The 144,179-nt window shown below is 39.4% G+C and overlaps 1 protein-coding gene across 1 annotated transcript; it reads left to right on the forward strand.

Annotated features, from left to right (window-relative positions):
* Window positions 1–29,826: 29,826 nt before the first annotated feature.
* LOC128664485 (myosin-2 heavy chain-like) lies at window positions 29,827–99,255 on the forward strand. The gene is made up of 12 exons (XM_053719309.1): window positions 29,827–29,860; window positions 30,137–30,318; window positions 46,294–46,425; window positions 47,076–47,149; window positions 47,380–47,464; window positions 54,250–54,403; window positions 62,736–62,818; window positions 72,143–72,241; window positions 76,378–76,485; window positions 88,083–88,181; window positions 98,370–98,430; window positions 98,744–99,255. Exons 1-12 carry the CDS (start codon window positions 29,827–29,829, stop codon window positions 99,244–99,246), a joined length of 1,614 nt encoding a protein of 537 aa, XP_053575284.1. The 3' UTR covers window positions 99,247–99,255.
* The last annotated feature ends 44,924 nt before the right edge of the window (window positions 99,256–144,179 follow it).

Genomic DNA, 144,179 nt, shown 5'->3' on the forward strand with positions numbered 1-144,179 from the left:
TGGAAAACTGCTGCCATATGGTGATATAGACATGTGCACTCTCCTGAGCTTACTTTCCTGCCTTTCAACAAAGGATAACAAGAAAATAAAAACAATTTGACAATAGAAGTAAATTAGAAAGTTGTTTGAAATGTATGTTTTTTTCTAATGATGAAAGATTTTTTGGGGGTTTTATGTCTCTTTAAAGGGACATAGAAACATTTTGGATTTTATGTCCCTTTAAAGGGACATTGTACTCAAAAGATATTTTGTATGTACTAAAATTATTTTCTGTACAGTATGAAGATAAAAGACCTGGAGATGGAGAAATCAGATAAGGATTCAGAGATAAAAAGGTTAAAGGTAAGATGTGAGCTCGCCTCTCTGTTATTCTTTGTGAGATGTAATTTTTACATATATCTTTCAGCATCTGTTTGTTTTTGTTTTTCAAATGCATGGACTTTTGAATTGAAATACTAAGTGTGGATTGCAATTAAATTACCAATTCATAATTACTTGCAAGCAAGTGTAAAGTAAGCACCCAGCTCCAAAACTCATCTAGCTGTAGTCACCACTAACAGGAGACTGTATGCAGCTGGCCCTATTTCCCACCTTAGCTGTGCTTGGGAACTAGAATTCACAGCAGTCTGTGCAGCTGGTAATGCACCTTTTAGCCACTTGTAATATCTGCTCAATTGCTTTAGACAATAACAATTCCCTATGCATGAGTTTCAGGGTGCCAGACCATTGGTGACCTGCAGCATACTGTAAAGAGCTGCACCCAGCAAAGTAATGGGGTGTTTTCTGGTCTGGATCTGGACATGGGTCCAGAAATGTGCTGGCAGTCAAGATGATGTTAAATCCCTGTTGTGTATGTGTGTGTGTGTGTGTGTGTGTGTGTGTTAAACACAACACAAGAAATTACATACATATTCTGTGTGTTTTAAATTAGAGTTTAAAATCATACTTGGGCTTCAATGATCCCAACTAACTTCAAAAGATGTGAGTTAGTGCACATCCATACACAAATATAAAGAAAATATGTTTGAAATTCTGCAATATAAATATCTGCCTACAATCACTTATGCTTTTCAATTAAAACCGGCATATTAGTAACACAATATGGCCATACTCTGCATAGCCAGTCAACAACTTACAAGGTGTCTTAATATTAAATAGTCCTAACTCTATAGAATCTACCCTTTTACAGCTGAATCATTCCTAATTCTCGTTTTAAAATAAAACAAGACTCCCTTTATTTATGTACAACTCCTTGGACACTATCATGAGGACCTGAGCTTATTTTGAACACCCATTCCAAGCTCAGGTGCTCACAATAGTGTCCTAGGAGTTGTATATAATATAAATGGTATATATACTCAACAGTGACTACATGTTGAGTATATAGGTACATATAGGTACATTTGCAGTGGATTGGGTTTAGAGATTTGGCACAGTTGAATAGAATTTATAACATTAATTTTCTTAATTTACATGCAAACATAGGGGTTCATTCACAATGTTTTAGCTGAGACCTTTTCATCACTTTTTTTCTGGCTGATAAAGCCACTATTCTATTCAAAGCAATCACAAAATCAAGTTTTCGGCTCTTTCCCATTAATGTGTTTACGGATCCTCGCTAAAAGCCATATTTTTACTATGGGACTTAAAAGTACTCAGAGGTGACAATTCATTTTTGAGAGACTTTTCAACACCTTTTTGACCTTTCAAATTTGTCACCTGAAGGCACTCGATAAAACCTCAAAATTGTATTTAGGACATCTTTGCAACTATTTCAAGATTAGTTGGAAACAGTCTGTTATCTTGCTCATGTGCAAAACACCCTGAAATGGCCACAGGATACATTTTAGAGGTGTATTAACATAGTACATGCTATTTCTTCATTAAAGCTCTGTTCATCACTATTGTATAGACTTGTATACAGTGGACAGGGCACACATTTACATATGTATATGTTAATATACATATGTATATGTGTTGAGCACGTGATATCCTGTACAGCAGAGGGAATCTGCAGGACCCCAACATCTCCAAATGGCGTGGAGTAATTACTTAATGTAAATTTTGCAATGTCGTTATTGCCACTAACCGTACAGGCATCTTCATAACCAGGAACCTATTGCAATCCGTTTCCATCCGCACTACTGTTAAACCATCTGAATGCCAATTACATGCCAGCATGATGGCATACCGAGCGCCATTTTTTCAATCACTATATTTCATGGTAACATAATTATATAGTAGATGAGGTTGAAAAAAGTCCGAAGTCCATCGAGTTCAACCTATACAAATCTTAATATGCTTACAAAAAAGCTCCAGTCGAGCTCAAGGTAATCCCATTAAAAAAGGTGACCCATTTAACACAAGCAATAGTCCAAAATAATACACAGCACCATAGGTAATCTTTAAGAACTTATACCTTTATTGTTCTCTCAAAAAAAAATTGACGTTTCGGCCCCCCTGGCCTTAATCATGCATATGATACAAGCTTACCTATATTCACAATATATAGGCTAGTTATTTAACATTTAAAGTGAATGTAAATTTTCATGAATCAGTGCACGATTTTTAAAAATACTATTAAAAACAGGGGCGCTTTCATACATGAAAGTTTACATTGCAGCATATTTTACAAATACTTACCTTTTTCTTCAGTAAAGTCGGATTGCTGATCCCCGCACGCAGTTGTTCTGTCCTTATGTCACCAATGACGAAACCGGCTTCCTCCAGTCATGGCTTGGCCCCCCTCCCAGAGCGTCCATCTCATGAAGCTATGCTGTGATTGTAGGACGTCGGTTTCATAATTGCTGTGTAAGTACAGCAGGAAGAAGCGGGCTGGGGATCGCCGATCCGACTTTGGTGAAGAAAATTTGTTTGTAAAATATGCTGCAATGTAAAGTTTCATGGATGAAAGTGCCCCTGTTTTTAATAGTATTTTTAAAAACTGGGCTCTAGCATGTAAGTTGCAGTTTACACGCTAGAACCAAAACATTGTCAATAGCAAGATTCCCACAAAGCTTCACACAGTGTTGGTAAATGTATCAGTTCAATTTCGAATTCGTAACTTAATTTCAACTGTAGTGCGTATTGGTATGAAGCACTCGTTTCCAGAAAAGGAATCTTGTAGTAAAAAGTTACGAACGCGTTAGTCCGTTAATACGTTACTGTAAACTTTTATCATTGAAGGAGTCCTCCACTTCAGGAATCATCAGCAACAATTGTCAGGCAAAGCATGTCACTCCATTTGGCTGCACAAAACAGACATCCATGTAAACTGGAGAGCCGGTTCTCAGCTTGAAATACTGACGTCACATGCCTATTTTTAAGATGTATGAATTTACTACACTTCATAAGATTTATATGCAAAATAAACATACTTTGTAATCACTGTGGATGTGGTTTCGTTTAGGGGACCCAGCTGTTGAGTTTTTGCACCTGATTGGAAGCAACCAAAATAAATTATTTGATTGCTTGAAATAAATTTGTGCGACTAAATTATTTACTATATAAAATTAGAATTTTTGAGTGCTGAAATCCCTGGCTTTATTTAGAGGTTACGTAAGTGTACCCCTTTTTCTCTTCTTTTTTCTTTAGGGTTTATACATGTGTTTTTCAGGGTCTGCACCATACTGAAAATCAATCAAAAATAACTTGTTGGTTCCTCTCCCCATTTTTTCTGTTTTATATATATATATATATATATATATATATATATATATATATATGTGTGTGTGTGTGTGTGTGTGATTCGATGAAAACGTAAAAATAAATGTCTGCAGTATTCATAATAAAGGTTTTAAATATGTATTTACTGTAAATATTTGACATTCAATTGTTCTGCACATAGCAGAATATGTTCTTAGTATGTATAAATAGATATTCCTATATATATATATATATATATATATATATAGATATATAGATATAGATATATATATAGATATATATATACAGTATATATACATATATTTATATATATAGTGTGTGTGTATATATATATATATATATATATATATATATATACTGTATATATAATCATCTATATAGGTATAGATGTATATTGTACCAAAATACCATCAGATATATGTAAAATATGTATTTATGAATAAATAGAACATAATCTTCAATGTGAAGAACACTGGAATGTAAAATTTTTACATTTTCATGTTAGGTTAGCACACATGAGAATATGCAACTGTGTTTGCGTGCGAGTAGGTTGTTTTCTTTTATGTACGTGGCAAGAGTCCATGAGCTAGTGACGTATGGGATATACATTCCTACCTGGAGGGGGCAAAGTTTCCCAAACCTCAAAATGCCTATAAATACACCTCCCACCTCACTCATACTTCAGTTTTACAAACTTTGCCTTCATTGGAGGATGGTGAAGCAAGTCGTGCTTGATTTCTTCTGTGAAAGGCGCTTCTAAGCATTTTGAAGCCCAGTTCCTCTCAAAGTACAGTGTTTGTCTGAGGGATGTGAAGGGAGTATTTGCCTAATAATGTCATGTTTTCACCTATGGGAAATCTATTCTAAGGCTCTCTGTAAATTCGGTCGTGGGGATTCATCTGCCACCTCCCTTTACAGATCGACATTATACTCCTCTACCATTACCTATGCTGATATGTTTCAGTACTGGTTTGGCTGTCTGCTATATGTGGATGGGTGTCTTCAGGTAAGTATATATCTTTTGTTAAGACATTCTCAGCTATGTTTGGAACTTTATATTTTTAAAGTTTTAAATATATATTGCATATATTTTCCATTAGTCAGGTCTATGTTTATTTCCCTTTGCAGTCTAACAGTTTTTAGCATGGAAAATTATGTTTGGGAGAAGTTTTATTATCGGCTTTTGCATCCTCTTTGTTGGCGTAATTTTTGGCGCCAAAAATTTAGTTATATTAAGTCTCTCCCTCTTTTGCTCTCTGCTTTAATTTGTTACATAGGGCTATGATATTTGCTTTTGTTTTTCATATAAGCATTTTTCCCATTCCTGAAACTGTTATTTTGAGGAAATTGTATATTTTGTTTAAATGTTATTTTTTTCTTTTTTGTTACATTTTTCAAGATGTTTCAAACTGATCCTGCCTCTGATGTTACTGTAGGAACCAAGTTGCCTGAAAACAAAGCTAAGTGTGTATGTTGTAAATTGACTAATCTTCCTTCTTCAGCTCAAGTATGTGGCACTTGTTATGAGAAATTGTTTCATGCTGATAAAGTTTCTATAAGTACAAATACATCTACTGTTAAACCTTCACAGTCTAATGTACATGCTATTCCTGTAGATATAAAGGATTATATTGCTGCAGCCATAGAGAAGGCTATGACTGCTATTCCGCCTTCAAATAAACTTAAAAGGTCTCTTCCAACCTCTCTTAATTCTGATTAAGTTTGTATTGACCAACAACATACTGAAGTATTGCCTGCTGATAAGGACTTCTCTGGCTCAGAGGATCCTACTTCAGACTCTGAAATTGATAAATCTTCCTTTCTTTTTAAGATGGAATATATCCATTCTTTGTTAAAGGAAGTATTGTTTACTTTGGGTATTGAGGAATCTAGTCCTCTTGATAACAAGAACAGCAAACGTTTGAATTCTGTTTTTAAAACTTCTGAGGTTACTCCTGAAGTTTTTCCTATTCCAGATGCTATCTCTAATATGATTACTAAGGAATGGTCTAAGTCTGGTACTTCTTTTAATCCTTCTTCTAGGTTTAAAAAAATGTATCCTTCACCTGTGTCTAATTTAGAGCTTTGGGAGAAAGTCCCTAAAGTTGATGGCGCTATTTCTACTCTTGCCAAACGTACTACTATTCCTATGGAAGATAGTACTTCTTTTAAAGATCCTTTAGATAGGAAGATTGAATCTTATCTTAGGAGGGCATATTTACATACTGGCTATATTCTTAGACCTCCTATTTCTATAGCTGATGGTGCTGCTGCTTCAACTTTTTGGTTGGACAATTTAGCAGAGCAGCTATTGGATCCTGATTTATCTAATATTGTTGTTTTACTTCAACATGCTAATCATTTCATTTGTGATGCTATATTTGATATTATTAAGATTGATATTAAATCTATGACTTTAGCTATTCTATCTAGAAGAGCTTTATGGCTTAAATTATGGAATGCAGATATGATGTCTAAATCTAGATTATTATCATTATCTTTTCAAGGTAATAATTTATTTGGTTCTCAATTGGATTCTATTATCTCCACTATCACTGGGGATAAGGAGTTTTTCTACCCCAAGATAAGAAATCTAAGGGTAAATTTAAAGCTCCCAATCGTTTTCGTTACTTTCGTCAGTCTAAGGAACAAAAAAACTCTCCTTCCCCTAAGGCCTCTGGTTCCAATTGGAGACCATCCACAAATTGGAATAAGTCCAGGCCTTATAAGTGTCATGATAGCACCTATAATTGCATCATAACCTATGTTCTACACATTATCAACTCTAATTATGCTTCCATACTGTTCCTTTAAATACAGAGCCTCCTCTTCGATTCCCTATAAAACAATATTTTCCCCTTCACTAAAAGCTTGGTATTCTGGTAACATTACGTACTACGTTTCCTAAGCCTGACAAGTGGATCAGCGGAATCCTGGGATAATTCTATGTTCCTACCAGTTCTATTAGGAACTTATCCAGCTGTTCAACTTCCCTTCAGACCTCCGTGTCAGCCTCAAGCCGACTACAGCCTTTGCCTAGCATACGGAACCCGACACATGGTGACGTCACACACCAGCTTCGTGTACTCCGCTTCCAGCTCAGCTGACAGTCTCATACACGCTCCGTCTCCAAACAAGGGCTCTAGGCAGCCTTCCTTACAGGAGCATCGAGTAGGACTCAAAGCAGGTACACAGTTAATTCCGGAGTTGTATTTCAAGACGCTTACTCAGCTCCACTATTTTTGAACTATCAATTAGTTGTTGTTATCTCATATGCTAGCTTAATGATACTCCTAATCTTATAGCCTACAACTGATATTATCCTATTTTACTACGGTGTCACCTGTTCAATCTGTGTTAACACTTGGTTCCTTAAGTCAGTAGCTCTGCTGCATTTATTGGGTGAATCTTCACAGGTGGCAGCTGTAGAGTTTACCTACTTATAAGTACCAACTACTAACTTGCTTCATGATTAATGGGGGTTCTATATTACTTAATGAGTAATTGATTTTGCTCCCCATATATAATTTTGCTACACACAATCAATTAACTTACATTTCAGTAGCTGTGGTTCTTATATACCTTATGTTTCAGATCAGCAACTAAGGCCTGACAGAATCCACCACCAAACAAACTCCCTTCTTCGTCAATTACGGATTCCATCCTAGTTTTCAGCTTGTACCAAGCAACCAGAGCTCCTCCCCTAACATCACCGAACGATCTAATTCCATATCTTCCAATTTCTCTTCCATAAGGACTGTAATTGAAGATGCAAAAAGAATACAAAATTCTACTATGATAGAAGAAGTCTATCGCCTCAGTACTCTTTTGGAGACTTGGTGTGGCTATCTACCAAGAACTTACGGCTTTCTACTCCTTCCAAGAAGTTCTCACCTCTTTACATTGGACCTTATCCTATCATACAGTTCATCAACGTCAACGCAATGCGACTACGTTTACCTGATAACCTGAAAATTCATCCTACTTTCCATGTATCACTCTTGAAACCTTATCGAGCAGTCCGGAATTCTACCTTAACCGATTTTATTCCTCAAATTTCAATTGATCCCAACACGGAATACGAATTTCAGTCCATACTGGACTCAAGACGATGTCGAGGTACCCTACAATATCTCATACGTTGGAATGGTTACTCTCGAGAAGATGACTCCTGAGAACCAGCTGCCAACATATCAGCGCCAAGGTTGGTTTCGCAATTGCATCAAAGAAACCCAGATCGCCCTCATCCCTGAGCAGCGGAGGTGCTCCTTGAAGGGGGTATCCTGTCATGATAGCACCTATAATTGCATCATAACCTATGTTCTACACATTATCAACTCTTAATTATGCTTCCATACTGTTCCTTTAAATACAGAGCCTCCTCCTCGATTCCCTATAAAACACCATTTTCCCTTTCACTAAATGCTTGGTATTCTGGTAACATTATGTACTATGTTTCCTAAGCCTGACAAGTGGATCAGCAGAATCCTGGGATAACTCTATTTTCCTACCAGTTCTATTAGGAACTTATCCAGCTGTTCAACTTCCCTTCAGACTTCCGTCTCAGCCTCAAGCTGACTACAGCCTTTGCCTAGCATACGGAACCGGACACGCGGTGACATCACACGCCAGCTTTGTGTACTCCGCTTCCAGCTCAGCTGACAGTCTCATACATGCTCCATCTCCGAACTAGGTCTCTAAGCAGCCTTCCTTACAGGAGCATCGAATAGGACTCAAAGCAGGTACACAGTTAATTCCGGAGTTGTATTTCAAGACGCTTACTCAACTCCACTATTTTTGAACTATCAATTAGTTGTTGTTATCTCATATGCTAGCTTAATGATACTCCTAATCTTATAGCCTACAACTGATATTATCATATTTTACTACGGTGTCACCTGTTCAATCTGTGTTAACACTTGGTTCCTTAAGTCAGTAGTTCTGCTGCATTTATTGGGTGAATCTTCACAGGTGGCAGCTGTAGAGTTTACCTACTTATAAGTACCAACTACTAACTTGCTTCATGATTAATGGGGGTTCTACATTACTTAATGAGTAATTGATGTTGCTCCCCATATATCATTTCGCTACACACAATCAATTAACTTCCATTTCAGTAGCTGTGGTTCTTATATACCTTATGTTTCAGATCAGCAACTAAGGCCTGACAATAAGAAACCAAATACAGCCCCTAAGACTGCATGAAGGTGCGGCCCTCAATCCAGTTCAACTGTTGGGGGGCAGACTAAAATTATTTCAATACAGTTGGGCAGATTCTGTCCAGAATCAGTGGATTCAGGATATTGTTTCTCAGGGGTATCGAATAGGTTTCCGAATAAGACCTCCCATGGGAAGATTCTTTCCCATGTTCCAACAAACCCTGTGAAGGCTCAGGCTTTTCTGAAGTGTGTTTCAAACCTAGAGCTTTCAGGGTGGATTGTTCCAGTTCCTCTACAGGAACAGGGTTTGGGTTTTTATTCAAATCTGTTCATTGTCCCAAAGAAGGAGGATTTATTCAGACCAATTCTGGATCTGAAAACTTTAAATCGTTTTGTAAGAGTCCCAACTTTCAAGATGGTGACTATAACGACTATTCTGCCTTTTGTTCAGCAAGGTAATTTCATGTCCACAGTAGACTTACAGGACGCTTATCTTCATATTCCGATTCACCCATACAACTATCGGTTTCTGAGATTCTCTTATCTAGACAAGCATTACCAATTTGTCGCTCTTCTATTTGGTCTAGCGACAGCTCTGAGAATCTTTTCAAAGGTTCTCAGTGCCCTTCTATCTATTATCAGAAAGCAGGGTATTGTGGTGTTTCCTTATTTGGACGATATCTTGGTACTAGCTCAATCTTTTCATTTAGCAGAATCTCACACAAAACAACTTGTGTCGTTTCTTCAAAGACATTGTTGGAGGATCTATTTACAAAAGAGTTTCCTCAGACAAAGGTCACCTTTTTAGATTTCCAGATAGATTCAATGTCCATGACACTTTCTTTGACAGAAAAGAGACGAATGAAGTTAGTGTTAGCTTGTCTAAACCTTCATTCCCTTCAGTGGCTATGTGCATTGAAGTTTTAGCTCTCATGATTGCAGCATCAGATGCGATCCCCTTTGCTCGTTTTTATATGAGACCTCTTCAGCTTTGCATGTTGCACCAATGGTGCAGGGATTATACTCAGATATCAGAGTTGATAAACTTAAGTCCCAACATTTGACAATCTCTGTCTTGGTGGTTAAACCATCACCTTATTGTTCAAGGGGCCTCCTTTGTTCATCCTTCCTGGACTGTGATCACAACAGATGCAAGTCTTAGAAGTTGGGGAGCTGTCTTGGGGTCTCTAACAGCACAAGGGGTTTGGGAACCTTAGGAGGCAAGGTTACCAATCAATATTGTAGAACTCTGTGCTATTTTCAGAATTCTTCAAGCTTGGCCTCTATTGAAGAGAGAACTTTATATTCAATTCCAGACAGACAATATCACTACAGTGGCATATGTCTATCATCAAGGGGGGACTCGCAGTCCTTCAGCAATGAATGAAGTATCTCTGATACTGTCTTGGGTGGAATCCAACTCTTGTCAAATTTCTGTGATTCATATTTCAGGAGTAGACAATTGGGAAGCGGATTATCTCATTCGTCAGACTTTACATTCAGGAGAGTGGTCTCTCCATCCAGATGTGTTTTTTCAATTGGTACAGATGTGGGGTCCCCCAGAAATAGATCTGATGGCCTCGCATCTGAACAAGAACCTTCCAAGATATCTTTCTGGTCCAAGGATCATCAAGCAGAGATGGTAGATGCTCTAGCAGTTCCTTGGTTTTACCAACCTGCTTACATTGCGGACCTTGTCAAGATGTCCAATTGCCAACCTTGGGACCACTTCCTTTAAGGCCAGACCTTCTGTCTCAAGGGCCATTTTTCCATCAGGATCTCAAGGGCCCGATCCGATAAAAATCGTCGCCCGCAAAAGCTGGCGACGCCAATATTTGCGCTGGTTTGGTATCCTATATACGGCGTAACTTAGAAGTTACGCGCGTATATTTCTGGCGTCGCCCGTAGTTTTTTGGGCCATAGACAGGTATACCAAACCAGCGCAGTTTGGTATCCAATATACAGCGTAAGGACTTACGTGGCGAAAATGGAGAAATCTTACTCCATTTTCACCTCGTCACAAAAAGCAGCCGTGAGAAGCCTTACGCTGACTATTGGAGCCCCGTAACTCCCTGAACTACCTGCAAAATAAAACCTAACGCATGCGCAATGTCTATCTACCTGTCAACCGCGATCTGCTAAATAAAACCTAACACCTAACGCATGCGCAATGTCTATCTACCTGTCAACCGCGATCCCCCGCCGCAATCCCTAATAAAGTTATTAACCCCTAAACCGCCGCTCCCGGACCCCGCCGCCATCTACATAAACTAACCCCCTACTGTGAGCCCCTAAAACCGCCACCATCTAACTGATCTATCCCCTAATGTGAACCCCTAAAACCGCCACCTACCTTATCTATCCCCTAATCTGACCCCTTACACCGCCGCCACCTATATAAAAATTATTAACCCCTAATCTAATCCCCCTATACCCCCGCCAGCTATATTAATATTATTAACCCCTAATCTAATCCCCCTAAAGTAATAAGCTCTATTACCAGACCTTAAAAGGGCCTTTTGCGGGGCTTTGCCCCAAAGTAAACAGCTCTTTTGCCCTATAACCTGCCCTCCCTACACCGCCGCCACCTATATTAATAGTATTAACCCCTAATGTAAGCCCCTTACACCGCCGCCATCTATATTAAAATTATTAACCCCTAATTTAATCTACCTACCCCGCCGCCAGCTATATTATCTATATTAACCCTAAGTATATTATAGTTAATATAGTTATTACATTATATATATTAACTATATTAACCCTAATTATATTAGGGTTAATATAGTTAATATAGTTACTATAGTATTTATATTAACTATATTAAATCTATCTAACCCTAACACCCCTAACTAAATTCTTATTTAATAAATCTAATTCATATTATAAACTAAAATATTCCTATTTAAATCTAAATACTTACCTATAAAATAAACCCTAAGATAGCTACAATATAATTAATAATTACATTGTAGCTATGTTAGGGTTTATATTTATTTTACAGGTAAATTGTTAATTATTTTAACTAGGTATAATAGCTATTAAATAGTTATTAACTATTTAATAGCTACCTAGTTAAAATAATTACCCAATTACCTGTAAAATAAATCCTAACCTAAGTTACAAATACACCTACACTATCAATAAATTAAATAAACTACAAATATCTATCTAAAAATACAAACACTAAATTACAAAAAATAAAAAAAGATTACAGCAATTTTAAGCTAATTACACCTATTCTAAGCCCCCTAATAAAATAATAAAGCCCCCCAAAATAAAAAATTCCCTACCCTATTCTAAATTATAAAATACCCAGCTCTGTACCAGCCCTTAAAAGGGCTTTTTGCGGGGTATTTACCCCAAGTTAACAGCTCTTTTGCCTGTAAAAAAAAAGAACACAACCCCCCCAACATTACAACCCACCACCCACATACCCCTATTCTAAACCCACCCAAACCCCCCTTAAAAAAACCTAACACTACCCCCCTGAAGATCTCCCTACCTTGTCTTCACCCAACCGGGCCGAACTCCTCATCCGATCCGGGCAATGTCTTTATCCAAGCGGCAAAGAAGAAGTCTTCATCCCGGTGATGTCTTCATCCAAGCGGATTGAACTTGAATCTGATTGGCTGATTCAATCAGCCAATCAGATTTTTCTACCTTAATTCCGATTGGCTGATAGAATCCTACCAGCCAATCGGAATTTGACGGACGCCATCTTGGGTGACGTAATTTAAAGGTACCTCATTCGTCGTTAGTCCGTCGGCCTGGATGGATGCTCCGCGTCGGCGGAGCGAAGAAAGAAGATTGAAAATTCCGGTTGCTTGAAGACATCGCCGGAATGGATGAAGACCTCGCCGCCGCTTGGATGAAGACATCGGCCGGATGGAAGAAGACTTTGCCGCCGCTTGGATGAAGACATCACCGGGATGAAGACTTCTTCTTTGCCGCTTGGATAAAGACATCGCCCGGATCGGATGAGGAGTTCGGCCCGGTTGGGTGAAGACAAGGTAGGGAGATCTTCAGGGGGGTAGTGTTAGGTTTATTTAAGGGGGGTTTGGGTTAGATTAGGGGTATGTGGGTGGTGGGTTGTAATGTTGGGGGGTGGTATTGTGTTTTTTTTTCAGGCAAAAGAGCAGTTTTCTTTGGGGCATGCCCCGCAAAAGGCCCTTTTAAGGGCTGGTAAGGTAAAAGAGCTTTGAACTTGTTTAATTTAGAATATGGTAGGGCATTTTTTTTATTTTGGGGGTTTATTATTTTATTAGGGGGCTTAGAATAGGTGTAATTAGCTTAAAAATCTTGTAATCTTTTTTTTATTTTTTGTAATTTAGTGTTTGTTTTTTGTAATTTAGTTTAGTGTATTTAATTGTATTTTAGTTTAGATATTTGTAGTTTATTTAATTTATTGATAGTGTAGGTGTATTTGTAACTTAGGTTAGGATTTATTTTACAGGTAAATTGGTAATTATTTTAACTAGGTAGCTATTAAATAGTTATTAACTATTTAATAGCTATTGTACCTAGTTAAAATAAATACCAAGTTACCTATAAAATAAATATAAACCCTAAAATAGCTACAATGTAATTATTAATTACATTGTAGCTATCTTAGGGTTTATTTTATAGGTAAGTATTTAGATTTAAATAGGAATATTTTCATTAATAATATTAATATTAGATTTATTTTAATAAGAGTTTAGTTAGGGATGTTAGAGTTAGATAGGGTTATTGTACTTAATATATATATAATATAATAACGATATTAACTATATTAACCCTAATATAATTAGGGTTAATATAGTTAATATATATAATATAATAATTATATTAACTATATTAACCCTAATATAATTATGGTTAATATAGTTAATATAGCTGGCGGCGGTGTAGGGGGATTAGATTAGGGGTTAATGTGTTTAATATAGGCGGCGGCGGTATAGGGGGATTAGATTTGGGGTTAATACATTTATTATAGGTGGCAGCGGTGTAGGGGGATTTAGATTGTAGGCAAAAGAGCTGATTACTTTGTGACAAAGCCCCGCCAAAAGCCCTTTTAAGGGCTGGCAAAAGAGCAGTTTACTTTGGGTAATGCCACGCAAAAAGCCCTTTTCAGGGCTATTTGTAGGGTTAGACTTAGGTTTAGTGGTAGGGATAGAAAAGAAAGGGTATACAAGGCGCTACTATAGATCTATGTACTAGTTAACCTCTAGTAAGAGTAAAATAAAGCTATATCTACAGGTATTATCCACAGTAAGAAGGATACATTCAAATAAGGGTACAAATAAGAATATAAAGATCTTACAAATCTGATATAAAAATGTCCAAATTAAAAGTCCATGTTCCTTTCAGATACTGATAATGCAGGCAGCTCCTTAAAAAAGTCCCATAACGAACTTGTTGTAATAACCTAAAAGAAAAATAGAGAAAAAAAGAGCGCCCAAAAACGCATCTAAGTGCAGACTGTCTGTACCAATTTATTAAGTAATTAACATAAAACACACATAAGAATCACACTCACAATTTAAAAGATTAAAACATGCGGTGTATAATATCACCCGATGAGTTCTCTTTTTCCTCCTGCTTTACTAGCGTGGCGTGCGGCGTCAGTGACCCAGCTGTCTGTAGGTGTGTTGGGATTTAACCAATCCGGTAGTCACTTCCGTAACTCAACCCTCCGCTATTGGTTGGTTCACGAAGGTTGTTAGAATCCTTCTCCCAATAGAGTATTAAGTCTCTTTGACACAGGGAAGAAAAATATTTAAACTGGACCATACAAAGGCATATTAGCCATGCATAACAAGGTATCCTCAGCCCGCTGAGTGTAAATCGATCACAAGAAATACACAACAAAAGGCGGCTTCACTGGATTTGAACAAATTATGTAAAGAGCAATATTACTGCCCCCTCACTCAGTGAGGGGGCAGTAATATTGCTCTTTACATAATTTGTTCAAATCCAGTGAAGCCGCCTTTTGTTGTGTATTTCTTGTGATCGATTTACACTCAGCGGGCTGAGGATACCTGTTATGCATTGTTTAATATGCCTTTGTATGGTCCAGTTTAAATATTTTTCTTCCCTGTGTCAAAGAGACTTAATACTCTATTGGGAGAAGGATTCTAACAACCTTCGTGAACCAACCAATAGCGGAGGGTTGAGTTACGGAAGTGACTACCGGATTGGTTAAATCCCAACACACCTACAGACAGCTGGGTCACTGACGCCGCACGCCACGCTAGTAAAGCAGGAGGAAAAGAGAACTCATCGGGTGATATTATACACCGCATGTTTTAATCTTTTAAATTGTGAGTGTGATTCTTATGTGTGTTTTATGTTAATTACTTAATAAATTGGTACAGACAGTCTGCACTTAGATGCGTTTTTGGGCGCTCTTTTTTTCTCTATTTTTCTTTTAGTGGTAGGGATAGTTTAGTATTTTAGGGGTTAAATAATTTAATATAGATGGCGGCGGGGTAGGGGGGTTAAATTAGGGGTTAATAATTTTAAAATAGGTGGCGGCGGGGTAAGGGCTCACTTTAGGGGGTAGGTAAGGTAGATGGCGGCGGGATAGGGGCTCACTTTAGGGGGTAGGTAAGGTAGATGGCGGTGGTGTTAGGGGCTCACTTTAGGGGGTTATAGATTTAATATAGCTGGCGGCGGGGTCCGGGAGCGGCGGTTTAGGGGTTAATAACTTTATTAAGTGGCGGCGGTTTAGGGGTTAATAACTTTTTTTATTGTTAGGATAGTGAGGGGGGATAGCGGATAGAGGGTTAGACGTGTCGGGCTATGTTTAGGAGGCGTGTTAGACAGTGCGGGGGATTTCATACTTTAGTCAGGTTGTGTAGGCGCCGGCAGTTTCTAACGTGGCGCAAGTCACTGGCGAGGCCAGAAATTTGTACTTACACAGATTTCTGGACATCGCTGGTTTATCAGACTTACGGCACGTTAGCATCTGACGGCGCCGTATATTGGATAGCTCGAGTTGCGAGCTGAAACTGCGGGCGACGCGGGTTCTTTCGCTTGCGCCGCAAACTACGCCGTATATCGGATCGCGCCCCAAATCTCTAAATTTGATGGCATGGAAATTGAACGCTTAGTGCTTTGTCATAGAGGTTTTTCTGACTCAGTGATTAGCACTATGATACAGGCTCGTAAGTCTGTTTCCAGGAAAATGTATCATCAGGTTTGCAAAACCTATATTTCTTGGTGTTCCTCTCATAATTATTCTTGGCATTCTTTCAGAATTCCTAGGATTTTACAGTTTCTTCAGGATGGTTTGGATAAGGGTTGTCTGCAAATACTTTGAAAGGACACATTTCTGCTCTTTCTCTCTTATTTCATAGAGAGATTGCTAAACTTCCTGATATTCACTGTTTTGTTCAGGCTTTGATTCGTATTAAACCTGTTATTAAATCTATTTCATCTCCTTGGAGTCTCAACTTGGTTTTGAAAATTTTGCAGGCTTCTCCTTTTGAGGCTATGCATTCTTTGGATATTAAATAACTTTCTTGGAAAGTGTTATTTCTTTTGGCTATCTCTTCTGCTAGAAGAGTTTCTGAGTTGTCTGCTCTCTCTTGTGTGTCTCCTTATGTGATTTTCAGTCAAAATAAAGCTGTTTTGCAGACTTCATTAAAATTTTTGCTTAAAGTTGTGAATTCTAACAACATCAATAGGGAAATTGTTGTTCCTTCTTTATGTCCTAATCCTAAGAATACTCTTGAAAGGTCTTTACATTCTTTGGATGTGGTAAGAGCTTTGAAATATTATGTTGAGGCTAGTGATGTCGCGAATTGTTCGCCGGCGAATAGTTCCCGGCGAACATAGCATGTTCGCGTTCACTGCGGCGGGCGAACATATGCGATGTTCGATCCGCCCCCTATTCATCATAATTGAGTAATACTTTGACCCTGTACCTCACAGTCAGCAGGCACATTCCAGCCAATCAGCAGCAGACCCTCCCTCCCAGACCCTCCTACCTCCTGAACAGCATCCATTTTAGATTCATTCGGAAGCTGCATTGTTAGTGAGAGGAGGGACAGTGTAGCTGCTGCTGATTTAGTAGGGAAATCTATAGCTAGGCTAGTGTATTCAGTGTCCACTACAGTCCTGAAGGACTCATCTGATCTCTGCTGTAAGGACAGCACCCCAAAAAGCCCTTTTTAGGGCTGCTTTTTTTTCCCCTGTGTAATCTAATTGCAGTTGCCTGCCTGCCAGCGTGTGTGTCAGGCTCACAGCGTATACTGTGCCCACTTGCCCAGTGCCACCACTCATATCTGGTGTAACAGTAGTGTAGATTTAAAAAAAACAACACTTTTTTGACTGTGTTAAATAATAGCAGTCAGTTTCCTTCATACATGTGCGTTTAAGTGCCTGCCTGCCAGGGCACAGTGTCACCCCAGTGCAACTCATATCTGGTGTAACAGTAGTGTAGATTTAAAAAAACAACAACACTTTTTTGACTGTGTTAAATAATAGCAGTCAGTTTCCTTCATACATGTGCGTTTAAGTGCCTGCCTGCCAGGGCACAGTGTCACCCCAGTGCAACTCATATGTGGTGTAACAGTAGTGTAGATTTAAAAAAAAACCAACACTTTTTTGACTGTGTTAAATAATAGCAGTCAGTTTCCTTCACACGTGTGCGTTTAAGTGCCTGCCTGCCAGGGCACAGTGTCACCCCAGTGCAACTCCTATGTGGTGTAACAATAGTGTAGATTTTAAAAAAAAAAAAACACTTTTTTGACTGTGTTAAATAATAGCAGTCAGTTTCCTTCACACGTGTGCGTTTAAGTGCCTGCCTGCCAGGGCACAGTGTCACCCCAGTGCAACTCATATCTGGTGTAACAGTAGTGTAGATTTAAAAAACAACAACACTTTTTTGACTGTGTTAAATAATAGCAGTCAGTTTCCTTCACACGTGTGCGTTTAAGTGCCTGCCTGCCAGGGCACAGTGTCACCCCAGTGCAACTCATATCTGGTGTAACAGTAGTGTAGATTTAAAAAAAAAAAACACTTTTTTGACTGTGTTAAATAATAGCAGTCAGTTTCCTTCACACGTGTGCGTTTCAGTGCCTGCCTGCCAGGGCACAGTGTCACCCCAGTGCAACTCATATCTGGTGTAACAGTAGTGTACATACCTGATGGGACAGTGTAGCTGCTGCTGATTTAGTAGGGAAATCTATAGCTAGGCTAGTGTATTCAGTGTCCACTACAGTCCTGAAGGACTCATCTGATCTCTGCTGTAAGGACAGCACCCCAAAAAGCCCTTTTTAGGGCTGCTTTTTTTCCCCTGTGTAATCTAATTGCAGTTGCCTGCCTGCCAGCATGTGTGTCAAGCTCACAGCATATACTGTGCCCACTTGCCCAGTGCCACCACTCATATCTGGTGTAACAGTAGTGTAGATTTAAAAAAAACAACACTTTTTTGACTGTGTTAAATAATAGCAGTCAGTTTCCTTCATACGTGTGCGTTTAAGTGCCTGCTTACCAGGGCACAGTGTCACCCCAGTGCAACTCATATCTGGTGTAACAGTAGTGTAGATTTAAAAAAAACAAAACACTTTTTTGACTGTGTTAAATAATAGCAGTCAGTTTCCTTCACACGTGTGCGTTTAAGTGCCTGCCTACCAGGGCACAGTGTCACCCCAGTGCAACTCATATCTGGTGTAACAGTAGTGTAGATTTAAAAAAACAAACACTTTTTTGACTGTGTTAAATAATAGCAGTCAGTTTCCTTCACACGTGTGCGTTTAAGTGCCTGCCTGCCAGGGCACAGTGTCACCCCAGTGCAACTCATATCTGGTGTAACAGTAGTGTAGATTTAAAAAAACAAACACTTTTTTGACTGTGTTAAATAATAGCAGTCAGTTTCCTTCACATGTGTGCGTTTAAGTGCCTGCCTGCCAGGGCACAGTGTCACCCCAGTGCAACTCATATCTGGTGTACTGGGGTGACACTGTGTCCTGGCAGGCAGGCACTTAAACGCACACGTGTGAAGGAAACTGACTGCTATTATTTAACACAGTCAAAAAAGTGTTGTTTTTTTTTAAATCTACACTACTTTCAACTCATAATACAAGCGTAACCCGACGAGCTCAATAAGCTTACTTCTAGCACAGTTAACACTTGAGAAAGAGCGTTAAATAGCGCTCCACTCGTAATCTGGTCCACAATCTTAAAAATAATATTGAAATATAATCATGCTATGTGCGACTTAGGACAATAAATGTTAAATTTTAACTATAATAACCAAACTGGACATTTTGTGAAATGGTATGCACAGTATTTAATTGACTGCAAAGCTATTTAGGGCTTAATTTCTCAATCCCTTCTTCCCACTTTGACTGCAGGTTCACAAAAGCAAATCTGCAGTCAGGCTTTATCTGATGACTTCCCTGTCCTGTTCTCCAGCTCTTAGGGGGAGAATTTCAATATCCCCGGTCTCGTCCGACCTGGGAGATTGACTGTTCCTGCCCACGTGTGATAGGCTTTGCATGGGCAGGGGTTGCATGTGAACGCACAGGAGCACTTGTGTGCAATGGTAAATGCGGGCAGCGTATTGCTGCCCACCAGAGGAGAAGTCCGGCATATAGGGGTGAATATGTACACCCATGGTTGATAAATGGAGCCCTTAGTTGGAGATTTTTAATTATAAAAATGTATGCTCCGAGATTCCCTTAGACCCTACACTTTACAGATTAAAATAAAAAAAATCATTGAAATACTATAAAAAATGCAGTGAGACCAGATTTTTAGTAGCATTTACATTTTAGTGACCGTATCTCACTTGACTTTATGTTCTAGTTTTTCATCAAGCATGCTAAGTAGTAGTACTAGATGGAAAAACTGCCTGGTCCTACACTCTTTAGTGGATAATGAGACTGGAGAAGACATTTAAGCCTGAGGGCCTGATATTCAAAAGCTCGCCAGGCATGGAGAGAAATCATTTTAGACAATATATTGTAATGTAGGAGTCTCTGTTTCACATAATGAACATTACATATTGAGATAACAATCTTTCAAATTAAAATTTGGTTTCTATTTTTTAGGGACCTTTCCATACTGACAAGATGTTTTAGATCATCTCACCGGAGTGGAGAGCTTTTGAATATCAGGCCCTTAGTGAGCCCAATGGAGAATGAAAAGCCATGATTGTATGTTTTTCAAACATATCCTATAATGTATCAGAATATTTTAAAACACCCAGTAGAGGCACTAGAAAATCCAGCAAACAAACAGCTTAACTGACCTGTAACCATTGTTTGCAAGGGCCTCTCAAGACCTGAGTGATATTATGTCCAATATCTGCTGTACACTAAGATTGGTTGATCACATTATGTTGTCTGTTTTATGACCTTCAATGTATTTTTCAATGTAGAGGGAGAACAGTTCTGTTCTTCGCATTGAACTGGATGCCTGCAGACAGCAGTTGGAACTGGAGAAAAGCCGTGGAGTAGCCTTGCAGAACAGGATTGGAGAGCTGGAGTTCAAGTGCAGAGCCAAGGAAACAACTAAAGAGGTGTGTGAGCAGATAATTTACTCAGATTTTATCTACATAATACAGATTTAATTATCACTGACTTATAATAGTCCCAATAGGAACTAAAGAAAGATAACTAAAAGGGTGTATTATATAATAATGTATCAATATATACTAAACACTTTGCAAAAATGTAGGATATTAGATTAGTATATCTTTAAAAATGATGTGCATTAAATTATAATAACATGACTGTATTTTCCAATACAATGTATATTGTTTCCGGTTAGTTATATAAATCACTCACGGCTAGATTACGAGTTTTGCGTTATGAGTGAAAAAGCCTCATAATGCTGCTTTTTCACTACCGCTACTATTACGAGTCTTGCAGGTATAGGTGTACTGCACACTTTTTTGGCCGTAACGCAACGTAACTACCGCACCTTTCAAAAAGTCCTTTTTCAATGGGACTTCCATAGCGCCGGTATTACGAGTTTTGCCTGGGAGGCCAAAAAGTGAGCAGTACAGCCTATACCGCCAAGATTCGTACCGCCATCTAAAGTCAGTAGTTATGAGTTTACGTTACAAATCTGTAGCATAAAACTCATAACTAAAGTGTTACAAAGTACACTAACATCCATAAGCTACCTATTAACCCCTAAACCGAGGCCCTCCCGCATCACAAACAGTAAAATAAAATTATTAACCCCTAAACCGCCACTAGTTAAATATTATTAACCCCTAATCTGCCGCCACTACAATAAACATATTAACCCCTAAACCGCCACTAGTTAAATATTATTAACCCCTAATCTGCCACCCCCAACGTCACAGCCGCCACTATACTAAAGTTATTAACCCCTAAACCTAACCCTAAGTCTAACCCTAACACCCCTAACTTTAATATAATTAAAATAAATCTAAATAAAATTTACTATCATTAACTTAATAATTCCTTTTTTAAAACTAAATACTTACCTGTAAAATAAACCCTAAGATAGCTACAATATAACTAATAGTTACATTGTATCTAGCTTAGGGTTTATTTTTATTTCACAGGCAAGTTTGTATTTATTTTAACTATGTAGACTAGTTAGTAAATAGTTATTAACTATTTACTGGCTACCTAGTTAAAATAAATACAAATTTACCTGTAAAATAAAACCTAACCTGTCTTACACTAACACCTAACATTACACTACAATTAAATCAATTACATTAATTAAATACAATTAATTAAATTACAAAAAAAATAAACACTAAATTACACAAAATAAAAAAGAAATTATCAAATATTTAAACTAATTACACCTAATCTAATAGCCCTATCAAAATAAAAAAGCCCCCCAAAATAAAAAAAAACCTAGCCTACACTAAACTGCCAATGGCCCCTAAAAGGGCCTTTTGCGGGGCATTGCCCCAAAGAAATCAACTCTTTTATCTGTAAAAAAAAAATACAAACAACCCCCCAACAGTAAAACCCACCACCCACACAACCAAACCCCCCAAATAAAATCCTACCTAAAAAAACTAAGCTCCCCATTGCCCTGAAAAGGGCATTTGGATGGGCATTGCCCTTAAAATGGCATTTAGCTCTTTTTCTTTGCCCAAACCCTAAGCTAAAAATAAAACCCACCCAATAAACCCTTAAAAAAAAAACTAACACTAACCCCCAAAGATCTACTTACAGTTTTTGAAGACCGGACATCCATCCTCATCAAGCCGGGATAAGTCTTCATCCAAGTGGGCAGAAGTCCTCAACGAAGCCGGGAGAAGTCTTCATCCAAGCGGCAAGAAGTGGTCCTCCAGGCGGGCAGAAGTATTCATCCAGGCGGCATCTTCTATCTTCATCCTTTCTGACGCGGAGCGGCTCCATCTTCAAGACATCCGTCGCGGAGCATCCTCTTCTGTTGACGGCTACTGAAGTATGAAGGTTCCTTTAAGGGACGTCATCATCTGTAAAATAAAACCTAACCTGTCTTACACTAACACCTGACATTACACTACAATTTAATCAATTACATTAATTAAATACAATTAACTAAATTACAAACAAAAATAAACACTAAATTACACAAAATAAAAAAGAAATTATCAGAAGGACCACTTCTTGCCGCTTGGATGAAGACTTCTCCTGGCTTCGTTGAGGACTTCTGCCCGCTTGGATGAAGACTTCTCCTGGTTGATGAGGATGGATGTCCGGTCTTCAAAAACTGTGGATCATCAGGGGTTAGTGTTAGGTTTTTTTTAAGGGTTTATTGGGTGGGTTTTATTTTTAGCTTAGGGTTTGGGCAAAGAAAAAGAGCTAAATTCCCTTTTAAGGGCAATGCCCATCCAAATGCCCTTTTCAGGGCAATGGGGAGCTTAGGTTTTTTAGGTAGGATTTTATTTGGGGGGGTTGGTTGTGTGGGTGGTGGGTTTTACTGTTGGGCCCTTTTAGGGCTATTGGCAGTTTAGTTTAGGCTAGGGTTTTTTTTATTTTGGGGGGGCTTTTTATTTTGATAGGGCTATTAGATTAGGTGTAATTAGTTTAAATATTTGATCATTTCTTTTTTATTTTGTGTAATTTAGTGTTTATTTTTTTTGTAATTTAGTTAATTGTATTTAATTAATGTAATTGATTTAATTGTAGTGTAATGTTAGGTGTCAGTGTAACTCAGGTTAGGTTTTATTTTACAGGTAAATTTGTATTTATTTTAACTAGGTAGCTAGTAAATAGTTAATAACTATTTACTAACTAGTCTACCTAGTTAAAATAAATACAAACTTAGCTTTGAAATAAAAATAAAACCTAAGATAGCTACAATATAACTATTAGTTATATTATAGCTAGGTTAGGTTTTATTTTATAGGTAAGTATTTAGTTTTAAATAGGAATTATTTAGTTAATGATAGTAATTTTTATTTAGATTTATTTTAATTATGTTAAAGTATGAGGTGTTAGGGTTCGGGTTATGTTAGGGTTAGACTTAGGGTTAGGTTTAGGGGTTAATAACTTTAGTATAGTGGCGGCGACATTGGGGCCGGCAAATTAGGAGTTAATAAGTGTAGGTAGGTGGCGGCGGCGACATTAGGGGCGGCAGATTAGGGGTAATAAGTGTATGGTGGTGTTGGCGATGTTGGGGGCGGCAGATTAGGGGTGTTTAGACTCGGGGTTTATGTTAAAGTGTTAGGTGTAAACATAACTTTTCTTTCCCCATAGGAATCAATGGAGCTGCGTTACGGAGCTTTACGCTCCTTTATTGCAGGTGTTAGGCTTTTTTTTAGCCAGCTCTCCCCATTGATGTCTATGGGGAAATCGTGCACAAGCACGTAAAACCGGCTGGTATTTGTGTGCGGTATGGAGCTCAACGCTGCCATATTGCCTGCTAACGCCGGGTTTTTGCAAACCTGTAATAGCAGCACTATAGGAAGGTGAGCGGTGGAAATAACTTGCAAATTATTACCAAGCCGCTCATAACGCAAAACTCTTAATTTGGCTGTAAGTTTTGAATCAGGTGTGTTCCATGGCATCATTTTTGTGTGACGTTTAGAAATTAATCGTTAGGGTGGCACTAACTGCTGAGCAGAGCAGACACTTTCTCTGACAGCTCTGCTTTAATAACCACATAGAAGCCTGGCCTCTACCTCACTCCAAGTCCTAGTCAGCTGTGGTGATTATCTCCAGACTTGAAGCACACTGTGGTGGGGGATTTTGGAGCCAGATACTCTTAGGATCTCCGACTTTGTCTTGTTGGTCCCCACTTGTTTTGGAGAGGAAGTCTGCTCACCATCTTGTCTGCACGTGAACATGAAGAATCCTAAACTGCATCATTAACCATTGAGCACAGTCATAGACAGAAAGAGGACTAATACTTGGCTGTTCATGAGTAAGCTGATGTAGAGGGACTGCCCCCTGGACCAAAATAGAGGCAGTAGCAGTTAGGACTATGTGTGGACAGCAGAGGAATTCCACAAAGTGCTTTCCTTCACTTGAGGGAGTGAGTTGGAGTTAAGGGCTGGGAGGCCTGTTAGTCATCTGTGTGCATTTCACAGCCTGTCCCCACTACAGTGCATGCGTTTGCAAACCAAGAGACCTTATAACACTGCTGTCTTCCTTATTGATATAGCCCTAAGATAAAAGGAGCCCCATATTAAGGCCCAGAGCTTGGGCTCACCATTAATCGTTCTCCTGAAGCCAAGATTAACCCTCAAGACTGAAGTTGCTTCCTTATTCAAGACCCATTAATTTTGCTGTGTGGAACTTACAAAACTTCTAGTTCCTGACACCCTTTTTCTGTGCTATTATATTTTGGGACTTAAAGGCTTTGTTTAATTCTAAGAAAATACAAAAATACAGGCTTAAACACTAGTTCAAAATATCAATATTATAAAAATAATAAATGCTGTAATAAACAAAACTTCCCTTTTGATGGAAAACGCAGCCAGCCCTGGTGTCTCTCAAACCAGCAGAAAAGGAATATGGCAGCGCTGTATTATCTCAGGGATATATATCGATCCAGCTTCTCTCCTCTGCTACTTCTTGAAACATGTAACCTCAAGAAAGAGAGCCAACATAGTACAGTACAGCCAGAAAATACAATTGCACTAAATGGAAAATACTCACAGGGTTATGCAAATAAGATTAACTTTATTCAGGATGCTGGAGTCTTTATAAAAAAACAACAGTATCCATTTAATGGTTAAAAAGCTCATATAATAAGTCTCAACTGGTTTCAGTAACACAGCACCTTTCTCAAGAGTTAAAATCAAAGAATGAAAACCGAGCTAATCGCATAAACACCTGTGAACAATTTAAAGGTAAAAAACCTCAGGAATATCAAAGTTGGGAGTAGTTTACATCAGGCAGATATATACCTACCACACATAAGAGGGGAACCTTATTCTGTTTGAATCATGATCGACTGTCCATCCTGCAAATTTAAAAAATTCATACCAAAAAATCTCTATCATAGTGTGATTTACTTATAATACTATGGCCTCTAGTTATCAAGCCGTCAACCTCAAATACGCTGGAATTCCGTAGCGTATTTATGGCGAGGCTGATTCGCCTAAGTTATCAAGCCCTACACACCGGCAAAAGTAGGATATAGTGACGTAAGCTTCGATTCGCCTGACTCAGTCCGACACAGATCGATGCTTACGTCACTCCAGATGTTCCGAACGCAGGTTCGGCACAATCTGACTACTTTTGGTAGTTATCAAACTACTACCAGGTACGCTCGCCACTATTCTGGGCCAGCGTACCTGTATTTTAATCCGCCGCCCTGGAGGTGGCGGATCCCATAGGAATCAATGGGAGTCTGACCATAGTGAAAGCTCATGTTCGCTGCTGCCCGATATCCCATTGATTTCTATGGGAGATGTCTGCACCTAACACCCTAACATGTACCCCGAGTCTAAACACCCCTAATCTGCCCCTCCCTACACCGCCGCAACTAAATAAAGTTATTACCCCCTAAACCGCCGCTCCCGGACCCCGCCGCAACTATAATAAATATGTTAACCCCTGAACCACTGCTCCCAGACCCTGCCGCCACCTACATAATACCTATTAACCTCTATCCTGCCCCCCCTATACCGCCGCCACCTATAATAAATGTATTAACCCCTATCCTGCCCCCCCTATACCGCCTCCACTGTAATAAAATTATTAACCCCTAAACCTAAGTCTAACACTAACCCTAACACCCCCCTAACTTAAATATTAATTAAATAAATCTAAATAATAGCACTCTTCTTAACTAAATTAATCCTATTTAAAACTAAATACTTACCTATAAAATAAACCCTAATATAGCTACAATATAATTAATAATTACATTGTAGCTATTTTAGGATTTATATTTATTTTACAGGCAACTTTGTATTTATTTTAACTAGGTACAATAGCTATTAAATAGTTATTAACTATTTAATAGCTAACTAGTTAAAATAATTACAAAATTACCTGTAAAATAAATCCTAACCTAAGGTACAATTAAACCTAACACTACACTATCATTAAATTAATTAAATAAATTACTAGCCAATACCTACAATTAAATACAATTAAATAAACTAAACTAAATTACAAAAAAAACAAAACACAAAATTACAGAAAATAAAAAAATATTACAAGAATTGTAAACTAATTACACCTACTCTAAGCCCCCTAATAAAAAAATAATAATAATAAAATTCCCTACCCTATTCTACATTAAAAAGTAATCAGCTCTTTTACCAGCCCTTAAAAGGGCTTTTTGCGGGGCATGCCCCAAAGTAATCAGCTCTTTTGCCTGTAAAAAAAAAATACAATTTCAAGTATTCAGAGACCAATCAAATTTTACCAGCTTGTCAGGTATAATAGTGTAGTGTACCATACTCAGTTACCTTTTAGTCATCCCCACCATAGTCCTGCTTCGCACAAAAGTTCCACCTTTTGATACCCACCCTATTTTTTTTCCAGGGAGATTAGTTATGTGTCACCTGCTTTCCCATATGTAGGCCTTGTTAGAAGCTTCATAGGTATACAAGCTGATACTGTGGTGGGTAGGGTTGCCACCATTGTTGTTCCTGTCTGTTAAATACCTGCATTAACCTTATCATAGCTATCATTAACCTTACATATGTGACAACTATATGCACTAATCAGAAGCCACATGAACATACATGCACCACACACACACACATTTGCACATATATACAGCTGCCACATGCACATTGCACACACATACAGCCACCCACGTTTGCACATATTTACAGCCACCACATGCACACAGACAGCCATATATACCTGCAACCCCATACACCCAGAAACACAGACATCAATACTTAATGTGATTTCTTGCTCAATATTTGTACACATATATACAGGTATCCACATTCACCAAGAGGCACAACTATACAGGAATAAAGACATGTATAAGGACTCATAAAAACCACACACATGCACAAACATAGAATAGACACAACCACACTCAAACACAGAGGAAGTGGGTGAAGGGGAGGGGAATGAGCAAGTTACTGCAACTTCATCCTTGCTCTGAATTGCTGCCCTTTCTCTGCTCATGAAGCTAGATGGAGAACCTGGAGAACTTAGGTAGGAACTTGAGCTCAGGAATGTTGCTACTAGCACAAGCAGGAGGGTAGAAGCTACTTGTATCTGCTCTGTAATCTGCATGCAACAGCCTTGGCACTTACAGTAATATACTGATAAAAATGACTGCTCTGGTTTCCCCCTTGCTCATGTTCTGCCCACCTGCTCTGTTTAATGATAATGTAAAAGTATTCTGTGTGTTGTGCTGCTAGGGGGAAGGATAACTTGATAACCCTTTTCCTGCTAACTGCATAAATACTGGATTAGGATTGCCAGTATTTACACAGCACCAACATCGGCTGGTGGCAACTAAATACCAGCTGGTGCTAGGGAAATGCAGGCTTGGTAGCTAGTCGAATGGAGGGGGACTTTGATTGTTTCTATTGTTATGAATGTTTTTGGCAGTTGTCTATGCTTGCTTCTCTACAACCTGGGTTCTGCTGTTACAAATTTGGACTCATTATCATGTGATTCCTTTAATTGAACCCAGTGCTTAGGTTATCTCACTAGATCACGTGTTCCTGATGTGGCCCATACCCCCCCCCCTCTTTTCTTGTTGTTGTTGAAGTTGGTTTTATTTGTATTATTACTGTTTTATTCTTTTTTTTCTCATGCTCCTGTAGTCCAGGTGATTAATACTCAATGTGATTTCTTGCTAGTGAGGAGGGGCTTTATCACTACAAACTTGCTGCCCCCATCCCCAATTTAAGAGACTGGGTCTATTAGTGTTTGACCAGTGATACATTCAGTAGAGCTTCAGTAATTTTCTGCTTCCTGGGGCGCCCTCTCAGTTTAACCTGTAGGTGGGAGGAAGGGGGTGGGGGGGAGTGTAGGGACTCTTCTTGTTTCTCCTTTATTTTTTTTCTTCCATTTCTTTATTTTTTTCTTTTCCCTCTTCATCCCTCATGCTTCCCACCCTATTTTTTTCTCCTTCTCTCTCTGAGTTGCTGGTCATTTTTCAGAACCTGTCATACAAGTATAAGTACTCTTACGCTTAATGTTCAGGAACTAAATTCCCCAAACAAATAGAGTCTTTTTTTAGAGACTTAACTAAACAGCAGGTTGACAATGCATTCCTTCAAAAGACACATTAGTTGGAAAATCTTCCACACCCCTTTAGGCCTTGTCAGCTACCTATAGCCTGAAACTAGAGGAATAGCTTAGGTTAAAAAGGGAAACCTGCTTATTGGTAGGGTCTTTAATGCAGAATGGGACCCTATGTTAGATAAGAAGACTCGGAGGGCGAAGGGTTTGGACAAAGTTACAATAGCAATTTCCAAACCATTTTGCAACTTAGCCATGCAACTTAACCCGTTTTGATACCTGGTGTGCCTTCCACCCCTTCACCCGAGATTACACGTATTATTCTAGACTGCATCTCTCATTTTCTAGACTAGACTATTTTTTTATGTGATTCCTGGACTCATAGAATACAGAAAGTAACTATCCTGTATTTTCTGTGGTCCAATCAGGCCTCTCTAGTTGGTATCTACCTGATTTTCTCCTTAGTGATGTGAGAGTTCTGGATCTCCAGATAGATTTAATTCAGTTCTTGATTGTTCAAGGGATATGAAACCCAAAATTTTGTAAGGGTTTCACTTAGTTTTCAGAAATGTAATTTGTATGTTCAACTGGTTGTACTTTTTATGTTTTGCAGTTTTGCCTTCTATGTTTGCTTTGTTCCTTAATGTTTATTTATACTTATGGACTAAGTGGCTATGGACATTACCCTTGTGTTATGACTTCTCCAATTGAAACGTCTAGAATTAATGTATGGGCACTGTTATCTCTGTGGCATACTTAATGACTTTTGTATGCCTGTATTATATGTATATATATATCTCCCACTGCACTAATAGAACCATAAATTGCATACTAATAAAAGTGATGCAAATATGATACTTTTAATAGATAACTGATAGGAAAAACAGCTGCAAGCTTTCAGAACTGTAAGTTTCCTTCATCAATTAGTGATTCACAATTCAAACTCAGCTATATTTATATACTGAACGAGCTGTATATATGGAAGAATAATCTTCTGTTAGGTGACAGTGGCAAATCAAAACATGTGACTTCTAGACATGTTAGTTAGTTGTGCATAAGGTAATGTGCGCTTTATGTGTGACTAGGTTAGTTAAATCCTAAAGGCAGGAATGATGCAGTGAATAATTACATAATTTGTGTAATTTTTCATGTACTTCTGTGCATACTATTAATAATAATAATGCTTTACATCAGATATTAATACAGCAGTATTGTGATATTGCACTCAAGCGCAACACTTAACTCACCACTTGTGATACGAGTGCAATAAGAGCACTAATAGCGCCTGCTGCACTATTTAATAAATGTATAGTCTCTAATAAAGTGTTGCAGAATTGTTCATTCTCTTGCAGATGAACTATTATTTTATATAAAAATATGTTACATTTTCTTCCAGGGTCATGATGACATCATTGGAACCACCTCTCAGTCAGAAAGGTGAGTAAGCAAAGGGTTGCACAGTTTACATGTGGTGTAGGGTACAAATGGAGATGTGGACTAGCTTAATGTAACTCTGCTACCTAGTTTTTTATATTATTGTATTGAATGAGGTTGATATCAATTTTTAGAAGACCTGATCTAGTGTATCTTCATAACTTATTTGATTTTTATTTTATTTTTTACTTTTTTGTCATAAATCATACATTAGCACAAAAAAACTAAACATATGAATGATTGTCTTACTATATGCAAACGTCTTCAGTTCTGTATTAGATGATCTCACATCCAAGGTGGACAACCTTGAAAAACTGCTGGAAAAGGAAAAAGAAGAAAAGAAGCAAATGGAAAATGTGATATTTACTTTGAAAGAGGTAAAAGGCTATAGGTCATTGTTCAAACAAATTGTGGTGCTGCAAGTAAATTCAAGGAATCGCCTTCCACAAATGGACAAATGGGTAAAGGAGTGGAAAAATACCTAGGGTGGGTTTAATTAGATACGGAGACATAGCTCGCCATCTCTTTCTTACTGCCTTTAGTTAAAGTGACATAATACTCATGCTAAATCACTTAAAAGTGATGCAGTATAAATGTAAAAAGCTGACAGGAAAATATCACGTGAGCATCTTTATGTAAAAAAAGTAAGATAATTTACCTCACAATTTCCTCAGCTTACCAGAGTACATGCTCTGTAAAAAGGTATGCTTCAGCTGCAGGTAAAAGGTCCGGGACAGGCATACTGATTTGGGTGTTAATACTTAGGACATTTTGAGGTAAAATATCTTTCTTTTTACATAGAGATGTTCAGGTGATATTTTCTAGGCAGCTTTTCACAGCTATACTGCATCACTTCCAAGTGTTTCAACATTTGAGTATCTTGTCCCATTAACCGGACATTCGAATGGACAAAAGCACATGCTCTTATTTGTTTTGAGTATGTGACTGTTTGAATTACTTTCCCAAGTATGCCCTGGCATTGCAGCTCTTATGCAAAACACCTCCTGTGAGTTAATGAGGAGTGGCAGTTGCACAACCCTCCAATCACCAACTGAGAGGGAATTTACACCTTGGGTGGGTTAAATACATAGAGGCCGAATTATCAAATGTCTGTCGGACCTGATCCGACAGTGCGGATTAGGTCCGACAGACATCGCTGAATGCGGAGAGCAATACGCTCTCCATATTCAGCATTGCACCAGCAGCTCACAAGAGCTGCTGGTGCAACGCCGCCCCCTGCAGACTCACGTCCAATGGGCCGCCCGCAGGGAATTGTGGCGCTGCTTCATAACTGCTGTTCCTGGTGAGTCTGAAGACTCGCCAGAAATACGGGCCCACAAGCTCCATTCGGAGCTTGATAAATGGGCCTCTTAGGCTGAGTATTGGTTGATTTCAGACTAGATTACAAGTGGTGCACTTGGCTTTTTGCACACGTCGGAAATAGAGCATGTATTACAAGTTGAAAGTAAATTTGTTTGCTTGAGAGCAGTCGTTATTTACGCTCATCGGGATAGCGCTACTGAAGAACTTGCGTAAATGGTAGTGAGTTAAAAAAAAGTTACATAAAACATTTAAAAGTACAGTTACACTCATAAATTACTATCTGATATAAACACTATCTGATATAAATTATTTAAAAATATATATTGTAAAACAATATTAATAATAATTATTAATTATTATTATAGAGGTTCTGAAAAAAAACATATATATTCTAAAGATTTTTTAGAACCTTTTTAATAATTTTTAATTATTAATATCTTTACATTATTTTTATATTTAATATCTTCATAATGCACCTTAAGATAACTGTCTTCAAGTGCACTAACTTGACGCTGCGTTAGACCTACAGCACTTAACCTGAATTGCGATTCGCATATTGTACATTCAAATGTTCTTCAAATAAAGAATGAAATATTTATATTTCTATATATATTTCTTAATTTGTCTTTATATTTTTTATTTAATATATATATATATATATATATATATATCTATATAAATATATACAGGTATAGGTATACATACAGATGAATATTGAAATATATATATAAACATATATATATATATTACACAGCCCTTAGTCGTTAATCCTCCTATTACAACAAATTCACATAATCTGTAATTTCACAAAACAGTGGAATTTTCTTTTTATGCTCAGCAGATTACGCCTGTGGTAGGCTTTTTCTGTTGCCCCTTTAACGTCTATGTTATCCGAATAATTTTAGTTTGTGCACAGTTCACAATGAGCTTGATAACAGCTTTTAGCTTTTTGTATTTAAAACATGTAAAACGCACACATAGTCAATAAAATATGTTTTAATGCATGCTTTACATAAAAAATATCTCAAGCTATCTATGATTGAACATCTGTGCTTAGAATCACCCTGACACAAGGCCTGCCAATGTCTGTGTCTGTCTTCTTACTTTTGAATGTACACTATGCCGTGTATATGTGGGGGATGTCTGAAGGAAGAACACATATTGAAGATAAGGTTGTATCTTGTAAGGATAAAGGCAACTTGGATGTGTCACATTGTTCTATAGAAAGGACTTCAAATGTATGTTGTTACATGCTCTTTTCTGTAATGATTCCAGGCACAATGCATTGCATAACATCTAGCATACCCCCCAACTGTCCCGATTTTCGCGGGACAGTCCCGATTTTAGGGGTCTGTCCCTCTGTCCCGAGATGCTAGCCATCTGTCCCGATTTGCCCAAGGCATTTAAAAAAAAAAAAAAATTTTTTTTTTTTTTTAAAAAAAAAATTCTATTGGACCCATACTCAGAAGCAGCTGGCTTTGCTCTCACAGGGTTAGATACCTGTTATATTCCCTGTGGAAAAGGAATGGTGTGTGGGTTAAGCAGGAGTAAGAAGGCTGTATACACTCTGACCGCGGGTAATGGTGACCTCTCTAACCTACCTCTGGTAATGATGATATCTAACCCCTGGTGATAATACTAGCATGCCTTCAGTTTTATACAATGAGCAGTGCTAATACCAGGGTAACGAACAGTGTAACGAACAGTGGCAGCCGCAGACTGCCAGCTAATGTGCTTACCAACCCCAGGACCCCATACAATGAATTACAGATACCCATATATGATGTAGTGTGTGTGTCTATCTGTATCCATAACTGTGTGTGTGTATCTGTATGTATACGTTTATGCTATGTAGTGTGTGTGTCTGCATGTATAAATGTAAGCTATATAGTGTGTGTATGTGTATCTGCATGTATAAGTGTGTATCTGCATGTATAAGTGTATGCTATGTAGTATGTGTGTGTCTGCATGTATAAGTGTATACTATGTAGTGTCTGTGTATCTGCATGTATAAGTGTATGCTGCATGTATAAGTGTATGCTATGTAGTGTGTGTGTATCTGCATGTGTAAGTGTATGCTATGTAGTGTGTATGTATCTGCATGTATAAGTGTATGCTATGTAGTGTGTGTGTATCTGCATGTATAAGTGTATGCTATGTAGTGTGTGTGTGTGTATCTGCATGTGTAAGTGTATGCTATGTAGCGTGCTACTGTGCATTTTTGCTGACTTTAAAGGCCAGAATCTAGAATATTAATGGGGAATGCAGAGAGTAGTTTTAAAGAATTTATTAATAAATGTGCAATTAAGATAAAAATATTTAGCAATGTCTTTGCAAAGGCTAATTAAATACAGCGCTCACATAGCCATACCAGTGGTTTGAGCTTCTGTTTGATTTGCTGCCTAAGTGTATTAAAATATATGACTTTATTTAGAATTTTATTTTTATTACTTTGGTCTTATGATTTTTAAGCCCCGCCCACCACATTTCAATTTTTTTGCCGGGGGGGGGGGGTGGGGGGGGGGGTGTCCCTCTTTTGAATTTTGAAATGTTGGGAGGTATGATCTAGGGTTGAAAAAAAAGCAGTGTGGGATAAACATAATTTGAGGGTAAAATTATAATAGTGCCCTAACAAATTGTATGCACTAGGTCCGGCCAGTCTTCTATAAAAGTGCCATTTACACACTTGCTTTAAACCCAAATCTTTTATTTTGTATGTTTGTTTAGGAACTGGAAGATCTAAAGCATAAAAAACCAAGGGAGATCAAGGTAAATATTTGTGAGTTTTCTCTTTCTTTACAAGCAAACATAACAATTGTAGTTTTTTTATACCATTGGTTATGTAGCTTATTTTAATTATGTCTAAATATTGAAAAAAGCAGCATATTTATTATCTTTTCAGACTAAATGTTTTGATTACAAAAGAACCAAAATAGAAATGTGCACTAAGACATTCCTTAAAGGCAATGCACTGTATGAGTGAGTTATGAAAGAGAGAAAGAGGGCCTGATATTATGAGCCTCGCGCTCAGGCAAGATATTCTTAAAAATCTCGTTGGTATGGCAAGGCCCCTAGAAAATTTAGAAACACCAATTTCTTCTGTTAAGTGTGATCAGTCCACGGGTCATCATTACTTCTGGGATATTACTCCTCCCCAACAGGAAGTGCAAGAGGATTCACCCAGCAGAGCTGCATATAGCTCCTCCCCTCTACGTCACTCCCAGTCATTCTCTTGCACCCAACGACTAGATAGGATGTGTGAGAGGACTATGGTGATTATACTTAGTTTTATATCTTCAATCAAAAGTTTGTTATTTTAAAATAGCACCGGAGTGTGTTATTATCTCTCTGGCAGAGTTTGAAGAAGAATCTACCAGAGTTTTTGTTATGATTTTAGCCGGAGTAGTTAAGATCATATTGCTGTTTCTCGGCCATCTGAGGAGAGGTAAACTTCAGATCAGGGGACAGCGGGCAGATGAATCTGCATAGAGGTATGTAGCAGTTTTTATTTTCTGACAATGGAATTGATGAGAAAATCCTGCCATACCGATATAATGTCATGTATGTATACTTTACACTTCAGTATTCTGGGGAATGGTACTTCACTAGAATTACACTGTAAGAAATACATAAAGCTGTTTAATAACTAGAGATTATGTTTAACGTTTTTGCTGGAATGTAAAATCGTTTTCATTTACTGAGGTACTGAGTGAATAAATGTTTGGGCACTATTTTTCCACTTGGCAGTTGCTTAATCTGTTTTTCTGACAGTTTCTGTTCTCCCTCACTGCTGTGTGTGAGGGGGAGGGGCCGTTTTTTTGGCGCTTTTACTGCATCAAATATTTCAGTCAGCAACTCATTGTATTCCCTGCATGATCCGGTTCATCTCTACAGAGCTCAGGGGTCTTCAAAACTTATTTTGAGGGAGGTAATTTCTCTCAGCAGAGCTGTGAGAATTATAGTTTGACTGAGATAAAAAACGTTTATTCTGTAATTTGTTTCCTGCTTTCAGAATTTGTTATCTTTGCTAATGGGATTAAACCTTTGCTAAAGTTGTGTTGTTTACAAGGATTGAGGCTATAACTGTTTCAATTTATTAATTTTCAACTGTCATAGATCTTCTGTGCTTCTTAAAGGCACAGTACGTTTTAATATTATTCTAATTGAATTGTATTTCCAAGTTGCAAGTTTATTTGCTAGTGTGTTAAACATGTCTGATTCAGAGGATGATACCTGTGTCATTTGTTGCAATGCCAAAGTGGAGCCCAATAGAAATTTATGTACTAACTGTATTGATGCTACTTTAAATAAAAGTCAATCTGTACAAATTGAACAAATTTCACCAAACAACGAGGGGAGAGTTATGCCGACTAACTCGCCTCACGTGTCAGTACCTACATCTCCCGCTCAGAGGGAGGTGCGTGATATTGTAGCGCCGAGTACATCTGGGCGGCCATTACAAATCACATTACAGGATATGGCTACTGTTATGACTGAGGTTTTGGCTAAATTACCAGAACTAAGAGGTAAGCGTGATCACTCTGGGGTGAGAACAGAGTGCGCTGATAATATTAGGGCCATGTCAGACACTGCGTCACAGGTGGCAGAACATGAGGACGGAGAACTTCATTCTGTGGGTGACGGTTCTGATCCAAACAGACTGGATTCAGATATTTCAAATTTTAAATTTAAACTGGAAAACCTCCGTGTATTACTAGGGGAGGTGTTAGCGGCTCTGAATGATTGTAACACAGTTGCAATACCAGAGAAAATGTGTAGGTTGGATAAATATTTTGCGGTACCGACGAGTACTGAGGTTTTTCCTATACCTAAGAGACTTACTGAAATTGTTACTAAGGAGTGGGATAGACCCGGTGTGCCGTTCTCACCCCCTCCGATATTTAGAAAAATGTTTCCAATAGACGCCACCACAAGGGACTTATGGCAAACGGTCCCTAAGGTGGAGGGAGCAGTTTCTACCTTAGCTAAGCGTACCACTATCCCGGTGGAGGATAGCTGTGCTTTTTCAGATCCAATGGATAAAAAGTTAGAGGGTTACCTTAAGAAAATGTTTGTTCAACAAGGTTTTATATTGCAACCCCTTGCATGCATTGCGCCGATCACGGCTGCAGCGGCATTCTGGATTGAGTCTCTGGAAGAGAACATTGGTTCAGCTACTCTGGACGACATTACGGACAGGCTTAGAGTCCTTAAACTAGCTAATTCATTCATTTCGGAGGCCGTAGTACATCTTACTAAACTTACGGAGTAGTATTCAGGATTCGCCATTCAGGCACGCAGGGCGCTGTGGCTAAAATCCTGGTCAGCTGATGTTACTTCTAAGTCTAAATTGCTTAATATACCTTTCAAAGGGCAGACCTTATTCGGGCCCGGGTTGAAAGAGATTATCGCTGACATTACAGGAGGTAAAGGCCATGCCCTGCCTCAGGACAAAGCCAAAGCCAAGACTAGACAGTCTAATTTTCGTTCCTTTCGTAATTTCAAAGCTGGAGCAGCATCAACTTCCTCTGCACCAAAACAGGAAGGAGCTGTTGCTCGCTACAGACAAGGCTGGAAACCTAACCAGTCCTGGAACAAGGGCAAGCAGACTAGGAAACCTGCTGCTGCCCCTAAGACAGCATGAATTGAGGGCCCCCGATCCGGGATCGGATCTAGTGGGGGGCAGACTTTCTCTCTTCGCCCAGGCTTGGGCAAGAGATGTTCAGGATCCCTGGGCGCTAGAGATAATATCTCAGGGATACCTTCTGGACTTCAAATACTCTCCTCCAAGAGAGAGATTTCATCTGTCAAGATTGTCAACAATCCAGACAAAGAAAGAGGCGTTTCTACGCTGTGTACAAGAGCTCTTGTTAATGGGAGTAATCCATCCAGTTCCACGATCGGAACAGGGACAGGGGTTTTACTCAAATCTGTTTGTGGTTCCCAAAAAAGAGGGAACTTTCAGACCAATCCTGGACTTAAAGATCCTAAACAAATTCCTAAGAGTTCCATCGTTCAAGATGGAGACTATTCGGACAATTTTACCTATGATCCAAGAGGGTCAGTACATGACCACTGTAGATTTAAAAGATACTTACCTTCACATACCGATTCACAAAGATCATTATCGGTACCTAAGGTTTGCCTTCCTAGACAGGCATTACCAGTTTGTGGCTCTTCCATTCGGATTGGCTACAGCTCCAAGAATCTTCACAAAGGTTCTGGGTGCTCTTCTGGCGGTACTAAGACCGCGGGGAATCTCGGTAGCTCCATACCTAGACGACATTCTGATACAAGCTTCAAGCTTTCAAACTGCCAAGTCTCATACAGAGTTAGTGCTGGCATTTCTAAGTTCACATGGATGGAAGGTGAACGAAAAGAAAAGTTCACTCGTTCCACTCACAAGAGTTCCCTTCCTGGGGACTCTTATAGATTCTGTAGAAATGAAGATTTACCTGACAGAGGACAGGCTAACAAGACTTCAAAGTGCTTGCCGCACCCTTCATTCCATTCAACACCCGTCAGTGGCTCAATGCATGGAGGGAATCGGCTTAATGGTAGCGGCAATGGACATAGTACCCTTTGCACGCTTACACCTCAGACCACTGCAACTGTGCATGCTAAGTCAGTGGAATGGGGATTACTCAGACTTATCCCCTTCTCTGAATCTGGATCAAGAGACCAGAAATTCTCTTCTATGGTGGCTTTCTCGGCCACATCTGTCCAGGGGGATGCCATTCAGCAGACCAGACTGGACAATTGTAACAACAGACGCCAGCCTTCTAGGTTGGGGTGCCGTCTGGAATTCTCTGAAGGCTCAGGGACAATGGAGTCAGGAGGAGAGTCTCCTGCCAATAAACATTCTGGAATTGAGAGCAGTTCTCAATGCCCTCCTGGCTTGGCCCCAGTTGACAACTCGGGGGTTCATCAGGTTTCAGTCGGACAACATCACGACTGTAGCTTACATCAACCATCAGGGAGGGACAAGAAGCTCCCTAGCTATGATGGAAGTATCAAAGATAATTCTCTGGGCAGAGTCTCACTCTTGCCACCTGTCAGCAATCCACATCCCGGGAGTGGAGAACTGGGAGGCGGATTTCTTAAGTCGTCAGACTTTTCATCCGGGGGAGTGGGAACTTCATCCGGAGGTCTTTGCCCAAATACTTCGACGTTGGGGCAAACCAGAGATAGATCTCATGGCGTCTCGACAGAACGCCAAGCTTCCTCGTTACGGGTCCAGATCCAGGGATCCAGGAGCAGTCCTGATAGATGCTCTGACAGCACCTTGGGACTTCAGGATGGCTTACGTGTTTCCACCCTTCCCGTTGCTTCCGCGATTGATTGCCAGAATCAAACAAGAGAGAGCATCAGTGATTCTAATAGCACCTGCGTGGCCACGCAGGACTTGGTATGCAGACCTGGTGGACATGTCATCCTGTCCACCTTGGTCTCTACCTCTGAAACAGGACCTTCTGATACAGGGTCCCTTCAAACATCAAAATCTAACTTCTCTGAAGCTGACTGCTTGGAAATTGAACGCTTGATTTTATCAAGACGTGGGTTTTCTGAGTCAGTTATTGATACCTTAATACAGGCTAGGAAACCTGTTACCAGAAAGATTTACCATAAGATATGGCGTAAATACCTATATTGGTGTGAATCCAAAGGTTACTCTTGGAGTAAGGTTAGGATTCCTAGGATATTGTCTTTTCTACAAGAAGGTTTAGAAAAGGGTTTATCTGCTAGTTCATTAAAGGGACAGATCTCAGCTCTGTCCATTCTGTTACACAAACGTCTGTCAGAAGTTCCTGACGTCCAGGCTTTTTGTCAGGCTTTGACCAGGATTAAGCCTGTGTTTAAAACTGTTGCTCCACCATGGAGTCTAAACCTTGTTCTTAATGTTTTTCAGGGCGTTCCGTTTGAACCCCTTCATTCCATTGATATAAAGTTGTTATCTTGGAAAGTTCTATTTTTAATGGCTATTTCCTCAGCTCGAAGAGTCTCTGAATTATCAGCCTTACATTGTGATTCTCCTTATTTGATTTTTCATTCGGATAAGGTAGTCCTGCGTACTAAACCTGGGTTCTTACCTAAGGTAGTTACTAACAGGAATATCAATCAAGAGATTGTTGTTCCTTCTTTATACCCAAATCCTTCTTCAAAGAAGGAACGTCTACTGCACAACCTGGATGTAGTCCGTGCTCTAAAATTTTACTTACAGGCAACTAAGGAATTTCGACAAACGTCTTCTCTGTTTGTCATTTACTCTGGGCAGAGGAGAGGTCAAAAAGCTTCCGCTACCTCTCTTTCTTTTTGGCTTTGTAGCATAATTCGTTTAGCTTATGAGACTGCTGGACAGCAGCCTCCTGAAAGAATTACAGCTCATTCTACTAGAGCTGTGGCTTCCACTTGGGCCTTCAAGAATGAGGCCTCTGTTGAACAGATTTGCAAGGCTGCAACTTGGTCTTCGCTTCATACTTTTTCCAAATTTTCCAAATTTGACACTTTTGCTTCATCGGAGGCTATTTTTGGGAGAAAGGTTCTTCAGGCAGTGGTTCCTTCTGTATAAAGAGCCTGCCTATCCCTCCCGTCATCCGTGTACTTTTGCTTTGGTATTGGTATCCCAGAAGTAATGATGACCCGTGGACTGATCACACTTAACAGAAGAAAACATAATTTATGCTTACCTGATAAATTCCTTTCTTCTGTAGTGTGATCAGTCCACGGCCCGCCCTGTTTTTAAGGCAGGTAAATATTTTTTAATTTATACTCCAGTCACCACTTCACCCTTGGCTTTTCCTTTCTCGTTGGTCCTTGGTCGAATGACTGGGAGTGACGTAGAGGGGAGGAGCTATATGCAGCTCTGCTGGGTGAATCCTCTTGCACTTCCTGTTGGGGAGGAGTAATATCCCAGAAGTAATGATGACCCGTGGACTGATCACACTACAGAAGAAAGGAATTTATCAGGTAAGCATAAATTATGTTTTTATTTTGGGAAATATATATGTTGCTATGTACTGTTCTTTATGTACTGTTCTTTATGGGAAACTGTTCTTTATGGGAAACTTTATGGGAGTCCCCTACGTTACAATATCAGGTCTAAAAAAAATCCCAAAGACTTTGTGTGATTTCTCTTCATGCCTGTGAGGTATTGAATATCAGACCCTCGAGAGAGAGAGAAAAGAGGAAGAGGGAGAAGAAATAATATATAAGAGAAAATGAATGGAAAAATATAAATATAAATGGTAAAGAAAGTGGAGAGCCAGAGAAAGAAAAAGAGAGATGGAAAAAATGTGTAAGTGTGAGAAACCACAAACCAGGCCAATAACAAAACCATATTTCAGACCCATGTGCCTAATGAAGACCGCCCAACGACCAGACGTGAGCTTACAGCACACCATCTGATCAGACTCATAAGTTTACAGCACACCTTCTGATCAGACCCATGAGCTCACATCACACCTTTTGATCACACCAATGAGCTTACAGCATACCTTCTGATCAGACCCATGAGTTTACAGCACAACCTGATCAGACACAAGAGATTACAGCACAACTTCTGATCAGACCCATGAACTTACAGCACACCTTCTGATCACACCCATGAGATTACAGCACACCTGATCAGACCCATGAGTTTACAGCACACCTTCTGATCACACCCATGAGATTACAGCACACCTTCTGATCACACCCATGAGATTACAGCACACCTGATCAGACCCATGAGTTTACAGCACACCTTCTGATCACACCCATGAGATTACAGCACACCTTCTGATCACACCCATGAGATTACAGCACACCTGATCAGACCCATGAGTTTACAGCACACCTTCTGATCACACCCATGAGCTTACAGCACACCTTCTGATCACACCCATGATCTTACAGCACACCTGATCACACCCATGAGCTTACAGCACACCTTCTGATCAGACCCATGAGCTCACAGCACACCTTCAGATCAGACCCATGAGCTCATATCACACCTTCAGATCAGACCCATGAGCTTACAGCACACCTTCTGATCAGACCCGTGAGTTTACAGCACACCTTGTGATCAGACCCATGAGCTTAGAGCACACCTTCTGATCACACCCATGAGCTTACAGCACACCTGATCACACCCATGAGCTCACAGCACACCTTCTGATCAGACCCATGAGCTCACATTACACATTTTGATCAGACCCATGAGCTCACAGCACACCTTCTGATCAGACGCATGAGCTCACAGCACACCTTCTGATCAGACCCATGAGCTTACAGCACACCTTCTGATCAGACCCATGAGCTTACAGCACACCTTCAGTTCAGACCCATGAGCTTACAGCACAGCTTCTGATCAGACCCATGAGCTCACAGTACACCTGATCAGACCCATGAGCTCACAGCACACACCTGACCAGACCCATGAGCTTACAGCACACCTTCTGATCAAACTCATGAGCTCACAGCACACACCTGACCAGACCCATGAGCTTACAGCACACCTTCTGATCAGACCCATGAACTCACAGCACACCTTCTGATCACACCCATGAGCTCACAGCACACACCTGATCAGACCCATGAGCTCACAGCACACACCTGACCAGACTCATGAGCTCACAGCACACCTTCTGGTCACACCCATGAGCTCACAGCACACCTTCTGTTCACACCCATGAGTTCACAGCACACATCTGACCAGACCCATGAGCTTACAGCACACCTTCTGATCAGACCCATGAACTCACAGCACACACCTGATCACACCCATGAGCTCACAGCACACACCTGATCAGACCCATGAGGTCACAGCACACACCTGACCAGACTCATGAGCTCACAGCACACCTTCTGGTCACACCCATGAGCTCACAGCACACCTTCTGATCACACCCATGAGTTCACAGCACACACCTGACCAGACCCATGAGCTCACAGCACACACCTTACCAGACCCATGAGCTCACAGCACACCTTCTGATCAGACCCATGAGCTAACAGTACACTTTCTGATCAGACCCATGAGCTTACAGCACACCTGATCAGACCCATGAGCTTACAGCACACCTGATCAGACCCATGAGCTTACAGCACACCTTCTGATCAGACCTATGAGCTTACAGCACACCTTCTGATCAAACCCATGAACTTACAGCACACCTTCTGATCAAACCCATGAGCTTACAGCACACCTTCTGATCAGACCCATGAGGTTACAGCACACCTTCTGATCAAACCCATGAACTTACAGCACACCTTCTGATCAAACCCATGAACTTACAGCACACCTTCTGATCAAACCCATGAACTTACAGCACACCTTCTGATCAGACCCATGAGCTTACAGCACACCTTCTGATCAAACCCATGAACTTACAGCACACCTTCTGATCAAACCCATGAACTTACAGCACACCTTCTGATCAGACCCATGAACTTACAGCACACCTTCTGATCAGACCTATGAGCTTACAGCACACCTTCTGATCAGACCCATGAGCTTAAAGCACACCTTCTGATCAGACCCATGAGCTTACAGCACACCTTCTGATCAGACCCCTGAGGTTACAGCACACCTGATCAGACCCATAAGCTTACAGCACACCTTCTGATCAGATCCATGAGCTTACAGCATACCTTCTTATCAGACCAATGAGTTCCGAGGAGATTCCCTGACCCAAACCATGAGAAAGTGGAGGGAAAAAAAAGTGAAAATAGAGTGAGAGAAAAAGGGGGCAATGAAGAGGGATAGAGACAGAGAGGTAGAATAACTTAGACTCAAGGTTTTTCTCTCTCCCTCTAATTCAAAGCCCACAAACCAAACCCATGATCCCACATCAGACCCCTGGATCAAAACATAAGTCATCCGAAGACTTATTTACAACTCCTAATCCATAAGAACACTGCAGACTCACATCAAAGGGACATGAAATCCAATGTTGTGTCTTTTATGATTCAGATAGAGCATTTGATTTTAAACAACTTTCCAATTTACTCCTATTATCAAATTTGCTTCATTCTCTTGGTTTACTTTGTAAAAGAGGATTATTGTACTACTGGGAGCTTGCTAAACACATCTGGTGAACTAATGACAAGAGGCATAAATGTGCAGCTATCAATTAGCAGCTAGCACCCAATACTGCGTTACTGCTCTTGTGCCTACCTAGGTATGCTTTTCAACTAAGGCTAACTAGATAACAGAAGTAAATTGGAAAGTTGTTTAAAATCAGATGCTCTGTCCCTTCAAGACCTATAAATATCATGCAGATATCTAGACCCATGAACCCATTGAAAACCTTCAGGTCTAACTTATGAGCCACAACAGATTTTTAGACCAGGCTCATGAGCCCACAGCAAACACCTGAGATCAGAGAACACTGCAGACTACAAGACTAAACCAACAGGAACAAGGGAGACCTGCAGAACAGCATGAAAGCAGATGCACAGGCCTGACCTAGAAGCCCACATTGAATCCAGATAAGGACTATGAGAGTACAGCAGATGCAGCTATACATGCCATACCCACGGGTGGAGGGAGGGCCCTTAGACTACTGGTGGTAAAACAGGAAGCATCTGCTTTTGCATACATCTGCAGCTTCGGTTAGCTCATATGCATACTCCTACTGTAAGTGAGATAAGGCAGCTCCATAAAGTGCACAGCCATCCATCCGCCTTACTACTTAGTACGTTATGTTTAAACCAAGAGGGTAGAATGTTTTCTAATTGACATATCCAAAAAAAAAAAGGTTTTCTTATTAAGGAATGTATTCTTATTACCTCCTGTAGATGGCACCAAAACTCTCTCAATGATTTTAATTGTATATTGTGCAACATTTGTAAAGTGTATCCTAGTGAAATGTTCATCCACTGCCAATTGTTTGCATAGTTTTTCACATCAACATGTTAATTGACTCTAGTATGGGCCTCCTTAGTATTTGTCCCAACACATTGTTAGGAAAGACCCTTAGACTAGGCCAGTGCAGATACAAACTCCCAGACAGGAGCCAAAGTGGCACAGTAAAGACATACAAACATGAACTAGGAGACTTATGCAGATGCAGCCCCCCATTGGTCTCCCCAGGACCTTTTTAGCGCCACCCGAATGGTTTTACTGACCACCCTGCTAAAATTTTAGCAAATATTAAAGGGACTTGAAACCTCAAAATGTTTTTCATGATTTGGATAGAACATACAATTTTAATCAACTTTTCAATTTACTTCTATTGTCAAATACAGCTTTGCACTACTGGCAGCTAGATTAACACATCTAGTTAGCTAATCACAAGAGACACGTGTGCAGGCACCAATCAGCAGCTAGTTCCCACTAGTGTAGGATATGTGCATATTCTTTTTCAACAAGGGATACCAAGAGAACAAAGTACATTTGAAAATAGAAGTAAATTTAAAAGTGTCTTAAAATGACATGCTCTATCTGAATCATGTAAGTTTAATTTTGACTTTCTGATCCCTTTACGCTAAAATTAGCTCATATTAAAAATGTTCATTAAATACATGTACAGTATGTTAAATTATGCGACTAAGTTGTGCTTTGGGTAGCAGCAAATTATATAATATTAGAAAATATTACACTGCCCCCACCTGGTTACTTCATAATGCAACCCGGCTAGCAATTTTTTCTGTTAAAGGGACAGTCTACTCCAGAATTTTTATTGTTTAAAAAGATAGATAACCCCTTTATTACCTATTCCCCAGTTTTGCATAACTAACACTGTTATATTAATATACTTTTTATCTCTGTGATTACCTTGTATTTAAGCCTTTGCAGACTGCCCCCTTATTTTAGTTTGTTTAAAAGACTTGCATTTTAGCCTATCAGTGCTGACTCATAAATAACTCCACGGGAGTGAGCACAATGTTATCTATATGACACACCTGAACTAACGCTATCTAGCTGTGAAAAACTGTGAAATGCATTCAGATAAGAGGCGGCCTTCAAGGGCTTAGAAATTAGAATATGAGCCTACCTAGGTTTAGCTTTCAACTAAGAATATCAAGAGAACAAAGCATTTGATTACAAAAGTAAATTGGAAAGTTGTTTAAAATTACATGCCCTATCTGAATCATGAAAGTTTAATTTTGACTAGATTGTCCCTTTAACACTGACACCTATAAATGCACAAGAGACTCAAGAACCATAACTATAATCCATACAGTGAGCCCCTTTAGTATACTCATTCTGCCTGATCCCTTACATTACATTTTCTAGTGTTTAGCTGACTTTCATCACAGGGTTGGCATAGATTGTGGTGCAACTCCACTTTTTGTTTGTGATTTTTATGGAACAGCCAGCCAAGTAATCTCCTCTTCACTGCAAAAGAGGACTTCCTGTGTGGTGAACAACTACATTTAGCAAAGTGACTGTATGGTGACTGTATGTGGATGAAAGACTTGCTGCAGGACTATGAGTTTCATCTGCTCAAGGTTTGTGGTGGCAATAGGTGCTGTAGGGCCAAGGGTATGGTCTAAAGTGGGTATGTGGCAAAACTAGAAGCTGCAGGGCCAGGGGTATGATTTGATGTGTGTATGTGGCGGAAATAAGTACTTCTTGGTCTGGGGTCTTATCTATTGTAGGCATTTGGCTAAAAAGCCGGGGACTATGTTACTGGCTGGGGCTCCAGAGTCTAATCTGGGTATGGTGTTGAGAGAAATAAAGGGTAGTGAGAATGTGGCTTAGAGGGGCTACATCCTTTTACCCATAATATTATTGTCTGTTGTTATTTTAGTGCTATGGGGCGATTGGCATGACGGGTTCTATGCATGAAACAGGCAACAAAATGTGATACTGAGTGAACAACAATAATTATTGGTATTAGTGCAGTTTACTGAGGACAAGCTGATTCTGAAGGTTCCCAGGTTTGCACATAAGAGACAGGTTGCAGGGCCCAGAGATAGTATGCTAGATGTTTTTTTAAAAAAAAACAAATCTCAACAATGATACTTTTATTGAAAATAATAATAAAACATCAAGTCTATATAGACTTCCCATTAAAAAGTCTCCTTGAGATTCTTTTCCTCTCTACCCTTCTTTTCTATGCCATTGCATTGTAGGACTCCTTAGCAAATGTATTATTAGTGACACTTGCGTTTCTGGGGTACAGGCATCCTTAGAGGAGGTGGATTCTGAGTTGATTCTGGTGCGAGAGGAACTACAGAAGGTCTGGGACATGTTGAAAACAAAGGACAGTGAGCTGGAAGAGCAAAATCTGGAACTGGAGTCTGCCCGAGGCCAGGTATAGAGCAATAAAGATGGAACAATGCATGAATACTGAAATAAAAAGACAGCATGTATCTAGCACTCAGAGAATGGTTTGCCTGGTACACTAATACTGATTATACATATAATAGATGCAATATCGACACAGGCTGGTAGATGCTTCACTAGACTCAAACCTTTTCAGACTGGAAAACTGAAACACAACACATTATACATGGCTAAATATTATGTAGATGGAATGCAACATTCTCAAACTCAGAGACTTAAAGGGACACTAAACCCAGATATTTTCTTTCATGATTCAGGTAGAGAATACAATTTTAAACAACATTGCAATTTACTTCTATTATCTAAGTTGCTTCATTTTTTGGATATTCTTTGTTAAAGAAATAGCAATGCACATGGGTGAGCCAATCACATGAGGTATCTATGTGCAGCCACCTATCAGCAGCGACTGAGCCTATCTAGATATGCTTTTCAACAAGGAATAGCAAGAGAATAAAGCAAATTAGTTAATAGAAGTAAATTAGAAAGTAGTTTAAAATTGCATACTCTTTCTAAATCACGAAAGAAAAAACGTGGGTTTTATGTCCCTTTAATACATTTTGGCCTATGGAGTTTTGACACAGAGTGGTAAAAATCTCATTCATTTTTTTCTTATTACAGTATACTGAGTGCAGCACTGAGAAGGCGAGGTTGGAACAGATGGTGTCTTCCTTGCAGCAACAGCTGACAGAGACGTAAGTGTTCCTTGTGTGCTGATCTACAAGAGCCTCATATTGCTAGCATTAGAATAATTATACACTCTTATAATCCATTGATTATGCTCCCCTAACTACAGTACAGTGGAGAATTGCTAATCTTCAGAGATGAGTACAGTCTTACATGTTTAACCATGCAGGAAGGGCAGAAAAGCACCAGTAAGATTCTAAAAGTATTTACTTTCTCCTTCTCAATTCTGGCTTCTCAGGGAACAGTCACTGAAGCATCTCAAGCAATTGAGGGAAATGGAGAAAACTGAGATGGATATTGAGAGATCTTCACTGGAGCTAAAGGTGAACAAGTTCTCTAAACAGAGAAAGCTGGGTCACAATTTGTACTGGTAATTTGTAACTGCCATGTCTTCTGGTGCAAGGCAATGTGTGTAAGCAATTGCCAAAGGCTAGATCCTCCCTATGTTTCAGAAACTAACGTTAATGTTCATGATATTTACTGACAATTTAAAAGAAAGTTTCTAAAACTATTTAAACTGGACAAAATGTTCATACTAATTTGTTTAGATTATAATCATGTGAGAGATCAGATTTCAAACTAGAAACTACCAGAAGATGGTCCCTAATTTCACTACCATGCTTAAACTTGACAAAGAGCATTGAGACAAGATGGGATAATATAATTTCTGCAAACAATTTTTGATTTGTAAGAAAAACAAGGAGAAAAGGCACAAACACAGGCAAAACAGCAAACACTCACCGAGATTACGAGTTTTGCGGTAACAGGGGTGCGGTGCTAACTCACAGTTTTTTTTCACCGCTCCCTTAAGACAACGCTGGTATTACAGGTTTTTTTAAACCTGCCGTTAGCCGCAAAAAGGTGAGCGTAGAGCAGAATTTAGCTCCACATCTCACCTCAATACCAGCGTTGCTTAAGTCAGCAGTAAGCTGGCAAAACGTGCTCGTGCACGATTTCCCCATAGGAAACAATGGGGCTGAGCTGGCTGAAAAAAAACCTAACACCTGCAAAAAAGCAGCGTCCAGCTTCTAACACAGGCCCATTGTTTCCTATGCGGAAAATAAATCTATGTCTACACCTAACACCCTAACATGAACCCGGAGTCTAAACACCCCTAATCTTACACTTATTAACCCCTATTCTGCCACACCCGCTATCGCTGCACCTACATTATATTATTAACCCCTAGTCTGCTGCTCCGGACACCGCCGCCACCTACATTATCCCTATGAACCCCTAATCTACTGCCCCCAACATCGCCGCCACCTACATTATAGTTATTAACCCCTAATCTCCCCCCCCCAACGTCACTGCAACTATATTAAATTTATTAACCCCTAATCTTCCGACCCCAACGTCGCCGCTACTATATTAAATTTATTAACCCCTAAACCTAAGTCTAACCCTAAGTCTAACCCCCCCAACTTAAATATAATTTAAATTAAACAAAATAAATTTAACATAATTAAATAAATTAATCCTATTTAAAACAAAATACTTACCTGTAAAATAAACCCTAAGCTAGCTACAATATAACTAATAGTTACATTGTAGCTAGTTTAGGATTTATATTTATTTTACAGGCAACTTTGTATTTATTTTAACTAGGTACAATAGTTATTAAATAGTTATTAACTATTTAATAACTACCTAGCTAAAATAAGTACAAAATGACCTGTAAAATAAATCCTAACCTAAGTTACAATTACACCTAACACTACACTATCATTAAATAAATTACCTAAACTACCCACAATTAAATACAATTAAATTAAATAAACTAAATTACGGAAAACCCCCCCACTAAATTACAGAAAATAAAAAAAGAATTACAAGAAATTTAAACGAATTACACCTAATCTACAGGGAGTGCAGCATTATTAGGCAAATGAGTATTTTGACTACATCATCCTCTTTATGCATGTTGTCTTACTCCAAGCTGTATAGGCTCAAAAGCCTACTACCAATTAAGCATATTAGGTGATGTGCATCTCTGTAATGAGAAGGGGTGTGGTCTAATGACATCAACACCCTATATCAGGTGTGCATAATTATTAGGCAACTTCCTTTCCTTTGGCAAAATGGCTCAAAAGAAGGACTTGACAGGCTCAGAAAAGTCAAAAATAGTGAGATATCTTGCAGAGGGATGCAGCACTCTTAAAATTGCAAAGCTTCTGAAGCGTGATCATCGAACAATCAAGCGTTTCATTCAAAATAGTCAACAGGGTCGCAAGAAGCGTGTGGAAAAACCAAGGCGCAAAATAATTGCCCATGAACTGAGAAAAGTCAAGCGTGCAGCTGCCAAGATGCCACTTGCCACCAGTTTGGCCATATTTCAGAGCTGCAACATCACTGGAGTGCCCAAAAGCACAAGGTGTGCAATACTCAGAGACATGGCCAAGGTAAGAAAGGCTGAAAGACGACCACCACTGAACAAGACACACAAGCTGAAACGTCAAAATTGGGCCAAGAAATATCTCAAGACTGATTTTTCTAAGGTTTTATGGACTGATGAAATGAGAGTGAGTCTTGATGGGCCAGATGGATGGGCCCGTGGCTGGATTGGTAAAGGGCAGAGAGCTCCAGTCCGACTCAGACGCCAGCAAGGTGGAGGTGGAGTACTGGTTTGGGCTGGTATCATCGAAGATGAGCTTGTGGGGCCTTTTCGGGTTGAGGATGGAGTCAAGCTCAACTCCCAGTCCTACTGCCAGTTTCTGGAAGACACCTTCTTCAAGCAGCGGTACAGGAAGAAGTCTGCATCCTTCAAGAAAAACATGATTTTCATGCAGGACAATGCTCCATCACACGCGTCCAAGTACTCCACAGCGTGGCTGGCAAGAAAAGGTATAAAAGAAGAAAATCTAATGACATGGCCTCCTTGTTCACCTGATCTGAACCCCATTGAGAACCTGTGGTCCATCATCAAATGTGAGATTTACAAGGAGGGAAAACAGTACACCTCTCTGAACAGTGTCTGGGAGGCTGTGGTTGCTGCTGCACGCAATGTTGATGGTGAACAGATCAAAACACTGACAGAATCCATGGATGGCAGGCTTTTGAGTGTCCTTGCAAAGAAAGGGGGCTATATTGGTCACTGATTTGTTTTTGTTTTGTTTTTGAATGTCAGAAATGTATATTTGTGAATGTTGAGATGTTATATTGGTTTCACTGGTAAAAATAAATAATTGAAATGGGTATATATTTGTTTTTTGTTAAGTTGCCTAATAATTATGCACAGTAATAGTCACCTGCACACACAGATATCCCCCTAAAATAGCTATAACTAAAAACAAACTAAAAACTACTTCCAAAACTATTCAGCTTTGATATTAATGAGTTTTTTGGGTTCATTGAGAACATGGTTGTTGTTCAATAATAAAATTAATCCTCAAAAATACAACTTGCCTAATAATTCTGCACTCCCTGTAATCTCCCTAATAAAATAAAAAATCCCCCCAAATAATAAAATTCCCTACCCTATACTAAATTACAAATAGCCCTTAAAAGGGCTTTTTGCGGGGCATTGCCCCAAAGTAATCAGCTCTTTCACCTGTAAAAAAAATACAATACCCCCCCAACATTAAAACCCACACACCCAACCCTACTCTAAAACCCACCCAATCCCCCCTTAAAAAAACCTAACACTACCCCCCTGAAGATCTCCCTACCTTGAGCCGTCTTCACGCAGCCGGGCACAAGTGGTCCTCCAGAGGGGCAGAAGTCTTCATCTGATCCGGGCAGAAGAGGTCCTCCAAGCAGCAGAAGTCTTCATCCAAGCGGCATCTTCTATCTTCATCCATCCGGAGCGGAGCGGGTCCATCTTCAATCCAGCCGACGCAGAGCCATCCTCTTCAAACGACGTCCTAACGAAGAATGAAGGTTCCTTTAAATGAAGTCATCCAAGATGGCGTCCCTTGAATTCCGATTGGCTGATAGGATTCTATCAGCCAATCTGAATTAAGGTAGGAAAAATCCTATTGGCGGATCCAATCAGCCAATAGGATTGAGCTCACATTCTATTGGCTGATTGGAACAGATGAAGACTTCTGCCCCTCTGGAGGACCACTTGTGCCCGGCTGCGTGAAGACGGCTCAAGGTAGGGAGATCTTCAGGGGGGAAGTGTTAGGTTTTTTTAAGGGGGTATTGGGTGGGTTTTAGAGTAGGGTTGGATGTGTGGGTGGTGGGTTTTAATGTTGGGGGGGTATTGTATTTTTTTTTACAGGTGAAAGAGCTGATTACTTTGGGGCAATGCCCCTCAAAAAGCCCTTTTAAGGGCTATTTGTAATTTAGCATAGGGTAGGGAATTTTATTATTTTGGGGGGACTTTTTATTTTATTAGGGGGATTAGATTAGGTGTAATTAGTTTAAAATTCTTGTAATTCTTTTTTATTTTCTGTAATTAAGTGTTTGTTTTTTTATTTAATTGTATTTAATTGTAGGTAGTTTAGGTAATGTATTTAATGATAGTGTAGTGTTAGGTGTAATTGTAACTTAGGTTAGGGTTTATTTTACAGGTAATTTTGTACTTATTTTAGCTAGGTAGTTATTAAATAGTTAGCAACTATTTAATAACTATTGTACCTAGTTAAAATAAATACAAAGTTGCCTGTAAAATAAATATAAACCCTAAGCTAGCTACAATGTAACTATTAGTTACATTGTAGCTAGCTTAGGGTTTATTTTATAGGTAAGTATTTAGTTTTTAGTAATAATTTATTTAATTATGTTAAATTTATTTTGTTTAATTTAAATTATATTTAAGTTGGGGGGGTTAGGGTTAGGTTTAGACTTAGGTTTAGGGGTTAATACCTTTAATATAGTAGCGGCGACGTTGGGGGCGGCAGATTAGGGGTTAATAAATGTAAGTAGGTGTCAGCGATGTTAGGGACGGCAGATTAGGGGTTAATAAAATTTAACTAGTGTTTGCGAGGCGGGAGTGTGGTGGTTTAGGGGTTAATATATTTATTAAAGGCAGATTAGGGGTTAATATATTTATTTAAGTGTTTCCGATGTGGCGGGGGGCCTAGGTTTAGGGGTTAATAGTTAGTTTATGGGTGTTAGTGTACTTTTAGCACTTTAGTTAAGAGTTTTATGTTACAGTGTTAGCCCATAAAACTCTTAACTATTGACTTTTAATTGCGGTAAAAATCTTGACAGGAGAGGGTCTACCGCTCACTTCTTCCAAGACTCGTAATACCGGCATTAGGCAAATCCCATTAAAAAGATAGGATACGCAATTGACGTAAGGGGATTTGCAGTAGCCTCGAGTCGCAGAAGAAAAGTGAGCGGTACACCTGTACCTGCCAGACTCGTAATACCAGCGTTAGAAAAACCCAGGACCCCCTTCTGACAAAGTAGCAGAATATGTGTCCTTTAAAGGGCCATACTAGTCTAAAAATTACATGCTCTAATTTGTTAGATTATGGCCCAGGGGACCTAAAAACACAGTTCTTCAGTTCCTTTGTTCCCATGGTTGGAACATCAACCAGAAACCAGAGTTGCCTTTCTGAGCTTCATCATAGACTCTGTAACATTGAGGCTATCTCAACAAACTCTTCGTCCTACAATGCTTCAATCAACGGAAGTAGTTGGTCTCATGGTAGCTCTTTCATTTGCCATAACTTTTGCCAAATTCCACTTACCTCAATTGCAGCTTCATATGTTGCACCAGTGGAAAGAAGATTACAACAACCTGTTTTAAGAGATGTCTTTAGACTTCAAGACAAAAACGTCTCTAACATTGTGGCACACCCACCAATCATTGATTCAGTGAGCCTCATTTATCCATTCCATTAGGTAATTATTCTTTCCTAATGGAATGGAATATATGTATATTTTACAATCTTTAACATTCAAAAACATAAACATTAACTTTTTGAGCCATGAAATGGAAAGTGATTTATGGGATAATGCACCCATAGTCTTTGTTTAATCGTCCAAGAGCATGATGCTTGCAGAGTTTACTGTAGGTAGTGCTGGTAATCAGTATAGATAACTTTCCTGCGTTGTCTAGTTAGCAGTAGAGAATAATAATTATACATATGAGTGCAAATTCAACACATCAATAGGGTATGTGTCTATGTGTGAGTTAGTGATTTGATATTACACCTTGGAGGGAGAGAGTGATATAAGGGGTCTCTTAAGGTAGGTTGGGGGGTTTCTTCTTTTTCTAATTTCTATTATGCCAGAGTTGTAGCATTAGTTTGTCAATGTCCACTTTGCCTATTTTGCAATAATAGAATCTTTCTAATTGCAGTGTCATTGTGACTCTCTTTTCCCATTCCGCCATGGTGGGAGTTTTCCTATTTTTGGGGATCAAGCTTTTAGCACTGACCAGCATCAGCACCATCAGTGGGGCCTTAGCTCCGTGTTTTATTTTTGGGAGGTTGTGCATCATCAATGTGAGTCATTAGTAATTGTCATTAGTAATTTGTTAGGGCCCACCCAATCTTTTTGTATAGAGTTGTGGCTCCATTCTACCAGGTGGTTCAGTATGGCAGCTTGTTTGTAGTGTAGGAGGATAAAAAAAAATTATTGGTGAGAGTCCTCGAGAACTGCTCTTATTTTACCATAACAATTGGCAGCAGTACCAGTTTGCACTTGTACCCTGCTTTCCTTTCCTACTTACTTACTTTCCTACTTACTTATTTTTTCCTTTCTCTTAGCCATATGTATGACTAAGAAATCATGGGAAATTGGAAGGGGTTAAAGCTCTGTTGCGTGGGGTGTTTTGCCTCCTCCTGTAGGATTGGACTTTAATCCCACATGTGAATGCTTGTAGACTTTCACCATCATGAAAGGTATTAATTTATCAGGTATGCATACATTTTTGTTTTCCATGCGGTGGTTTAATATTAAACCAATGGTACTAAATCAGCTTCTGTTTAATGTTCTCTCCCTCAGATTAGGAAGAAAGGAATTTAAAGGTAAATACAAAAAATCCTGTTTTCTCCCTTCTTTCCAGCTGTTCACCATCACCTAATTTTATCTTTCAATTAGCTCCTACCTTAGACAACTACTGCCCAGATCAACCAGATAACCGTATTATTACCTCTATCTTGCATTATGTCATTGTCCTCTTTATTGTCTCTTTCACCTTCTCCATCAGCTTGCAGAGATGCAGATGCAGAATGAGAATGTCTCCTACAGGTCTGAGTCTAAATCATTTAAATTGAATCCAAATGAAAAGCAGTCTGAAGTGAGTTCTCAAATATGCAGTCGCTGTGAAATATTCATGCAACAACTGGATAAGGCCATTCAAGGTGTGTGGAGAGTAGACTGGATTTATACTTAATGTTGTAGGATATGAGCAACATTACTTTGATTAGTTACTTTTCCTTACTAACCCACGTATTATTGGTTTGTTTTTGTAGAAATGTAGCTTCTATATTACAAAGTGCTAAAAGTGACTTGCAATGAATATAGTGGTCAGGATCTGTAATATCTTCATTAATTGGGAATGTGGGAGTGGTGCAATACAAGGACAAACCTGTATGTTAGCACAGATAGGAGTCAGTAAAAAAATATGCATCATGAAGGCGACGCAAACAAAATACAAATATGCCAAGGCAATAATAATGTTAAAGGGAAATGTTATAAAGAGAGAAAAATAATGGGAGGGGGGTAATGGTAGAATCCCTATAGTGCTCAGGAGAAAGACAAAAATCAAGGGGTCAATTGTCTTTGCTGTATATAAAGAAGCTGGAGATAGTTTAGTTTAAGATTGTTCTGTAGTAGAAATTGACTATCATCCTGTTGCCCTGATGGGGTAAAAAATATACCAGTTGACCAATATTATGGAGGGACATAAGCCTCCATGATGCATCTTTAATCATAATTATTTTTTTTTTTTAAAAAGAAATTATAGTGGGGTAGGAAGGGGCGCTGAACCGCAATCTGGAAATGTTTATAACTTAAGACCTTTGCATTCGTTTCTATTTAGTTGGGGTAAAGAATACCAATATTAAATCTTATATGAGGTGTGATGGTAAATTAAAATAAAATAATATACTATAATAATCTTCTATCTTTTAGTTGGGGTAAAGAATACCAATAATAAGTTCAAGGTGTGATGATAAAATAAATTAGTATAATAATCTTCTATCTTTTCAGTGGTAATATAATGTGTGCTGCGTAGAAAGCTACTTAGTGAAAGTGTTAATGAAAGTGTTAATCTTTTAGTTAGGGTAGATAATACCAATAATATGAGGTTCAGGTATGATGATAAAATTAAATAGTATAATAATCTTCTATCTTTTCAGTGATAATATAATGTGTGCTGCGTGGAAAGCTGCTTAGTGAAAGTGTTAATGAAAGTTAAAACATGCTCATTTCTCCTTGTTTATGTAAGGTTTAAAAATAAAATAAAATAAAATAAAAAAATCGTGAGAGTAAATAGGTGTGAAATTAGTGTTAGAGCAGTAAGTTTAAAGTGACTCTATGTCACCAGGTAGATCTTCTGTGTATATAGTATATGTGCAGTATGGATGATAATTGTTGTAGTGAAAAGTAGGGGTGCAAAAAAATATAGTTAAATATATTTGTGATAAAATTAGTACTGGGAACTAGGGATCCTCACAAGTTTTAGATTTTAGGTAGAAAATATGGATCCTAATTAAAAATGAGAAAAAAGGGATAGTATGCAGCTTAGTGTTATAATGTTAATTTATTAAGTAAGTTCATACTAAGAAATAAAAATTCCTTACAGACATTAATAGCAATAAAATATTAAACAGTAATGTTCTAAAAATTAGATTCTAAAAACTTAATAACACCGGTGTTATAAATGCATTAAAAACTACAATTCTAATTTAAAACTACAATTCTGATAGAAAAGACTCCAATAGCTGCTAATATGTTAGATGATGGGCATATAATACAGTGAAAACTAGTAGAGGCATAAGTTGATACAGTAACAATAAACCACTATAAATTGATAAGAGGAGTTAGTTTTCAAACACTAGTATGAATTAATATTGAAAACAATGATAAGCCTTTTCTGTGTTGGTAGTATGTAACAGGTGTTTCAAAGTGGTGTGTGTCTTATTAGACACAGTGTTGCAAGCTTTAATTAGAGGGCTTTTCCTAGCATAGGTTGATACAGTAGCAATAAACCAATGCAGATTGATAAGTATAGTTAGCTTTCATACACCAGTATGATCCAATGGTAAAAACAATGATAAGCCTTTTCTGTATTGATAGTCTGTAATGACTGCGTGCACTTAATTTAAACAAGGAGAACCTCTGATTAGTCACAAAGAACCCACGTGACTCTATTGCCGAACCGGACAGCTGATATATCAAACACTGACAGGAAAAGTAAGAATACACGGCGGAGCGTTTTTTATACATAAAGGTACTGTGTGACATCTCTAATTGGAAACTTTTAAAGGAACTACAAAAAAGGAAAGACTGTGGGTAAACACCTGCTAGGAAAAGCCCTCTAATTAAAGCTTGCAACACTGTGTTTAATAAGACACACAGCATTTTGAAAACACTCATTACAGACTATCAATACAGAAAAGGCTTATCATTGTTTTTACCATTGGTTCATACTGGTGTATGAAAGCTAACTATACTTATCAATCTGCAATGGTTTATTGTTACTGTATCAACCTATGCTTGGAAAATCCCTCTAATTAAAGCTTGCAACACTGTGTCTAATAAGACACACACCACTTTGAAACCCCTGTTACATACTACCAACACAGAAAAGGCTTATCATTGTTTTCAATATTAATTCATACTAGTGTTTGAAAACTAACTCCTCTTATCAATTTATAGTGGTTTATTGTTACTGTATCAACTTATGCCTCTACTAGTTTTCACTTTATTATAAACCCATCATCTAACATATTAGCAGCTATTGGAGTCTTTTCTATCAGAATTGTAGTTTTAAATTAGAATTGTAGTTTTTAATGCATTTATAACACCGGTGTTATTAAGTTTTTAGAATCTAATTTTTAGAACATTACTGTTTATTATTTTATTGCTATTAATGTCTGTAAGGAATTTTTATTTCTTAGTATGAACTTACTTAATAAATTAACATTATAACACTAATCTGCATACTATCCCTTTATTCTCATTTTTAATTAGGATCCATATTTTCTACCTAAAATCTAAAACTTGTGAGGATCCCTAGTTCCCAGTACTAATTTTATCACAAATATATTTAACTATTTTTTTGCACCCCTACTTTTCACTACAACAATTATCATCCATACTGCACATATACTATATACACAGAAGATCTACCTGGTGACATAGAGTCACTTTAAACTTACTGCTCTAACACTAATTTCACACCTATTTACTCTCACGATTTTTTTATTTTTTTTTATTTTATTTTTAAACCTTACATAAACAAGGAGAAATGAGCATGTTTTAACTTTCATTAACACTTTCACTAAGCAGCTTTCCACGCAGCACACATTATATTATCACTGAAAAGATAGAAGATTATTATACTATTTAATTTTATCATCATACCTGAACCTCATATTATTGGTATTATCTACCCTAACTAAAAGATTAACACTTTCATTAACACTTTCACTAAGTAGCTTTCTACGCAGCACACATTATATTACCACTGAAAAGATAGAAGATTATTATACTAATTTATTTTATCATCACACCTTGAACTTATTATTGGTATTCTTTACCCCAACTAAAAGATAGAAGATTATTATAGTATATTATTTTATTTTAATTTAATTTACCATCACACCTCATATAAGATTTAATATTGGTATTCTTTACCCCAACTAAATAGAAATTAATGCAAAGGTCTTAAGTTATAAACATTTCCAGATTGCGGTTCAGCGCCCCTTCCTACCCCACTGCTCAGAGGAGGCAGACAGGGTTATGGAGCAGCGGTCTTTGTGACCGCTGCTTCATAACTGCTGTTCGGGGCATCAAGCTCCATTCGGAGCTTGATACAAATGCCCCTTAGCCATGCTCAGCTATCTGAGAAAAGCAATTGCACATCAGTGTGTACTATACCAGTGTGGAAATTTAGCCTGGGCAAATAACGGATATAAAACCCAATTTTTTCTTTCATGATTCATATAGAAGATACAATTTTAAACAACTTTCCAATTTACTTCTATTATCAAACTGTCTTTGTTTTCATGTTAACCTTTGTTGAAAAGCAGGGAGGTAAGTTCAGGGGGTCGATCCGATAAAAATCGTCGCCCGCAAAAGCCGGCGACGCCAATAATTGCGCGGATTTGGTATCCTATATACGGCGTAAGCTAGAAGTTACGCGCGTATATTTCTGCCGTCGCCCGCAGTTTTTTGGGCCATAGGCAGGTATACCAAACCCGCGCAGTTTGGTATCCAATATGCAGCGTAAGGACTTACGTGGCGAAAACGGAGAAAACTTACTCCATTTTCACCTCGCCACAAAAAGCAGCCGTAAGAAGCCTTACGCTGACTATTGGAGCCCCGTAAATCCCTAAACTAACTAGAAAATAAACCTAACACCTAACGCATGCGCAATGTCTATCTCCCTGTCAACCGCGATCTGCTAAAATAAACCTAACACCTAACGCATGCGCAATGTCTATCTCCCTGTCAACCGCGATCCCCCCCCCCCCCCCCCCGAAATCCCTAATAAAGTTATTACCCCCTAAACCGCCGCTCCCGGACCCCGCCGCCATCTACATAAACTAACCCCCTACTGTGAGCCTCTAAAACCGCCGCCATCTACCTTATCTATCCCCTAATCTGACCCCTTACACCGCCGCCACCTATATAAAAATTATTAACCCCTAATCTAATCCCCCTATACCGCCGCCAGCTATATTAATATTATTAACCCTTAATGTAAGCCCCTTACACCGCCGCCATCTCTATTAAAATGATTAACCCCTAATTTAATCTACCTACCCCGCCGCCAGCTATATTATCTATATTAACCCTAAGTATATTATAGTTAATATAGTTATTACATTATATATATTAACTATATTAACCCTAATTATATTAGGGTTAATATAGTTACTATAGTATTTATATTAACTATATTAACTCTATCTAACACTAACACCCCTAACTATATTTATATTAAATTAATCTAATTAATTTATAAACTAAAATATTCCTATTTAAATCTAAATACTTACCTATAAAATAAACCCTAAGATAGCTACAATATAATTAATAATTACATTGTAGCTATGTTAGGGTTAATATTTATTTTACAGGTAAATTGTTAATTATTTTAACTAGGTATAATAGATATTAAATAGTTATTAACTATTTAATATCTACCTAGTTAAAATAATTACCCAATTACCTGTAAAATAAATACTAACCTAAGTTACAAATACACCTACACTATCAATAAATTAAATAAAGTACAAACATCTATCTAAAAATACAATTAAATTAACTAAACTAAATTACAAAAAAAAACAAACACTAAATTACAAAAAATAAAAAAAAGATTACAAGATTTTTAAGCTAATTACACCTATTTTAAGCCCCCTAATAAAATAATAAACCCCCAAAATAAAAAAAAATCCCTGCCCTATTCTAAATTAAACATATTTCAAAGCTCTTTACCTTACCAGCCCTTAAAAGGGCCTTTTGTGGGGCATGCCCCAAAGAATTCAGCTCTTTTGCATTCAACAAATACAATCCCCCCCCCCCCATTACAACCCACCACCCACATACCCCTATTCTAAACCCACCCAAACCCCCCTTAAAAAAGCCTAACACTACCCCCCTGAAGATCTCCCTACCTTGTCTTCACCACACCGGGCCGAACTCCTGATCCGATCCGGGCGATGTCGTCCTCCAAGCGGCAAAGAAGAATTCTTCCTCCGGCGATGTCATCCTCCAAGCGGCAAAGAAGAATTCTTCCTCCGGCGACGTCTTCCTCCAAGCGGCAGCAAAGTCTTCATTCTTCTGGCGGCATCTTCAATCTTCTTTCTTCGCTCCGCCGCCGCGGAGCATCCATCCCGGCCGACTGCTAAACTTGGAATGAGGTACCTTTAAATGACGTCATCCAAGATGGCGTCCGCCGAATTCCGATTGGCTGATAGGATTCTATCAGCCAATCGGAATTAAGTTAAAAAAATCTGATTGGCTGATTGAATCAGCCAATCAGATTCAAGTTCAATCCGATTGGCTGATCCAATCAGCCAATCAGATTGAGCTCGCATTCTATTGGCTGTTCCGATCAGCCAATAGAATGCGAGCTCAATCTGATTGGCTGATTGGATCAGCTAATCGGATTGAACTTGAATCTGATTGGCTGATTCAATCAGCCAATCAGATTTTTTTAACTTAATTCCGATTGGCTGATAGAATCCTATCAGCCAATCGGAATTCGGCGGACGCCATCTTGGATGACGTCATTTAAAGGTACCTCATTCCAAGTTTAGCAGTCGGCCGGGATGGATGCTCCGCGGCGGCGGAGCGAAGAAAGAAGATTGAAGATGCCGCCGGAAGAATGAAGACTTTGCTGCCGCTTGGAGGAAGACGTCGCCGGAGGAAGAATTCTTCTTTGCCGCTTGGAGGATGACATCGCCGGAGGAAGAATTCTTCTTTGCCGCTTGGAGGACGACATCGCCCGGATCGGATCAGGAGTTCGGCCCGGTGTGGTGAAGACAAGGTAGGGAGATCTTCAGGGGGGTAGTGTTAGGCATTTTTAAGGGGGGTTTGGGTGGGTTTAGAATAGGGGTATGTGGGTGGTGGGTTGTAATGGGGGGGGGGGGATTGTATTTGTTGAATGCAAAAGAGCTGAATTCTTTGGGGCATGCCCCACAAAAGGCCCTTTTAAGGGCTGGTAAGGTAAAGAGCTTTGAAATATGTTTAATTTAGAATAGGGCAGGGATTTTTTTTTATTTTGGGGGTTTATTATTTTATTAGGGGGCTTAGAATAGGTGTAATTAGCTTAAAAATCTTGTAATCTTTTTTTTATTTTTTGTAATTTAGTGTTTGTTTTTTTTTGTAATTTAGTTTAGTTAATTTAATTGTATTTTTAGATAGATGTTTGTACTTTATTTAATTTATTGATAGTGTAGGTGTATTTGTAACTTAGGTTAGTATTTATTTTACAGGTAATTGGGTAATTATTTTAACTAGGTAGATATTAAATAGTTAATAACTATTTAATATCTATTATACCTAGTTAAAATAATTAACAATTTACCTGTAAAATAAATATTAACCCTAACATAGCTACAATGTAATTATTAATTATATTGTAGCTATCTTAGGGTTTATTTTATAGGTAAGTATTTAGATTTAAATAGGAATATTTTAGTTTATAAATTAATTAGATTAATTTAATATAAATATAGTTAGGGGTGTTAGTGTTAGATAGAGTTAATATAGTTAATATAAATACTATAGTAACTATATTAACCCTAATATAATTAGGGTTAATATAGTTAATATATATAATGTAATAACTATATTAACTATAATATACTTAGGGTTAATATAGATAATATAGCTGGCGGCGGGGTAGGTAGATTAAATTAGGGGTTAATCATTTTAATAGAGATGGCGGCGGTGTAAGGGGCTTACATTAGGGGTTAATCATTTTAATATAGATGGCGGCGGTGTTAGGGGCTCACTTTAGGGGGTTATAGATATAATATAGCTGGCGGCGGGGTACGGGAGCGGCGGTTTAGGGGTTAATAACTTTATTAGGTTGCGGCGGGGTAAAGGAGCGGCGGTTTAGGGGTTAATAGCTTTTTTATTGTTAGGCTAGTGAGGGGGGATAGCGGATAGAGGGTTAGACAGTGCGGGCTATGTTAGGGAGGCGTGTTAGACAGTGCGGGCTATGTTAGGGAGGCGTGTTAGACAGTGCGGGTGTTTTAGACTTTAGTCAGGTTTTATAGGCGCCGGCAGATTCTAACGTGGCGCAAGTCACTGGCGACGCCAGAAATTTGTACTTACGCAGATTTCTGGACATCGCTGGTTTGTGAGACTTACGGCACGTTAGCATCTGACGGCGACCTATATGGGATGGCTCGAGTTGCGAGCTGAAACTGCGGGCGACGCCGGTTCCCTCGCTTGCGCCGCAAACTGCGATCGATATCGGATCGCGCCCCAGGAGTGTGCACGTGTCTTCAGCACAATATGGCAGCAGTTTTGAACAATGTTATACATTTGCAACTATTTCCTGTCATGTAGTACCCCAGACATGTGCATGTTACCTATTTAGATACCTCTTCAACAAAGAATAACATGAGAGCAAAGCAATTTGATAAAATAGAAGTAAATTGGAAACTTTTTTTAAATTGTATTCTTTTTTTGGAAAAATTGTGTTTCATGTCCCTTTTAGCATTTAGTGCTACCAAAGGTGAAACGTTTTTTTAAAAAAAGGAGATTAATGATTTCCACCCTGGTACAGTACACATATGGCTAACTTCAGCTTGAAACCTGCCAACATTTACCAGCTCCAAGTAGCTTAGATTTCAGTCAAGAGGATCCATAAATTGTATATAAACAAGCAATAAGTCATAAGAGACAGGTGCCTTAGTAGGACACTTACTGAAAAATAGATTTAAATTTGTTAATCCTGGAAGAAATAAGATTTTCTGCTCACTTACCTTCTGTTTTACCTAGAATGCCAGGGGCACAATATGGAGTTGCAGAAAGAAAAGAGCCAGACTCTGGTATGTCTGCACCAGCTTCAAGAGGTTGTTAAGGTGAGCAGTACTCCTGACTTGTCTCTGCAGGATTGCCCATCCTCCATTTCTTGTATTCTTTGTCATCCTCAATTTCTTTCATACAGGTGGTAAGAGTCCATGATCCATTACTCCTGGGAATTACTCTTCCCAAACACTAGGAGGAGGCAAAGATTCCCAAACCCCAAGAGCTCTATAAAACCCCTCCCAGTACCTTAGTCTTTACTTTGCCTCCACTAGAGGTGGTCGAAGAATGAAGAGAGAGCAGTTCTAAGAGGATTTGAGGCCCATTTCCCCTCAGAGTACAGCTGCTTGTTAGAGGGATGTATCTGGAGTATTGGAAGTGACATATATTTAGTCACAAGCCTTGCCATGAGGGTCAGAGGGACTTGTCCTTTGCCTCTGCTTGGTGGTTTGTTAAAGGGATATGAAACCCAAATTTTTTGTTTCATGATTCAGATTTTCTTCTTTTTAGTTGTATCTTTATTTGAAAAGCAGGAATGTAAGCTTAGGAGACGGACCACTTTTGGTTCAGAACCTGGGTAGCGCTTACTGATTGGTGGCTGAATGTTCCTAAGCTTACATTACTGTTTTTTCAAATAAAGATATCAAGAAAATGAAGAAAAAATACTAATAGGAGTAAATTAGAAAGTTGCTTAAAATTGCATGCTCATCTCACTGGTTTAAAAAAACCTGTCCTCAAGCCTCCCCAGCAGGTCAGGTTTTCATTATTACCTTGTATGAGAGCAGATAAAATAACCATGGTTACTAATCAGCTGATTATTTCACCTGTGCTCTAGTTCAAATATCCACAAAATGTGGCATCTTAGGGAGGTCTGAGGACAGGTTTGAAAACCAGTGCTCAATCTGAATCATGAAAGAAAAAAATTGGGTTCAATATCCCTTTAATATACTCCTATTCCAGTTCCTCTGCTGTTATGTTTTCAACACTGATCTTGGCTTCTTACTGTTTTCCTCCATTAGCAGAGTGTTTTTTTGGTAAGTACTATATTTTTTTGGTGCTCTATAAGCCGTTTAGGTTATCACTACTTATGTTCTTTATAACAGTTAAAAATTAGTTGTTATTTGATATTTTCCCTTTTTTATGTAAAAGATAGAAATATATTCATGTTTGTTTTTTTACTGCGTCATTTTTTTCATGATTGTCCTTTTCTTGACGCGCGATAGCTTCACGCGTACGTTTTTGATGCACATTGACATCGTTACTCTTCGGGCTGGTGTGCGTCGGCATGATTACGTGAGTATGTTGTGGAGCCTTTTTTCTTTTATATATGATTGCAGTTTAGCGTGCACCTCATTTTCCAAGTGTGCTGTCTGGATACTAGGTGTATTTCTCCAGTATTCATTTCCTTATGAAATTGTAAGTTTTTGAGAGTTTCTTTCAGAGGGGCAAAGTGTTTCCCTTTCTTTAAGAGCTCTTTTACTGGGGATACTATCATTTAACTTTATGTATTTCTGCATTTAACTTTGTTTTAAGTTCATGTGCAGTAATGGAGACATGTGATTATGTCCCTAAATCTGCACATTTTTCTACCAGTGTCAAATGTTTATACTGTAATCATGCAGAGGTATTTCCTCCAGCAAATTTATGCAATGTATTATTAACGTTTTAATGCATTCTGACCAGTCTAGTACTGCTCTTACTTCAAAAGGTATTACTGCTCATTCTGTTTGTTCCTTACAGGAGGAATATACTGCTTTTGCCCCTGTAATTAAAGATCTCATTCAAACAACAATGTCTGAAACGTTGGCGTTTATGCCCCCTTCAAATAAGCGTAAAATCCCAGTTCAGAATTTACCTTCTACTAGTTCTAGGACTAGTTCTAGACCTGTTGTGGTTAATGTTTCTAGTCATGAGACTGCTAAATCCTCAGAGGGGAAAGTTTTTTCTGAAGATCAAGAGTCTTCCTCTGATCCTGAAATTGAGACATCATCTTATTCATTTAAAATTGAGCATATTCGTTCTCTTTTAAAGGAAATTTTGCTTAATTTTGAGGTTAATGATCCTAAAGTAGATGGGGATAAGCCAGTTAGGCATTAGGGGGTTTAACCAAAGATTTAAAAACAGAATCCAGATGAATTTCCTGTTCCTGACGCAGTTACAGGAATAATTTCCAGAAATTGGGCTAAGCCAGGTATTTTTTTAAAATTATTCTACAAAGTTTAAGAAAATGTATCCCTTACTGGCTTCTAATATTGAGCTGTGGGATGGGGCCATTTCTACTCTGTATAAACGTATTACCATTCCTTTGGAAGATAGTCCTTCCTTTAAAGACCCTTTAGATAGGATGTTAGAATCCTATCATAAGTTATCTTTTTAGATCAGCAGTGTCTATTGCTGATGTAGCTGCTTCTTCTTTTTGGTTAAATAGTCTTGCTGAGCAGTTTTCTAATGATTCTGCCAGTGAAGGTTTTTAAACTTATATGTGCAAATGCTTTCATTTGCAATGTCATTCTGGACATTATTCAGATTAATACTATGAGTTTAGTAAAGGAGAAAGTTGAGGGATGATTAAACTGAGTACAAAAATATTCAGACAGCTGTATCACATAGCATTAATTAGAAAGCTGCTGAACACAAGAGTATCAGGCTGATATGTAACAATGTTTACCAAAATACAACATATGTTGCACAACAGAGAAAGAACCTTACTCTTGTTTTAAATTATTAAAAAAAGTATCAAGGTGGAAGCATACCACATAAAAATTGCTTGAACTAAGGGTGTCAAATGAAGAGATTCTCCAAAGTGATACTAAGTATAAGATCAGATTATTATGGTAAATATTGCTTTATGGGAGAATAGCTTTATACTGACTAATACCCAAAATGAGAGCGTTAAATAGTTCATGGCATACCCATAAGTTATAGCACAGCTGATCCTAAAAAAGCTCCTTTTATAGCAGGAGCAGATTTACATTTAATCTGACTGATATAATGAAAGATATTCAATAAGGAGACCTACAGTTTAGAGTTATACCACCCAAGTAAGCATTATAAAAAGAGGGACTGTGCACTCAGTGAGAGTGTCCCTAACTTCATTTGACACCCTTAGTTGAAGCAATTTTTAATTTTTGTGTATGTGCAAGTGTGTGTATTGGTTGACTGATTTTTTATATTTTCTAATAAAGTTGTTTGGCATGCATGTGTGGTATGCTTCCACCTTGACTTTTTTATTAATGTAAAACAAGTGTAAGGCTCTTTCTCTGTTGTAATACTTTTAGCATGTCTTTGACTGTGTTTACTAGAAGAACAGTATGGCTTAAATCTTGGTCTGCTCACATGAATTCTAAATCCAGACTTTTATCTCTTTCGTTTCAGGCAAAGATTTTATTTGGTTCTGGTTTGGATTCCATCATTTCTACGGTGACTGATGGTAAGAAGTCCAAAAATAAAACTAAAGCTCAGAATCAGTGTGCCTCTAGTTCCGTTTGGAAGCCAAATTCTAACTGGAACAAGTTTAAGCAGTCCAAGGAAAATCCTCCCGAATCCAAGTCTGCATCAAGTTGTGGCCACCGATCCAGAGTCTCTGGTAGTGGGCAGGTTATGTCTTTTTCAGGAAGCTTGGTTTCACTCTGTTCAGGATCTTTAGGTTCTAAATATAGTATCTCAAGGATATCGAATAGGTTTCAGATCATGGCCTCCCAAGGGAAGGTTTTTTTTCTGTCCAATGTTTGAAGAAATCCTGTGAAGGCCCAGGCTTTTCTTTGGTCAGTTTTGGATCTTGAAACTATGGGGGTGATTGTTCTGGTTCCCTTGCAGAAACAGGGAATGTTTTGCTTTATTAGAGTTCCTATTTTTAAAATGGAAACCTTTCAGACTATTCTGCCATTTGTTCATCAAGGTCAGTTTCTGTCCACAATAGATTTAAAGGATCTTTTCAGTTTGTTGCTCTATCGTTTGATCTGGCTACAGTTCCCAGAATATTCTCCAAGGTTCTGGGTACAATTTTATCTGTGATCAGATCTCAGGGTATGGCAGTTTTTCCTTACCTCTTGGTTCAACTCTATCTCTACATTTAGCAGAATCTCACACCACTAGACTGTTGTTGTTTCTTCAACAACATGGTTGGAAAAACAATTTTCCAAAGAGTTTGTTGGTTCCTCAGACAAGGGTTTATTTTCTGCAGAATCAAATAGATTCAGTTGCTATGAAGCTTTCTTTGATGGAGCAAAGATGGTAAAGCTGGTGCCTGCTTGTCAGACTCTTCAGTCTCTATCCTTTCCTTGAGTCACTCTTTGCATGGAGGTATTAGGGCTCATGTATGTGTCCACTTTCATATAAGGCCTCTGCAGCTTTGTATGATTCAGCAATGGGGCAGGGATCATACTCAGCTATCTCAGAGGATTAATTTAGATTTCAGAATAAGTCAGTCTCTGTCTTGGTGGCTAAATCAGCTCATTATTCAGGGGACTTCTTTTGTTTGTCCTACTTGGTCTGTGGTCACTACAGATACAAGTCTTTCATGTTGGGGGGGCTGCTTGGAGGTCTCAGGAGACGAGGTTGCCAATCAATGTTTTAGAGCTCTGTGCAATATTTAAGGCCCTTCAGAGCTGGCCTCTGTTCAAAAGGGAAACTTATCTTTGTTTTCAATCAATGTTACTTTGTTAGCATATGTAAATCATCAAGGGTAAAATCACAGTTCCCTAGCTATGAAGGAAGTATCTTGAATTCTTTCCTGGGCAGAAGCCAATTGTTGATTTCCGCAATACATATTCCAGGAGTGGACAACTGGGAAGCAGATTTTATCAGTCGTCAGTCTCTATATTCGTCAGAATGGTCTCTTCATCTGGATGTGTTCAATCAGTTAATAGATCTTTGTGGTCTCCCAGAGATAGATCTGATGGTTTCTCGGTTAAATCACAAACTTCCCAAGTACTATATGAGGTCCAGGGACCCTCAAGCAGTGTTTGTGGATGTTCTGGTAGTTCAGTGGTCATTTCAGCCTACATATATTTTTCCACCTCTGGTCCTTCTTTCCAAGGTGATTACCAAAATCAAGCAGGAAAGAGCATTGGTAGTTCTGATTGCTTCAGCTTGGTCTTGCAGAATTTGGTATGCGGATCTAGTTCAGATGTCCAGTTGCCCTCCTTGGTTACTTCCTCTGCATCCAGACGTTCTGTCTCAGGGTTTGTTTTTCCATCGGATCTCAGATCTTTCAGATTGATGGCATGTATATTAAACAGTTAGTTTTTAGACAAAGAGGGTTTTCTGGTTATGTTATTGAGACAATTATACAGGCTTGTAAGCATGTGATCAGGAAGATTTATTACAAAGTCTGGAAGGCCTTTATTTCTTGGTGTATGGGTCATGGATTTTCTGGGCATTCTTTTAGAATTCATACAATTTTGCTGATTTGCATACTGGTTTGGATAAGGGTTTATCTGCCAGTTCAGATGTCTGCCCTTTCAGTTCTGTTTAATTGGAAGATTGATTCCTGACATCCATGCTTTTGTGCAGGCCTTGGCTAGAATTAAACCTGTTATTTAACCAATTTCTCCTCCATGGAGTCTTAATTTGGATTTGAGGATTTTGCAGGCTCCTCCTTTTAAACCTACGAATAATGGGAAATATTAAACTTGTTTCCTGGAAGGTTTTATTTATTTTAGCTATTTCATCTGCTAGAAGGGTTTCTGGGTTATCTGCTTTTTCACATAACCCTTCTTATTTTTCATCAAGTTTTTGAGGACTAAATTTGACCTTTTGCCTAAGGTTGATTCTCCTGAATAAGGAAATTGCTGTCCCTACTTTGTGTCCTAATCCTAAGAATTCTTCAGAGAGATCTATTCATACTCTGGATTTTGTTAGAGATTTAAAGTATTATGTTGATGCTACAAAGTATTTCAGACAAACTTCTAGTTTATTTGTTAATTTTGTTGATTCCAAGAAAGGGCAGAAAGTTTCTGCTGTTCCTTTGGCTTCATTAATCCATAAAATTTACTTGGAGGCAGGTTATCCTCCTCTGAATTGGATTACTGCTCATTCTACCAGATCTATTTGTGTATTAGTTCCCTGGAGTAATGGATCGTGGACTCTCACAGCCAGTGTGAAAGAAAACATAATTTATGCTTACTTTAAACGTGTAATCGGCTACAGGGCTGCAAACCTACTGCTCCTTAGTTGAAATCAAGGGGTCAGAGTAGTTGAATAAAACAAAGTCTTTATTGTGTGCACTTTAAAAACAAATGAGCCTAAGCTCTAGACACGGACAAAGAGGGGTAACAGTGCAGCAACAGCAGACATGTTTCGTGTGGCTCAACCACACTTGTTCACTGCTAAGTGTTTGCCGCCACTGTTACCTCTATTTAAAGCAATATACAATTAATTAAAAGCATAAAAAATTAACCCATGATTGTCTCTGAAACATTATAAACTGCCATGTCAGATAACAGATACAAATGGTGTGCTGGGTAATAAAGAACTACACATAGGTTTATATTGATAAGTATATACAAAAAGAAGAACTTTAAAAAGTATACAAAAGATGTTAAATATTTAGTTTTATTTACTGTTTTACTTTGTTATTTTTACCCAAAATTCTAAGTAGGAAAAGGATAGGGGAGCAAGGAAGCTCATAGAGCTTTTTTATCATGTATGAATAAGCTGTACCCCATATATTGCTATTCTCCTATTTTGAGGTTTTTTAATGTACTGAATAATGAATACCTATACAAAAGGTAATTTATGATCAGATAAAGAGATTAACGTCACTTTCCTTATTGATACCTTGGGGGCATCTAGTGTTGAGTAAAAATATCCATTGAGCCTCTTTGTAATCTAATCTTTGTATTCTATCTCCACCTCTTTTATGTGGAGGCACATGGTCTATTGCTTGAATGGACATTAGGGCCACATTGCCTGAATGCTCTGTTTTAAAATGTCTGGCAACTGGTGTAAATATGTCAGGGTCCTCAATGTCCCTGACATGTTCCTGAGCCCTGTCTCTGACTAATCGTTTTGTTTTTCCCACATATTGAATCTGGCACCCCCTACAGGTCAACAAGTAAATTACATGATTTGATTTACAGTTTAATTTGTGTCTGATGTCATATGAGCATTTTGTTGTTGTTGAAGTGAAATTCACTCCTTCCACTACATGGCTACAAGTTTTGCACCTTTGCGCCCTACATTTATAAAAACCCAATCTTTGTGGTAACCATGTACGGGTGTCAATATGTGGTAAATTTGAGGGTGCTATAATGTTGCCAATAGTCTTACTTTTCCTAGCAACGTATCTGCAACCTTCTGTTGTCATTTTTTCCAAGTTTGTGTCTATAGCAAGAATAGGTAAACATTGTTTTATTATATCACACATTTTTTGGTATTCCAAGCTGTATGGTGTACTGAATACCAATTTGCTTTCCTTATTGGGGGCTTGTATTATGGGATTACGCTTACTTTTATTTTTATTTTTGTATTTAAGCACGTTTTCCCTAGGGATTTTATCCACTTCCTCTTTGGTTTTTTGGAGCAGTGATATAGGGTATTCTCTTTGTGAGAGCCTATCCTCTAATATCTGACACTGTGTTTCGTACATTTGAGTATTTGAATAAATTCTTTTAGTTCTTATGTACTGTCCTTTGGGGATGGCCTTTTTTACATGTATGGGATGACTGGATCTATAATTGAGGATTGTGTTCCCCCCTGTGGGCTTTCTGAATAGTGAAGTGTTTATAGTATTTTGTTTCGTGTCCACTGTTATTTCCAAATCTAGGAACTCTATATGGTTTGTACTGTGTTGAGACGTAAATTTTAGGTTCATGCTGTTTGTATTGATCAAGTTTACAAATTCTTTAGCTGATTCCACATCTCCATCCCACACCACCAGCAGGTCATCAATCTGCCATAATAAATTATATGTTCCCTGAAGGGGTTGTCATCTCCATAGACGTGGGAGGCCTCCCACCAACCCATGTACAGGTTGGTATAGGAGGGGGCAAATTTTGCCCTTATGGCCGTCCCACGCCTCTGGAGATAGCAGCACCCCTCAAACAAAAAATAATTATGGGACAAAAGAAATTCTACTGCTGTCAACAAAAAATGAATAATTTCCTTAGTATAATTTGAATAAGTGTTTAAAAATATGACAATGCCTCTAACCCCTGGTTTTGTGGGATGGATGTGTATAAAGCTGTAACATCTATTGTCATTAGACAATATGTCTCTTTCCATTTTAGATCATTCATTTTGTTAAGTACGCCTGTCGAGTCTCTGATATAACTCATTAAGTCTCCCACTAAGGGTTGTAGGTAAGTGTCCACCAACTCGGAGAGGGGCTCTAGTAGTGACCCCACCCCTGAAATAATGGGGCGATCTGGTGGATTCTGACTATCCTTGTGCAGTTTGGGCACGAAATAAAAGATAGGAGTGTAGGGGGTTGCCGGTAACAATGTATCGACCAATGTTTCTGTGAATGCTCCTACTTGTTTGCCTAAGTTGAGAATATCCTCTAATTTGGCCTTAAAGTTTTTTGTTGGATTGTAAGTAAGTCTAGTGTAGGCTGCTTCCTCATTCAATTGCCTGTATGCCTCCTTAATGTAATAGTCATGATTCATAACCACTACATTCCCCCCTTTATCCGATTCCTTTATGACTATCTGGTTGTTGTTTTTTAAAGATAGTAAAGCATTGTGTTGTTCTTTGCTAAGATTTTGTAAATACTTATCTTTATGTTTTATGACCTTATCTGTCTGAATTTTCTCTGATAGTTGTTTTAATTTGTGTTCACTGTACGTTGGAACACATCAATACCTTTGCTTCTACTATTCACTGGATAGAATTTGCTTTTCTTCATACTTGGCTTAAAGTGAGGAATGGTTACCCTATGTTGTTCTTCTGTATCAGTATTTAGCATAGTGGTAAGATCAAGTACTGAGCATTGCTTATTAAAGGGGAGATTGTGTATATCTAACAAATGCTCATTTTGTATAGTTTGTATTTCTTCCACTGCTTACCTGATGAATTAATTTGTTTCATAGTGGTGAGAATCCTTGAGACCCCTCTCTGAGTTTTTTTCTGGTTACAACAGTTAGTACATCTGTTGTGCACATCTTTTTTCCATGCTCCTGTCTTGTTTGCTCTTGTTTTTATTTTCCTACCTCTTGGTGCTTGGCTATAAGTTAGACTAAGGTATTGGTAAGGTGGGAGGAGTTTTATAGATCTCTTGGGGTTTGGAAATCTTTGCCTCCTCCTAGTGGTAGGAAAGAGTAATTCCGAGGAGTAATAGATCATTGACTCTCACCACCATTAAATAAATGAATTTATCAGGTATGTATAAATTATGTATTTGTACTTTACTTACGGTTTGCCTTTTTCCATTCTTTTAGGACCTTTCCAAACAAACCAAAGTAAATGAACAGGTAGCTCAAGTTTTGCGAGTGGATAATGAATCTCTTAAAAACCAACACAAATTAGTCACAGAGCAGGTAAGAGGATTTCTCGGCTATTTTTTTGAATATTATAATTATTTGAATCAGAAACATCTCTTTCTCCCTGCTCCGTTTAGCAAATGCTGCATTAAGTAAATTACATCATTACCATATTTTAAAGAACCCTGCAGCACAGGATAAGGAAAATTAGTGTAATATTAATCGTTATATTTTATTTCATTTTGCTTCATATTTTTATTTGTATTTATACTATTCAATTGGCACAAACCTCTTTCCATTAATTTCAGAATTTGTTTTGTGCATTAGTTGGTCTCATTACATTATTCAGAATAATGTCTTTATTTGAAGGGACATGTTAACCATACTCTAAATGACTTGAAAGTGACGCAGCACACCTGTAAAAAGCTGACCAGAAAATATCACTTGAATATCTTTATGTAAAAAAGCATTTATTTAACCTTAAACTTTCTTCAGCTCACCAGAGTAAGTGTAAACAGTTATCCTTCAGCTACTCTTTTTACTGTCATTTGCATTTGCAGCCAATCAGTATCATCAGTGCTGATTTCACACTTTGCTTTACTGTGAGCTCATGGGATTTCACCATAAACTCATGGGATTTCATAGTAAATTTTCTAGAAAGGAGGAGAGAAATGAGGTTAATGTGCATGCTCCCTTTTAGTCTCAGGGCAAACATCCTGATTGGATGCCGAAAATCCCTTTACAATGGGATGTGGCTACAGAGAAAATTGTTATGTATATTAACTTCGTTCTTTACATGTGACATGCTCATGTGACATTTTACTCAAGTATTTTATCATGTTGATTTCATAGTTGCTCTTGTTATCTAATGCAAATGATGTGGAATACTTTACTCAAAAGAATATTTTGGACAGACTCTCTGGGTATTTACCAATGCATCTACATAAAAATAAAAAAACTGAAAAAGAACAACAAAAAGGTCTCCAAAAGCCTTCTTAGGAAAACAGGAAAATATTAAGTAAATCAATAAAAACGCTGTCATGCAAAAGAACGGCCTCGCACAGACTAATACAGCATAGCTGCAGGTTTAGTGTCATCAGCATTTTTTTATTTTTCAGAACTCATTAAAGGGACAGGAAAGTCAAAATTAAACTGTTGTGTTTCAAATAGAGCGTTCTCTGCAATGCACTACTGGTGGTTTCACAAATATCCCTCTTGTCATTGGCTCACTAGGTGTGTTCAGCTAGTTCTTTGTAGTGTACTTTTGCTGTGGACTTAACCCTTTGCATGGGTAAAACACAAAGTTTTATGTAAGCAACAATGCTGTAGTACATTAGAGCATTCTCTTTTTAGCTTCAGCCCTTCCTACATACATTCATTGCTAAACCAAATGGCTAAGGGAAGTTGAAGAAAGGCTTTGGGACTCACAGAAATGCAGCCGCACTTATGACTTACTTCCACAGCTACTGATTACTGAAGCATGTAGGCAGGAACTACCCCACTGGCCTGGGGAAGCTGTAAACAACTCCCTCTCCACACATCCACTATACCCCTACCAATTATGTCCCACTTTAACACATCTGGGGAGGATTTGTCCCCCTTTAAAAAAAATCTTGGGTAGATTTGGCCCACCCGGTCCCCCTGTTTCCAATACTGATGCTGGTATAGTAATGTATGTTAGAAAACTTATCATTTGTACATTTAACTCAGTACATTAAGTGGTAAGGATTATTTAGAATGTTAATATTTAGGGCTAGATTTATTAAGCCCATACGGCAGCAAGTTCTCTCAAGAACTTGCTCGCCGTCAATTATCAAGCAGCGGTCACCAGACCGCTGATCCTTAGCTTCTTCGCCACCTCTATTGTGGCGAAATTCAATCTCCTCGGTCTAGTCAGACCGAGGAGATTGACAGCTCCTGCCCGCGCGTGATTGGCTGTGCGCGGGCAGGGGGCGGGATTGCACGCGAGCGCAAAATTGCGCTCGTGTGCAATGCCGAATACCTGCGGGTATTTTCGCCCCGCCACAGGCGAGCTGAGGCGTACAGGGGCGCGTATACGTGCCCCTGTACGCCTCAGCTTTAAGAAATCTAGCCCTTAGTAATTTCAAGAAGAAATAACTACTCTAAACATGTGACATATTATAGGTATCTGATGAGACTGCTACTCTAAACATGTGACATCTTATAGGTATCTGATGAGACTGCTACACTAAACATGTGACATCTTATAGGTATCTGATGAGACTGCTACTCTAAACATGTGACATCTTATAGGTATCTGATGAGACTGCTACACTAAACATGTGACATCTTATAGGTATCTGATGAGACTGCTACTCTAAACATGTGACATCTTATAGGTATCTGATGAGACTGCTACTCTAAACATGTGACATCTTATAGGTATCTGATGAGACTGCTACTCTAAACATGTGACATCTTATAGGTATCTGATGAGACTGCTACTCTAAACATGTGACATCTATAGGTATCTGATGAGACTGCTACTCTAAACATGTGACATCTTATAGGTATCTGATGAGACTGCTACTCTAAACATGTGACATCTTATAGTTATCTGATGAGACTGCTACTCTAAACATGTGACATCTATAGGTATCTGATGAGACTGCTACTCTAAACATGTGACATCTATAGGTATCTGATAAGACTGCTACCATATAAAATAGGAAAACAATCAGGTATAAATATCTTTAAAGAAGCAACATGTCAGCTCTTCAGAGATATTACAATCTTGTTTCTGAATGGAACAATGTAATTAAACTGTAATATAATATAAAACGAAAAATCACTATTGCAATGACCGTGACAAAATACCATTTCAAACGGTATAAAAGCTGAAAGTGACAGTGTATTGTAAAATGAGTTTCCCTTTAATGTGTTTTCAATTACTTGTTATACCAACTGCAGTGTATAAACCGTATCATGGAAATGGCTTCTATATTCTATCGCATTTTACACAGTGAGACTAAATACTTGGGGCCCAATGATCAAAAACTAACCGCCATGGAGAAAAATCGCACAAAATCTTTTGGTATTTTTTAGACTGTGTATTGTAATGTAGCAGTCTTTCCTTCACATAGAGAACCTGCATAGTGCGATAACAATCTCTTAAGCTAAAATTTACATTTTTAAAATTCTTTGAGGGACCTCACAGTGTGGGCGAGAATTCTTAGATCATCTCATCTGCACGGAGAGCTCTAGATCATTGGGCTTTTAGAGAACAATGGAAAATTTACAATTTTAGTAGCACTCTGTCCAACACCCCCCCCCCCCACACACACACACACACTGGGAGTGTTATATTTTTCTAAATATTCTTGCTTGCATTACTTTTCTACAACTTGTATTGACATTTTCAGTATAGGTGGGATACAGCAGCCAAAACTAGCTATTTCAAATGGCAAGATAAAGTTAAAGGAGCTATATGTAAACCACTTAATAAACTCCAGCAGGTAAAATGGATTATTAAAAGTAAAGAAAATAGAAAGTTAAATTGCTATAAATGGGGATACATTTTACTTATCTTCCACTAAAGAGTCAGTAATGTCAAAAGTAAAACTTTCATGATTTATACAGCGCATGCAATTTAAACAACTTTCCAGTTTATTCTATTTTCAAATTTGCTTTGTTCTTTTGGTAACCTTTGATGAAAATTGCAGTTTTTGAGCAGCAATGCACTACTGGAAGCTAGCAGAGCACATTTGAATGAACCAATGACAAGAGACATATAAGTTCAGCCACCTATCACCAGCTAGCTCCCAGTAGTGTATTGCTGCTCCTGAGCCTACCTAGATATACTCTTCAACAAAGGATACCAAGAGTACAAAGCATATTTAATAATAGAAGTAAATTTGAAAATTGTTTCAAATTCCACACTGTATTTGAATCATTAAAATTAAAATGTTGACTTTACTGTCCCTTTAATACATGGAGTGATTTATCCTGGGTTTAATGGCCACTAAACTGAATATATTCAATTTCAAATCATAGCTTTGTCTCTTCAAAATATGAAATGCGGTCTGCATATACCCCTGCATTGGACTTCTGGGGGAATTGCTGACTCCATCATTTTTCCACTGCTATCTAAATGCACTCTGCCATGTACTTTGTTTTATTTCCATAATGTGTAATAATTTAGTAACTAAGCATATGCGTATGTATTTCTTCAGCTCAAGGGTTTGTTTAAAGAAAGGAATAAGCTGACTAAAGCCTATGCAAAGCTTCCGAAGGAAGAGATATCTGCTGAAGAGTGGGCAAAGAATTCCAAGCTGGTGAAGGTACTTGATCTTGCTCAGGGTATAACACACTTTAACAAGATTTAACAAGTGCCGGGCGGACATGATTCGCTGTAGCATACACTATCAGCATTTAACATTGCACAAGCATTGATCGTATCGGGAGTGGCGGACAAGTTACGGAGCAGCCGTCTTAGTGGCAGTTAAATCTACCTTTGTGTGAAAAGTGTGACATTTTACTTGGAATAGTTGTCTGTTTTAATTGTAAATTTTAATTAAATGGGGCATGAAAGGGACATGAAACCCAAAAATGTTCTTTAATGATTCGGATAGATGATGCAATTTTAAACAACTTTCCAATTTACTTCTATTATTTAATTTGCTTCCTTCTCTTGTTATCGTTTGCTGAAAGATTTATCTAGGCAAGCTCAGGAGCAGCAAAGAACCTAGGTTCTTTCTGCTGATTGATGGCTGCATATATATACCGATTGTCATTGGCTCACCCATGTGTTCAGTTAGAAACCAGTAGTGCATTGCTGCTCCTTCAACAAATGATACAAAGAGAATGAAACAAATTAGATTATAGAAGTAAATTTGAAAGTTGTTGAAAATTGTATTCTCTATCTGAATCATGAAATACATTTTTTGAGTTTCATGTTCTATTAAGGTCATATTTTTATATGCATGGGTTATACTAAAATTTAAGAAACATAGAGGAGCAAAATTACAACCCTCTAATGCGCTAAAGAATTGAATTATTGTTCTATTGAACAGAACTCTTTTGTTAACCCCTGAAAAGAATTTCAGCACTAGACTAGCAATGCACTACTGATGCGGATCTGAACCAGCAACTGAACTGCCAATCTGTCACTGTGTTCAGATTTCAAGTGAGCTTTTAACCCCTCTTAAGCAATAGTTCAATAATGCAATTCTCTAGCACATAAAATATGTGGTTATTGCTCCTTTATGACCCTCTGCATGCATTATACACCTTTAGACTGTAATTCTTTATGGCAAAATGTGCATTGTTTTTAATGTCTATGATGAGTGGTGACTCTTGAGTTAGTGAGGCCTTAGGCAGGGCTTATGTATAAGAACCCTTTACACACAGAACTAAAAATGCAAATATCAACCAAATAAATTTGAATATAAATTGCAATTAATTTCACTTAAATCTGTCCCTATCCCCATTGCAGTTGATACACCCATCCTTTCTAATAGTTTAGCAAATATTGAACCTGAATTTATTCTTAATTTTAAGAAAAGATGCCCCTGAATTAGTGAATTAAATTACAGGTCTCGGGTTTCAGTGTCTCCACTAGGTCATAAAATGTAGGTGTGGAACAATTTAACAAAAATGCTAAATATAAAGGTTGCAGGGGGTTCAGGTAAGGGACTTAATTTTCTAATTCCAATTCTTACCTTTATTTTTTTAAATTCCCCTTTACCCCTTTCCTTGCCCTGTGTACAACCACTGGTCTTCATCTTACCTTAGTGTGTTCTGATGCTTTGCCATGAATCATTCATGCAACTATCATCCTGCCCTTGACCAGCCTGTACAAAAGCACCAGTTATATTAAACATTAAATATAAGTACTATTTTAAAAAATATAAAATAAAAAGTTTAAATATAAAGTAACATTTTCCAAGTATTCACAGAAAGTTATCTGATGTTTTGTTTCTACATTTAAGACTTTATAATGACTTGGGGTGGGGGCAGTTAGTCTGTTATTGCTGTTTGCCCACATATACAACAATCTAATTCCAAATAAATAAACTAGATTAGCAAAATTAAAGCAGTATTTTTGGACTTGGATACTGGAGTGAAAGAATTGTAAGACTCATTTCAAGCATATATAGCTTTAGATTTATATTAAGAATAATTGACCTCAAACCAAGGGTAAGACACATTTTATGACAATTGTGCCAATGTAATACTATGAGGTAACCCAGAGTGCTAGTCTATTTATTTTCTTCAGACTGGACCTCAGATAAGAGCCTTTACACAGTGGTCTCTCTGCAAGCACCATGCCCACAAGTTCAAATCTACAGTCCCTTATCCAAAATAGACCTCAATTGAAACCATGAACCTGCAACCCTTTCGTCAGCCAAGCACCCACATCAGACATTTAGTCACACACCTGGTTCTGCTCTCTCTCTGTCAGCTCCATGTTCAGATTAGACTAGATCAGACACATGAGCTCTTTCAAAACAGACCTCAGATGGAACACTAACCCTACAACCTCACTGTCAGCCTCATGCTCATATCTAACATCAGATTAGCCCCCTGACAGCCCTATACCCACATCACTCCTCAGATCAAACCCCTGGCCCTGCAATCTCTTGGTTATGAGGTCCAGTATCTTGATATGGGGCATATGTATCAAGCTCCGTATGGAGCTTGATCCCCGTGTTTCTGGCGAGTCATCAGATTTGCCAGAAACAGCAGTTATGAAGCAGCGGTCACAAAGACCGCTGCTCCATAACCTGTCCGCCTGCTCTGAGCAGACGGACAGACATCGCCACAATACAACCCGATCGAGTACGATCGGGTTGATTGACACCCCCCTGCTGGCGGCCTATTGGCCGCGAGTCTGCAGGGGGCGGCGTTGCACCAGCAGCTCTTGTGAGCTGCTGGTGCAATGCTGAATACGGCAGCTGCTCCAGCTTCCTCCGTCCATCGCAAAGCCTCTTCCTGGGTCTAAAATGAGGAATCCGGCTTCCTTCAATCACGGAGTTGAATTAGACACTGATTCCCCCGGGGGGGGGGGTGGAGCTGTGATTGGAGGATGACCGATCCATCTGACGTCAGAATTGGCTTGCGATGACTCGGGGGAAGCTGGAGCGGCTGTCAAGATTAAATGGTAAGTATTTTTTCACAACACGAGTAAATGTAAATTTTGATGAATTAATTAGGCACTTTAGCATCAAAATTTACATTCACTTTAAAGTAAAAAAATAAATTAATTAAATAGCTTTTAGGGGGAAAAAAGAAATAGCTTTTGTTTCTATGTGTTTGTTTAATTGAAAGTTAATTACATTTTACAGAATTAAAATGCAAATACTACCCAGGTGTAGAATAGTTTAAAATGTAGAAAACAAACCTTATTTTTTGTCTATTAAAATGGGTTTCTACATTTATAGGAGTTAAACACATATTTATATTCCATTACTGCATTTTCATGCTGTTTTAAAGGGACAGTCTACTTGATTTTTTTATTTTTATTTAAAAGATAGATAACCCATTCCTCAGCTTTGCATAACCAATATTGTTATAATAATATTTTTAATAACCTCTAGACCTCTGCCTATTTCTAAACCGCTGCAAGCCGCCTCTTATCTCAGTGCTTTGTATTAGTTTTTTACAGCCAAACAGTACTAGTCCATGTGTGCCATGTAGTTAACATTGTGCTCACTCCCTTGGAGAATGATAATGGTTATGCAGGAACCAGCACTAATTGGCTGCAAGATTGTAAAAAGCACTGAGATAAGAGGCAGTCTCAGGAGAGAGAGATTGAGAGAGAGAGAGAGAAACTCAATGGAAGAAGAGACACTCGCAGGTAGTTAATAGATTCCAATATTTAAAGCTTTATTTTTAGCAAGATATCCGTCTTTGTATCAGTAAAATCCTGTGCTTTATGTTTATTATTTTGAACATAAAGCACAGTAATTTACTGATACAGTCTTGACAAAGGTCCCTGCGAGGACCGAAACATTGACTGATGTAATCCTATGACCGATATCTTACTAAAATAAAGCTTTGACTATTGGAATCTATTAAGACCTGTGAGTGCCTCATCTTCCATTGAGTTTCTACATACACACCATAGAGAGCAGATCAACACTACAAAGAGTGCTTGGAACACCAAACCATAACAAAATATGTATCAGTCTATAGATGATAAATATTAGAAGTCCAACATCTTAACATAAGTGCATTTTAAGGTTGATGTGTATAACATGCACACAAAAAGAAAGAAAATCAACAGAAAAAAACTTTCATTAAAGCCAAAAAAGACAATTTTGAATTTGAATATGAAATCAAAGGACAAGTTCAAGAGATATAAAAGACAACCTCAGCCTTGAACCACAAGATACGAAACTCAACCATGAATGAAAAACTTTGACCACACCCCCAGAATACATTGTATTACCCACAATCAGCACTTTGTTCCTGCCTGCAGGAGCCAGTTCTAGTTTTCTACAGTGAAACCACATTACCTTTATAAGACAGATATGCAAATAGTTTACAATTACAAACATTTACAACACTTGTTTTGCAAATGTGTATCCTAAGTGTTGCATTGTCATTATTGTTTTTCCAAGTTGCTAGTGGGTCTCATTTGCTGTGGGGGATATTATGTACTGGGGCACTTAGCACAACTATACATGTTAACCAATAATGAAATTAAAGGGACAGTAGAGTCAAAACTAAATTTAAAAGAATGTAATAGAGCATGTAGTTTTCAACCACTTTGCTTAGTTCTCTTGCTATGCTTTGTTAAAGACAATCCTAGTTAAACAAAGGAGAATGCATATGTCTTTAGCCATCTGACAGCAGTGTCTGCAACAATGTTTCTAGCAATGTTATACATAGTTGCAAACACTGCTGCCATAGAATGGTAAAGACACGTGCACGCTCCTGAGCTCCTATCAGCCTACCTAGCTTTACTCTTCAACAAATTATACAAAGCAAGTTTTTTTTTTAAATAGAAGTAAATTGAAAACATTTTTCAATTAGATGCTCTAACTAAATCATGAGCATTTAATTTACTTTACTTTCCCTTTAATTAATTTCAGACAACAACAAGGCCCTTTGCAGCCGAATGAGTATCTGTGAATCTATAGCCCATCATCTGTGATACATACATAGGGGCATATTTATCAAGCTCCGAATGGAGCTTGATGCCCCGTGTTTCTTGCGAGCCTGCAGGCTCGCCAGAAACAGCAGTTATGAAGTAGCAGTCACAAAGACCGCTGCTCCATAACCTGTCCGCCTGCTCTGAGCAGGCGGACAGACATCGCCGGAAATTAACCCGATCGAGTACGATCGGGTTGATTGACACCCCCCTGCTGGCGGCCTATTGGCCGCGAGTCTGCAGGGGGCGGCGTTGCACCAGCAGCTCTTGTGAGCTGCTGGTGCAATGCTGAATACGGCGAGCGTATTGCTCGCCGTATTCAGCAAGGTCTGTTGGACCTGATCTGCACTGTCGGATCAGGTCCGACAGACCTTGATAACTACGGGCCATAGTGTGAGTGCACTCACCTCTCTCTGGAATTAGAATTTTATGTAGTTTTGAAATGTACCTAATATTTTATTAAGTAGAAGTTTTATTCATGGTCATTTTGTGCATAAAGTACAAGATGTTACAAACTGAAACCTTACATACGTTTTATCTTCTAATGTTTAAAGGGACATTACACCCAAATGTTTTCTTTCATGATTTAGAAAGAGAATGCAATTTTAAACAATTTTGTAATTTACTTCTATTATCTATGTTGCTTCATTCTCTTGATATCCTTTGCTGAAAAGCATATCTGGATAGGCTTATTAATTGCAGATTGGTGGCTGTACATAGATGCCCCGTGTGATTGGCTCACCCATGTGCATTGCTATTTCTTCAGCAAAGGATATCTAAAGAATGAAGCAAATTAGATAATAGAAGTAAATTGGAATGCTGTTTAAAATTGTATTCTCCACCTGAATCATGAAAGATTTTTTGGTTGTTTACTGTCCCTTTAATGACTAATTTTATTGTAAAAGATTGATATCAAATCCTAAATTTGGATGATTGAGGGATTTGAAGTGAATTGCTTGTTATAATATTTAGGAAATATAGACTCCCATTTAGATGTAACTATGTTTGCTATAGAAAAATTATTTAAAAAATGAAACAATAGTTATTTGTCTTTAGATAGAACGTAGTTTCATACCAATTTTCTTTTCGGTTTGGTAGTTCTGTGAAGGTCTGATTGTCAATGAGCTATCTACAAGAAGAGAATTGTGCACAAACACTTGTGGATTTGTACTATAAAGAATAATATGCATAGATACTAATATAAAAAAAACCTGTATAAAACCTTTTAAAAACTTACTTAGAAGCTCCCAATTTAGCACTGTTGATGAGGTTAGTCTGGGACACCCACTGAAAGGGACTGAGAGCAGACCCTCCCCTGCATATGAATAGACCCATTATACAAGCAGAATCAATATAAAGTCTGTATACATCAGTATACATATAAAACTCTGGGGCTTGGTAAGTTAAAATCAGCACAATGTTATTTAAATATAAGCAAAACTATACATTTTTACAAAAACACCCCCAGATGGGCTATATATATGGATCATCTACATCACATGCACAGAAAAATCTAGTGTACAATGTCCCTTTAAAGGAAAACAAGCTTGATTTCCTTCTAAATACAGGGAGAGTCCACAGCTGCATTAATTACTTTTGGGAAATACAGAATCTGGCCACCAGGAGGAGGCAAAGACACCCCAGCCAAAGGCTTAAATACCTCCCCCACTTCCCTCATCCCCCAGTCATTCTTTGCCTTTCGTCACAGGAGGTTGGCAGAGAAGTGTCGGAAGATTACGGAGTAGTCTCTTACGGAGGGTAGTACTCTTCGAGATGGGACTGGAGTTTTAAGTAGTCCTGTCAGCCTCTCAGTGAGAGCATTGATGAAAGTTAGAGTCCGGAGATGCAGGGAGAGCCTTTCTGCGAAACCATCCCGACTCATATTAACAGCTCCATAAGCAATCAGCGTTGACAAGTTTCGCTGCCTGCTTTTCTGAACTCAAGGCCATGTCAGAAGCGCTGCTACCATCTGTCAAACTTAAAGGACCGTGTTGCTGTTCCACGGCATAGATTCCGGTAAGACCGTTTCACTTTTTACATGCTTGTTACGTTAGAAGATGGGTCTCAGTGGGACTCCTTTATCTTTATGGAATAAAGGGTTAATATCTCCAGAGGGGGATTATTGAACAGTGGGGGCTGTACTTATGTTTGTAATGTGATTTTGACTGCTTTTGTGTAAGTGACGTTTGGGGCTCATAGGCTTTTACGGAACGTACAGGTTATTTTCGAGCTGCACAGTTTTTATGAGCTGGCCCGCTTTTCTTAGCGGGAGTAAATCCTGCACGTTGCACCACGTAACCGGGTGTGGTCACGTTTTTGTTTCCCATTTCCGTATTCCTGACCGTGCGACTGCGGAGAGGATCCGTTTTCTCTACCTGTCTGGGTCATAGGAGGTGGTGAGTGCCCCAGCCATTGGGGGAATAAGGTGCCAGTTGTTTTTTTATTACCATAATCTACTTAGTGGAGTTATGGAAAATTCTGATATGTTAGAGGGGGTTTACCTTGATTCAGATTTTGATACCTGTTTTTATTGTGAGGAGGCCCGGGTAACCCAGCCCTCTCAATTATGTTCCGTATGCCGCAATAGAGTGTTCTCATCTTCCCATGTTGAGCCATCCGCCTCTGAGGATTCGGCATCCCGTGAGTTGCGTTCCCTAACATCTTCTGTTACTACACAGGCGGTTGCCCTGCCTACCGTTACTGAAAGAGGCCTTTTTCCACCAGAGGTTACTGCACGGTTTCGCATGGCCATTTCTCTGGCCTTAGCGCATTTGCATCTTCCGGCTACGTGCAAGCAAAGACTTAATCCATGTAATCCTGCCCAAGGTCCGGCATGTAAGAGGACTTTGGTATCTGATCAGTCTTCTGGGGATGCGGTGTCCTCTGAGACATCAGAGGTGCTGCTTTTAAATTTAGAATGGCTCGTCTGCATGTACTTTGAGAGAAGTTTTGGCGATGTTGGAGGATCCTATTTCTGATTCGTCAGCTGAATCTCAGTCTGCTGATTCAGATAGCGAGCTTGTTTAGACGACTGGAGGGATGGTGATCCTATTCCTTATCGTCTTTATATTGTAATTCTTTGTTTTTTTATCAGATTACTAGTTCGGAGCTCTTGAGGAAGGAATTTTTTCGCATGACGGGTGGGCCCTGTCGGTTCTACTTTCCCTGGGGCTCTCTCTTGTGTACGCTTGCCTATTTTCTTTTCTAATCCGGTTAGGATAAAGTTTTATTTTCCTGTTATTTTTTGAGATTATGTTGAAGCTCTGCTTAGGAAGACTTTTTGCTCTGGAATTCTGGTATTAGCGATTTTTATGTCGCGATGGATGGAATCTTCCGGTGGAAGTTCTATAAAAAATAGGTTGTCTCTGGTGTTGTTCCCTCGATATGTCCGAGACTATATTTAAGCTTCGGAGCTTCTATGTTTCTGTTTATTATTCTCATTTTTCTGGCACTTTCCGTTTGATCCTTGAACAGCTATGTTGTATCCTTCATATCGGGTTGGTCCTGGTTGGGTATAGTTTCGCTGTTCTTTTGCAGTTGTACAGATATGTTGTATCCTGATAGCAGGCTGGTCTTCTTTGGGTACTAGTTACCTCTTTCCTTTCTTCTCTCAAGAGGTTGTTTTTCAGTCCAGCGGAAGTCCTTCTATCCTGGAGGTCAGGCTGGTTATATCATCTTGGTTGGGGCATCTGATATTGGATCGTATGCAGTCCAAGTGGCCTACGAGTTAATTCACTGCTTTGCAAAGCTGTGCCTTGGAGTTTGAATTCTGCTGTGGCAGATTTTCATTAGGAACTAAGTTTTGCCTCTCTTGAGGAGGGGAGGACAGGGGACTTTTTGGAATCATTTTTCCTTTTCTCAGGGGTGTAATTCCCCCTCTATTGGTGCTCCATAGGGGTTCTTTTTGGCTTGCTGCTCTCTATGTAGAGCTTATTTCTTCTTCCTCTTGAGGGTCCTACATCACGTTGTGGAAATCAGGGTCCTAGGGACCATATTGTTTTCATAACCTCGTTCTGATCTTAGCTTTCTGGGATCTAGGGGGGTTTCTATACATTATCCTGTTTCCTTTGGGTTCTGGTGGGATCTGAAATGTAATATTACCAAGAGCAAAATTATGCATATAGGATCCAAAAACCTAAAGGCCAATTATAGTCTAAATGGTACATTACTGACTGTAATTAAAGAAGAAAGGGATTTGGGAATTATTATTTCAGATGATTTAAAATTTGGTACACAATGCCGCAGTGCAGCCAGCAAGGCCAGTCAAATGCTTGGTTGCATTGGAAGAGGTTTTAGTAGCAGAAATAGCAAGGTTCTTATGCCACTTTACAGATCATTAGTTAGACCAAATATGGAATACTGTGTACAGTTCTGGAGACCATATCTTCAGAAAGATATAAATAAACTAGAAGCTGTCCAAAGGAGGGCTACTAAAATGGTACATGGTCTAAAATATAAAACGTACAAAGAAAGACTCTATGATCTAAATATGTATAGTTTAGAGGATAGAAGGGAAAGAGGTGACATGATAGAAACCTTCAAATATATGAAGGGACTTAATAAAATAGAAGCTGAAAGCATTTTTCACAAAAAAATAAATGCCAAAACAAGGGGTCACAATCGAAAGTTAGAGGGTAGTAGATTCAGGAGAAATTTGAGGAAACATTTTTTTACAGAAAGGGTGGTGGATTCATGGAATAAACTTCCATTTGAGGTGGTAAACACAAAGACTGTAAAGGAATTTAAAAATGCCTGGGACATGCACAAGGCTATCCTAAGGAAAAAGTAACATGTAATATGGGTAGACTTGATGGGCCTTTTTGGTTCTTATCTACCGTCAAATTCTATGTTTCTATGTTTTGGTGCTCCTATTTTGGCGGTTCTGGTTTCTCCATCGCCAGCTAGGAGTTTTAAAGAATCTCTCTTATACTTTCCAGTTAGTTTTGGAATGGTGTTCCTGGAAGCAAGCACTATGGGTCCGGTGAATAGCTTAACCACCCAACAACCAGAGGATTGGGATTTTGAACCTAGCTGTGCTGATTTAGAATCCTGGGTGGTCCTTGATTTTGTTTGATTTCAGACAGGAAGTCTCCTAGGCCTTTGGAGTTAGAATACTTTATAGGCTTGTTCTGCTGTTTTCCTTCAGTCCTTCATGGAGACTGTGGGTAGGGGATGTTAACAGTCCGATTTTTCGGCTTGGCATATTGCTATCTATTCCAGATTTCAGAGATGCTGGTTAGGCTGCTCCGGTCGCCTGTCTGCAGGGAAATACCTCTGATATACTGGGACAGTTTGGTTTATCTCTTCCATGGATGTGGAGTCTTCTGGTTTTCCTTCTGTTTTCTCTTTGAAGTCTTAGGTCACTCTTTCTACTCATAGGACCTGGTCTTCTGAGTTTTCCAGTTGGGTTTTTTTCTCAGTTGATCCTTTTGCTGACTCTGAGAGTTCATCAGGGGGTCGAGGGACTCTCCTTTGGTTTGTCCTTTCACAGCTGTACCTTTGGTGGGATCCGATCTATGTTCTCTGGGCATTCGTGCCTATCCTAGTCTTATCCTTCAGGGGATCGTGGTCAGGGATTCATACGTAGATCTCTGGATCCTTCGGTGCTGGGGAAGTTTATTCTTCCTTGTTTCCTTTAACTATATCACATCTCTGGATTGATTCAGTCTGTCAGGGGAGGACATCAGGGTTCCTGATGCTGCTTTTATTGTGCTTTGACTCGTTTTCGTGGTTGGTCTTCTCCATTTTGGGGGCTCCTTATTATGGAGTTGGACAGGGTCTTCGCCCTTGGTATTTTGTTATATTGTGTAAGGGGTTTTTCGGATGGGTGTCAGTCCTTTCCGCAGCTGGTAGCTGGTCCCTAGTTTACCTTTTTGGGTTGACGGACTTCCCCCCACTGGTTTGGTGGGGAGGGGGGGTGTTTGTTCTCTATGATTTATTTTTCTTCTTGAGGTTCTCTCTGGGCTCTCCAGGGTGTCCTGGAAAAAGGCCAGTTCTTGATAGGATGACTTGTTCTTAGCCTGAGGGTTAACCTGGCTGTCTAACAGATGTGCGGTTACGGGTGGTCTCACCTGTCACTTCTGCCAGGATATGTAAGCTCCTAAACAGATCTAGTTACCTGTTTCTGTTCCTTTATGTTTTTCTTGAGGTCTTTTGCTGCTGTTGAAGCGGTTTTCAGGAGCTGGGAAAATTTTTCAGGCTGTGGTGCCCGCAGATGGGCCGCATTCTTGTTACCCCCGTTAGCATTCAGTGTCCTCTATAGCTTGGGTATTGTTTTCCCAAAAGTAATGAATGCAGCTGTGGACTCTCCCTGTATTTAGAAGGAAAACTAAAATGATGACTTACCTGATAATTTCTTTTCTTTCGATACAGGGAGAGTCCACAGCTCCCCACCCGTTCTCTCCAGAAGGCGGCCTAAATTTATATTGTTTTTCTTCTGGCACCTTTTTCACCCTGATATTTCTCCTACTGTTCCTTGTTCCCTCTGCAGAGTGACTGGGGGATGAGGGGAGTGGGGGAGGTATTTAAGCCTTTGGCTGGGGTGTCTATGCCTCCTCCTATTGGCCAGGTTCTGTATTCCCAAAAGTAATGAATGCTGCTGTGTACTCTCCCCGTACAGAAGGAAAGGAAATTATCTGGTAAGTCATAATTTTTGTTTACATTATATGAGATTGTATTTAACATTATTGTCCTCTAAATGGAAGCACTATCTAATTACTGGCTATGGATGCAGTGAAGGCATCACATTTATATGTTTACCCTTTCCTTATTTTCCTTTAGAACGTTTTGAGTTCCGTTAAAGCACATGAAATGGGTGAGGAGGACCAAGAACATGATATCAGGAATCTGCAGAGGCAGCTTGCAGAAAAATCAGAAATGGTACACAATAATATAGAAATGTTTTCTTTTTTCTCAATCAGATATTCCATAAAACTAGGGTTGGTGTAAAAAACTTGCTTCTTTTGACATAAAATATAATAATACATTGTGGCAATCATGATTTTTAAAGAAACACTGTACTGTAAAATGTGTCCCTCCATAATGGTTTTCCAATGACACGTTTACTAGCTTCAAAATATTAAATGTGAGAAATTATTCCTTTTGGTTTATTTTTGTAAGTGAAAAGTGTTTTTTGCAAATTGAAACCACCAACAATTTTTTTCAAGAACATGACAATTTACATGAGATGAACCTGCAAGAAGAGTAGATCTTTGTGTCTTATCTCTGTGTATGCATAAATGCCAATACTTAATAATAAGTAATAAACCAAAAGGAACAATTTCCAATAAAAGTAATAATATACAGCTGATATAATAAGGAATTGGGAACACATTAAGGGAAAACAATTCCAGTACAATGTCCCTTGTGGATGGTTGGGTGGAGAATGACGGGTGTGAGCCAAGGGGCAATTCATCTATTTTTGCTCTGTGATCCGGTGAGTTGCTAAAACATCATAACATTTGTTTCATTACCATATTTGTTTCTATGGTAGAGCTCCCAAAATAGACAGAGGATCTGACTGAAATATCAGAAAACGTGTCCACTTTTATCATAAGGCAACTTCTTGGAAGACCCATATAATAGAGATAACTGTACTGTTGATGAATATAGTTTCTTAAAGGGACATAAAATAGCAATCATAACATGGTTTAATTATTGTTGCGTGCAGAGAAGTACGTATTTAACAATAGCAGATTAATTAAAGTAATAGGAAACCCCAAAAATGTATTTCATGATTCAGATAGAACATACGTTTAACAACTTTTTAGTTTAATTATATTATCAAATGTGCTTAATTATCTTGTTATCCTTTACTGAAGGAACAGGATTGCACTACTGGCAGCTATCTGAACACAGACAGGGGAGGGGGAGGGAGGAGGGTATTGAGGGGGGTGCAGCTACACTACAGAAAATGTTTTATATATAAAAAAAATATATTTTTTTATTTTAATACTGGCAGACTTTCTGCCAGTACTTAAGATGGCAAGGACAATTGTGAAGTGGGGGAGGTAATAGAGCTGTTTGAGGGGGGTCAGGAAGGGATCAGGGGGTGTAATGTGTCAGATGGGAGGCTGATCTCTACACTAAAGCTAAAATTAACCCTACAAGTTACCTAACCCTTTAACTGCTAGGCATAATACAAGTGTGGTGCGCAGCGGTATTTAGCATCCTTCTAATTACCAAAAAGTAATGCCAAAGCTATATATGTCTGCTATTTCTAAACAAAGGGGATCCCAGAGAAGCATTTACAACCATTTGTGCCATAATTGCATAAGTTGTTTGTAATTTCAGTGAGAAACCTAAAGTTTATGAAAAAGTTAACGATTTATTTTATTTGATCGCATTTGGCCATGAAATGGTGGCATGAAATATACCAAAATGGGCCTAGATCAATACTTTGGGTTGTCTACTAATATATATATATATATATATATACAGTGGGGCAAAAACATAATTTATGTAAGAACTTACCTGATAAATTCATTTCTTTCATATTAGCAAGAGTCCATGAGCTAGTGACGTATGGGATATATATTCCTACCAGGAGGGGCAAAGTTTCCCAAACCTCAAAATGCCTATAAATACACCCCTCACCACACCCACAAATCAGTTTAACGAATAGCCAAGAAGTGGGGTGATAAAAAAGTGCGAAAGCATATAAAATAAGGAATTGGAATAGTTGTGCTTTATACAAAAAAATCATAACCACCAAAAAGGGTGGGCCTCATGGACTCTTGCTAATATGAAAGAAATGAATTTATCAGGTAAGTTCTTACATAAATTATGTTTTCTTTCATGTAATTAGCAAGAGTCCATGAGCTAGTGACGTATGGGATAATGACTACCCAAGATGTGGATCTTTCCACGCAAGAGTCACTAGAAAGGGAGGGATAAAATAAAGACAGCCAATTCCTGCTGAAAATAATCCACACCCAAAATAAAGTTTAATGAAAACATAAGCAAAAGATTCAAATTGAAACCGCTGCCTGAAGTACTTTTCTACCAAAAACTGCTTCAGAAGAAGAAAACACATCAAAATGGTAGAATTTAGTAAAAGTATGCAAAGAGGACCAAGTTGCTGCTTTGCAAATCTGATCAACCGAAGCCTCATTCCTAAACGCCCAGGAAGTAGAAACTGACCTAGTAGAATGAGCTGTAATCCTTTGAGGCAGAGTTTTACCCGACTCGACATAAGCATGGTGAATTAAGGATTTCAACCAAGATGCCAAAGAAATGGCAGAAGCTTTCCGACCTTTCCTAGAACCGGAAAAGATGACAAATAGACTAGAAGTCTTACGGAAAGACTTAGTAGCCTCAACATAATATTTCAAAGCTCTAACAACATCCAAAGAATGCAACGATTTCTCCTTAGAATTCTTAGGATTAGGACATAATGAAGGAACCACAATTTCTCTACTAATGTTGTTGGAATTCACAACCTTAGGTAAAAATTCAAAAGAAGTTCGCAACACCGCCTTATCCTGATGAAAAATCAGAAAAGGAGACTCACAAGAAAGAGCAGATAATTCAGATACTCTTCTGGCAGAAGAGATGGCCAAAAGGAACAAAACTTTCCAAGAAAGTAATTTAATGTCCAATGAATGCATGGGTTCAAAAGGAGGAGCTTGAAGAGCCCTCAGAACCAAATTCAAACTCCAAGGAGGAGAAATTGACTTAATGACAGGTTTTATACGAACCAAAGCTTGTACAAAACAATGAATATCAGGAAGATTAGCAATCTTTCTGTGAAAAAGAACAGAAAGAGCAGAGATTTGTCCTTTCAAGGAACTTGCGGACAAACCTTTATCTAAACCATCCTGAAGAAACTGTAAAATTCTCGGAATTCTAAAAGAATGCCAGGAAAAATGATGAGAAAGACACCAAGAAATATAAGTCTTCCAGACTCTATAATATATCTCTCTAGATACAGATTTACGAGCCTGTAACATAGTATTAATCACAGAGTCAGAGAAACCTCTTTGACCAAGAATCAAGCGTTCAATCTCCATACCTTTAAATTTAAGGATTTGAGATCCTGATGGAAGAAAGGACCTTGTTACAGAAGGTCTGGTCTTAACGGAAGAGTCCACGGCTGGCAAGAGGCCATCCGGACAAGATCCGCATACCAAAACCTGTGAGGCCATGCTGGAGCTACCAGCAGAACAAACGAGCATTCCTTCAGAATCTTGGAGATTACTCTTGGAAGAAGCACTAGAGGCGGAAAGATATAGGCAGGATGATACTTCCAAGGAAGTGATAATGCATCCACTGCCTCCGCCTGAGGATCCCGGGATCTGGACAGATACCTGGGAAGTTTCTTGTTTAGATGAGAAGCCATCAAATCTATTTCTGGGAGTTCCCACATTTGAACAATCTGAAGAAATACCTCTGGGTGAAGAGACCATTCGCCCGGATGCAACGTTTGGCGACTGAGATAATCCGCTTCCCAATTGTCTATACCTGGGATATGAACCGCAGAGATTAGACAGGAGCTGGATTCCGCCCAAACCAGAATTCGAGATACTTCTTTCATAGCCAGAGGACTGTGAGTCCCTCCTTGATGATTGATGTATGCCACAGTTGTGACATTGTCTGTCTGAAAACAAATGAACGACTCTCTCTTCAGAAGAGGCCAAGACTGAAGAGCTCTGAAAATTGCACGGAGTTCCAAAATATTGATCGGTAATCTCACCTCCTGAGATTCCCAAACACCTTGTGCCGTCAGAGACCTCCACACAGCTCCCCAACCTGTAAGACTTGCATCTGTTGAGATTATAGTCCAGGTCGGAAGAACAAAAGAAGCCCCCTGAATTAAACGATGGTGATCTGTCCACCACGTCAGAGAATGTCGGACAATCGGTTTTAAAGATATTAATTGAGATATCTTTGTGTAATCCCTGCACCATTGGTTCAGCATACAGAGCTGAAGAGGTTGCATGTGAAAACGAGCCAAGGGGATCGCGTCCGATGCAGCAGTCATAAGACCTAGAATTTCCATGCATAAGGCTACCGAAGGGAATGATTGTGACTGAAGGTTTCGACAAGCTGAAATCAATTTTAGACGTCTCTTGTCTGTCAAAGACAGAGTCATGGACACTGAATCTATCTGGAATCCTAAAAAGGTTACCCTTGTCTGAGGAATCAATGAACTTTTTAGTGAATTGATCCTCCAACCATGATCTTGAAGAAACAACACAAGTCGATTCGTATGAGATTCTGCTAAATGTGAAGACTGAGCAAGTACCAAGATATCGTCCAAATAAGGAAATACCACAATACCCTGTTCTCTGATTACAGACAGAAGGGCACCGAGAACCTTGTAAAAATTCTTGGAGCTGTAGCTAGGCCAAACGGCAGAGCCACAAACTGGTAATGCTTGTCCAGGAAAGAGAATCTCAGGAACTGATAGTGAGCTGGATGAATCGGAATATGCAGATATGCATCCTGTAAATCTATTGTAGACATATAATGCCCTTGCTGAATAAAAGGCAATATAGTCCTTACAGTTACCATTTTGAATGTTGGTATCCTTACATAACGATTCAATATTTTTAGATCCAGAACTGGTCTGAAGGAATTCTCCTTCTTGGGTACAATGAAGAGATTCGAATAAAACCCCAGCCCCTGTTCCAAAACTGGAACTGGCATAATTACTCCAGCCAACTCTAGATCTGAAACACATTTCAGAAATGCTTGAGCTTTCACTGGGTTTACTGGGACACAGGAAAGAAAAAATCTCTTTGCAGGAGGTCTTATCTAGAAACCAATTCTGTACCCTTCTGAAACAATGTTCTGAATCCAAAGATTGTGAACAGAATTGATCCAAATTTCTTTGAAAAAACGTAATCTGCCCCCTACCAGCTGAGCTGGAATGAGGGCCGCACCTTCATGTGGACTTAGAAGCTGGCTTTGCTTTTCTAGAAGGCTTGGATTTATTCCAGACTGGAGATGGTTTCCAAACTGAAACTGCTCCTGAGGATGAAGGATCAGGCTTTTGTTCTTTGTTGAAACGAAAGGAACGAAAACGATTATTAGCCCTGTTTTTACCTTTAGATTTTTTATCCTGTGGTAAAAAAGTTCCTTTCCCACCAGTAACAGTTGAGATAATAGAATCCAACTGAGAACCAAATAATTTATTACCCTGGAAAGAAAGGGAAAGTAGAGTCGATTTAGAAGACATATCAGCATTCCAAGTTTTAAGCCATAAAGCTCTTCTAGCTAAAATAGCTAGAGACATAAACCTGACATCAACTCTGATAATATCAAAAATGGCATCACAGATAAAATTATTAGCATGTTGAAGAAGAATAATAATATTATGAGAATCATGATCTGTTACTTGTTGCGCTAAAGTTTCCAACCAAAAAGTTGAAGCTGCAGCAACATCAGCCAATGATATAGCAGGTCTAAGAAGATTACCTGAACACAGATAAGCTTTTCTTAGAAAGGATTAAATTTTCCTATCTAAAGGATCCTTAAAGGAAGTACCATCTGCCGTAGGAATAGTAGTACGTTTAGCAAGGGTAGAAATAGCCCCATCAACTTTAGGGATTTTGTCCCAAAACTCTAATCTGTCGGACGGTACAGGATATAATTGCTTAAAACGTTTAGAAGGAGTAAATGAATTACCCAAATTATTCCATTCTCTGGAAATTACTTCAGAAATAGCACCAGGAACAGGAAAAACTTCTGGAATAACAACAGGAGATCTAAAGACCTTGTCTAAACGTTTAGATTTAGTATCAAGAGGACCAGAATCCTCAATTTCTAATGCAATTAGGACTTCTTTAAGTAAAGAACGGATAAATTCCATTTTAAATAAATATGACGATTTATCAGCATCAACCTCTGAGACAGAATCCTCTGTATCAGAAGAATCATTAGAATCAGAATGATGATGTTCATTTAAAAATTCATCTGTATAAAGAGAAGTTTTAAAAGACTTTTTATGTTTACCAGAAGGAGGAATAACAGACATAGCCTTCTTAATGGATTCAGAAACAAAATCTCTTATGTTATCAGGAACACTCTGAACATTAGATGTTGATGGAACTGCAACAGGTAATGGTACTTTACTAAAGGAAATATTTTCTGCATTAACAAGTTTGTCATGACATTTAATACAAACAACAGCTGGAGGAACAACTACCAAAAGTTTACAGCAGATACACTTAGCTTTGGTAGTTCCAGCACCAGGCAGCGATTTTCCAGTAGTATCTTCTGACTCAGTTGCAACGTGGGACATCTTGCAATATGTAATAGAAAAAACAACAAATAAAGCAAAATTGATCAAATTCCTTAAATGACAGTTTCAGGAATGGGAAAAAATGCCAGTGAACAAGCTTCTAGCAACCAGAAGCAATAAATAATGAGACTTAAATAAAGTGGAGACAAATTTGACGCCCACAATATTTGGCGCCTAAATGCTATTAGCGCCAAATATGACGCCACATCCGGAACACCGAAATTTTTGGCGCGAAAAACGTCAAAAATGACGCAACTTCCGGCTACACGTATGACGCCGGAAATAGAAAAAAAAAAATTTCGCGCCAAGAAAGTCCGCGCCAAGAATGACGCAATAAAATGAAGCATTTTCAGCCCCCGCGAGCCTAACAGCCCACAGGGAAAAAGTCAAATTTTAAGGTAAGATAAAAATGATATATACAAATGCATTATCCCAAATATGAAACTGACTGTCTGAAATAAGGAAATGTTGAACATCCTGAGTCAAGGCAAATAAATGTTTGAATACATATATTTAGAACTTTATAAAAAAGTGCCCAACCATAGCTTTAGAGTGTCACAGAAAATAAGACTTACTTACCCCAGGACACTCATCTACATGTTGTAGAAAGCCAAACCAGTACTGAAACGAGAATCAGCAGAGGTAATGGTATATATAAGAGTATATCGTCGATCTGAAAAGGGAGGTAAGAGATGAATCTCTACGACCGATAACAGAGAACCCATGAAATAGACCCCGTAGAAGGCGATCATTGAATTCAAACAGGCAATACTCTCCTCACATCCCTCTGACATTCACTGCACGCTGAGAGGAAAACCCGGGCTCCAACCTGCTGCGGAGCGCATATCAACGTAGAATCTAGCACAAACTTACTTCACCACCTCCATAGGAGGCAAAGTTTGTAAAACTGATTTGTGGGTGTGGTGAGGGGTGTATTTATAGGCATTTTGAGGTTTGGGAAACTTTGCCCCTCCTGGTAGGAATGTATATCCCATACGTCACTAGCTCATGGACTCTTGCTAATTACATGAAAGAAAAAGTATTTAGTCAGCCACCAATTGTGCAAGTTCTCCCACTTAAGAAGATGAGAGAGGCCTGTAATTTTCATCATAGGTATACCTCAACTATGAGAGACAAAATGTGGAAACAAATCCAGACAATCACATTGTCTGATTTGGAAAGAATTTATTTGCAAATTATGGTGGAAAATAAGTATTTGGTCACCTACAAACAAGCAAGATTTTTGGCTCTTACAGTCCTGTATCTTCTTCTTTAAGAGGCTCCTCTGTCCTCCACTCATTACCTGTATTAATGGCACTTGTTTGAACTTGTTATCAGTATAAAAGACACCTGTCTACAACCTCAAACAGTCACACTCCAAACTCCACTATGGTGAAGACCAAAGAGCTGTCGAAGGACACCAGAAACAAAATTGTAGACCTGCACCAGGCTGGGAAGACTGAATCTGCAATAGGCAAGCAGCTTGGTGTGAAGAAATCAACTGTGGGAGCAATAATTAGAAAATGGAAGACATACAAGACCACTGATAATCTCCCTCGATCTGGGACTCCACGCAAGATCTCACCCCGTGGGGTCAAAATGATCACAAGAATGGTGAGCAAACATCCCAGAACCACACAGGGGGACCTTGTGAATGACCTGCAGAGAACTGGGACCAACGTAACAAAGGCTACCATCAGTAACACACTACGCCGCCAGGGACTCAGATCCTGCAGTGCCAGACGTGTCCCCCTGCTTAAGCCAGTACATGTCCGGGCCCGTCTGAAGTATGCTAGAGAGCATTTGGATGATCCAGAAGCGGATTGGGAGAATGTCATATGGTCAGATGAAACCAAAGTAGAACTGTTTGGTAGAAACACAACTTGTTGTGTTTGGAGGAGAGAGAACACCATACCTACTGTGAAGCATGGGGGTGGCAACATCATGCTTTGGGGCTGTTTCTCTGCAAAGGGAACAGGACGACTGATCCGTGTACATGAAAGAATGAATGGGGCCATGTATTGTGAGATTTTGAGTGCAAACCTCCTTCCATCAGCAAGGGCATTGAAGATGAAACGTGGCTGGGTCTTTCAGCATGACAATGATCCCAAACACACTGCCCGGGCAGCGAAGAAGTGGCTTCGTAAGAAGCATTTCAAGGTCCTGGAGTGGCCTAGCCAGTCTCCAGACCTCAAGCCCATAGAAAACCTTTGGAGGGAGTTGAAAGTCCGTGTTGCCCAGCCACAGCCCTAAAACATCACTGCTCTAGAGGAGATTTGCATGCAGGAATGGGCCAACATACCAGCAACAGTGTGTGACAACCTTGTGAAGACTTACAGAAAATGTTTGACCTCTGTCATTGCCAACAAAAGATATATAACAAAGTATTGAGATGAACGTTTGATATTGACCAAATACTTATTTTCCACCATAATTTGCAAATAAATTCTTTCCAAATCAGACAATGTGATTGTCTGGATTTGTTTCCACATTTTGTCTCTCATAGTTAAGGTATACCTATGATGAAAATTACAGGCCTCTCTCATCTTCTTAAGTGGGAGAACTTGCACAATTTGTGGCTGACTAAATACTTTTTTGCCCCACTGTATATATATATATATATATATATATATATATATATATATACACACACACACACACACACATGTGAAGGGTTATTCAGGGATTCCTGACAGATATCAGTGTTACAATGTAACTATGGCTAATTTGGAAAAAAATGGTTTGGAAATAGCAAAGTGCTACTTGTACTTATTGCCCTATAACTTGCAAAAAAAGCAAAGAACATGTAAACATTGGGTATTTCTAAACTCAGGACAAAATTTAGAAACTATTTAGCATGGGTGTTTTTTGGTGGTTGTAGATGTGTAACAGATTTTGCGGGTCAAATTTAAAAAAAGTGGGGTTTTTTTCAATTTTTTCATCATATTTTATAATTTTTTTATAGTAAATTATATGATATTATGAAAATAATGAATGAATGAATAATCTTTAGAAAGTCCATTTAATGGCGAGAAAAACGGTATATAATATGTGTGGGTACAGTAAATGAGTAAGAGGGAAATTACAGCTAAACACAAACACAGCAGAAATGTAAAAATGGTCCTGGGGCAGTATATGTGTAGCCAAGTTCAGCTCTGGAGATGACTTTAACTATGTGTTTAACCCTTTTTCTACTTTAAAAAAATAAATATTGTTTGAAAAGATAGCTAATCCCTTTATTACCCATTCCCCAGTTTTACATAACCAACACGGTTATATTAATACACTTTTTACCTCTGTGATTACCTTGTTTCTAAGCCTCTGAAGACTGCCCCCTTATCTCAGTGGTTTTTGCAAACTTTCATTTTAGTCAATTAGTGCAGGTTCCTGAATAACTCCACCACAGAAGTGAGCATAAAGTTATCTATATGGCACACATGAACTAGTACTGTCTGGCTGTGAAAAGCTAATAAAACGGACTGAAATAACAGGCGGCCTGCAGGGGCTTAGAAACAGGCAGAGATTTAGTGGTTATAAAGTATATTCATATAACAATGCTGGTTGTGCAAAGCTGGGGAATGTCCAGTAAAGGCATTATCTATCTTTTTAAACAGTAAAAAAATTAAGTAGACTGTCCCTTTAAGTAGCTGCTGTCTTAAGACCATATGATCAGAAGCAAGTGCAATGTACTGTATGTGTAGTTGTGTTTTTTATTACAAATCTGAAGCTCTCATGAAATTAAACGATTTGACATGGGGATTTTTAGATTATTTCTACAAGTCATTTACCAGGATATTTATATGTCCTATATTTTGTTTCAGATCTCAAAAATGACCTCTGAAATCAAAGTGTTACAGGAAAAAAACGAGTCTTTAATGAAAGGTAATTTGCATCTCATTTTATAACCTATGTTTTCCAAAGCAACATAATTCATTCTCATTGCACAATTTTAAAATACTCTTACAGATCTGGTACTTTAAATATTTTAACCATTTTGAATTTTCCACTGTTCATTGGGACTCTTCTATTATTTTAGGCCTGTAGGGGTAACATTTTGTCTATAGTATAATATCTAAGTTTCTACACTCACTAGTTGACAGTATTACACTGAAATATAAATGTTTTTTTCTCTGAAATATTAATTATTATATCAATTATTCTACTGTCCGGAATTATGTTTCTTTGCTTTCTTTAGCTAAACTCCGTTTCCAGCAGCAGGTTCAGCAGATTAGGAGCGTTTCACAGCCAGACCGAAAAAGAGATGTGTCAGATCCTGTAGTACCTCGACTATCTGTTGATAATGAGACAGTATCAAGAGGTTCACCTAGTGGTATCAGAGAAAGACTGGACACATTAGAAAGCCAAGACTCTTCAGCACCAACAACTGATTATCAAACCTCATTACAAAGTACCTCAGAAGGATCCTGCACAACCTCTTCTCTGAATTCTAGGACACCAACACCAATCAGCACAAGGAATACACCTACATCACTAATGCGACTCGGTCTTCCTGTATCGCAAGGGAAGAAATGGAGAAGATCCCCAGAGGAATCTCCCTTAAGTCCCAGGAGTCAAGTTGATAGCGAAGCTAGCAGTGATACTCACGGATCTCTCACTCCAAGAGCTTCTGCTTTGCTTTCCCCTAGGCCATACCGTCCTCATAAGTCAGGACAAGTCTTTCGGTTTGGAGAGAGCTAAGAAAATACATACAGCTAACACCAGGATTAAATATTTAATCCACAACTGTCAAAGTGTTTAAAAATACTTAACTGAACATAAGAGATATTTATTACATTTTACTTTCAAAGGTGTTGCCAAAAATCATTGGTTTTGTAATGGGACCATTGGCATAAAAATCTGGTGAAATATATTGATATTTAATTACTTACATTTATGTGGATATTAATAATTGACAGTATTTAACTCCTTTAAAAGACCGTTGCTATCTGTAGTAAACTGATACTATGAACAATGGTTAGAGACTAATGGCTCGAAGATGAAAGGATTTCTGCGTCCAATGAGAAATGGTCATTTCCATCTCTTCAGTCTCACAATGTCCACGCCAGGTGAAATGGTTTTAAAAAAGTGGTGTTTCCCTTGCTGTATAAATGATTGTTGATGTTTCTTTCTAAAGAGAAGTATAGGTAATGATACCTTAGAAAAATCAAAAATCTTGCTAATGATTGCTAATGTCAATAGTGTGCAGTGGGCATATATTCAAAAGATGTTTACATACCTTTGGGCCTGAGGATGGACACCCATGGTTACATTTGTACATGGCAAAGGTGAAATTTTTATTTGTAATTTAGGATTTAAATGATACTGAATACTGAGATGCCAGACAAAGACTTTTTAGAACACATGAAGGGGCATTTGTATATAGATGATGTTGAATAATCCAAAAAGCTAAGAGCCTTAGTAAAATTTTAGGAGATGTTACTCCCTGGGCCTCAGGATGTGTAAATCTCTGTAATGTAAACACTCTGCAGTAAAAAAAATCAATGATAATGTGATTTAAAGTAAAATTATGGTAACAAGGCATATGAGTATCATTTTCTTTAACAATTAACACGTATTTCAAATAAATTTAAAGCAAGTAACACTGGCAGAGGAAGCAGGAGGCACGAGGGCACCGTAACATTGAAAGCAAAAGGTCATCTTTCACTTTGGGATGAAACTGGTAAAGTTGAATCTGCAGCAAATACATTATCTTGCACAGGTCAGCATTTTGCAGATAATCTGACCGGCTGACCATAAATAATGATAGACATACAGACACCAACATAGATAAACAGACTGCACATACTATTCGTGTATAAAATAAAGTAATTGGGCTTATCCTACTTCAAGATGTTTCACAAACACCTTTAATTACAAAGACTATTTTCCTTTGTACGCACACATGTATTTCCCTAACCTCAACTAAACTAAAAGGAATTCAGAGAGAAAGCTGGAAGGACATGACTCTTCCTTGCTTAATGAGCACATTTTTTCTTTGGTAAAACACTGAACTTTTTTAAAAATATTTTTAAAATAATTAAACTAGACACATATAAACACCTGTTTAATGTCAAGATACAGGGTGTCAATACCTTGCTTCTAACACACATGGTGCATAGCCAGCTTAGCTTCAGTTCCTCACACCCTCCTTCTTCCCTTCTCTTTCCTTTCAAGGGCAGGGTGTTACTGCCTATTACTAGAGGATCTCACTATCCCTATAACCAGACTGTGCTCCAACTCCTCCCACCACCAGCAGCAGTGTTTAAAGGGGCAGTAAACCTAGAAAATAATGTTATATAATTCTGCCCATAGTGCAGAATTATATAACATTATCGTAGCCAAAATGTATGCAACATAATATTGCCTCTGAAATTTGATTAAAAAAAGACGGTTTTTCAGACCGCCGCTCTTGCTCTACTGAGCGGGTCTGGTTTTCCCCCAAGCGCATCTGGGCAGCTGTCTAGTCACAGCCCGGCCCGATCGCGCCATTACACTCAATGCAGCTCACTCCTGCTATCAGACAGCTGCATTGAGTGTAATGGTGCGATCTCTGTCCAGGGGGAACTAAGTTCCCCCTGCAAAAATAGTGCAGGAACTCCGTTCCCATGTGTTCCCGCTGGACTTGACCCCTGATATAATGCATATAAATAATACATTATATATTTTAACTAACTAAAAAACATGTTATTTTAATTGGTGTGTTTCTTATCTAAAAACAAGATTAACAGTACAGAAGAGGTTTACTTGCAGAATCCCATTCTCACTTAGTTTGGCACAATTGCAGCAGCTCTTTATTTTTAGAAATCTTAAAATTTAAAAAAAAAACATAAAAATAAAATATATTTTTACAGTGTCCAAACTTAGGGTGGTAAAGAGTACTATCTGGGCAATATGGGACAAGGTTTTGGCAGTCCCGAGGTGGGACTCCTATGGAATCTATATCACTGTTTCCAGCTTCCTTAATAAAACAGGACATGCTAGGAACGAGGCCAGGACTGGGAGACAGATCATATTTTATAATTAAATTTAAATTAACACTTTTTTGTTTGCACATTTGTCCAGCTTAGTAATTATTAACTTGCTCTGCTACATGTTAAGTAGTGCAGTGCGTCTGTTTTATGGGAACCAGCTCAGCAATGAGATCATGTGACATTTTTATACACAGAGAAATATAGAAACATGATTGTGCTAATATGCAGCTTGTGTCATTTTCTATGCACCATAGACGTGATTATATTAATGGAACTTATTATTGTTAGCACATTTATCTGTTTATTAACACAGACAGAATAAATAAAGTCACATTTATATTAAAGACATCAGAACTAAAAATAATTATTAAATCCATATCAGGCATTAAGGCATACGGGGCGCGATCCGATATAGATCGTAGTTTGCGGCGCAAGCGAGGGAACCCCCGCCGCCCGTAGTTTCAGCTCGCAACTCGAGCTATCCCATAAACGGCGCCGTCAGATGCTAAAGTGCCGTAAGTCTGACAAACCAGCGATGTCCAGAAATCTGCGTAAGTACAAATTTCTGGAGTCGCCAGTGACTTACGGCACTTTAGAAACTGCCGGCGCCTACAAAACCTGACTAAAGTATTAAATCTCCCGTACTGTCTAACACGCCTCTCAAACATAACCCGACACGTATACCCCTCTATCCGCTATCCCCCCTCACTCTCCTAATAATAAAAAATGTATTAACCCCTAAACCGCCGCACCCGGACCCCGCCGCACCTAATAAAGTTATTAACCTCTAAACCTCCGCTCCCGGACCCCGCCGCCACCTACATTAACTAGTAAAGTAAACAGCTCTATTGCCAGCCCTTAAAATGGCTTTTTGCGGGGCTTTGCCCCAAAATAATCAGCTCTTTTACCAGCCCTTAAAAGAGCTTTTGGCGGGGCATTGTCACAATGTAATCATCTCTTTTGCCTATAATCTAAATCCCCCTACACCGTCGCCAGCTATATTAAATTAATTAACCCCTAATCTAATCCCCCTACACCGCCGCCACATATATTAAATAGATTAACCCCTAATCTGACCCCCCTACACCGCCGCCAACTATATTAACTATATTAACCCTAATTATATTAGGGTTAATATAGTTAATATAGTTATTATATTATATATATTAACTATATTAACCCTAATTATATTAGGGTTAATATAGTTAATATCGTTATTATATTATATATATATATATATATTAAGTATAATAACCCTATATAACTCTAACACCCCTAACTAAATGCTTATTAAAATAAATCTAATTAATATTATTAATTAAAATATTCCTATTTAAATCTAAATACTTACCTATAAAATAAACCCTAAGATAGCTACAATATAATTAAACAGCTCTTTTGCCTATAAAAAAAACACAATACCACCCCCCAACATTAAAACCCACCACCCACATACCCCTACTCTAAACCCACCCAAACCCCCCTTACAAAAAACATAACACTAAGCCCCAGAAGATCTCCCTACCTTGAGTCGTCTTCACCCAGCCGGGCCGAACTCTTCTTCCAGTCCGGGCGATGTCTTCATCCAAGCGGCAAAGAAGATTGAGCTAGCATTCTATTGGCTGTTCCGATCAGCCAATCGGATTGAACTTGAATCTGATTGGCTGATTGAATCAGCCAATCAGATTTTCTTACCTTAATTCCGATTGGCTGATAGAATCCTATCAGCCAATTGGAATTCGATCGACGCCATCTTGGATGACGTCATTTAAAGGAAACTTCATTCGTTGTTCAGTCGTCGGGCCAGCTGGATGTTCCGTGTCGGAGGGCTGAAGAAAGAAGATTGAAGATGCCGCTTGGAGGAAAACTTTGACCTGATGGAGGACCTCTTCTTTGCCGCTTGGATGAAGACATCGCCGGAATGGAAGACTTCTTCTTTGCCGCTTGGATGAAGACATCGCCAGATGGAAGACTTCTTCTTTGCCGCTTGGATGAAGACATCGCCTGGATTGGATGAAGAGTTCGGCCCGGCTGGGTGAAGACGACTCCAGGTAGGGAGATCTTCTGGGGCTTAGTGTTAGGTTTTTTAAGGGGGGTTTGGGTGGGTTTAGAGTAGGGGTATGTGGGTGGTGGGTTTTCATGTTGGGGGGTGGTATTGTGTTTTTTTTTTACAGGCAAAAGAGCTGTTTACTTTGGGGCATGCCCCGCAAAAAGCCCTTTTAAGGGCTGGTAAAAGAGCTGGTTAATTTTTAATTTAGAATAGGGTAGGGCATTTTTTTATTTTGGGGGCTTTATTATTTTATTAGGGGGCTTAGAATAGGTGTAATTATCTTAAAATTCTTGTAATCTTTTTTTATTTTTTGTAATTTAATGTTTGTTTGTTTTTGTAATTTAGTTTAGTGTATTTTTTTGTATTTTAGTTTAGATATTTGTAGTTTATTTTATTGATAGTGTAGGTGTATTTGTAACTTAGGTTAGGATTTATTTTACAGGTAAATCGGTAATTATTTTAACAAGGTAGCTATTAAATAGTTATTAACTATTTAATAGCTATTGTACCTAGTTAAAATAAATACCAAGTTACCTGTAAAATAAATATAAACCCTAAAATAGCTACAATGTAATTATTAATTATATTGTAGCTATCTTAGGGTTTATTTTATAGGTAAGTATTTAGATTTAAATAGGAATATTTTAATTAAAAATATTAATTAGATTTATTTTAATAAGAATTTAGTTAGGGGTGTTAGAGTTAGATAGGGTTATTATACTTAATATATATATATATATAATATAATAACGATATTAACTATATTAACCCTAATATAATTAGGGTTAATATAGTTAATATATAATATAATAACTATATTAACTATATTAACCCTAATATAATTAGGGTTAATATAGGTGGCGGTGGTATAGGGGGATTAGATTAGGGGGTAATGTATTTAATATAGGTGGCGGCGGTGTAGGGGGATTAGATTAGGGGTAATACATTTATTATAGGTGGCGGCGGTGTTGGGGGATTTAGATTAGATGCAAAAGAGCTGATTACTTTGTGACAAAGCCCCGCAAAAAGCCCTTTTAAGGGCTGGTAAAAGAGCTGATTACTTTAGGGCAATGGCCCACAAAAAGCCCTTTTAAGGGCTGGCAATAGAGCTGTTTACTTTGGGGTAATGCCACGCAAAAAGCCCTTTTCAGGGCTATTTGTAGGGTTAGACTTAGGTTTAGTGGTAGGGATAGTTTAGTATTTTAGGGGTTAAATAATTTAGTATAGGGGGATTAGATTAGGGGTTAATAATTTAATATAGGTGGCGGCGGTATAGTGGGATTAGATTAGGGGTTAATAATTTTAATATAGCTGGTGGCGGGGTAGGAGCTCACATTAGGGGGTAGTTAATGTAGGTGGCGGCGGTGTAAGGGGCTCACATTATGGGGTAGATAATATAGATGGCGGCGGTGTAAGGGGCTCACATTAGGGGGTAGGTAATGTAGATGGCGGCGGTGTAAGGGGCTCACATTAGGGGGTAGTTAATGTAGATGGCGGCGGTGTAAGGGGCTCACATTAGGGTGTGTGAAAAAGCCCCTTTCCTAATATTGGGTCAGTGACTTAAATCTGCGTCAGGCTTTTCCTTTATATACCATTTACCTTATTTAAAGAATGATACTTACACCAGTCTTATATAATGATGAATTTATTAAATTACAGATCTAAACATGAGTGGTGAGAGAAGCGTCTAACATACAAGGCTTTATTCTAATAATCTATCTACACTATAATGTGTGCATGCAAATGAAGATGAAGTCTCTCTGTTACCTAGGTGTATTTGTCCTTCCTTTTTCCTCTCTTTCAAGCTGCTTCTCAAAACATATTTATAGCCAAACAGCCACACCATGAAAACAGTCCCAGCCAATCAAATCCATTCATCTTCAATTCATCTGTTGAGTTAACTGCCTGTAGATGTCTCTGTGGTCCAAGAAATTAGTTTTCCTAATGCCATCTGACCTTTGTGACCCATCTCAGGACTGACCTTATCTGAGTCCCTTTGAAGATTTATGATGCCATTGTCCTGTGTCCTTTGAAGCTTTATGACATTTGATTTTCTGTCCTCAGGAAGGAGAGCAGGTCTCACCTGTCTTATCTACATTGGATGGTAGTCTTTTGATCCTTCTGTACAGGCCTTGGGGTCGAGTTGCTTGATATTATCTCTTGGAAAAGCTTTCCTTAATATAGCAACATGTGATTTTCCAGTTATACAGTTATTACATATATTTTCCAGTTATACAGTTATTACAGGGGGTAGGTAATGTAGATGGCGGCGGTGTAAGGGGCTCACATTAGGGGGTAGGTAATGTAGATGGCGGCGGTGTAGGGGCTCACATTAGGGGGTAGATAATGTAGATGGCGGCGGTGTAGGGGCTCACATTAGGGGGTTATACATTTAATGTAGGTGGCGGCGGGGTCCGGGAGCGGCGGTTTAGGGTTTAAATACTTTATTAGGGATTGCGGCGGGGGATCACGGTTGACAGGTAGATAGACATTGCGCATGCGTTAGGTGTTAGGTTTTATTTTGAAGGTAGTTTAGGGAGTTACGGGGCTCCAATAGACAGCGTAAGGCTTACTACGCCTGCAATTTGTGGCGAGGTGAAAATGGAGTAGAAAGAAGTCCTTACGCTGTATATTGGATACCAAACTGCGCTGGTTTGGTATACCTGTCTATGGGCCAAAAAACTACGGCCGAAGGCAGAAATATATGAGCGTAACTTCTATGTTACGCCGTATATGTGATACCAAACCAGCGCAAAATTTGGCGTCGCCAGCTTTTGCGGGCGACGCTGCATATCGGATCAAGGCCACAATGGCTAAAAGCAACTGAAATACATACACATATTTATGTTCATAAATTAATGAAAAAGCATATTGCCATTCAACATAAAATATTAATGCCTATATTATTGTGTAGGGCTAGAAAACAGAGGTCAAGAAGTTTTATGGATGAAATGTCTCTAGAATACACATTGTTCCAGCAAGCTTCTGAATAAATGTACAAAACATTTGCATGCTTTTAAATCCAAATACTGCAACCATGAATTCTCTTAAAATGAATTCTTATTGTTGTTTATGACAAGTAAAATCATTCAGGTAGTTTACGAGTTATGCGCACTATAAGGATTTTAATGAACGCAGCAAAAGTTGCATTATTTAACCCTCTATAGCTCAGCCATTCCAAGTTTTGAAACAGCCAGCTTGTGCATGCAATATGGTTGCGTTGAGCTCCATACCGCACAAAATACAAGCGCTGTTTTGACGTGCTCATGCACGCTTTCCCCATAGACATCAATGGAGAGAGCGGGTCAGAAAAAAACCTAACACCTGCAATCGCGGAATGAAAAGCTCCATAACGCAGCCCCATTGATGCCTATTGGTAAAAAAAAAAAAAAAAAAGATACGTTTAAACCTAACACCCTAACATAAACCTCACATCTAAACACCCCTAATCTGCCGCTCCCGATATCGCCACCACCTAAATAAATCTATTAACCCCTAATCTGCCGCTTCCGATATCGCCGCCATTATACTAAGGTTATTAACCCTTATTCCCCTGCACCCCAACATCGCCCACACTATAATAAATCTATTAACCCCTATTCTGCCGCTCCCCAACATCGCCGCCGCCGCTAAATAAAGTTATTAACCCCTAAACCTCTGGTCTCCCACATCACTACCACTAAATAAACCTATTAACCCCTAAACCGCCAGCTCCCCACATCGCAACAACCTAAATTAAACTATATTAACTCCTAAACCTAACCCTAACACCCCTAACTTTAACATAATTAAAATAGAGCTAAATTAAAGTTACAATTATTAACTAAATAATACCTATTTAAAACTAAATACATACTTACCTGTGAAATAAAACCTAAGATAGCTACAATATAACTAATAGTTACATTGTACCTAGCTTAGGTTTTATTTTTATTTCACATGTAAGTTTGTATTTATTTTAACTAGGTAGACTAGTTATTAAATAGTTATTAACTATTTAATAACTATCTAGTTAAAATAAATACAAACTTACCTGTGAAATAAAAATAAAACCTAAGATAGCTACAATGTAACTAATAGTTACATTGTAGCTATCTTAGGTTTTATTTTTATTTCACAGGTAAGTTTGTATTTATTTTAACTAGGTAGACTAGTTATTAAATAGTTATTAACTATTTAATAACTACCTAGTTAAAATAAATACAAACTTACCTGTGAAATAAAACCAAAGCTGCCTTACACTAAACCCTAACATTACAAAAAATAAAAAACACTAAAATTACAAAAAATAAAAAAAACCTACCATTACAAAAAATAACAAACAAACAGCTAGATTACGAGTTTTGCGTTATGACTGAAAAAGCCTCATAAAGCTGCTTTTTAACCTACCACTGCTATTACAAGTCTTGTCAGAATAGCTGTACCGCACACTTTTTTGGCCGTAACGTAACTACCGCACCTTTCAAAAAGTCATTTTTCAATGGGACTTCCATAGCGCCGGTATTACGAGTTTTGCCTGGGAGGCCAAAAAGTGAGCGGTACACCCTATACTGACAAGATTCGTACCGCCATCTAAAGTCAGTAGTTATGGGTTTTGCGCTACAAAGCTGTAGCATAAAACTCATAACTAAAGTGTTACAAAGTACACTAACACCCATAAACTACATATTAACCCCTAAACCGAGGCCCTCCCGCATCACAAACACTATAATAAAAATATTAACCCCTAATCTGCCACTCCGTACATCGCCGCCACTATAATAAACATATTAACCCCTAAACCGCCGCACTCCCGCATCGCAAACACTAGTTAAATATTATTAACCCCTAATCTACCACCCCCAATGTCACCGCCGCCACTATACTAAAGTTATTAACCCCTAAACCTAACCCTAAGTCTAACCCTAACATCCCTAACTTTAATATAATTAAAATAAATCTAAATAAAAATTACTATCATTAACTAAATAATTCCAATTTAAAACTAAATAGTTACCTATAAAATAAACCCTAAGCTAGCTACAATATAACTAATACTTACATTGTAGCTATCTTAGGTTTTATTTTTATTTCACAGCTAAGTTTGTATTTATTTTAACTATGTAGACTAGTTAGTAAATAGTTATTTTACTAACTACCTAGCTAAAATAAATACAAATGTACCTGTAAAATAAAACCTAACCTGTCTTACACTAACACCTAACATTACACTACAATTTAATAAATTACATTAATTAAATACATTTATCTAAATAAAAAAAACACAAAATTACACAAAATAAAAAAGAAATTATCAAATATTTAAACTAATTACACCTAATCTAATAGCCCTATCAAAATAAAAAAGCCCACCAAAATAAAAAAAAAAAACCTAGCCTAAACTAAACTGCCAATAGCCCTTAAATAAACCCTTAAAAAAACCTAACACTAACCCCCGAAGATCCACTTACAGTTTTTGAAGACTGGACATCCATCCTTATCAAGCCGGGAGAAGTCTTCATCTAAGCGGGCAGAAGTCCTCAACAAAGTTGGGAGAAGTCTTCATCCAAGCGGCAAGAAGTCGTCCTCCAGGCGGGCAGAAGTCTTCATCCAGACGGCATCTTCTATCTTCATCCTCCCGACGTGGAGTGGCTCCATCTTCAAGACATCCGGCGCGGAGCATCCTCTTTATACGGTCCCAGCCGTACACTGAAGGTTCCTTTAAATGACGTCATCGAAGATGGCATCCATTGAATTCTGATTGGCTGATTCTATCAGCCAATCGGAATTAAAGGTGAAAAAAATCCTATTGGCTGATGCAATCAGCCAATAGGATTGAGCTTGCATTCTATTGGCTGATTGGAATGCAAGCTCAATCCTACTGGCTGATTAGACCAGCCAATAGGATTGAAGCTCAATCCTATTGGCTGATTGCATCAGCCAATAGGGTTTTTTCACCTTTAATTCCGATTGGCTGATAGAATTCTACCAGTCAATCAGAATTCAAGGGACGCCATCTTCGATGACGTCATTTAAAGGAACCTTCAGTGTATGGCTGGGACCGTATGAAGAGGATGCTGCGCGCCGGATGTCTTGAAGATGGAGCCGCTCCGCATCGGAATGATGAAGATAGAAGATGCCGTCTGGATGAAGACTTCTGCCCGTCTGGAGGATGACTTCTTGCTGCTTGGATGAAGACTTCTCCCGGCTTCGTTGAGGACTTCTGCCCACTTGGATGAAGACTTCTCCCGGCTTGATGAGGATGGATGTCCGGTCTTCAAAAACTGTAAGTGGATCCTCGGGGGTTAGTGTTAGGTTTTTTTAAGGGTTTATTGGGTGGGTTTTATTTTTAGATTAGGGGTTTGGGCAAATAAAAAGAGCTAAATGCCCTTTTAAGGGCAATGCCCATCCAAATGCCCTTTTCAGGGCAATGGGGAGCTTAGGTTTTTTAGATAAGATTTTATTTGGGGGGTTTGGTTGTGTGGGTGGTGGGTTGTTTGTATTTTATTTTTACAGGTAAGCTGAGGCTATTGGCAGTTTAGTTTAGGCTAGGTTTTTTTTTATTAGGGGGGGTGCTTTTTTATATTGATAGAGCTATTAGATTAGGTATAATTAGTTTAAATATTTGATAATTTATTTTTTATTTTGTGTAATTTAGTGTTTATTGTTTTTTGTAATTTAGTTAATTGTATTTAATTAATGTAATTTATTTAATTGTAGTGTAATGTTAGGTGTTAGTGTAACTCAGGTTAGGTTTTATTTTACAGGTAAATTTGTATTTATTTTAACTAGGTAGTTAGTAAATAGTTAATAAATATTTACTAACTAGTCTACCTAGTTAAAATAAATACAAACTTAGCTGTGAAATAAAAATAAAACCTAAGATAGATACAATGTAACTATTAGTTTTATTGTAGCTATCTTAGGGTTTATTTTATAGGTAAGTATTTAGTTTTAAATAGGAATTATTTAGTTATTAATAGTAGGTTTTATTTAGATTTATTTTAATTGTATTAAAGTTAGGGGTGTTAGGGTTAGATTTAGGGTTAGGTTTAGGGGTTAATATATGTATTTAGTGTTAGTGATGTGGGAGGCCAGAGGTTTAGGGGTTAATAACTTTAGTATAGTGGCAGTGGCGACATTGAGGGCAGCAGATTAGGGGTTAATATAATTATGTAGGTTGCGACGACATTGGGGGCGGCAGATTAGGGGTTAATAAGTGTAATGTATGTAGTGACGGCATTGGGGGCAGCAGATTAGGGGTTAATAAATGTATGTAAGTGGTGGCGACATTGGGGGCGGCAGATTAGGGGTTAATAAGTGTAATGTAGGTGGCGGCGGCAGATTAGGGGTGTTTAGACTCAGGGTTTATGTTAGGGTGTTAGGTGTAAACATAACTTTTCTTTCCCCATAGGAATCAACGGGGCTTCGTTACGGAGCTTTACGCTCCTTTATTGCAGGTGTTAGGCTTATTTTTAGCCGGCTCTCCCCATTGATGTCTATAGGGAAATCGTGCACGAGCACGTAAAACCAGCTCAAAGCAGTGCTGGTATTTGTGTGCGGTATGGAGCTCAACGCTGCCATATTGCCTGCTAACGCCGGGTTTTTGCAAACCTGTAATAGCAGCGCTATTAAAGGTGAGCGGTGGAAATAACTTGCAAGTTATTACCGAGCCACTCATAACGCAAAACTGGTAATCTGGCCTAAAATTATCCTAAACAATAAAAATTATTCCTATTCTAATACCCTTTAAAAAAAAGAAAGAAAAAAAAACACCCCAAAATAAAAAAGCCTAATCTATAATAAACTACCAAGGGCCCTTAAAAGGGCCTTTTGTAGGGCATTGCCCTAAAGTTAACAGCTCTTTTGCTACAAAACAAAACAAACACCCCCTAACAGTATACAAATCTCCACCCCCCCAAACCCACAAAATAAAAATAAAGTAAAACCTAATCTACCCATTGCCCTGAAAAGGGCATTTGTATGGGCATTCAGCTTTTTTTTTCCTGCCCTTAAAAGGGCATTCAGCTCTTTTATTAAATGCCCAACCCCTAATCTAAAAATAAAAACCCACCCCAAAACGAAAGAAAAACATTACACAAAATAAAAAAACGAATTATCAAAAATAATAAAAATTATTCCTATTCTAATACCCATTTAAAAAAAAAAAACACCCCAAAATAAAAAACATAATCTAGAATAATCTACCAATAGCCCTTAAAAGGGCCTTTTGTAGAGCATTGCCCTAAGTTAAACTCTTTTACCTGAAAAAAAATTACAGAGACCCACTAACATTACAAACCCCCACCCGCCAAACCCACAAAATAAAAAAAAACTATCTAAAAAAAACTGATCAACCGATTGCCCTGAAAAGGGCATTTGTATGGGCATTGCCCTTAAAAAGGTCATTTAGCTCTTTTGCATTGCCCTGAAAAGGGCATTTAGCTCTTTTACGAAAAGCCCAAACCCTAAACTAAAAAAAAAAAACACCCAAAAAAGTTAAAAAAAATCCTAACACTAACCCCTGAAGATCCACTCACATTTGCTGAAGTCCCACTTCAAGGATCTTCATCCCGACGGCTCCATCTTCATCCAGGCGGCATCTTTTATCTTCATCCCGGCGCCGCGGAGCTGGTCCATCCTGAAGACATCCAGCGTGGAGCATCCTCTTCACACGGTCGTCGCCGTATACTGAATCTTAAATGCAAGGTACGCGATTCAAAATAGCATCCCTTGCATTCCTATTTGCTGATATTATTTTGGAAATTCAAATCAGCCAATAGGATGAGAGCTACTGAAATCCTATTGGCTGTTCAAATCAGCCAATAGGATGAGAGCTACTGAAATTCTATTGGCTATTCAAATCAGTATTTATAATAACTTTTTTATAGTGGCGACGATGTCAGGGAGCAGCGGAATAGGGGTTAATACATTTTATTAGTGGCAGCGATGTCGGGAGTGGCAGATTAGGGGTTAATAACATTAAAATAGTATTTGCAATGAGGGCGGCAGTTTAGGGGTTAATATGAAGTTTATGGGTGTTAGTGTACTTTGTGACACTTTAGTTATGAGTTTTATGTAACAGTTTTTTAGTATAAAACTCATAACTACTGCTCTCAGATTGCGAAACGGATCGTGTCGGTATAGGCTGCAACGCAAGCTTTTTAGCCTCACCACAAAACTTGTAATGGCTTTGCTACGGAAGTCCCATGAAAAAATGGCTAAAAGGCATGCAGTACAGCTATACCGACAAGACTTGTAATGGCCGAGGTGCTGTTTTAACGCTGAAATTACCATTTTTTCAGCGTTAAAACACAAAGGCACAACTTGTAATCTAGGTTTGCAATAGTAGTGAGAATACTAGATGGTTTAGGTGAGGATAGTATTTTTATTGTGGGACATAAATCAGCAGTATGTTTGCATAATAAACTACAGGTAATAGGAGGCCTTTCTGCATTTATGTGTTATCATTATTATAAATATATGAAGTTAATATATATAAGTTAACTCTGGAATCTGCACTTCCACTTTTACCAGGAATATGTATGATATAGCATTGTGATGTGACAAAAGATTTTGCCAAAAAGTTAATTATGTATGAATAAATATAAATTTGTGATTGTGCATATGTGTGTGTGTTCTCTCTGTATGTTAAAGGGGCATGAAACCCAAAATATTTCTTTCATGATTCAGATAGAGAATACAATTTTAAACAACATTCCAATGTACTTCTATTATAATATTTGCTTCATTCTTTAGATATCCCTTGTTGAAGAAATAGCAATGAACATGGGTGAGCCAATAACAAGAATCATCTATGTGCAGCCACCAATCAGCAGCTACTGAGCATATCTAGATATTCTTTTCAACCTAGTACATCATGAGAATGAAGCAAATTAGATAACAGAAGTAAATTGGAAAACTGTTTAAAATAGCATGCTCTTTCTAAAGCATGAAAAAAATGTTTTGGTTAGAATGTCCCTTTAATTTGTGTTATCTCTGTCTCTGTACATTAATGTTAGCAATATAGATGTAAGCTATAAGTAGGGTTGCCAGCTGTGCTACATAAAAATACCGGACGTCCCATAGGTGACTGGGCACATGTGGTAGGTGGGGGTCACACAATGTCCCCCAAAAGCTCAACCATTTGATCCCTCCATGTATATTTTTCCAACTGAGCAGTCATTTTATCCCCTTGATTGCCGGCAACACACATACCTTTCACTGACAGGAGCACAGACAGCAATGATTTCTTTCCTAAGATATGGTGAGTCCACAGTTTAATGACTGTTGGGAATATCACTCCTGGCCAGCAGGAGGAGGCAAAGAGCACCACAGTTAAACTGTTAAGTATCACTGCCTTACCCAAAACCCCCAGTCATTCTCTTTGCCTTTCGGTGCATGGAGAAGGTAAAGTTTAGGTGTCGGAAGAACATTTTTGATTTAATCTACAAGCAAGTTTTTGGGTATAGCCATATTCAACGTCATTCCTTGCAGTCGGGTAGTGGTGGCTTTAAAGCAGTTAGGAACTTGTAAAGAGGTACTAACTGCGTTTTCCTAACAATTGCTGCCCTAGTTTAGAAAGCCAGAGTTGCCTACTCTGTTCTTTCTTTTTCAAAGGTCTCTGTGAGGAACTGTGTCTTCTCATACCTTGTAACTGTCTACATGCCGGGTAAGTGCTTTTTCTTCCAGTTGGGGAGACCATGCACTTAACAAATTAAAAGACACTGTTTTTTTATTGAGACATACAATGTTGTATGGGTTACACTGGGGCATGAATCAGGCATGTTTGTTAAAAGAATATGTCTAAACAATTAATGATTGCAACACCTGCTAATTAAGGTTGCACCAGGGTGGAGCCTGCTATACCAGTAGCTAGAGGCAGCATAAATAGGAGACTTCAGTCAACATCAGTACTACCTGCCTGAAGAAACAGCGTGGTTAGCGCTGAGAAACGCGTAGCGTGTTTTACTGATTTTTTTATCACTGTATTTTATGTGATTAACTGTACATGAACTTTTTTGGATCATAAAGCAATTTTTTTTTTATTTACTGAAGTCTCCTGTTTCTTACTGATGTTCCTGGAATAAGACTACAACCTATGAGTTTATGTGCGCTGGGCCACTACAATAGTCCTAGCTCGCTTCACTAGCACTATAGTGTGCTTTAGGCCATGTGAGTATCCATTTTATTGGTAGCTACCAGTGGGTGCCTATATGAATGATTGATCTGCACTAGGAGTCGCCCTCTTCCTTCTTTTCAATGAATCAGGCACTGTAGCATGTGTGAGACTAACATTTAAACTCTTTTAAAAAGAAAGGGTAAAATGTTTTTATTAGGCTTTATTTTCTGAAACATATTTACTTGCTAAAACAATACTAGTTTAAACTGAAAGTAAGGCTGAATTATCTATTTCAGAAGCTTATTCATTTTCCCTTTGCTTTAAAATAAAACAATGCAACATTTTAAACTGTCAGGTTTGAAAAAACGGTTATTTCTAGTACTCAGTGTACCAGGCAGTAGTGCCTCTCTGTGTCGCAGCAGTAATTTGAAAGTCCGACAACATAACGGCAGTTCTGGTCACATGACCGGCTTTACTTTATAACGCTTTTCTCCATTTCTGGGTGATCCGGTCTTAATTGGTAGCTGTAAGGCACCTCAATAATTGAGGTGTGGGGTTGCCTGAGGGGTATTTTAGAAGTTTATTTAATGTTTATTAAATGTTTTTTCTTAACTTTTCTCACATAATTTTAACTGGGGATGGATCCTAATTTGGGATAAAATTTAAAGTGTATTTTTTTCCTTTGCTTATTTTAATTAGATATTAAAATCTTTGAATCTTATCTGTACACGTTTATTTACTGTTTTACAACATGTCTGATATGGAGCAACAGCCTGCTCTCATGAATTCATGCTTATGTTTAGATGCACAAATTGCAGCTCCTATGCAATTTTGTTCTTCATGTGTCAATAAAACCTTGCAAAATAAAGGTACATTTTTTTAGCCTAATGTCTCTCAGGATGATGCAGTTAAAATAATACCTCAGCTTTTTCCTGCTACGTCCCAAGCCTCAATGGCATTACATGCAGTGCCCAGCGGTTCCTCTATAACTCCTAGTGGAGTTTATTTAAAAGCAGAAATTGCTGCCCAGGTTTCTTCAGAGGTATCTGCGGCATTAGCTGCCATTCCCAGATTACAGGGAAAACGCAAGAGGAAATCTAGAAATTCAGAAAATAAGGTGCTTGTCCTCAGTTCTGCTTCCCAAGTTACCCTTTCTCATAAGTCTGATGAGGAAGATACATCGGGACTTTCTGAGGGTGAAATCTCAGATTCGGACAGTATAATTCCTTCTTCTGAGACTGAGGTGGTATCCTTCAGATTTAAGCTTGAACACCTTTGTGTATTGTTAAAGGAGGTTTTAGCTACTTTAGATGACTCTGATACCCCTGTCGTTGTCACTCCTAAGAAATCTAGTAAACTTAATAGTTTCTTTGATGAACCTTCCACTTTTTTCCTGTGCCGGACTGTGCTAGGGATATTATTTCACATGGGAGAAACCAGGGGTGTCTTTTTCCCCGTCTCCCATTTTTAGCAAAAAGGTTTCCTGTCGAGAACTCCATTAAAGACCATTGGTATACTGTACCCAAAGTTGAAGGGGCTAAGAGAACCACTATTCCTATTGAGGATATCTGCTCTTTTAAGGATCCGATGGACAAGAAGCTGGAGGCTTATTTAAAAAAGATATATGTTCATCAAGGTTTCCAATGGCAACCTGCGGTGTGTATTGCCACTGTGACTAGTGCGGCATCTTTTTGGTTTGACGCCTTGTTTGACTTACTTCAAGTAGAGACTTCCTTAGATGAAATTCAAGATAGGATTAAAGCTCCTAAATTGGCCAATTTCTTTATTGCAGATGCCATTTAAAAAAGGTTGTTAGACTAGGAGCTAAAACTTCTAGCTTCTCTGTCCTAGCCAACAGGGCGTTATGGTTGAAATCCTGGTTTGCGAACGTTTCCTCTAAAGTCAAGCTTCTGGCGATTCCTTACAAGGGCAAAACCTTGTTTGGACCCAGTTTGGCAGAAATTATCTCTGATATTACGGGTGGAAAAGGGTCTTTTCTTCCTCAAGAAAAGAAGAATAGGCCTAAAGGACGTCAGAGTCATTTTTCGTTCCTTTCGTAACTTCGAAGGAAAGCTTCCCCTTCTTCTTCCAAGCAGGAATAATCCAAGTCTTCTTGGAAACGCAATCAGTCTTGGAACAAGGGGAAACAATCAAAGAAACCCGCAGCTGATTCCAAATCAGCATGAAGGGTTTGCCCCCGATCCAGGATCGGATCATGTGGGGGGCAGACTTTCTTAGCTCTCTAAAAGCCTGGATACGAGATGTCCCAGATCCCTGGACTGTGGACATAGTATCCCAGGGTTACAAATTGGAATTCAAGACTTTTCCTCCCAGAGGCAGATTCCTTCTCTTAAGATTATCTGCACACCAGATAAAGAGAGAGGCGTTCTTGAAATGTATACAACATTTTTCCTCCCTGGGAGTGATAGTTCCAGTTCCAGTGCAGGAACAGGGTCTCAGGTTCTACTCCAACCTATTTGTGGTTCCCAAAAAAAGAGGGAAATTTCCGTCCCATTGTAGACTTTAAGTGTCTAAACAAGTTTCTCAAAGTTCCATCCTATCAAGATGGAGACTATACACTCCATTCTTCCTTTAGTACAAGAGGGTCAGTTCATGACAACCATAGACCTAAAGTATGTGTATCTTCATGGTCCTATTCACAGGGACCATCACAGATTCCTGAGATTTGCCTTTCCAGGCAAAGACTTCCAGTTCGTGGCCCTTCCATTTGGTCTAGCCACAGCTCCCAGAATTTTTTCAAAGGTTCTGGGGGTTCTTTTGGCTGTGATCCGTTCTCATGGAATTGCTGTGACACCCTACCTGGATGACATATAGGTTCAGGCGCCATCTTTTCAACAAGCAAAATCCCACACAGAGATATTGTTGTTTTTTCTTCGTTCCCATGGATGGAATGTGAATCTGGAAAAAAGCTCCCTTTCCCCTGCTACAAGAGTAGTGTTCTTAGGGAGCATAATAGATTCTCTATTGATGAAGATTTTTCTGACAGAGGTCAGGAAAACAAAATCATTTCCTCTTGCCTCTCTCTTCAGGTTACTGCTCATCCTTCGGTGGCTCAATGTATGGAGATAATTGGTCTGATGGTGGCTTCCATGGACATTATTCCTTTTGCTCAATTACATTTGAGAGCTCTCCAGTTGTGCATGCTCAGACAATGGAATAGCAACCAAGCGGATCTATCTCAGAGAACAGAAATCTGTGAAAGGAATCACAAAAAGAGAGGGCGCCTCCTAGTGCAACATTGTTGGAGTGATGGTAATAACAAGTCAAATTAATAAAATGATACTCACAAAATGAGCAGCACCAGTGTGCTAATTGGTACAAGCTCGGGAATCACAGTGACCCAGCTACACTGATCCTGCAACAGGATAAAGGATCCATAGTATCCAAAGGAAGAAAGGCTCAGGCTTCCATGTAGTAAACAATTTATTAAAATAATTGTTTGTTAAAATCATCGGATGTGTACAATTTCACCCCAAGTGGATTAAAACAAATGTATAAAACAGTTGCAACGCGTTTCTCAGCCAGACTGGCTGTTTCATCAGGCATCTATCTTACTAATGGAAGCGCTGGCTTTTTATACACAATAATGAACCTAATAACCCCTCCCCTCCCTTCCCCATGTTCAATCAATTATACATAATTGACAATTCACTGGTGACAGCATATCTTGCATATGATACATTTCAAATTTTATGACAATGGTGCATATGTACATAATGTAAACAGTGAAAAAACACTCATGTCAGTGAGCTAAACTATTAATGCAACATTGGCTCAACTATGCACCGCATATTAAATAAAATAAAATTGACTAAACAACAACCAAAACAAAAACTGCAACATTGGGTGCAAACATCCCACAACCTCATGAAGGTTGTAGGCTCCATAGGAGTGATTACATGTTTGCATCTTTACATATAAAGAATGCTTAAATCCTCTCTCTTTGAATGCATCAAACCTTAACGTTGTGTAATGATAACACTAAAACATGTTAATTAGTGGAATTATTATTGTTGCTATCCGGAATCAACTGATCATAAAAAATAAATAATAATGATTGGCAATATTCAGTATAAAGTGGGCATATAATACCTTACTAACGGGATTGATAGAAACTCCATTACTGCCCAAATCAGAACTCCTTTTTGAAAGTGCATTGTTGCTAAATGAGATCGTTTAAACGAAATATATGTAAGGCTGATATATATATAACTGAAATGACTTTATAAAGGATAAATATAAATGATCGAAGTGATACCGCTATTATATATATCACCAGATGGATACATGATAATTTCACCATAGCTAGTGTAATTTAACTAAGGATGTAGTTCCACCTTTGTTATTTATGTACTAACTTGCAAATGTTGGGTCCAATACTTAGGGCGCACCATCAGAAAGCTCAGAAGGAGGTGGGGAGAACATTTTAGGAATATCTCTAAGAATAGCACTAAACATAGTGTATCCAGACCTCACAGGATGTGTAAATATCATGGTAAATGCAATTTTCATATAACCCCCCTTGAGAGCATCTCTCACGTCAGGGGGTCCAATAGATATACGAGACTCTGACAGAGGGAGACCTATTGGATCTTTAAATTTGGTAGCCTTTATCCGGGAGGATTAAATGAAAATCTGGACATGGCAGTGTTCTGATTTATGAAATATGAATTGTGATTGCCTCTTCTCTTTAGGATGAGTTAATGTTTTTGACAATCAAGCATGCAGATCATTAATATTGACAAGACACACCACACCTGTAACTAGCTAAGTATATCCATATTTAGTTTTATCAGCATCACAGACTGGTATAGCCTACTTCCTGATATGGTAGTCTCATTCACCCTAGTTAGGTCAGTAATGACATCCATTTCCTCATTCTTTTCTGTATATAACATTATTTAACATTTTATAGGATAATCGCCACCTACCAGCAATATGGAGTGCACAGTTCATTATAGCCCCTCATTCTTTAGCTACATGATTTCTTAATAATGAAATCGCTATTTATGTCAGGGTGCCAGGAATCAGACTGAGACGAGAAGTGCAAAAATAATCACACCTTTATTAATATTAGTCAAATAACAAGCCAGGAGTCAAAACCAGAGCTGGTAGTCAGACGAGCCAAGTCAGGAGCCAAAGCGAATAGTCAGACGAGCCGGAATCAGGAACAAGGAAAACAGCAGAGTCAGGAACAAGCCAGGGATCAGGAACCAGGCAGCCAGGTAATACACAGGAACTCTCAAAAACAGGTCTGAGACAACGCAAAGGCAAAGCATACTGAACAGAGGCCCTTTAAATAATAAGTGATGACATCACAATTCTGAGACTGCATCCTGTCTCACATGGATGATGCACACCAGTCTGGCCATAAAAAGAAGTGAAGGAATTGAGCAGCATCCCCCACAATGCACCAGAGTCAGGAAGAGAGGTGAGTAAAATGGCTGCCAGCAGCACATGGCAAACACAACAGGGAAAAAACACTGACAGTACCCTCCCCTCAACGACCCCTCCCCCACGGGAGGACAAAAGGCTTATTGGGGAAACGGGCATGGAAGGCACGGAGGAGGGGGGAGCATGAACATCAGAGGAAGGAACCCAAGAATGCTCCTCCGGACCGTAGCCTCTCCAGTGAACCAAATACTGTACACGGCCCCTGGACATACGAGAGTCAATAATGCTGCTGACCTCATACTCCTCATGGTTGTCAACAAAGATAGGACGGGGACGAGGCAACACAGTGCTAAACCGATTACAAACCAATGGTTTCAAGAGGGAGACATGAAAAACATTGGAGATGCGCATAGCAGGAGGAAGGTCAAGAGCGTAGGCCACAGGATTAACCCGTCTGAGTATTCGAAAAGGACCAACATAACGGGGAGCCAATTTATTGGAAGGCACATGAAGGTTCAAGTTGCGGGAGGACAGTCAAACTCTCTCACCAACCTGGTAGGAAGGTACAGGCAGACGCCTACGATCAGCCTGGAACTTTTGGCGCTGCATAGAACGATGAAGGCAATCCTGAATCTGCAGCCACGTGGAACGGAGTTGCCGGAGATGCTCCTCCAAAGCCGGAATACCCTGAGACATGAATGAATTGGGCAACAAAGATGGTTGAAACCCATAATTTGCCATGAATGGGGATATCTTGGAGGAAGCATTAATAGCACTATTACGAGCAAACTCTGCCCAAGGTAACAGTTCAGACCAATATTGTGGTGATCTGAGACATAGCAACGGAGGAACTGTTCCAGAGCTTGATTAGACCGTTCCGCAGCCCCATTGGATTGAGGGTGATATGCCGAGGAGAAGGAAAGCTGGATCCCCATTTGAGCACAAAAGGAACGCCAAAATCTGGAGACAAACTGGCTACCCCGGTCCGACACTATCTCCTTGGGTAACCCATGTAAACGGAAGACCTCCCGGGCAAAAATTGAAGCAAGCTCCTGAGCGGTAGGCAGCTTCATGAAGGGAATGCAATGTGACATTTTAGAAAAACGGTCAACCACCATAAGGTTAACAGTATTGCCATTGGAAACAGGGAGCTCGACAATGAAGTCCATGGAAAGATGTTTCCAAGGACGCTCACCATTAGCAATAGGTTGAAGAAGACCCACAGGAAGACGTCGAGGAGTCTTATTCTGTGCACAAACTGAGCAGGAGGCAACATATGCAGCAAGGGTTAAATTCATACCCCCTACAACCTCACCCCTGTTGTTTCTCAGTGGACGCTTTGATTTGCTTGTTTATGAGGAGTTGGGGTATGACCAGGAAAACCCTCCTGGGCTGGCCGGGCTCCTGGAACTCCCAGTCGGCCGCCCCACCACGGACACCCGCCTAACCCCTCTCAGACTGGCCAGGCTCCTGGAACTCATGGTCGGCCACAGGACAGCAGAACACCCGCTAAATTTACCCCTGGTCGCTCCAGCAGCCCTTTACCCCAGAACTCCACTCTTTTGGGGATTGTTAGGGAGGACAAGAGCTGTGGCAATTTTCAGAGGGGTGCTCCTTTGGGAACTGGGGGTTTTGGACACCCCTAACCCCATAACTTTAACGAACTGTAACTCCGGTCCCCAGTAACAAATCATGCTGATTTTTGAACTGTGGCATCTGGGGACCTAGAGCTTTAAAATGATACCCTGGAAGTGCCACCGCTCCACCGGGATCACCCGAAACCGCCACCCCTAAGTATTGGGATTATGTGAGACTGTGGCTCCTATGGAGGTGCCTGGCTGTCTGGAGGGGCGGGAATGGCGGGAAAATAGTGGGATTGTCCAGGGTCTTATCAAGATAAACTGACTGTATAAAAGGAGTGTGTGTTTTCAATAAAATCTGTTCCTGTCTAACCTGAATGCTAGTGTGTCTAGTTATTTGGGTTGGTTCCAGCTAAAATCACTTTCCTGGGCTACATAGCAGCCTGTTCCAGGCAGAGAAAGGATCTTCAGATAGAGCTATCCAGCCTGGGTAGCTGGAGTCTGCCACAGGGTGGGACCCTGAGTACTGGTGCTGTCAGGCATCAGGGGTGGCTACAGGCTATGGTCACTTGCCAGTTACATAGCTGCAGTCGGCAGGGAGGAAGCAGGACACCTTTTGGCGGAGCTACCCAGTCGGGGTAGCCGGGGGTATCCGTCACAGCCTCCATTCCTTAAGTGACAAAATTATGGCCAGTAATTCCCTGTCGCCAATTTCATAATTGCACTCCGCTGGAGACAATTTCTTAGAGAAGAAACTACACGGATGCAAGAAACCATCAGGCGTAGGACGTTGAGACAAGAGGGCACCTACTCCAGTCTCAGACGCATCGACCTCAAGAATGAAAGGCAGGACAGGGTTAGGATGAGCCAGAACTGGAGTGGCAGCAAAGGCAGTCTTAAGACTATCAAAGACCTTAATGGCAGTAGGTGACCAATGGCGTGGATCATTTTCTTTACGGGTCATGTCTGTGATAGGTTTGACCAAGGAAGAAAAGTTTTTAATAAACTTTCTATAGTAATTGGCGAACCCCAAAAAACGTTGAATAGACCGAAGACCAACTGGGCGAGGCCACTGCAGAACTGCAGATAACTTGTCAGGATCCATGGAGAACCCTGCAACGGAGATAACATAACCTAGGAAGGTTACTTGAGTCTGATGGAACTCACATTTCTCGAGTTTACAAAACAGTCCATTCTCACGTAGTCTCTGAAGAACCCATGTAACATCAGAACGATGAGCCTCAAGTGTGGGTGAGTGTATGAGGATGTCGTCTAAGTACACCACAACACACTATTGCAACATATCTCGTAGGACATCATTAATAAATTCCTGAAAAACAGCAGGAGCATTACATAGGCCAAAGGGCATTACAATATACTCATAATGCCCACTCCTGGTGTTATTATTATTATCATTTATTTGTATAGCGCCGCCAAATTCCGTAGCGCTGTTAAATGCTGTTTTCCATTCGTGGCCCTCCTTAATCCTAACGTGATTGTACGCTCCTCTCAAATCAAGTTTAGTAAAGACCGTAGCTCCCTTGAGGCTGTCAAAGAGTTCCGTAATAAGCGGAATAGGGTAAGCATTCTTAATGGTAAGACGATTAAGACCCCTATAATCGATACATGGTCTTAACTCGCCACCCTTTTTCTTCACAAAGAAGAAGCCAGCCCCTGCAGGAGAGCAGGATTTGCGGATGATCCCCCGTGACAGAGCATCGGCAACATACTCCTCCATAGCACAATTCTCTGCAACAGACAGAGGGTACACCCGGCCCCCGAGGAGGAATGGCTCTGGGTTGCAGGTCTATGCCACAATCGTAAGACCGGTGAGGAGGCGACGTACCAGCACGCACCTTGTCAAACACGTCTAGGAACTCTCGGTACTCCTCTGGCAATTGAGAAACCAAAGAAGTGCACAAGATTTTAACTGGTTTCCGAAGACAAGTGGAAATACATTTCAGGGACCACGACAAAATTTCGGACCTGCGCCAGTCGAGACTGGGATTGTGCTTTTGGAGCCAGGGATAACCCAGAACAACCGGAAAATGCGGAAAGTTTATCACCTGGAACTGGAGGGTTTCAAAATGGAGAGCCCCAACAGCCATGTACAATGGAGCAGTTTCGTGAGTAACGAGTGCAGGCTGAAGGGGCCTGCCATCAATGGCCTCAATAGCAAGCGGAACGGACCGAGGCAAAACAGGAATGGAGTGCTTTGATACAAAAGCACTGTCAATGAAATAGCCCGCAGCACCGTAGTCAACAAGAGTCTGGGTGACTATGGAGGAGTCCACCCAGGAAAGGACAACCGTGACCAAAGGTTTCTCCTTAAGCGGTTCTGGGGACGAGGATAAACCACCCTAGGTCTGCCCCTGACAGGACCTTAGGTGTGAGCGTTTTCTGGCCATCTAGGACAAGACTTCAAAAGGTGGCCCTGTAACCCACAATAGAGGCAGAGACCCTCCCTCCTCCTAAAAGCCCTCTCCGCTGCAGAGAGACGCGTGAATCCCAGCTGCATCGGCTCAGCAGTACCTGGTGACTCGGGACCAGGAGGCATGGGAGGAGAGGGAGGCATGGGTGGGAACGAATACGTAGGAGACAACGGAACAGGAGGCTTCCGCAAGCGCTCCTTGAAAGAGGGCCTCTCTCTGAGTCTGATGTCAATTAGGATCAAAAAAGACACCAATGACTCGAGATCCTCTGGTAAATCTCTGGCAGCAACTTCGTCTTTAATCGCATCAGAGAGCCCATGAAAGAAGGCGGCAACAAGGGCTTCATTGTTCCAACCTACCTCTGCGGCAAGCGTACGGAACTCAATCGCATACTGAGCAACAGATCTTGTACCTTGCTGAATGGACATGAGTCGTTTAGCAGCAGAGGAGGAGCGAGCCGGAACATCAAATATCCTTCGAAAAGAGGCAACAAATTCAGGGTAATTAGAAATCACAGGTTTATTAGTCTCCCACAAGGGATTAGCCCAGGCAAGAGCTGTGTCAGAGAGTAACGAGATGAGAAATCCCACCTTAGCTCTGTCAGAGGGAAACGCCTGAGGTAACATCTCAAAGTAAATTCCCACCTGGTTCAAAAACCCTCTGCACTGAATAGGATCGCCTCCATATCGCTGAGGTAGAGGTGCAGAACCGGACATGCTCCTGGTAGGACTAGGTGCAGCAGCGGAAACAGGAGCAGCCATAACTTGCTTTGGTCCAAATGTGCAGTGCGAGTCAGCAGGGTTTGCAGGGCTAGTGCAAATTGATCCAAGCGGTGATCCTGTTCATCCATCCTGGAAATGATGGCAGGTAAAGGTGGATTATTAGCACCATCAGGATTCATGGCCTTTGCGTAATGTCAGGGTGCCAGGAATCAGACTGAGACGAGAAGTGCAAAAATAATCACACCTTTATTAATAGCAAAAAATAATAAAAAGTCCACAAGCCAAATAACAAGCCAGGAGTCAAAACCAGAGCTGGTAGTCAGACGAGCCGAGTCAGGAGCCAAAACGAATAGTCAGACGAGTCGGAATCAGGAACAAGGAAAGCAGCAGAGTCAGGAACAAGCCAGGGATCAGAAACCAGGAAGGATGTCAGGCAGCCAGGTAAAACACAGGAACTCTCACAAACAGGTCTGAGACAACGCAAAGGCAAAGCATACTGAACAGAAGCCCTTTAAGTAATAAGTGATGACATCACAATTCTGAGACTGCATCCTGTCTCACATGGATGATGCACACCAGTCTGGCCATAAAAGGAAGTGCAGGAATTGAGCAGCATCCCCCACAATGCACCATAGTCAGGAAGAGAGGTGAGTAAAATGGCTGCCAGCAGCACATGGCAAACACAACAGGGAAAAAACCCTGACAATTTCTTCTGATTACAGAGAATATAGTCTAATTTAATATTGTTAGTTTCCTTCTAGAAAGTCATGATTGTCTGGTTAGGTCTTTTGGGTATAGGTACACAATAGTATCGTCACCATCTTTAGAAACATTCACATTATATTGTGTATCACATATCAATTTTATTAACTTGATATCAATGTAGTATATTCCTAGGTTAATTGATCACTATAAACTCTTATGATATAATAGTTGTAACTCCATTATCCCCCACATAGTATCAACTAATAGATCACAATTTTTATTTAAAACATTCACACTCAGAGCCTCATACACACTTTTATCTAATACAACCAATAGTAGTATAGCTTTACACAACCATCACATTCCCCTATATAGCATTTTATCATGTGCATTCCCCTTACGTAGTTATAACCAATAGATCACAATCCACATTTACACACATACATATTTATCACAATAAGTACCCCACACATATCTTTATTAAATATACTAACAGCGTTTTAGCTTCCCACGATCATCACATTGTATCCCAATTACATAGCAACCCATTATGAGCTCTTTTATAATTTCATTTTATCCCTTTATATAGCATTTTAAATATGTGCATTCCCTTCACACAGTCATAACTAATAGACCACTACCTACATATACACACATACTCACCCATCACAATTAGTGCCTTACACATATCTTTATTAAATATAACAAATAGGGTTATAGTTTCCCACAGTTGTCACACTTTATCCCTTTTACATAGCAAACCAATCATGTGCACTTTTACAATATCATTGTACCCACAAGTCTAAATATTTGATCACATCCTTGCCACATTATACCCTGTCATAGCGAGGATACCACACACCTTCTCGCCATCTAACCAATGGTGTTTCAACTTTCTCATTAGGAGGGCATTACACTCCCCCCACCCCATCTTCCAATCATGCTCCATTTGTCATTTCCACCTCACCACGCTGCACACTCCCCCTATCATCCTATCACGCATTGTATAACATCCCAACTTCATCACGCTGTTCACCAATTCAATACATCCTTAGTTAAAGGGACACTGTACCCAAAATTTTTCTTTCGTGATTCAGATTGAGCATGAAATTTTAAGCAACTTTCTAATTTACTCCTATTATCAAATTTTCTTCATTCTCTTGGTATCTTTATTTAAAATGCAAGAATGTAAGTTTAGATGCCGGCCCATTTTTGGTGAACAACCTGGGTTGTCCTTGCTGATTGGTGGATAAATTCATCCACCAATAAAAAAGTGCTGTCCAGAGTAATGAAACCAAATAAAAGCTTAGATGCCTTCTTTTTCAAATAATGATAGCAAGAGAACGAAGAAAAATTGATAATAGGAGTAAATTAGAAAGTTGCTTAAAATTGCATGCTCTATCTGAATTACAAAAGAAAAATTTTGGGTACAGTGTCCCTTTAACTAAGGATGTATTGAATTGGTGAACACCGTGATGAAGTTGGGATGTTATACAATGCGTGGGTTCAGTGTCCCTTTAAATTACACTAGCTAAGGCGACGTTATCACGTATCCATCTGGTGATATATATAATAGCGGTATCACTTCGATCATTTATATATTTCCTTTATAAAGTAATTTCAGTTATATATATCAGCCTTACATATATTTCTTTTAAACGATCTCATGCAGCAACAATACACTTTCTAAAAGGAGTTCTGATTTGGGCAGTAATGGAGTTTCTATCAATCCCGTTAGTAAGGTATTTATATGCCCACTTTATACTGAATATTACCAATCATTATAATTTATTTTTTATGATCAGTTGATTCCGGATAGCAACAATAATAATTCCACTAATTAACATGTTTTAGTTTTATCATTACACAATGTTAAGGCTTTGATTCATTCACAACTGATGAACAAATCTGGATACCTTTGAACATTGGACTCTTTCCATAGACCCTTGGATTAAAATTCAGCTAAGTCACCAACAAACTGTAGTATATGATTGCCGACCAGCAACTGTTTGCTTAGATTTAATCTCTTCTGTATATGCTTATATATTTCTGTATTTATTCCTGTGTATATAAGGTCCCATACCGACCACCTACTAGTATCATTAGTATATACCATCTACTGATCTATATAGACATATAACATTATTTCCAATAGGAATTGATCACTATATCATTAGTCACCTTGTAGCGCCCCCTAAGGTTGGACACCTAGGTGTTACCAACAGTTTTATCTAAGAGAATAGTTAGATCAGTCATCAAGGGATTCTCTCCCATGGTGGATTTCTCAGGAACATCTGTCTCAGGGCACATGCTTTCGGAGACCTTCCTGGGTGATCGTGACCACGGACGCTAGCTTGTTGGGCTGGGGAGCAGTCTGGAACTCATTAAAAGCACAGGACCTTTGGAATTGGGAGGAGTCTGCTCTTCCCATCAGCATCTTGGAGTTGAAGGAGATTTACAATGCTCTATTGGCTTGTTCTCAGCTGTCCTCAGCCCAGTTTATCAGGTTCCAGTCAGACAACATAACCTCTGTGGCTTACATCAATTACCAGGGAAAAACTCGGAGTTCCTTAGCCATGAAGAAGGTTACTCTGATTCTTCATTCGGCAGAGACACACAATTGCTCTCTATCTGCCATCCACATTCCAGGAGTAGCAGATTTTCTGAGCAGACAGACTTTTCATCCCGGGGAGTGGGACCTCCATCCGAAGGTGTTTTCCAGCTTAGTCCTCAAATGGGGGGTGCCGGAGTTAGATCTGATGGCGTCCCATCAAAACGCCAAGCTTCCAAGGTATGGTTCAAGGTCAAGAGATCCGCAGGCCGTTCTGATACATGCTCTGGCGGTTCCTTGGGTTTTCAGGTTGGCATACCTGTTTTCTCCATTTGATCTCCTTCCACGAGTCTTTGCTCATATCAAACAGGTGATTCTAATAGCCCCTGCGTGGCCTCACAGGATCTGGTTTGCAGACCCAGTGGAGATGTCATCTCTACTACCTTGGAGACTACCTCTGAGGAAGGACCTCCTGATTCAGGGTCCCTTCCTTCATCCAAATCTCGATTTTCTGAAGTTGACTGCTTGGAGATTGAACACTTAATTCTGTCTAAGCATGGTGTTTCTGAGTCGGTCATTGAGACCATGATTCAGGCTCACAAGCATGTTACTAGAAAGATTTACCATAAGATATGGTGTAAATATATTTATTGGTGTGAATCCAAAGGCTACTCTGGGAGTAAAATTAGAATTCCTAGAATTTTATCTTTTCTTCAGGAAGGCCTGGAGAAGGGATTGTCAGTCAGTACCCTGAAGGGTCAGATTTCTGCTTTATCAATTTTACTACATAAACATTTGGCGGATGTGCCAGATGTGCAATCTTTTTGTCAGGCCTTGGTCAAAATTAGGCCTGTCTTTAAGTCTGTTGCTCCTCCTTGAAACCTTAACCTTTTTCTTAAAGTTTCACAGTTGGCTCCGTTTGTGCCATCGCATTCCATAGACATTAAGTTATCTTGGAAGGTTTTGTTTCTTGTTGCTATCTCTTCTGCTCGAAGAGTCTCGGAACTCATACATATATAGACATATATAGACAATCTGGTTTTGTATAGTGAAATTTTGTTTCGAAATTATTCATCCAGACAAAGTGTATACAGAGAGTTTTAGATTTATAAAATTATAAAATGTACTGTGTTTATCCAAACACAGTACATTCTATAATATGTAGTTAAAAAAAGCATCACTGGACATTTTGGAAAGGCCGTCACCATTACTGTAGAGGAAAACAAAATTTAAGCTTACCTGATAAATGTATTTATTTCCAGATATGGAGAGTCCACAACGTGATCAATTACTAGTGGGAACCAATAGTTGCAGCCTTGCAAATCTGTTCCACAGAAGCTTCATTTTGAAAGCCCAAGAAGAGGGGACAGCCCTAGAGGAATGAGCTGTAATTCTTTCAGGAGGCTGCTGACCAGCAGTCTCATAAACAAAACGAACACTACTTCTCAACCAGAGAGAAAGAGAAGTAGCAGTAGCTTTCTGACCCTTACGCTTTCCTGAGAAACAAACAAACAGGGCAGAAGACTGACAAAAATCCTAAGTCGCCTGTAGGTAGTATTTTAGAGCACACACAACATCCAAGTTGTGCAACAGACGTTCCTTATGAGAAGATGGATTGGGACAGAAAGAAGGAACAACAATTTCCTGATTAATTTTTCTATCCAAAACCACTTTAGGGAGAAATCCCAACTTAGTATGCAGGACCGCTTTATCCGCATGAAAGATAAGATAAAGCGAATCACACTGCAAAGTCGAGAACTCTGAAACTCTTCCAGCAGAGGAGAAAGCAATAACAAACAAAACCTTCCAAGATAACAACTTAATATCAATGGAATGTATTGCCTCAAACAGAGCCTGCTGCAAAAATTTAAGAACAAGGATAAGGCTCCAAAGAGGAGCAACAGGTTTAAACACAGGCCTGATTCTGACTAGGGCCTGACAAAAAGATTGAACATCTGGCACATCATCCAGACACTTGTGCTACAAAATAGATAAAGCAGAAATCTGACCTTTCAGAGAACTGACAAACAATCCTTTCTCCAGACCTACCTGGAGAAAAGACAAAATTCTAGGAATACTGATGATACTCCAAGAGTAGCCCTTTGACTTACACCAAAAAGGTATTTACGCCATACCTTATGGTAAATCTTGTGAGTAACAGGCTTGCGAGCCTGGATCATGGTCACAATGACCGATTCAGAAAAACCATGCTTAGACAGAACTAAGCGTTCAATCTCCAAGCAGTCATCTTCAGAGAAACGAGATTAGGATGGAGGAATGGACCTCCAAGGTAGCAGAGATGACATCTTCACTAAATCTGCATATCAGATCCTATGAGGTCATGCAGAAGCTATTAGAATAACCGACGCTCTCTCCTGTTTGATACGATCAATGATTCGTGGAAAGAGTGCAAACGGAAGAAACAGGAATGCTAGACCGGAATCCCAAAGAACCACCAGAGCATCTATCAGAGCGGCCTGCGAATCTCTTGACCTTGAACCGTCAGGCACCCCGCATTTGAGGGTTAACCTAGAGAACACCTCCGGATGGAGAGCCCACTCCCCGGGATGAAATGTCTTTCTGCTCAGGAAATCCGCATCCCAGTTGTCCACCCCTGGAATGTGGATGTCAGACAGACAACAATTGTGAGCTTCCGCCCACTGAATAATCTATGCCACCTCCTTCATAGCTAAGGAACTTCGAGTTCCTCCATGGTGGTTGATGTAAGCCACTGAGGTGATAATATCCGACTGGAACCTGATAAACTGGGCTAAGGACAACTGAAGCCAAGCCATCAGAGCATTGTATATCGCTCTCAACTCCAAGATGTCTATGGGGAGAGCACACTCTTCCCGAGTCCATAGTCCCTGCGCCTTTAACGAGTCCCAGATTGTTCCCCAGCCTAGCAGGCAGGCGTCGATGGTCACAAGCACCAAGAAAGGTCTCCAGAAGCATGTGTCCTGAGACAGATGCTCCTGAGAAAACCACCACGGGGGAGAGTCTCTAGTCGACTGGTCTAGATCTATCCTCCGAGACAGATCTGAATGGACTCCGTTCCATTGTCTGAGCATGCAAAAATGCAGAGCTGTCAAATGGAATCAAGCAAAGGCAATGATGTCCATGAAAGCGACGATCAGACTAATTACTCCTATACATAGAGCTACTGATGGCCGAACAGTAGACTGTAAAGAGAGACAAGAGGAGAGAATTTTGGATTTTCTGACCTCCGTCAGAAAAATGTTCATAGATAGGGAACTATCTAGCTTGTACCTGAAACAAGAGAACTCTTTTCCAGATTCACTTTCCATCCGTAGGAACGTAAAAAAAAAAAAACAACAAGAGCTAAAAACTGAAAGTGTTAGTCTAGAAAGACAATTCTCAGGAACTTGTGACCTGTGGATGGGAACATGAAGATACGTATCCTTCAGGACTATGGTCGACATGAACTGACCCTCTTGGACCAAAGGAAGAAAGGAACGAATGGTTTCCATTTTGAAGGACAATACTCTGAAAACTTGACACTTCAAGTCTAGAATGGGTCAAAAAGTTCCCTCTTTTTTTGGGAACCACAAACAGATTTGAATAGAACCCTAGGCCCTGTTCCATAACTGGAACTATCACTCCCAGGGAGGAAAGGTCCTGAACGCAGTGCAAGAAAGCGTCTCTTTTATCTGGTTTGCAGATAATCTTGAGAGGAGGAATCTGCCCCTGGAAGGAAAAGTCTTGAATTCTATCATGTAACTGGAATATCTCGTATACAAGCCTGATAAAACAGGTAAAGTCTGCCCCCCACTTGATCTGATCCTGTACCGGGGCAAGCCCTTCATGCTGACTTAGACTCAGCTGCAGGTTTCTTTAATTGCTTCCCCTTGTTCCAAGACTGATTGGGTTTCCAAGAAGACTTGGACAGTTCCTTCTTGGAAGAGGAAGACTTCCTTGCATGGTAGCATAAGAAATAACGGAATTGGCTAGATTGAGAGCCTTAATCCTGTCTTGGATCTCCTCCAAAAGAGTCTCAACCAAAATTGATTCAGACAAGGCGTCGCACCAATAAGATGCCGCACTTGACACGGAGGCAATACAAACTGCAGGTTGCCATTGAAGACCTTGATGAACATACATCTTCTTCAAATAAGATGTATGTGGTTGTAGAGAACTGTGCCTAGATTTATATATATATATTCAGTCTACACTATAAAAGACCCCCTAACTGGATCTTGGATTTAAAGTACAGAAAAGGGGAATAGGAGCGTCAAAATTGGCTAAAGTATATATAAAACAGGATAAATCAGGAACAAAGCTTACTGAAAAGGAGGGTGATATTGACAATGGTATATCTAATAATGTATAATATATAATATAACACCTACAGTTGGTTTTTCTATATAGGCAAATAAGTATAGAAACTGGTAGTTTTAAAATGCTTAAAACAATTTATTTATATTAAAAATGTATATAACGGGGGCGTGTCCAAGCCGCAGACATGGAGGGATGCACTTCAAGGAAGCTCCTCAACTAATTTAATAATCTGCTACCTATCTCTTCCATTATGCCCCATCTAGCTACATAATCTATGATATTCCTTTGGAAGAAGTCACGGAGCTAACTAAACTCAATATCATCATTTCCCTACAAGCAGAAAACTTACTCTGGCCTGTCTGAGAAAACTGCGGCCTAACACCATCGGCTCATCATATCCCCCTGGTTAGCCCACTGATCGTGTAAAGCTGTTCCACTTTGTTACACTGCTTAATCCTATCCGAACATTCTACTTAAATATGGCAGAGGATCTCTACTTACAGATCCAGTCCCTATTCAAGTACCTGGAGCTGCAGATGCTTCGGAACTTTGACGATTTCTGCTATGCAGTGGAAGCGCCACGGGACAAGGGAGACCTAGGCATATTGAGCGGAACCAGAGTGAGGGATACAATGTAGGGTGGCATTTCCATCCCTCCAATTACACCTGTTACTATACCCCATGCAGCGCATGGACGTGAGCTAATTATATTATTACCGCTCTAAACACAAACACGCTTGATTTTATGGATATATTGTACTCTGTTTATGCATGCAGTGGTCTCTAGCTTCCTATATGTCTAAACTTGATTCTTTTACAGGGTCTGTGATATCATATGAGCTCCTTCCTATACTCATAGCATTGATCCTGAATCAGTGAACCTATACACTCTATAACATATTTACTAAGTATAAATACTGCCTTCATCATATATATATGTTGATATACTCCCACTGTCGTTTGTTAATAACAACTGTTTATGGTAACTGGAAATGTTTCATTAGAATGCTGAGATTAAGTACAAGGACCATAATATGACCTATCCACATTACTCTATCTTAGGGGTCCACCATCTGCTGTTTAATTTTCAATATATTGAAGGAATTAATGTTACACAACTCTACATGAAACTCATTTGAGTCAATCTATCTTCTGTTATATTTGACATAGAGCATCTGTAGTAGCCAAATGTTTTTCCTACCTCTAGAGACAATTTTACTGGCTGACATTCAGTTTACCACTACATAGTATAGCCCTCAATTATGTAATATCACATACTCCTGCACCCTATTACCATATACCATACAGTTGCCCATTCCTCATTATAAATTCTGCTCATAGTTATCCCCACAGAGCGATCTCTTTTCGAGCGCCTTTAAAAATATTCCCCTCCCTATCCCTTATTTGAGGTCCTTTGAGTCTTCCACCAAAGATAGGAGCTTATCTTTAGACTTTCATAATCCACCTTCTGATCTTGACTGTAAGCCATATTTAAAATCTTACCAGCTCATGTTATATCAACATAACCCTGGACACGCCCCCCCCCCCTCAATACTAAAGCAGCTCTTGTCTGCTACCTACCCCTTATGTTTTTCTTTTCATACTACTTCACACTAAACTTTCCCCTATTAAAAAATGAGATTTCTTCTTACTAAGTTCATTCACATATTCATTGGTGGAGTTGCAAGATGACCAACAGATAAGTGTCCAGAAAATTTATAATTCAGTCGCTTCCATGATAAACCTACAAATAGGTTCTATTATCTATTGTCTATGTCATCCACCCTCATATTTGATGTACTCTGTAAATTATTTGTTGATGTTAATGAACATTATTCAATCTGTTGTATTTGTCAACAATCTTAATAAAAATTGTATTAAAAAAAAAACAAAAAAAACTTTTTTTTTTATAATAAAAAAGAGTGACTCAGGAATGGTCGCTCTCACATATTAAGTCAGGTCAAAAAATGTTCAGATAATATGCAATACAATTGGATTCAATGTTATAGAAATACATATAATACAATTGGTATACAATGTAATAGATATAAAGTGCAAATAATGAATAAACTAATAGAAGAGACAATCTCAGAGGTCTAAATAGAGCAATGTCTGGATAGATCTCCGGTAAGGATACCATTTGGTTACCTATACAAACGTGTACACGTGCAATAAAAGGTGGTAAACTGTGGAAAATACAGTCAAAAAATGGGGAAAAATTGCAAATAATGTATAAAAATCTAAAATTCAAATTTAAAAATCATATTGTTAAAAATATGTGAAAAAATATATTATATTAAAGTGTCCAAATCAAAAATAAGAAAAAATCCAAAGGTATAACTCCAATGATAATATGTATATAATACCCCCAAAAATATATAAATATGTGTATGTGTCCAGTGGTATTATAGTACTGATGATATAATCCAAGTGTCCAAATAAGTGTGTATACTATTAGTAGTGATTCCTGTGTCCAAACTCGATATCCAAGAAGTCCCGCTGCTGGGATAATAACTAGTAAAAACAATACAATCCTAAAAAAGAAAGAAAAAAGAAAAACCAGTGTACAAAATGCCGTTTAGAGGCTATTGTTGTTGCACTCACCCAAATAAACAATCCTGAGAGAAATAGAAAGCCTCACAAATCCTGGTGGGGATACTGGTCTACGCGTTTCAGCCCTTATATAGGGCCTTTTTCAAGACATAATGAGGCTTCATAAAACTTAGACTTATAAATGGTATCTTCTCCAATCAAATCCTAACTGAAAGTAAGGTCCGCCTTTGTTATTGGCGCCAAATTTCTCGGTAAAACGTCACTTCCAGTTTTTAGTGACGTCTCTTCCAGTTTTTACCACTTCCGGTTTGCTATTTAGCATGGAATCCATTTTGAGTAAGGGAATACTTCCATTATTACCCAGCTAACTATGGGCAAACCAGTTTCTTATTTTATTAACGTTGTTTACACTTAGAATTTCTTATTGTCTCAATTTAGAGCTATGATTTGGGACAAAAAAGTGATTTTAGCTAACTGTTGGCCAGATTATGAGCGGCTCGGTAATAACTTGCAAATTATTTCCACCGCTCCCCTTTAATAGCACTGCTGTTACAGGTTTTCCAAAAACCTGCATTAGCGGGCAATATGGCAGCGTTGAGCTCCATACCGCACAGAAATACCAGCGCTGCTTTGAGATGGTTTTACGTGCTCGTGTACGATTTCCCCATAGACATCAATGGGGAGGGCCAGCTAAAAAAAGCCTAACACCTGCAATAAAGGAGCGTAAAGATCCGTAACGCAGCCCAATTGATTCCTATGGGGAAAGAAAATTTATGTTTAAACCTAACACCCTAACATAAACCCCGAAACAGCCAATAGAATGCAAGCTCAATCCTATTGGCTGATTGCATCAGCCAATAGGATTTTTTACCCTTTAATTCCGATTGGCTGATAGAATTCTATCAGTCAATCAGAATTCAAGGGACGCCATCTTGGATGACGTCATTTAAAGGAAACTTCATTCTTCAAGATCAAGCGAAAGAAGAGGGTGCTCCACGCCGGATGTCTTGAAGATGGAGCCGCTCTGCGTCGGAAGGATGAAGATAGAAGATGCCGTCTGGATGAAGACTTCTGCCCGCCTGGAGGACGACTTCTCGCCGCTTGGATGAAGACTTCTCCCGGCTTCGTTGAGGACTTCTGCCCGCTTGGATGAAGACTTCTCCCGGCTGGATGAGGATGGATGTCCGGTCTTCAAAAACTGTAAGTGGATCTTCGGGGATTAGTGTTAGGTTTTTTTAAGGGTTTATTGGGTGGGTTTTATTTTTAGATCAGGGACTTTGGGCAACGTTAATAAAATAAGAAACTGGTTTGCCCATAGTTAGCTGTGTAATAATGGAAGCATTCCCTTACTCAAAATGGATTCCACGCTAAATAGCAAACCGGAAGTGGTAAAACCGGAAGTGACGTCACTAAAAACCGGAAGTGACGTTTTACCGTGAAATTTGGCACCAATAACAAAGGCGGACCTTCCTTTCAGATAGGATTTGATTGGAGAAGATACCATTTTTAAGTCTAAGTTTTCTGAAGCCTCATTATGTCTTGAAAAAGGCCCTATATAAGGGCTGAAATGCGTCAACCAGTATCCCCACCAGGATTTGTGAGGCTTTCTATTTCTCTCAGGATCGTTTATTTGGGTGAGTGCAACAACAATAGCCTCTACCTATAAACAGCATTTTGTACACTGTTTTTTTCTTTTTCTTTCTTTTTTAGGATTGTTTATTACTAGTTACTATCCCAGCAGTGGGACTTCTTGGATATCGAGTTTGGACACAGGAATCACTACTAATAGTATACACACTTATTTTTACATTTGGATTATATCATCAGTACTATAATACCACTAGACACATACGCATATTTATTTATATATTTTTTGGGGTATTATATACATATTATCATTGGAGTTATACCTTTGGATTTTTTCTTATTTTTGATTTGGACACTTTAAAATAATATATTTTTTCACATTTTCTCACATATATTTTTTTACACCTTTTATTGCACGTGTACACGTTTGTATAGGTAACCAACCCGTATCCTTACCGGAGATCTATCCAGACATTGCACTATTTCAGAGCTTTCCAAACTTTTCATGTTGGTGACACACTTTTTAGACCTACATCATTTCGCGACACAGTAATTAAATCAGTTGTACTAGCAAACAGGAGGTTAAACTAACTTGTTTTAAGAGATACAGACACATACATAAATTATATAATAATGAAATTTACAAGTAACAGTATGTATGTGCAAGAATTAAAAAAAAAATTAACACCACCAATAGCTACTTACTATTTTAATAGGATGTATGAGGTTGATGGAATGAACACAGTTTCTGAATATTTGGTGGAATATTAGATAAAGACACTCGCATTTCATCATTAAGCATTTTTAAAGTTTCCACTTCCTATCCATATAGCAGGAGCAGCAATGCACTACTGGGAGCTAGTTAGTTGCAAAAAAAAACACACACTGACTTCCGACTTCAGCTCAGCGTTTAAGCTGCCGCCCTCAGAGCTCGGTGAGTCCGATTGACTATTGCCCGCGCTGCAAACACATTGCTGTCTCGCTCAATGACTACACATGCAGCCACGAGCCAATTAAGGAGACTACACGTGCAGTCAGGAGCCAATGTGCCGCCCAAGCCGCCAATAGGAATAGTTTCAGTTCCCACTGAGCTGCGCCAATTGGTTAAGATGATCTGTGACCCACAAGGTATCAATCACGTGTCAACCATGTGATATGCGTAGCAGGCAGGCGGAAAGTCAGAAACCCAAAAAATAAATAAATTTAAAAAAAATTGTGCTGAAGCAGGGACACACCAAAACACTCCTGCCGACACACTAGTGTGTCCCGACACACAGTTTGGAAAGCACTGCACTATTTAGACCTCTGAGATTGTCTCTTCTATTAGTGTATTCATTATTTGCACTTTATATCAATTACATTGTATACCAATTGTATTATATGTATTTCTATAACATTGAATCCGATTGTATAGCATTTTATCTGAACAGTTTTTGACCTGATGTGAGAGCAACCATTACTCTTTTTTATTATAATTTTTTTTATTATAATTTTTTTTATATGTTTTTAATATAAATAAATAGTTTTAAGCATTTTAAAACTACCAGTATCTATAATTATTTGCCTATATAGAAAGACAAACTGTAGGTGTTATATTATATATTATACATTATTAGATATACCATTGTCAAAATCACCCTCCTTTTCAGTCATCTTCTTCAAATAAGCCTCCAGCTTTTTGTCCATGGGATCCTTAAAAGAGCAGCTATACTCTACAGGGATTGTAGTTCTCTTAGTCAGAGTAGAAATAGCCCCTTCTACTTTAAGCACCGTGCGCCATGAATCTTTAATGGAGTCAGCGACAGGAAACATCCTTTTAAGGACAGGAGACGGGGAGAAAGGAATCCCTGGCTTCTCCAATTCCCGTGAACAAGCTTAAACCTGAAGTTTATTTCTTCAGTATCAGATAAAGGAATTATACTGTCCGAATCTGAGATCTCACCCTCAGAGGCTACCGACATATGCTCCTCATCAGACCTATGAGGGAGAGCAACCTGAGTAGCGGAAGGAGAAGAAACCTTACTATCTGAATCTCTAAATTTCCTCTTGCGTTTTCCCGTTAACAAAGGGAAAGCAGATAATGCCGCAGATACCGCAGAAGATTCCTGAGCAACAATTTCTGTAGGCAAATAAACTCCTCCAGGAGGCAGATAGGAACTGCAGGGCACTGCATGTGACGCCATAGAGGCTTGGGACGTTTGAGGAGAAAGCTGTAACATTGCCTGAACAGCATCATCCGGAGAGACATTTTGGCTCAGTGGGCAAAAATCTAATTAAACACTCTATAGTTCTAGCTAAACAAGAATCACATAATTGCATGGGCAAAACAATGTGTGCCTCCAAACATAGTAAACATCTGTCACAAGAAACATTATTCTGATCCATGTTTCACGAGTACAGAAAAGATTCCCACAATAAATTGATTGAAAAACAAAATAATAAAAATGACTGTCACTTTAAATCTTTTATTCCCCAGAGCGCTAACCACGCTAAATAGACAGAGAAAAATTATTACAAAAAAGTTTTACACCTCTGAGGTGCTCCTACCGTAACCCACAGGAGAATATCAGATAAATTTAACAATGTTAACCAGAATTCTTCTTCAGCGCAGAGGAAGACTTTGCTAATCGTTGCCGACAACGGAGAATGAGGGAAAGCTGTGACGCTGCTCCCCTCCGATACTACACAGAGAGCCAGAAGTCACATAATCCTCAGAGAAGGATAACTGCCACACACTAAAAGTGTGTGTTCCCTATCTCTGACAGAAGACCGGACGCCTTCCGGTACCGGCTAACTGAAATAACAAACAAAAATAAACACAGTAAAAACCACTTCAATATTTTACACAGTATGCACTAAAACAGCATGACTCATAAGCCACAGAGGATTAAATGTTCCATTTATAAATAAAATGGAAAAAATGAACCCCTAGTCTCACATCAGTGCCTGCACCCTGCTCATGTAATAATCCAGCCTAATGGATCATATTAAAAGTGTCCCAATAATACTGCAGCTGAAATCTTTTTAAAGTGCAAGTCTTCAGTACCTAGAAGACAAAAAGCACTTACATGCAGTCTAGCTGTCCGGCAGGGAGACATCTCACAAGGCGTGAAAGGACACATACTCCTTACAGAGACCTGTAGAATAAAGAAAGAACAGAGTAACCAACTCTGGCTTTCTATACCTAGGGCAGCAATATGTTAGGAAACAAAGGAAGCACAACCTTACAACTTACTAACTGCTTAAAAGCCACTACTACTCTACTGCAGGGATTGACATGGACACAGCTAAATCCCTTGTTTGCAGGGAAAAATATCCAAAAAGGAAATTAATTTCTTCAGACACCAAACTTCACCTCCTCCATTGACAGAGGCAAAGAGAAGGACTGGGGATTATGGGTAGGGGAGTGACATTTAAAACAGCTTTGCTGTGGTGCTCTTTACCTCCTCCTCCTGGCCAGGAGTGATATTCCCACTAGTAATTGATGACTTTGTGGACTCTCCATATCTTAGGAAAGAAATAGTTTTTTCAGCATACCTGCCACTACTACGCCCTTCTAAAGTAAGTCCAGTGTATACAGTACACACATATACATATACACACACATATACATATAGATACACACACACACACATACATATACACTAACAAATACATTTACACACATATAGAAATACACAGACACACATATACATACATATAGATATGTACACAAACACACACACATATATATACACGTATACAGATATATATATATATATATATATATATATATATATACACACACACAGGGTTATATATAGTAGTGTATTACCAGTCAGGAGCAGTAGTGTATCAGCAGCTCAGGAGCAGTAGTGTATAAACAGCTCAGGAGCAGTAGTGAATAAGCAGCTCAGAAGCAGTAGTGTATGAGCAGCTCAGGAGCAGTAGTGTATCAGCAGCTCAGGGGCAGTAGTGTATCAGCAGCACAGGAGCAGTAGTGTATCAGCAGCTCAGGAGCAGTAGTGTATCAGCAGCTCAGGAGCAGTAGTGTATTAGCAGCTCAGGAGCAGTAGTGTATCAGCAGCTCAGGAGCAATAGTGTATCAGCAGCTCAGGAGCAGTAGTGTATCAGCAGCTCAGGAGCAGTAGTGTATCAGCAGCTCAGGAGCAGTAGTGTATCAGCAGCTCATGAGCAGTAGTGTATCAGCAGCTCATGAGCAGCAGTGTATCAGGCGCTCAGGGGCAGTAGTGTATCAGCAGCTCAGGGGCAGTAGCGTATCAGCAGCTCAGGAGCAGTAGTGTATGAGCAGCTCAGGAGCAGTAGTATATCAGCAGCTCAGGAGCAGTAGCATATCAGCAGCTCAGGAGCAGTAGTGTATTAGCAGCTCAGGAGCAGTAGTGTATCAGCAGCTCAGGAGCAGTAGTGTATCAGCAGCTCAGGAGCAGTAGTGTATCAGCAGCTCAGGAGCAGTAGTGTATCAGCAGCTCAGGAGCAGCAGTGTATCAGCAGCACAGGAGCAGTAGCGTATCAGCAGCTCAGGAGCAGCAGTGTATCAGCAGCACAGGAGCAGTAGCGTATCAGCAGCACAGGAGCAGTAGCGTATCAGCAGCTCAGGAGCAGTAGTGTATCAGCAGCTCAGTAGCAGTAGTGTATGAGCAGCTCAGGAGTAGTAGTGTAACAGCAGCTCAGGAGCAGTAGTGTATCAGCAGCTCAGGAGCAGTAGTGTATCAGCAGCTCAGAAGCAGTAGTGTATGAGCAGCTCAGGAGCAGTAGTGTATCAGAAGCTCAGAACAGTAGTGTATGAGCAGCTCAGGAGCAGTAGTGTATCAGCAGCTCAGGAGCAGTAGTGTATCAGCAGCTCAGGAGCAGTAGTGTATCAGTAGCTCAGGAGCAGTAGTGTATCAGCAGCTCAGTAGCAGTAGTGTATGAGCAGCTCAGGAGCAGTAGTGTATGAGCAGCTCAGGAGCAGTAGTGTATGAGCAGCTCAGGAGCAGTAGTGTATCAGCAGCTCAGGAGCAGTAGCGTATCAGCAGCTCAGGAGCAGTAGCGTATCAGCAGCTCAGGAGCAGTAGTGTATCAGCAGCTCAGGAGCAGTAGTGTATGAGCAGCTCAGGAGCAGTAGTATATCAGCAGCTCAGGAGCAGTAGCGTATCAGCAGCTCAGGAGCAGTAGTGTATGAGCAGCTCAGGGGCAGTAGCGTATCAGCAGCTCAGGAGCAGTAGTGTATCAGCAGCTCAGGACCAGTAGTGTATCAGCAGCTCAGGACCAGTAGTGTATCAGCAGCTCAGGAGCAGTGGTGTATCAGCAGCTCAGGAGCAGTAGTGTATCAGCAGCTCAGGAGCAGTAGTGTATCAGCAGCTCAGGAACAGTAGTGTATCAGCAGCTCAGGAGCAGTAGTGTATCAGCAGCTCAGGAGCAGTAGTGTATCAGCAGCTCAGGAACAGTAGTGTATCAGCAGCTCAGGACCAGTAGTGTATCAGCAGCTCAGGAGCAGTAGCGTATGAGCAGCTCAGGAGCAGTAGCGTATCAGCAGCTCAGGAGCAGTTGCGTATCAGCAGCTCAGGAGCAGTGGTGTATCAGCAGCTCAGGAGCAGTAGTGTATCAGCAGCTCAGGAGCAGTAGTGTATCAGCAGCTCAGGAGCAGTAGTGTATGAGCAGCTCAGGAGCAGTAGTGTATCAGCAGCTCAGGAGCAGTAGTGTATGAGCAGCTCAGGAGCAGTAGTGTATCAGCAGCTCAGGGGCAGTAGCGTATCAGCAGCTCAGGAGCAGTAGTGTATGAGCAGCTCAGGAGCAGTAGTGTATCAGCAGCTCAGGAGCAGTAGTGTATGAGCAGCTCAGGAGCAGTAGTGTATCAGCAGCTCAGGGGCAGTAGCGTATCAGCAGCTCAGGAGCAGTAGTGTATGAGCAGCTCAGGAGCAGTAGTGTATCAGCAGCTCAGGAACAGTAGTGTATTAGCAGCTCAGGAGCAGTAGTGTATCAGCAGCTCAGGAGCAGTAGTGTATCAGCAGCTCAGGAGCAGTAGTGTATCAGCAGCTCAGGAGCAGCAGTGTATCAGCAGCACAGGAGCAGTAGCGTATCAGCAGCTCAGGAGCAGCAGTGTATCAGCAGCACAGGAGCAGTAGCGTATCAGCAGCTCAGGAGCAGTAGTGTATAAACAGCTCAGGAGCAGTAGTGAATAAGCAGCTCAGAAGCAGTAGTGTATGAGCAGCTCAGGAGCAGTAGTGTATCAGCAGCTCAGGGGCAGTAGTGTATCAGCAGCACAGGAGCAGTAGTGTATCAGCAGCTCAGGAGCAGTAGTGTATCAGCAGCTCAGGAGCAGTAGTGTATTAGCAGCTCAGGAGCAGTAGTGTATCAGCAGCTCAGGAGCAATAGTGTATCAGCAGCTCAGGAGCAGTAGTGTATCAGCAGCTCAGGAGCAGTAGTGTATCAGCAGCTCAGGAGCAGTAGTGTATCAGCAGCTCATGAGCAGTAGTGTATCAGCAGCTCATGAGCAGCAGTGTATCAGGCGCTCAGGGGCAGTAGTGTATCAGCAGCTCAGGGGCAGTAGCGTATCAGCAGCTCAGGAGCAGTAGTGTATGAGCAGCTCAGGAGCAGTAGTATATCAGCAGCTCAGGAGCAGTAGCATATCAGCAGCTCAGGAGCAGTAGTGTATTAGCAGCTCAGGAGCAGTAGTGTATCAGCAGCTCAGGAGCAGTAGTGTATCAGCAGCTCAGGAGCAGTAGTGTATCAGCAGCTCAGGAGCAGTAGTGTATCAGCAGCTCAGGAGCAGCAGTGTATCAGCAGCACAGGAGCAGTAGCGTATCAGCAGCTCAGGAGCAGCAGTGTATCAGCAGCACAGGAGCAGTAGCGTATCAGCAGCACAGGAGCAGTAGCGTATCAGCAGCTCAGGAGCAGTAGTGTATCAGCAGCTCAGTAGCAGTAGTGTATGAGCAGCTCAGGAGTAGTAGTGTAACAGCAGCTCAGGAGCAGTAGTGTATCAGCAGCTCAGGAGCAGTAGTGTATCAGCAGCTCAGAAGCAGTAGTGTATGAGCAGCTCAGGAGCAGTAGTATATCAGCAGCTCAGGAGCAGTAGCATATCAGCAGCTCAGGAGCAGTAGTGTATTAGCAGCTCAGGAGCAGTAGTGTATCAGCAGCTCAGGGGCAGTAGTGTATCAGCAGCTCAGGAGCAGTAGTGTATCAGCAGCTCAGGAGCAGTAGCGTATCAGCAGCTCAGGAGCAGTAGTGTATCAGCAGCTCAGAAGCAGTAGTGTATCAGCAGCTCAGGAGCAGTAGTGTATCAGCAGCTCAGGAACAGTAGTGTATCAGCAGCTCAGGAGCAGTAGTGTATCAGCAGCTCAGGAGCAGTAGTGTATCAGCAGCTCAGGAACAGTAGTGTATCAGCAGCTCAGGACCAGTAGTGTATCAGCAGCTCAGGAGCAGTAGCGTATGAGCAGCTCAGGAGCAGTAGCGTATCAGCAGCTCAGGAGCAGTTGCGTATCAGCAGCTCAGGAGCAGTGGTGTATCAGCAGCTCAGGAGCAGTAGTGTATCAGCAGCTCAGGAGCAGTAGTGTATCAGCAGCTCAGGAGCAGTAGTGTATGAGCAGCTCAGGAGCAGTAGTGTATCAGCAGCTCAGGAGCAGTAGTGTATGAGCAGCTCAGGAGCAGTAGTGTATCAGCAGCTCAGGGGCAGTAGCGTATCAGCAG

Source organism: Bombina bombina, chromosome 6 (assembly GCF_027579735.1).
Source record: "Bombina bombina isolate aBomBom1 chromosome 6, aBomBom1.pri, whole genome shotgun sequence".
Lineage (NCBI taxonomy): Eukaryota > Metazoa > Chordata > Amphibia > Anura > Bombinatoridae > Bombina > Bombina bombina.

Coding starts and splice junctions, on each gene's coding strand:
- LOC128664485 (XM_053719309.1), top strand. CDS start 29,827: ATGACATCATTGGAACCACCTCTCAGTCAGAAAG. Junction 72,242..76,377: donor ACAAATTAGTCACAGAGCAG/GTAAGAGGATTT, acceptor GTATTTCTTCAG/CTCAAGGGTTTGTTTAAAGA. Junction 76,486..88,082: donor AGAATTCCAAGCTGGTGAAG/GTACTTGATCTT, acceptor ATTTTCCTTTAG/AACGTTTTGAGTTCCGTTAA.